The 144179-nt window shown below is 38.2% G+C and overlaps 1 protein-coding gene across 1 annotated transcript; it reads left to right on the forward strand.

Annotated features, from left to right (window-relative positions):
- The first annotated feature begins 20769 nt into the window (after positions 1-20769).
- LMNTD1 (lamin tail domain containing 1) lies at positions 20770-74464 on the forward strand. The gene is made up of 10 exons (XM_057702087.1): positions 20770-20786; positions 27857-27975; positions 32448-32674; positions 35561-35759; positions 53482-53668; positions 54206-54325; positions 58433-58647; positions 59253-59420; positions 69058-69125; positions 73863-74464. Exons 2-10 carry the CDS (start codon positions 27887-27889, stop codon positions 73868-73870), a joined length of 1281 nt encoding a protein of 426 aa, XP_057558070.1. The 5' UTR covers positions 20770-20786; positions 27857-27886; the 3' UTR covers positions 73871-74464.
- The last annotated feature ends 69715 nt before the right edge of the window (positions 74465-144179 follow it).

Raw genomic sequence — 144179 nt, forward strand, 5'->3', positions numbered from 1 at the left:
GAGGCAAGGATACACAATGAATGGAAGTCTCTTCAATAAATGGTGCTGAGAAAACTAGACAGCTACATGTAAAAGGATGAAATTAGAACATTTTCTCACACTATAGACAAAAATAAACTCAAAGTGGATTCAAGACCTAAATGTAAGACATGACACTGTAAAACTTCTAGAAGAAAACATAGGCAGAATGCTCTTTGACATAAATCATAACAATATATTTTTTTTGGATCTGTCTCCTAAGGCAAAGGAAACAAAAGCAAAAATAAATACATGGGAGCTAATTATACGTAAAAGCTTTTGCACAGAAAAGGAAACCATCAAGAAAACAAAAAGACAACCTACAGAATGGGAGAAAATATTTGCAAATGATATGATTTATAAGGAGTTAATAGCCAAAATATATAAATATCTCATACCACTCAGCATCAAAAAAACAAACCCAATTAAAAATGGACAGAATACCTGAATAGACATTTTTCCAAAGAAAATATACAGATGACCAATAGGCGCATGAAAAGATGCTCAACATCATTAATCAAAAGAGAAATGCAAATCAAAACCTTAATGATATATCACCTCACACCTGTCAGAATGGCTATCATCAAAAAGACCACAAATAACACATGTTGGAAAGGAGGTGGAGAGAAAGGAAGCCTAGTACACTATTGGTGGGAATTTACATTGGTGCAGCCACTGTGAAAAATAGTATGGAGATTCCTTTAAACACTAAAGGTAGAGCTACCATATAGTCCAGCAATTCTACTCCTGGGTATAGATCCAAAGAAAATGAAAACATTAACTTGAAAAAGTATATGCATCCCAATGTTAATAGCTGCATTATTTACAATAGCCAAGATACAAAAGCAACCCAAATGTATATAAACAGATGAATGAATGAAGAACATGTGGTTTATATGTATACAATGGAATGTTACTTGGTCATAAAAAATAATGAAATTCTGCCATTTGTAGCAATGTGGATGTACCTGAAGGGTATTATGCTTAGTGAAATGTCAGAGAGAGAAAGACAAATACTTTATGTTATCACTTATGTGTAGAATCTAAAAGATAAAATAAACAAATGAATGTAGCAAAACAGAAAAAAAGACTCACAGATGTAGAGAACAAACTAGTGGTTAACAGTGGGGAGACAGAAGGGGGAGAGGAAATGTGGGGGAGGGGATTAAGAGATACAAACTACTATGTATAAAATAAATAAGCAACAGTTATACATTATATAGCACAGGGAACTATAGACATTATTTTGTAAGAACTTTAAATGGGTATAATCTATAAAAATATTGAATCACTATGTTGTACATCTGAAACTAATACAATGTTATAAAGCAGCTACACTTCAATAGAAAGAAAAAACAGAATGGGAAAAAAATAAATATTTCCAGGACCCCAGAAACCCCATGTGTGTCTCTGTAATTCAAACCCATCTTTTGCTCCAGAGGGAATGATTATCTTCATTTTTCTGACAATCATTTCCTTGCTTCTTTTGATAGTTTTACCATGTATATATGCATCCCTAAGCAATATAATGTGGTCTATTTTTAACTGTATACTATACATATTCTTTTAAGTTTTGCTTCCTTAGATCAACATTGTTTGTGAAACTTAGCCTGATCTCCTATCTCATTTTGAAAGGTCCAGGATTTGGGGTCCATCTTATTTTAGTCCTACAACTTTGCCTATAACTCAGGTAGATTAGATTATCAGTTGAAATGTAAATAAATCTAAAAAAATAATACTCATCTAAATTTACTTGTGTCTTCCATTTTACCCTGGTTTACAAATCTCTCTATGGTAATTCCAGATGAGTCAGGAGATACCACTAGGTTGCTAGTTATATATATTATATATATATATATATATATATATATATAATTTTCTCATCTGTAAAATAAGAAAGTTTCACTAGATAGTGTCTAAGTTCTCATCAGCTATAGAACAATTTGATTCACTAATCAGACCAATCGCCTGTGCAATTGGTCTGATTAGTCAATCAAACCAATCAGACCATCAGAATGAAGTACACAACCTTGCATCATTCCAGCCCATGCATTCCTTGCCAAAGGAGGAAAGTAATTGAGGCAATATCTTAAAGTTCAAGTAAACACAATTTCCTGTGTAATTGCTTCACATCTCTTTTCAGCTTGGCTGTTGGAAACCTAGTTTAGTGTGGTGTGGTGGTATTAAACTTTAGCAAATTTACAAAGTCTCTCATTAAAGTGGAGGTGGTTTTGCCAATTTCATTTCGAGATCACTTTAAAAGGTTTTACTTGGGGGAAAAAGATTACTTTTCCTATTATGTGCATAAGTCTACATGTGGTAGCTGAAAATATCTCCCTTGAGTTAAGAAATATTTTCCCTTTTGGTTTGTCAAGTACATATTGTTCCACCTACTACAAAGGATTAAAATGACTTTTTTCATCACAGAGCAAAGTAATGGCCGTAGCGTGTGATTTTTGGCAGAAAGAACACTTTGTAATTGCTAATTTCCTATATCCAAATTCAGCTGAAGATTGCAGCCTGAGTCCACAGTACTTTGCAAGTCTTAACAAGCAGGACCCAAGGACACTAGCAGCCTTTGTAAAATGCCAATGAATCTAGACTAGCAGGGAGTTTGCTGAGCCTTTTAAAGGAATGTTCAAATCTAAGACCCCAAATGCCTTGTGGAGACGTGAACGAGTCCACGGGACACAACTGATAGACTCAGGTGTTTGCTTTGGCTGGTGTCTCTCTTCTCATCTTCATTGTGTTCTGTGCCAAATGGCAGCTGTCCTCAAGGTCAGACTCTTTTTTAAAAAATCAGCAACTTAAATAAGAACCAGTAGTGCTTTCAGCAGGTATAATCCATTTTACTTGGAAAGTGTTTCAACTAGTATTTCTTTTGATACAAAAAAGTTTGGAAATCTGATATAAATATAATATTTTCAAACTCATATCTAGCACCAAATTTACATTCCTCAGCCAAAGAAAAATATTCTTTACTGAGTAAGTGCTAGATCCCAGTCTACAAAGAAAACATACATTTTCTAAGTGGCCAAAAGAAAACAAATGCTAATAAAACTACGATGATGTAATCAACTTTGAAGCCACAGTTTGTATCCATCTAGTTCCCAAATAGTCTTCAATGCTGTTTGCTGTATTTTTTAATTAATTATTCTTTGCATTTGAAAAACAATGCACATTAAAATGCAAATATGTTTACTCTTTATCAAAGCATTACACTGAAGCCCATTTGCAGGATGTGGGATCTGGAGTTCTGGATTACAGCTGATACCACTGCAACACTGAATGCCTGTTTAGGTCTATAAAATATCTTGAATTATGTAAAATCTGTGAATTCTCAGAATCCCAAACACTGTACAGGACTTTTGCTGACCAAAAACTTGAGGTGTGTGCAAGAGCCATTGTGCTATAGGACAGAAGGAACAGGCTTGTGTGACCACTGAGCAATATTCCAGGCCAAGCTTTTCCCTTCCTAGCAAAGTGACCTTGGATGAACCAGTTAGTCTCCCTCTCACAATTAATTTCTGATTGTTTCAATCAGGCTTAAGTAAGAAAAATCATGAATATGTTGCATATGTTAGATAGATATCCAATCTATATCTATCTATCATCTATCTATCTATCTGTATCTAGCTATCTATCTATCTATTTATCTATCTATCTATCACCTACCTACCTATCAGTAAACTAGCAGCTTAAATCCTGTAGTTGCTCAAGCCTAAATCCCTGGAGTCATCTTGTCTCCTAGCCTTCTCTCACACCTCACTTCTAATCTACCACCAAATTCTGCCATCATTTCCTTCAGAGTATACCCAGAGTCTGACCCTGTCTCATCGCCTCCATGGCACATGGTGGAGCCCAGCACCATCCGCTCTCCTTGGATGATGGCAACAATCTCCTTCTCTGATTTCTCTGCTTCTTGCTCTCCTTCAAGCTCTTTTTAATACAGACGCCAAAGTGGCTTTTTAAAAACAGAAGTCAGATCCTTTCAGTCCTTGGCTCAATGACAGATCAGGCCCTGAGGATCCAGCCTCTCCATCAGCTCTCACTCCACTCCCATCACTCGAACCCCTCTCCCGCCTCTTCTCCCTCTGCTGCAGCCTCACCAGCCTCTTGCTAGACATGCCCTTGCCTCAGATCTCTGCCTTGCTGCTTCCTCTGTTGAATGAATGAGGACAAAATATTTGCATTGAATCATTGGGAATGAAAAAGACACAGTAAATCTAGACTACATTTAAGAATGAGATATTGTAAGACAGTGACAAATTGGAGCAAGGGGATTAAAAAGGGTAAAAATAAGTCTATGCTCCTATATTAACTAAAGATATTTTAAAATAGTTTGTTATATTATTAAATAACTATATATTATGTAACAAAGTTTTTCAGGTATGAAATTGGTATGTATTTCAAAGTCAGCTTTTCAAAGTATCTTTTAACTCTAAAATTCTGTAATCAATAAGTATTATAAAAATAATTATGTAAATCAAATACAAATATGCTTTCTCATATAACTGTGCTTATAGAATATTGATGCAGTCTTATTTAAATACCAGATTTAGGTTACTGTATTTAAGAAAAAGTTTTTTCATCTATGTGGTCTTATGAGAAGTAATTTTCTACTTCCAGAAATAATTTACTGAGAACCAATGAAGTTTTAATTTTCCTGCCTAGTGAGATCTCATTTTGAGCATTCCACATTTCCCTTAATAGACTGGATGCAAGTGTGTGTGTGTGTGTGTGTGTGTGTGTGTGTGTGTGTTATGTGTGTTTGATGAATTCATTAGTTCATCCACAAGCCAAAAAATTAAAATGCAGTCACCAATTTGGGACAACTCAGCTACCTATTATTTTTTGTATGCATAAGTAAGACTGGTATGTTTTTAAAAGGAAACTTGTATTTCAACCTACGTGGATCAGATATAGAAAGGCTCTCCCTACCTGTCCCCTGACCCAAATGCCAAGGAAAAAAAGTTTAAATAGTTCTAACTTCTCAAATAGCCTATTCAGACAGCAAGGCTTCCGTAAAACAGTATGTGCACAGTGCTTTGGAGGAGTGCTTTTTATAAATGCAAATGCTTGAGCCTCTTCCCAGACTTTCTGAAAGGGATCTCTCGTGCTGGGGCAGGAATCTGCTCCCCTAGTTGACAACATATGTTAAGATTTGAAGATTACTGCAAAGAAAGTTATGTTCCACATTCGGGATGAAAAGCAGCACCTAATGAGCATTGCTCAAGGATTCTAAGCCAATATATAGAAAGTATTCCCTTAACATATCAGGCATATATTTTGTGCTAGGCACTGGGCACTAAGAGCACTGGGTATACAGTTGTTATATAACAGCTTTATCCAGAGATAATTTATATACAGTACAATTCACCCATTTAAAGTATGCTATTTAACTGTTTTTAGTATTTTCAGAGTTGTGCCACCATCCCAACAATTAATTTTTGAACATTTTAATCATTCTCAAAAGAATCTCCATACCCTTTATCTATAACCCCTCACCTCCCCAGCCCAAGACAAACACTACTCTAGCTTCTGTCTCTATAGATATGCATCTGTGTACAAGCTTTTGTGTTGACATGTGTTTTCATTTCTCTTAAGTTTCTACGTAGAGCAGAATTGCTGAGTCAAATTGCAACTCTATGTTTAAATTGTTGAGCAACTGCCAAACTGTTTTCCAAAGTAGTTACACTATTTTGCATTCCTACCAGCAATGTCTGAAGATTCTGATTTCTCCACATTCTCACCAATTCTTACTGTCTTTTTGATAATAGCCATTCTAGTGTGTATGAAGTGGTATTGATTTGCATTTCCCTAATGACTATGCCAAGCACCATTTCATGTGCTTATTGGCCACTTGTATATATTCTTTGGGGAAATGACTATTCAAATCCTTTGCTAGTTTTTTAATTGAGTTATTTGTCTTTTTATTATTGAGTTGTAAGGGTGCTTTCACATAGTCTAGATAGTCCCTTATCAGATAGATGACTTGCAACTATTTCCTACCATTCTATGGAGTTTTTTCATTTTCTTGATAATGTCTTTTATTGCACAAAAGTTTTTAATTTTGATGAATTCCAATTCATATTTTCTTTTGTTGTTCATGCTTTTGGTGTCATATCTAATAATCTGTTTCCAAACTTGAAGTCACGTAGATTTACTCCTATATTTTCTTCTGAGTGTTATAGTTTTAGCTCTTAAACATTTAGATTTTTGATCAGTTTGAACCAATTTTTGTATATGATGTGAAGTAGGGGTCCAACTGCAGGTGAATGTCCAGTTGTCGCAGCACCATTTGTTGAAAAGATTATTTTTTCCCTCCCTGAATGGTTTCAGCACCCTATAAAAAGTCAGTTGACCATAAATGTGAGAGTGTATTTCTGGTCTCTCAATTCTAATCCATTGATCTATATATCCATCCTTATGCCAGTGCCATACAGCCTTGACTGCTGTAGCTTTATAGTAAGTTTTAAAATCAGGAAGTGTGAGTCCTTCAAATTTGTTCAGCTTATGAACAATTTTTTGGCTATTCTGGGTCCCTTGGGTTTCCATATGAATTTTAGGATCAACATGTCAAGTTCCACAAAGAAGTCAAGCAGGATTCTGATAGGGATTTCACTAAATTTGTAGATCAGTTAGGGGAGTACAGCCATCTTAATAATGTTAAGTCTTCCAATCGATAAACATAAGATGGCTTTCTACTTATTAAGGTATTTAATTTCTTTCAACAATGTTTTATAGTTTTCACAGTGTATGTTTTGCACTTCTTTTGTTACATGTATTCTTAAGTATTTTATTCTTTAATGTTATTGTAAATGGAATTTTTCTTAATTTTATTTTTAATTGCTCATACAAGTATATAGAAATAAAATTGACTTTTGTCTGTTGATTTGTATTCTGCAGCCCTGCTGAACTTGTTTATTCTAACAATTTTTTAGTGGATTCTTTAGGATTTTCCATGTATAAGATCATGTCATTTGCTAATAGAGTTTTACTTCTACATTTCCAATTTGGATACTTTCCATGTTTCTTTTGCTTGCCTGATGGCCCCGTACTTCCAGTACAATGTTGAATAGAGGTGGCACGAGTGGACATCCTTCTTTTATGGAGATCTGACCTCAAGGGGAAAGCGTTCCGTTTTCTCCATTAAGTATGATTTAAAAACAAAAACACAAACAAATATAGAAAGAGTCTTACCCTTATGGAACTTACAGTCTGATAGAAGAAACAGACAAGAATCAAGTACTGTATTTGCAAACTCTCTCCCTTTGGGCTTTTATGGAGGCTTCATTACACAGGCATGACTGATTAAATCACTGGCCAATGGTGACTGAACTCAATCTCCAGCCCCTACCACTTGCCCAGAGGTCTGGGGGATGGGAATCAAAGTTCCCAACCTTATAATCACATGGTTGGCTCCCCTGGCAACCAGCCTCCATCCTTAGGTGGGGTCCAAAAGCCATCTCATTAACATAACAAAGACAGTGATCCCGAGCATCACTTAGGTAGGTGATTCCAAGGGTTTTAGGAGCCAGTTCTGGTCTTGCTGCTCAGAAGTGATCACATGGCTGGTGTTATGTACTACGGGTAAATTAAAGGCCCAAGACAGCTTTTTCTTTGTCAAAACAGGAGCTACTTTTCTTTTTTTAATCCCTAAAGCATCTGGCTTTAAAACATTTGAATTCGTTTCCAATAGAGGCATCTTTTCTGCTGATGAACTATGAGGAGCAACTAGGTAGAGCAGTTGGTTAGTCAACTGTCAAGATGGTGATGTTATCATAGTTATTTTATTTCTCTGACCCTCTGAACCTATTATAACTAGGAAGGGTGATTCTGAGACAAAGAAATGTTGAATACCTCTAAGTCACAAAATTTAGTAGAAAACAAAAATTGTCCCAAATATTTTACTCTTTTGATTAAATTCTATTATCCTAGGCATCTACTTCTAACATAGAAAATTGACAGATAGGAATAATTGATATTAAAAAGGGTTAAATCTAGGTTAGAAAATGTATTGACCTTTATTTTCACCTGGCCTCTTTCCCTCTCTTGAAGGAGTGGTCTTCTATAATTTAATCCTGATTCAGGACCCTTCCATAGTTCCTAAGACTCACTTTTAAATCTTCAGATAATGCTAAATTAAATACAGCACCTATTTCAGCTCTGAATTTGGAGAAATTCCAAAGTCTATGTATATCTGTAGATTCCCAAGAGGTAAATCACAAAGTCAAAGGAGCTTAGTTCAAAGAATAAGAAGGGCAAGTAACCCGAGGCCTCTGTGCCAACCATGTGCACTACTTTGGTCAAAGCTCCTCAATTATAGGATGGAGGTTGGAGCAGGAAGCAGGAGCAAGGATCCCAAGAAATTTTTCAGAATTATGCAGGCTTGTCTTTAGTTCATACCTGTTTCCTGCGGCAGCTGACAGTGAGATTATTCTTAATTATAGAATCTTTTAAGTAATGCTTGTTGTGATTTTTTTATAGGTTCATTTGGAGACAGTCCTCCCTAAAGTGAGCTATATCTTTGTAAGCAATCTACTGATGAACAGGTATGAAAATAACAGCTGATTTAATTTAATTGTTAAATTATAGAATGAGAAGTTTGGAAGTGCACTCTGCACATCAACTTGACCATTTTCTGTTGACACAGAAAACGTGAAATGTGAAATATTCACATAGAAATGTGAAATGTATAGACTGGGCTACTTAGATCTGATAAAATGTGAAGCAGATGGTACTTAAAGGTGAAGGGAGGAAACCACAAAGTTTTTGGCCACTCTAGCTATCATCCTTGTTAGGTTTTGGGTTTTTCTGGTTTTTTTGTTTGTTTTTTTTAAATAAATTTATTTAGTTAGTTATTTAGCTTATTTATTTATTGGCTGTGTTGGGTCTTCATTGCTGTGTGCTGGCTTTCTCTATTTGTGGCGCATGGGCTTCTCATTGCGGTGGCTTCTCTTTGTTGTGGAGCACAGGCTCTCGCTGCGTGGGCTTCAGTAGTTGTGACTCGTGGGCTCTAGAGCACAGGCTCGGTAGTTATGGAGCATGAGCTTAGTTGCTCCGCGGCATGTGGGATCTTCCTGGACCAGGGATCAAACCCTTGTCCCCTGCATTGGCAGGTGGATTCTTAACCACTGCTCCACCAAGGAAGTCCCTTGTTAGGTTTTCAAAAAACATGGAGCTACCATATAATCTTTTTGTTCCTCGGTAAAGAAACACTTCACACTTGTTGGCTATGGGGCCCATGATGCCAGGGTTTTTATATCTTCATGTGGATGAGGAGAGATAGAAGTAGGATAGAAAGAGAGATCAGGAGGAAATACAAGTAAACACATTTTCTAACCTAGATTTAATGCTTTTTAATATCAATTATTCCTATCTGTCAATTTTCCATGTTAGAAGCAGATGGCTAGGATAATAGAATTTAATCAAAAGAGTAAAATATTTGGGACAATTTTTGTTTTCTACTAAATTTTGTGACTTAGAGGTATTCAACATTTCTTTGTCTCAGAATCACCCTTCCTAGTTATAATAGGTTCAGAGGGTCAGAAAAATAAAATAACTATGATAACATCACCAGTCTTGACAGTTGACTAACCAACTGCTCTACCTAGTTGCTCCTCATAGTTCATCAGCAGAAAAGATGCCTCTATTGGAAACGAATTCAAATGTTTTAAAACCAGATGCTTTAGGGATTAAAAAAAAAAAAAGCAGCTCCTGTTTTGACAAAGAAAAAGCTGTCTTGGGCCTTTAATTTACCCGTAGTACATAACACCAGCCCTGTGATCACTTCTCAGCAGCTGAATCAGAGCTGGCTCAGTAAGGTTGTCCATTGTGATAGCTTATGTACGGCTTCTCTGGGATGCTACTAGGGAAACTGTATCTCATATGCCTTTTCTCACTCTTTTTCTGATTGGGGAGGTTGGTATTCAAAATGGAAAATTTGTCTACTAACTTAAATTAGTTCCAAGGAGACCCAAGTTTACTGTTCATGCAGGATTGTGTGCCATGTCCTTAAATACATGATCTCACTTAGTTCTCACAACAACTTTGTAAAGGAGGTATCTATTTTCTGTTTTTGAAGAAGAGGAAATAGATCTCAAGTTAAGTAGCTAACAAAAGTCACATAGCTTTTAAGAGATTGCTTTCAATTCAATTTGAGGTTTGTCTGATTCCAAAGGCCAGGCTTTTCCAACCTAGTTTCAAGAAGGAAAAAGGGACTCCTGAGAGTCCCCAAACCCCCTGTTATATCTGGCCCCTGCACACATCAAATCCATAGTGTAGCTTCAATCATAAAAGAGGTTGATGATCATTTGGGTATAAATCAGGCAAACCACAATTATTAAGATAAAAGTAATTATTTAGATAAAAGTAATGCTAGTTTTCAAAATATTAATCTAAAGACTGATTGTCTACATTTTGTTCATTTCACCAAGCATATAGGGCACGTTTGTGGCATTCTGCCAGTCCCTGCAGATATGAGGATAAACAGGATAGCGCCTGCCCTTTATCTCACAGCATCATGACAGAGATAGATCCAAAGTAATATCTATAATCAGGAGTGCCATTCAAAATGTTTACTAACTAAACTGAGAAAGCACCAAGCAATCAGAACAGACACTGGCTATCTGTAGCTGGTATGGCCGAAGTGCATACTTATTGCCTATCAGCTTTGCCTTTAATAATGTAACCGATACTCAGAGATATGTGGGAGCTGAGATGGAGAGGGATGGAGGGCAGGGATGAAGGCAGTCATGTACAACTCTATATGATCTGAACCTTGAAGGATAAGTGGGCGTTTCCGTTGGACGAAAGAGGACAGGACATTTTAGGGAGGGAAAGCAACCATATTAAACAAAGGCTGCATATGAGGTGTCTAAAATAGTGAAATTTCTAGAATCAGAGTGGAGTAGTGGGGCTGGGGCTGGGGGATGGGGAGTTCCTAATCAGCAAGCGTAAAGGTTCAGTTAACCAAGATGAGTGTTTTCGAGATCTGCTGTGCAGCGTTGCACCTATAGTCAACTATACTCTAGTGTACACTTGACAGCTTCAGAGGGTAGCTCTCATGTTAAGTGTTCTTATCACAATAAAATAAAATTAAATATAAATAAATAAACGAGCAAACAACCCAAGGATGGGCAGCGCTGAGAAAGATCTAGCAACCTGCTGTGATTAGATTACTGGGCTCGCGGGGAGTAATGGCTAGAGAGGATGGTGGAGAGTCATTTTAGGCCAAATCATGAACTAAGCTAAGGCCTTTTTACTTTTTTCCCCAGATATCAGAGAACTCAAACAATTATATCTATGTCTCAGATAATTTTGGTGATATTGTAGGGAATATACTAGAGGGTATTTAGAGGCTATTTCAATAGTTCAGGAGAAATATGATGTGAGTCTATAATGGTATTGTTGCAAAGAGAAGGGGATGGAGGCAAGAGACATTTGACTATGTGTAATGGCTGATTGCGTACATTGAGGCGGGGAAGAAAGAATCAAGAAGGAGTCCAAAGCACTTGGCTTGAGCAACTTTATTGATTTTACCTGAGATAGTACAGGCAGATGGAGATGGTAACTCCTGTATGTTTGGAAAGTGAGCAGATAATGATCTTGGTTCTGTACATAGCACGTCATGCAGAACACCCAGATGGAAAAATGAAACAGGCAGTTGGAAACATAGATGACCGACAGTACCTATTCTATACCGTATGTATTGATATCCGTGTACATATATGCATATGCATATTTTTTTAACTTAATAGACAACTCACAGCCTAAGGAGGAAACACTTTGAAACTAAGATACGTAATTACTTCTTCAAGAGAACAGTTTATTTTAGTTTTATGGTTTGAGTCAATTTGTACATTGCATATCATAATTTATAAATATCAAACATATTCAAAAACTAAGCTTGGCTTATTTGGATATTTCATGGAGCTGATAAGTCCAAGGTTAGCCCTTGATTGCTTTATAGGTGAGTTTGATTAGCGAATGTTCCTGAGGTCAGTCTTTGAAGAGTGTCTTTATTATTTTGCTCTTGTGAATTCCAAGATTATATGCTGTCATATAGCAACAGATGGCACATGAAACTCTGGTACTGACGCAGCAAATGACAGTCCGGGGACTTGCTCAATATTGATGCATGGTCTAAACGGCTCTAGTCTACACCAACTGTAGTGAGTCTTCGTTAGAGTATTAAACGCGTATCTCATTTACATGGTTTTACATTAAACCAATTCACCTATACATGTAATAAATTGTGTGATCAGTATCTGAAGTCACACTGAAAGCATATTCTATTTGTACTTGGTTACCTGTCCTCATGAGGCTCCGCAAAGAAAAGAACTACAGAGTTGAGTAGTTGGTTTTTGGAACATTCTCACCTACCAGTGTCACTGCTTTCCCAACCCTGAGGCATCTAAGGTCTCAAACTAACTCTGCTTGCCCAGAGGTACCACTGCACTATTCCACTCCAACCTGCCCTTCCTGTGTGCCTGGACCACCTTTCCTCATTCTCTCTGGTGTTATTTAAGCTCCCATGTAAAGAAACATCATGTTTTAGGGATTTAGCTTTATTCACAGTAGTATAAAAATGACCAGCTAATCTTCCCTGTGTGTGGGTGTGTGTGGGTGTGTGTGTGTACGGGCACACGTGTACACAGGTGTGCCCCATGATGTAAAATGTCTGCTTGCGTGAATGTCCTGCTTCCTGTTGTGCTCTGTGAGATGGGGGAAGGAAGACATCCGAGCAGGTGGACAATCAGGCACGTGAACAAAGCAAGAAGCCTCTGAGCAGAGTGAAGTTGAGGCCTGGTGATTAGACGGAGTCAGTGCATTGGGACTAGGGAAAAGGGTTCTCACCGTCTCCTCCCAACCCCAGACAGTCTCCCACCACGGGCTTCATAAGACAGGACATTGAGACCAGCACAAACCCCGAAATGCCCTATCCTCTCAGAATTTATTTTCTGACTGCAGGGGTACTTCCTAACGGGTCTCTGGAAGAGAAGCAATTGATCCCAGTCAAAGTGTCAAAGAAAGAGAGGTTTGTTTTTACTTTCTACCTCTCTCATTGAGTTATTTGCAGACCTTCTCAATCCTTAATGCAAACAATGTATTACTTCAATTCTAAGATGATATTTTTTCACAATGTAACACCCCTGAAATTGAGAGGCATCCTATAATCAATGGCAATTTATGGCATTGGTGTTGCCTGGATTGAATTTCTTATGTAAGCATTTATTTCCAACAGTTACCCAGGGCCACTACTGACCTGAGATCATTTTAAATTAAATTATCTTCCTGAGTTTTTTACAATACACTGATGGTGTGAATGCAGACCTCATACCTATGTGAGTAATGGCTGTAGTTCAAAATTTCAGGGGAGATCCTTCTTTTTTCTCTCTCCTGCCAGGGCTAAGTTGAAAAATGCAAGTGGTCCCTTGGGGGTCCTGGCTTTATGCCTGGGTCTTTTATTAGATTCCCTATATTGGACTTTTTTTTCTTGGTAGTTGATCAAATAATGGTATATCTGAGAGCCAAAAGAATTTAAGAAATTTGATATTGGAATTGAAAAGTTTCCCCAGGAACAAACTTTCTTCCCAGCTTCTTCCTTCTGAGCAGCAACACTGCCTTCTTCAGGTCTTCGCTTGTCTTTCAGAGCCTGCCAGCACCTTTCAAAAAGAGCCAGGTAATCACCCTCCAGATGCATGAGTCACGTGCAATTTGTGGGTATAATGGGATTTGTTAATTTGTAATTTCATCAAGATGCAATTTGTGAGTAAAGATTGTGATAAAGCTATAATTACCACTGTGATGAATCTGTTCATTGCTTTTCCAAATACTTATAAGGTATATTCTATGCTTTGGAGAAGGAGCAAAGATGCCTTAGAAATGGTCCCTGACCTCAGGGAGCTTAGAGTCTATTATGATTGGATAAGGCATGTGCTAAATAACTGTGCTGTACTGTAATGTCATATAATGTAGAAAGTGATACGGGGAAAGGAATGGAAAACCTACCCTGTAGATATTCAGGAGAGAAAGAAATCATTTCTAGTCTGGGAGAATTAAAAAATACTTCATGGAAGAAACAGGTAATAATATTAAAGATAAAAATAATAATGATTACCATTTTAAATGCTTTACTTACATTATTTTATGTAGTCCTTTACGAAATAGGTTTAATTCCATTTTACAGCTGAGAAAACTGGTTTTGAAGACTGAATAGATTTTTAGAGGCAGAAGCAGTGTTGAGAACAGAGGCATGGATGTGGGAAAGCCAGGGACTCATACAAAGATACTACATAGATCAATTTGATTGGAGCATTGGATGGGTAAAGGCAAGTGAGAAGAGAGAGAAAACTGAGTATTTTGCTTTAGCTAGGTAATGGAGGAATCGATGAGAGTTGTCATGGAGATTAAATAAAATAACCTGGTAGATGGTTTATTGAAGTCGAACAAAGGAGGAATATTTGTCAAAGATGAGGAAGTGATCCGGGGATTGAGTGTCTGAGAGAAAGTAATACTAGAAGAAGAAATAGTGAACACAAGAGAATACGGGACATCCAGGCCCTGTCCTAATGAGCTTAATTATAAATGTCCTAATAGTGTCTGTGCCAGGAGAATAAGAGCTTGGGGGAAGGGCCAAGCAAGGTGTGAGATGTCATCAATGGTGGTAGGGTTTACGGAAGGATAATCTCAGACCAGAGTGCTTCACACTCAGATCTGGTTCAGGGAGGTGCTGTGACGTACCCGAGGTGATCCTCACAGCATGGACCTTGGTGACTCGTGAAGTAGGTGAAGACCAACTGTCATCAGGGAAGACATTTCAGGCCCCAACAAGAGAAGTTGAGAGCAAAATTGAGCCACAAGGAAAAGGACTGATTTATGCTAAAAGGGTTGATTTAAGCCACTTCTGCCCCACTTCTGGTACCAATTTCCTAGTGTACGAGGTTGACCTTTAGCAAGACACTCGCCATTCTACCATCTGGTAAACTAGCATAAAAATTGGACATCAGAGACCTAGGTGAAGGACCCGCTAAAGAATCTTCTGGCTGGGGCTTGTGGTCTTTCAGTGAAAGACTGAAATGTTATCCCACCTACTTAGGGGTCTGTTAAGTTCAAAGCACCCTGACCTCAGGCACAAGTAAGTCAAAGGATTACATTATTTCTAGACGTTGTTTGTTCACAGGGAAGGTAGCAGATATCTCCTGCCAGCCTGAGTTCTCATTAATTCTAGGACTAGGCTGAGCTCTATTTCCATCAGGTAGGTCCTTAACAATTAGGGGCAACTGAGTAGTGTTGGAAATATCTGAAACTTGCAATAGGCAGTTGGAATTGCTGGATCTGTTTAAGAGGAGAGCATAAACTAGAGATTTTAGAGTTATAAAGACACAATTGTTGCAGGTATATTAAAAAAAAGTGACATTCTTGAAGGAAATAGGAAAGGGAAGAAGCAAACAGAGCGAAGATCCAAGGAGTGACATGAGGGGATCCTCTGAACTTGGAGAAAAAGAGAAGGAAGGGGAGTTGGATAAGAATTTGGAGGGAAAGAGAGAATGACATCATACTGAAGCAGAGAAGGATTAAAGCCATTAGCTGCGTCTACTAGGAAGTCATTTTGATCCCTAAGAGCAGGCATGATTTATCCATGAGGGAACAAATCATATCACAGTGGATTTAACGTGAGTGAGCAGTGAGGAAATGAAAGCAGTGTAGCTTTTTCTCCCTGCAAAGATATTTGGCTGTGGAAGGAAGGAGGGAGGGAGGGAGGGCAGGAGGGAAGGGAGGAGACAGGGAGGAATATGCTAGCACAGTAGCTCAAAGTTGAGATAAGTTTTTCTTTTCGATTGTCAAATCTTTGAAGTTTTGTCTTTGGAAATAATTTTCTCTAATGTTCATCATCTTACCACTTCTATTTCAAGCCATGGGATTGGGTTCATAGGGTCCTGGACTCAGTCCCTACTGCCAGGTATTAGCTTTACATTTTCCATTAAGCACCAGCTGTATAATTTTGACAAGTTACTTAATCATATGTGTTTCATGTGCAGATGAACCATTTCACTTTGTTTACTTTGTGATCCTTCTTTCCAGATCTGATTAAGTCAGATGTCATCATTCAATGCATAACAACATTTCTGCAGAGAATGGTCCTCCAAAACCTTCTCAGAGGTGCTAACCTATGTGTACAAGGTTTTTACAAGATAAACAATTATGAGTCTAGAATAGTAATACTACCTTATACATGGCAGTTGGAATTGCTGGAATTGTCCTTTAAACATTTATGAAGACCTTTCATAGGCATTTTCTAATTAAATTTGCATAACACACTGTGAAAGCGGGAGGAGAACAGTGAAGTAGCTATAAAGAAGAAGCTAGATAATGAGGCCAAATATCAATAAAAATTGCCAAGTAGCAAAATAAATTTGAATCTCACCTTCAATTTGCCATGGAGCATACAGGCTATAGGACCAGCTCTTTTTGTCTAAACACAATACTAAAGGGAATATTTCTATCAACTGAAGACACCAATATGGTAAAGAGTAGAGCCAAAAGGCATACCAATATTTATTTAAACAGTCTGAGGATAAGGATGTAGTAAGGGCTGCCCAGGTAATTTGGATTAATTCTCCTACTGAAAACAGATAGAAAAGCTAGGGAAATGTAACAGAACTAGAGACACTGAAAAGCTATCATCAGTCAAGCATTGTGATTCCAAGACCCAGAAGAATGAGAAGACCCAGAAAGATATCCCATGTTTATAGCCAGATTTGCCCTAAATTTGATTTTAGGAAGAACTGATTGAGAGAATGAACAGAGATTTTACAGATTTATGGACTTGGAGGACAAAAGTTGGAGTTCAAGGCCCAACAAAGAGAAGAAGCACTGGTAATGTCTCCCTCCAGACTTCTGGTTGGAACCTGAAAAGTCAAACCCTAGGAGTAAGAATAAACCAGACACAGAGGCTGGAACCCAGCTTCAAACTGTCTTAACCCCTGATTGAATTAATTAAGTTACCATGGACTTTCTAGTGTCCCTAGCTACCTAGTAGATATTCTCTGAAGGAATATAATATCACTTTAGGCCTAAATTACATCTATAACTTTTTTTAATAAACTATGCTTGGTACTTTATCAAGAATGCTCAAAAATATGAGGAAACAAGACAGGTGCCTGAACACAGAAACAACAAATAGAAGTAACTTATACAACTAAATAGCAATCATCCTCATCATCCTCATCATCCTCATCCTCATCATCATCATCTGGTAAAAGAAGTGGGCAAAGGATCTGAATAAACATTTTCCCAAAGAAAACATTTAGGTGGCCAACAGATATATGAAAATGTGCTCAACATCACTAATCATTAGAAAAGTGCAAAAACCCTAGTGAGATATCACCTCATACCTGTTAGGATGACTTTGTCAAAATATAAGTGATAACAAGTGAACATGTAGGGAACTGGGAATCCTTGTGCACTGTTGTTGGGAATGTAAAATACAGACAAAACCTGCAATAAAATGGTGAATTTTCACATATTTCTTTCTGTAATTTTTGTAGTAAGTAGGAAAAATCAGTAAGGATAAAAATGATTTGAATAACACAATTATTGAAATTAATGTAATTGAGACATATAAAGCACTATAGTACAGCAGAAACTAACACAACATTGTAAATCAACTATACTCCAATAAAAAATTAAGAAAAAAAGTTTAAAAATAAATTCCAATTATTCAAAATCCATGATATTCATCTTCTCTAATCTAATAAAATTAGTTAGATTTACAGAAAAAGAACTCCACTATACTCAGCAAATTCAAACTATGCACTCTTTCCAAAAATACATAAAAATCTTACAAAAATGGACCATGTGCTTGCCATGAGGTAAACTCACTAAATTTCAAAGAATTTAAATTATTCAGAGGATGTTCTCTGACCACAGAAGAATTTAGTTATCCTAGTTAGTCTATTAACAGAAAATATAAAATCTTAAAAAAAAAGAAAAGAAAAAAAAATCTTGAAAATCTTCATATGTTTGGAAATTAAGCATTAGCTATCTAAAAAAACCTATGTAAAATTTTACAATATATTGAAATAAATGATAATGAAAATAATACATATTAAAATTTATGGAATAAAGCTAATCCATGCTTATTGGGAAATGTACAGCCTTAACAGCCTATATTAGAATATAAAAATAGGCTATAAAGCAATTATCTAAATATCCATCTCAAGTATTCACAAAAAGAAGAGCAAACTTAACACAAAGAATGTTTAAAATGTATACTAAAGAGGATCAAAAGCGAATGGTTGGTTCTTTAAAAAGACTGATCAAATTAATGAAGGGAGGACTTCCCTGGTGGCACAGTGGTTAAGACTTCACCTGCCAATGCAGGGGAAATGGGTTCTAGCCTTGGTCCAGGAAGATCCCACATGCTGAGGAGCAACTAAGCCCATACGCCACAGCTACTGAGCCTGTGCTCTAGAGCCTGCGAGCCACAACTACTGAGCCCACATGCTGCAACTACTGAAGAAGCCACTGCAATGAGAAGCCTGCATAGAGCAATGAAGAGTAGCCCCTGCTCACCACAACTAGAGAAAGCGCACTTGCAGAAATGAAGACGCAATACAGCCAAAAACAAACAAACAAACAAACAAACAAATAAATAAATAAATACAATTCTTTTTTTTTTAAATTTATTTATTATTTTTTGGGGGGATACACCAAGTTCAATCATCTGTTTTTATACACATATCCCCGTATTCCCTCCCTCCCTCGACTCCCCCACCACCCTCCCTCGAGTCCCCCCCATCCTCCCCCTCCCAGTCCTCTAAGGCATCTTCCATCCTCGAGTTGAACACCCTTTGTTATATAAAAACTTCCCACTGGCTATCTATTTTACAGTTGGTAGTATATATATGTCTGTGCTACTCTCTCGCTTCGTCTCAATTCTTAAAAAAAAGTAATGAAGGAAAAAATATATAGAAGAGGCAAATAACCGGTATCAATAATGAAAAGGGAGAGAACATCATAGATACCATGAACATTAAAGAGATTTTAGGAGGATATTTTGAAAAATTTTTGATAAAAATACAGCTTACCAGAAATCAACAAAGAAGAAATTAAAAATATAATCAATTCTATAACTACTAGAGAAATTGAATTTTAAAACTGCCTAGAGGGACTTTCCTGGTGGCATGGTAGTTAAGAATCCACCTGCCAGTGCAGGGGACACAGGTTCAGTCCCTAGTCTGGGAAGATCCTACATGCTGCAGAGCAACTAAGCCCATGGGCCATAGCTACTGAGCCTGCGCTCTAGAGCCCATGAGCCACAAATACTGAGCCCATGCACCACAACTACTGAAGCCTGTGCTAGAGCCTGTGCTCCCCAACAAGGGAAGCCATCGCAATCTCGCACCACAATGAAGAGTAGTCCCCGCTCACCACAACTAGAGAAAGCCCACTCGCAGCAAAGAAGACCCAATGAAGACAAAAAAACCCACCAAAAAAAAAAAAAAAACTGCCCAGAAAGTAAAGTCCAGAACCAGAATGTTCCACCAGTAAATTCTACCCAGGATATAATGCCAATCTCGCAGTTTCTTCCAGATAATGGAAAAAGAGAACACTTACCAATTTGTTATATGAGACCAGCATTATCTTTCTTTTTTCTACAAGATAATGGCAATAATTCCTCGTGCTCTGCAATATATTCTTGTTGCTTGTATATTTTATACATAGTAGTTTGTATCTCTTAACCCCCTACCCTTTACCTGCTCCTCCACCACCCCTCACCCTACTGGTAACCGCTAGTTTGTTTTCTGTATTTGTGAGTCTGTTTCTGTTTTGCACATACATTCTTTTGTATTATTTTTTAAATTCTACCTATAAGTACTATCACACAGTATTTGTCTTTCTCTGTCTGACTTATTTCAATAAGCACAGTACTCTCCATATTCATCCATGTTGCTGCAAATGGCAGGATTTCATTTTTTATGGCTGAGTAATATTCCTGTGTGTGTGTGTGTGTGTGTGTGTGTGTGTGTCACATCTTCTTTATCCCTTCATCTGTTGACAGACACTTGAGTTGCTTCCATATCTTGGCTATCGTAATTGTAAATAGTGCTGCTATGAACATTGGGGTGCATGTATCCTTACAAATCAGTGTTTTCACTTTTTCCAGATATATGCCCAGGAGTGGGACTGCTGGATCATATGGTAGTTCTATTTTTGGTCTTGTGAGGAACCTCCATACCATTTTCCACAGTGGCTGCACCAATTTACATTCCCACCAACAGTGTATGTTTTCGCTTTTCTCCACATCCTTGCCAACATTTGATATTTATAAACTTTTTGATGACAGCCATTCTGACAGGTGTGAGGCGACATCTCATTGTTTTGATTTGTATTTCTCTAATAATTAGAGATGTTGAACATTTTTTCATGTGCCTGTTGGTCATCTCTGTGTTTTTTTCGGAGAAATGTCTATTCAGGACTTCTGCCCATTTTTTGATTGGGTTGTTGTGTTTTTTTTGATATTGAGTTGTATGAGCTGTTTATATGTTTTGGATATTAACCCCTTTTTGGTTGTCATTTGCGAATATTTTCTCCCATTCTGTGGGTTGTATTTTCATTTTGTCAGTGGTTTCCTTTGCTGTGCAAAAGCTTTGAAGTTCAATTAGCCTCCAGTTGTTTATTTTTCCTTTTATTTCAGAGACCTGCATAATCATCATAGCCAGACCTGACAAGAATATTGCCAGAAAGGAAGATTACAGGTAATTCGTTCTTTCCAAATTGATCTGTAGATTCAGTGCAATAACAAACAAAATGTAAGCTGGTAATTTTTTATTTTTTATTTTTTTATTTCTTATTTTGTTGTTGGTATTTTTTTAAATTGACAATATGATTCTAAAAATTCATCCAGAAATCAAAGAACCTAGAACAGTCGTGGTAATAATGAAGAAAAAAAAAACAAATTTGAAAGACCTGTACTATACTATAAAATTACCCTAATTAAGAAAATGTGGTAATGGCACCAGGATAGACAAACTAATAGAACAGAATAGAGACCCAATCACATATGGCCACATGATTTACAACTAAGGTACTATTGTCTTTCAATGGGAGAAATGCTGTCTTTTCAGTGAATAGTGCAGGGTCTACAGGATAACCACCTGAAAAAAGGAATTAACCTTGAATCTTTCTGCATACTGTACACAAAAATTAATTTAGGGTGGTTCATAAATGTGAAAGGTAAAAAAGTAAAACTTCTAGGAGAAAAAATAGTCTAATATTTCCATGACCTCAAGATAAATAAATATTTCTTAAATAGGACACAAAGTCATTAAGAAAAAAAAGACTGACCATAAATTGGACTCCATTAAAATCAAGGACCTCTACTCATAAAATACAGAGAGGGAAAAGACAAATTACAATCTGAGAGGATATATTTGAGATACATAAATCCAGCAAAGAACTTTGATCTGGAACAAATAAAGAACTCCTATAAGTCCTAAAAAGAAAAAGATGCACACACACACTTACATACAACTAGAAACAAGAAACTCCTAAGTGTTCCATAATTAATCTAATTATGGAGCCATTAGGAACAAGTAAACGGCTACATGATGCCTACTGAGGATGTATTCTACTCCCTGGCCTGGTTCACAGCCCTCCCTGCTCTGGGTTCCCCTGTCTATCTGACTCTACCTAGCACTGCACGCCAAGTCCGTCTCTCTGCCTCAGCCATTAATATGCTTGCACCACGTCTACCCCTGGATTTTGATGCTTGCCAGAAAAGCACATTCAATGCTGCCTAGTACAACAGACAATTAATATGCATTTGTTGAGTGAACGCACACAAGAAAAAATAAGATAATAAATGCCTTCCTTCCTGTTCTCTGCTTTTCCAAATCCTATCTCTCCTTTGAGGTCCATGCGCATCTCATTTCATCTCTTCTATGGAGTCTTTTCTAACCACAACAGCAAAAGTGCGGATTCTTCCCTGAGTTCTTCTAGCTCTTAACAGAATGACCCTTTGATTTTTATCACATTCTGTCATGCATTATTTTTTCATATTCACAGATACTACTGTCCCATCAAAAGAATAAATTCCAGAAGAGCAAGGAACATGGCTGTCACCTACTTATATTATTATAGAGTATCTGTCCAATTGTCTTGTAATCAGTGGTGCTCAATATTTTTCAGGGAATGATGGCGTGTAAGGATGAAGAATGCAATCTCTGAAGTCAGACAGAGCTGAACTCTGGCCCTGGTGCTCCATAGCTGGTGACTCCGGGCAATTACCTGACTGCTATCAGCGTCAGCTTCCTCATCTGTGAAAGACAGTTAATAACACATCCTTAAAAGGGTGAAATGAAATAATACACACAGAGTTCTTAACACAGATAGAAAGTCTATGTTAAATGACAGCTAGTAGTCGTGGCTGTCGTTGCTATTGTTTATGGCTCTGCATTGTAAAAGCATTTACGCAGAAAATTAAGGGAGGAAGAAAGATGAACACAGAACAATAACAACAAAACTAAGGATAATAGAACAGTCAAAGAAAATTTCCAGTTTATAAAAATGCCCAGCTTGTCCTTCTTCTATTGCAAACTAATCTACATGTGGTCAAAGGTCTTTGAGAGAGTTCCGTTTCCTAACACTGCATGAATTTTCTCATTCCATCTCAGATGTCTGGTTTCTCACCTCTTTCTAACATATAGGGTCTCAAACAAATGACACAGGATAATTTCAGATACCGTGTTATGCACCCTGGTAGCTTCTCTTCTGTTCCTAGTGAAGGTTAGAGGTGTCCTTCTCTTGCAAAAGACATAACGCGAAGCTCAGGGTCCTTAATTAATATCCTTAGGAGCCTCTCAATTCCTTCCCTTCTCTCACTTGCATCCAAGGAGAAAAGCTGCTAAACAACTTAAATTTAATTTACCAATTTAAATTTGCTTATACTTAAAATTGTCAGGAGAATGATGAGAGCAGCTTCGTTTATGTAGATAGTACTCTTGGGATTGCTCAAGAGTAACTAATCCACCCTCAGTGAGCTGTACCCCTCATTGCCACCTACTGCCATCATCAGTGATGAATAATGGTGAAGTAGCTACCACTGGTCAAATCTGTTACGTATGCCCTAACCAGGGGGGAAGGGCTGAGGCAGGGCTGAGGCTCCTCCTTGCCTGGGTGCTTCCACACGGCTGGGCCAGGCTCCAGTCCGTCTTATATTTGTGCCTGACGCCATGGTTAGGGCTCATATTCAGGCCTCTAATAACTCTCTTTCAGGCTCCTTTAACCCTCTGCTTCTCACAGTTGTTCCCATGGGGCACTAGTGTTCCATAAGCTGTAGAGAGGAGGCATTTGACTGTAATATTAAGTAATGATCGCCGTTACCCCGTATGCAAAGGAAAAAATAGTTAATAGATCACATTTTCTCAATTCAAATTGTTCTCCAATCATATTTTTACATGTCTTTGGCTCCAGACACCACTTTTCTGCTTAAAGTTGCCAGTAGATGAGAGAAGAAAATGAAATTGCAAATTCATATCAAGAGGAAAACCCAAAACCAATCATTTGCTCTTGACTCAACAGTTTGTTAGGTGTTTTATTTTGTTTTAAAACGTGTGAGCTGGTGGTTGAGAGTTTATATGGCATCCACATAATATAAGGCGCATTTTTTTGTTAGTAAAAATATATTAAAAAGTGTGTAGACAAAGTAAAAAAATATATCGATTTATATTTTTTAAAATATTTTACTAAGAAAATGGTGTTCTGCAAATAAGAGCCTATGTTCTGGATCTCTGCCTTTCTGAACAAGTCTGAGATGCCCTGTCTTAGAATAAGTGTGTTATTCCTCTAAAGCACATGGGTAGAAATGATTCATGGATAGGCTGAGCCTCAGTACTTGTACCCTATGTGTGAAGTAACAATGCAGTTATATCTGAACCATTGCTGAAACTGGTATGAATGTCTGAGAATTCAAACCATAGTTTGATGTTTCGTATCACATATGTGGATATGAGATCTTAGTGTTGTTTGGCAATAGAATTTTGTGATTGGAAAGGGACATGAAGGTATTTGAGCAAACTGCCTGAAACTTGAACCTCCCAATAAGTGTTCCTTCACCCTCTCTGTGAACACCTCCAGTAGGACCTTCACATAACCCTGATGTCAAGGTAAAATAATAGCATCTCTGTTCAAGGCTGTGTTATTTACACGTGGATCTGTGTGAAGAAAATGAACAAATAGTACATTTTTAGACTAACAAGATGCTTTACAATAGGAATTTATACTATATTATGGGTGCAAATGTGAAACTACATTCCTATATATACAAATTCTTTGAATCTTAGTGGAATATGTCATGTTTTAAATTGTAATCTTGAATTGCATGTTACTTAATTTAGAAATTTCCACCCATGGCCTGAGAGGGGACGAAAAGTCTCTTTATATATACAACCTTCATTCACACAAGACATTTTATTTATATTACTGATTTAATAAAAATCCCCTACTGTGCAAATGCTCTCCATATGTGGAGACAGAGGACCAGAATGCGTAAAGCCAGTTGCTTGTGTTTTTCAACTTTTAAAAAATCATGGACATATAGTGCTTTGTCTGGATTTTTTTTAGAATACTGAATATAGTAGTGTGCCACTTTTAATTTTTTCTTAATCAAGGTAAAAGCTCACAATATAAAACTCAGTTTTCATCATTTTATTTTGCCCTATATCTACTCTATGGAGCTTCAATTTCTCATTCAAAATTCTGGTGTTTTTCTAAGTGAGGATAAGGCCAAAGAGAACTGACACAGAGTCCAGAAGTTGGGAGAGAGTGATCTGAGATCAGAGCAAAGAGAAAGATCAGGACAAAGCTGGTTCAGGAGTAAATAAGTAGTTAGGCAGTTCCCACGGAAGGAGTTAGATATTGGACAGGAATTACAGAAGAGAAACAGGGAGTATAGTGAAGGGGATTTTGTAACGAATGGATGTGAGACCAAATCCCTGGCTCTGCCATTTATTGGCCATATAACCTTGGGAGAGGTATTCAGCTCTCTGAACTTTCACTTCCTCATTGGGGAAAATGGGGAGACGCCCATCTTCCAGAGCTGTGATGCAAAAACCTGTGTGAAGGCTATAGAACCTCGTATACAGTAAGTGTTTGTGCTTTTCCCTTTCAGCTCTAGCTTGACTCTGTCCTTCCTGAATTAGAGACAGCCGTGATGATGATGCAATTGGTGTGTGGAGTCTACACATCCCCAAATGATCCTCCCTTTTTACAACGGAGAATTTCAAACATTTATAGAAAAAAATGAACATGATGTATAACAAACCTCCATGTACCCTTTACCTGACTTCAACAATTACAAGTCATTGCCCACCTTTTTGTCCACAACTCCATCCACTCCCTACCCCCTGTATTATTTTGAAGCAAATCTAGATATCATTTCATCTATAAGTGTTTCAGTCTGTATCTCTAAACAACAAGGAATCTTTTTTAAAAAATATAATCATAATGCTGTAATACACCTTAAATATTCAAGTTATTCCTTAATATCATTAAATATCCAGTGTACTCAAATTTTCAATGTCTTATGCATTTCTTACAGTTTGCTTGAATTAGGTTATAAATTATATCCACAAATTACGAAGGGTGTCTTTTAAATCTCTTAATCTATTAGCTAATGTGTTCTTCTATTCTCTGTATTTTATATAAGTTAGAGGAGTCATCAGATCCAGGCTATTATTATTGTTACTATTATTGTTGCTACTATTATTTCCTATGTCAGATAAGTTATAACGACCACATGAATACACCAAGTGGTATTGCCATTGATGATGTAATTTTTCCAAGCCAATGAACAACTCTTGGAAAAGGTCTGAACCAACCAAGCTATAATCTTTCCTCAGTGTAAATGATATATAGTTACTTCTTGGGAAATTTGGTAAATCTTAAAAGTGTACAAAAATATTTTGCATTTATATGTAATATGGAGCTAGGCTTTAGGCTCAGATAATTATAAACTATTTTTCATCTACATGAATGTCTGGCACGTCACGTGGTACATGGGAAAATTTTTTGCCAGGTAGGATTACCTGCTACATTTCAGAAAGTCTAGCATTTCTGGATCCTGTGCGCTCAGTGCCAGCAGCAGCACACCAAATCTTTGTGACCACTGTTAATGTCCCCTCACATTTACAAAATTCCCCCGATGACTCACTTCATCTCCTTCTGAAAACCACTGGCTTAGTTTGAGAAGCAGTGGAAGAGGAAACTGATTTTCATTGTGCATATGCTCTAATTTGAGGAAGAGAAATAAGGAAAATACCCTGTGTCAGGAATAACTATTGAAACATTCACAGTTTCAAAGCTTTTCAGAGTTTTTCTCAGTTGACTGAATTTTGCTTCTCCAAACTGTGTTGGAAAATATGAGTAGGTGCTCTGATAAAACAGATGAGGTCATAATGACATCATACTAACATATGTGGTTCAAGTACAGAAATTTTTAACAGCTAGGAAACCATCCAGACAGGTAGATTTTGGCAAACTGGGACAGTGGCATGAAATAATAAATCTGTTTTTAATTCTTTTCTAAACATAAGTATAAATTAACAAATCTCCTGGTGCTGTATTTACATAATTGGTCTATAATGCTGATAAGGCATTTCTCTTCATCTCTGAGATGAAGAAAATATAGCCAAATGTTTCCTCTTGTTTACTTGCCTCATTAGGTGATGCACTTCTTGCATTTTTCTTTTATTAAAACAGTTGCTTTCTTCATTGTCCTTTGTATTTAAATACCGATCATCGTTCCAAGATGGAAGCCATTTTCTTATCTAAATTGGAAAATATTTTATCATTAGTCCTTGAAGCAGGAATTGTTTGTTCTTAGTACCTTGCTGGTTCCTGGTACCTAGCAGATGCTTATTTAAACATTTATTGACAGTACCTACTCATCCAGTAATCAGCATCATTAATATATCTTATTAATGTGTACAATTATTTTACTTTCATATGTGTTAATTTTATTCCCATGTCATTATTATCATGACACATTAAGTGTGGATCTTTTACTCAAGGTAGAATCTGAATTAAGCGATTTCTTCTAAATCATGCTGCTCGTGTAACTAGAAGAATTTAGAACTCCTGGCCTTGATTTCACTATTTCTACCACTAGGTTTCTTCTTGCCTTTAAAGTATACAAGCTTTCTGCTCCTGCTGCCTAGCTGTTGCTATGTGTTCAAAGAGCATTTGTAAAAACAAAACAAAAAACCCCCCAAACCAGTGATTAACTCCCCCAATATTCGCATACTAGCCTTAACCCTCAGAAATCCAAAGTAGGATATCAAACATTTTAATGGCGAAGTTTGTCTGGTAGGAGAAATGGCTCTCTTAAAAGCAAGTTACATTATTTGATGTCTTCAAACTGCAAAGCAGGTGCAGCACTAACATAGTAATTGTTCAGAGACTGGAACTTCGTAACTATGGAGACATTACCTCACAGTATTCTAAGAGGCAGTGTTGACCAGATGGGAAAATTGTAATCATAAAGATAGCTTTGCTGGGTTACTGCCCTGCCTCTTGAGTTGCTTCCAGTGAGCGCTGCACACCTTCATCTTGATTTGTTTCATATTCTTAGCCAGTATCAGTATTGGCTATGTCAGTACTTACATATTCACATTAGAATCCTGGTTCTGGCACCAGCTTGGTAAAGAAATCATGAAGTGTGGCAAGTGTTTTAAGGTAGTTTGATTAGCAAGTAAAGTCACTCAAAAAAAAAAATCTGCCTTGAAGCTCAGCTCTATTTATTGCCTAATGTCATAATTTGTTTTCCCAGAAAAGAAAAGATACTTCTCTTCCGGCCAAGATGAAAGACACACAAGCCATTCAGGAAATCTCGGCGGTCCTGCAGAGTGAAGGCCATGAGCAGGAAGATAAAATGGAGAGTCAAGCGCAGTAAGAAAGGCACAAATGGGTTTTAGAGGATGAGGATGGGGTATTTGACCTCTTTGTTTCAAAACCGCTTAAACCATAGTTAGAACTAGAATCGAGCCTACAAATTTCCTTAAATTAATTAATGGTAACCTACAACAATTTCCCTAACCACTGTTTTATAAGGTTTAGTCCTCGGGTAATATAAATATTCACTTAGACAGATCTCCATCATATCATACCTGGCTGAGACTCTAAAGCTCCTATCTAACATGTTAAGGTAATTGGCAGTTTCTTTACTTTACTAACCTGGGGACAGAGAACTGCTAGAGAATTTTGGTTTTGGAAATGTCTGTGAGGATGTTAAATAAAAACTACAAGTCTCTATTTTTACTACTAATGTAAATCATTCTATCAACTGAAGCATTAGCATTGGTTTTCCAATGTTTTCTAAAAAATGATCTCTAATATTGAATATACACAATTTAAAGCTAATATTACTTTGGACCTAGATGTCCTGTGTTTACGGATCAGTTCAAGTCCATTTTTTAAATATTTGTTCTTAGAAGTCATCTGAGAAGTAGTTGTTGTCAGTACTACCAATGCAGCGTTGAAGTAACAATGAAATGCTGGAATTGAACTTTTATAACTGCCTCTGGTTTAGTGCCAATCAATTACAGGGGGAGCAAAATACCAAATAATGGCTTGGAAAATTCCACATGGGAAAGGAAAACCTAACTAAGCACTAGGAGGAAAATCTCCCATCTTCCAAAAGGAGTCTAATAGGTCGGTGAGTGCAGGGTTCAGACGGTGGGCTGCATCAGCTCATCGCTTCCTGAAATGTTTCAGCTCTTCCAACACTGTGTGCTGCCATTAGTAACTTCTTATTCAACTACCAAAATAAGAACCCCCTGTGGCCCTAGACCAGAGCTCTTTGATCAGAGCATTTGCAAAGGCTTTTGGGGAACTTTTGTGGAATTAAATTTATTTGGAAATGCTATTGTTTTACTCCAGTAAGGAAAAAAATTCAGAGCGTATAAAATGAACATGCTGAAAAGATGTAGCTAGTTGTCTGTAATGAAACCCAGATGTAAGGAACTTTGAAAGAGAAAGGTCCTTTTCCTGCTTATACTAGACAGTGTCAGGGAAAAATTATGCCATCTAATCTGTCTCAGTTTAGACATAGATGAAATATTTGTAATTTGACAACAGACCTCTGTAGTCTCCTTTTCATTACCACTGCAGTCATACTCAAGAATGTATCTTCATGTGTTAGAGCTTTTTTGACAACGACGAGTGGTTAGGGAATCAGTAGAATGGTACATACTCAAGCTTAATAAGTACTGGGCTGGTAACAATGCAGTTCCAAGCCAATGCCATTTCATTATTTTTAAAAATTGCCTGAGATATCTGTGCCTTGTGTCAGGTACACTTAGAAAATTCTTTTTTTTTTTTTTTAAGTTTCCTTTGCATTTTTTAAAGAACTTTTATTGAGATACAGTTAACAGACAATTAACTGCATATATTTAGAGTGTACAATTTGGTATCCCAGTCTCCCAATTCATCCCCCACCAACCCTCCCTACTTTCCCCACTTGGTGTCCATATGTTTGTTCTCTACATCTGTGTCTCTATTTCTGCCTTGCAAACTGGTTGATTTGTACCATTTTTCTATAGTCTGCATGTATGTGTTAATGTATGATATTTGTTTTTCTCTTTCTGACTCACTTTACTCTGTATGACAGTCTCTAAATCCATCCATGTCTCTACAAATGTCCCAGTTTCATTTCTTTTTACAGCTGAGTAGTATTCCATTGTATATATGTACCACATCTTTTTTATCTGTTCATCTGTTGATGGACATTTAGGTTGCTTCCATGTCCTGGCTATTGTAAAGAGTGCTGCAATGAACATTGGGGTGCATGTGTCTTTTTGAATTATGGTGTTCTCTGGGTATATGCCCAGTAGTGGGATTGCTGGATCATATGGTAACTCTATTTTTAGTCTTGCAAGGAACCTCCATACTGTTCTCCATAGTGGCTGTATCAATTGACATTCCCACCAACAGGGCAAGAGCGTTCCCTTTTCTCCACACCCTCTCCAGCATTCACTGTTTGTAGATTTTCTGATGATGCCCATTCTAACTGCTGTGAGGTGATCCCTCATTGTCCTTTTGATTTGCATTTCTCTAATAATTAGTGATGTTGAGTAGCTTTTCATGTGCCTCTTGGCCATCTGTATGTCTTCTTTGAAGAAATGCCTGTTTAGGTCTTCTGCCCATTTTTTGATTGGGTTGTTTGTTTTTTTGATATTGAGCTGGATGAACTGTTTATATATTTTGGAGATTAATCCTTTGTCTGTTGATTCGTTTGCAAATATTTCTCCCATTCTGAGGGTTGTCTTTTCATCTTGCTCGTAGTTTTCTTTGCTGTGCAGAAGCTTTGAAGTTTCATTAGGTCCCACTTATTTATTTTTGTTTTTATTTCCATTACTCTAGGGGGTGGATCAAAAAAGATCTTGCTGTTATTGACGTCGAAGAGTGTTCTTCCCATGTTTTCCTCTAGGAGTTTTATAGTGTCCGGACTTACAATTAGGTCTTTAAACCATTTTGAGTTTATTTTTGTGTATGGTGTTAAGGAGTGTTCTAATTTCATTCTTTTCCATGTAGCTGTCCAGTTTTCCCAGCACCACTTATTGAAGAGGCTGCCTTTTCTCCATTGTATATCCTTGCCTCCTTTGTCATAGATTAGTTGACCATAGTTTATCTCTGGGCTTTCTATCCTGTTCCATGGATCTATATTTCTGTTTTTGTGCCAGTACCACACTGTCTTGATCACTGTAGCCTTGTAGTATAGCCTGAAGTCAGGAAGCCTGATTCCACCACCAACTCTGTCCTTCCTTAACAACATTGCTTTGGCTATTCAGGGTCTTTTGCATTTCCACACAAATCATAAAATTTCTTGTTCTAGTTCTGTGAAATATGCCATTGGTAATTTGATAGGGATTGCACTGAATCTGTAAATTGCTTTGGGTAGTATAGTCATTTTCACAATGTTGATTCTTCCAATCCAAGAACATGGTATGTCCCTCCATCTGTTTACACTTAGAGAATTCTGATTTTGAGTACAAAGCTCTCCAGATATAATATTTCTGATGAAGGAACTTACAAATTATAGAACAAAACGATTGTGAATACCTCTTGGTAAACAGAGAAATTGAGAGTAACATCAACAAGACGGCAGATTAGGAAGCTTCAGGCCCTTGTTCCCCACAGAAATATTTGGAAAAACAAAAACAAAAAACAGAAGATTGGCTAAAATAACATTACAGGAACTCTGAAAAACAGAGAGATCAAAATAGAGACAGTGCATGGAGGCAAAGCACTTAGCTCCTGACTTACAATAGATAGACATGTGGCCCCCAGGAAGGTGGGGCTCGGGCTGGCCATGTGTCTGGTTTTTCAGAGACCTAAAGGGTTGGACCCCAGGACTTTGTTCACAATTCAAGCATTAAACACACACACATTCACATACACATGGACCGCTTTGAGGTTACTGAAAGAGCCTCAATGGAACTTACAAAATGCAGTTGTCGTAAGCATTTTTACAAGCTACTCCGCGAGAATATAGTTTCACTTGTAGAAGAACTGTACTGTAGTTTAGGGACTTTGCTTAAATGACTGCACACTATACTTTTATGTGTGTGGAAAAGAAAGAAAGGAAAATCTTTATTCATAGTAAGATTTACTTACAAAAACGATACCTGGAAAGTAAGTCTTTCTTCCCCCTCTTTTGTGCTATTCCCTTCAGCTTCCACACATACACATACACAAATACACACACACATACACGTGAGCTGTATTTATAGTTATTAATTTGTAGAGTGCATTTGAAAGCACACATTAACTCCAACATTAAACAGCAGGAGAAATTAAAGGGAAAGGGTATAGTAAACAATTATATATTAAACAGAAATGATAATCACATTTTTCATGCTAATCGAAAGGGGAAATATAATATAATAAGTGATAAAAGTGGGATATAAATGATTTATAGAGTCTCAGTTTTGAGTGAAAAAAATGCATTAAAAGGCCTGGGAGGAAAAAATATTGAATCACTGTGTTGTACACCTAAAACTAATATAATATTGTAAATCGAGTAGATTTCAACAAAAAAGTTTTTAATAAAAAATAATCCTAGAAGGAAATGATAAAAATTTTCGTTGGTGGAATGATGGTAATTTTTATTTTCTTCTTTCGGCTTTTACACTTTTTCAAAACTATCTGAAGTAGGAGTTTATTGATTTTTAACTAGAAAAAAGAAGAGAAAAGCATGACTTGACACTAAAACTAGAAATATAAGAGGTTCTTGTGCTTGTGTTAGATGGATAATACCTTTGAAAAGCAAAACCCTGGGTAATAATGATAATTAATGCTTCTTGTGTTCATAGTCTATCATTTTGACTTTCTCACTTTATTATACTAATTTTTGTACACAGAATAGAAGACGCACATGACGATCTTCCAAAGATACAGCGATCTTTAGTACATTTTTTTCCAACGTCGACAGATTCAGATACCACAACGCTGCCATGTTCACGGTCACTATCCAATGAAATACCTCTCAGTTACTATCTGTCTAGCCCTCACGTTAGTGGAGTAACTATATCTACAATTGGACCAAAGCCTGCTCTAGTGAGCCATTCCCAATCAGAAAACAACTTGGGTAAGCAAATCATGTACCAAGTTTTTTAGACTTTTATTTTTAATTTTTAAAAAAATATTTATTTGGCTGTGCCAGGTTTAGTTGCAGCATACAGGATCTTTAGTTGTGGCATGCATGTGGGATCTACTTCCCTGACCAGGGATTGAACATGGGCCCCTGCATTGGGAGCGTGGAGTCTTAACCATTGGACCACCAGGGAAGTCCCTTCTGTTTTTAAAGGGTATAGCTCAATAGAATCTTTATGTGCCTAGAAGCCAGAATGATGTTTTATTATTTGTCTCTAATAATACTGATTTCTTAATGTCAGATGCAGAATAACTTGACTGTGCTCACCATTGAGTCTAGCACTGGAGTCATAGTCAGGTCTCATAAATATATGTGGCCAAATACGTCATCTTTATAATTAAAACATCTTGAGTTATCATAATGGTTCATGGGTTGACCACTTAGATGCTATAGAATTGCTGAGTAATTAAAAATTCTAATGTATAGCATTAACTGCCCTTCCTCTGAATGGTACCAGAAAGATTAACAATGTCTCATGTATATAGTGCTTTAGGAGACGATGGCTTAAGTAAGGAAAAACAGATAAGAGAAGGAAGAAATATAAAATAGGTAATAAAACGGTGGAGAGGAAAGGGAGAAACAAGAAAGAATTTGGAGGAGAGGAAAATGAACACAGCAGTAAAGTTCTGACAGTTGCCAACACTGCACTCAGCAATGTTCACACTATGTGGTGTGTGTTCCTTACCGTCTTTAGGGAGCTTTGAGGGTATGTTTTCAAGGTTTACTGGAAAGACCACTGTCCTTGGAAACAGAGGACCTAGGTTCAAACCACCTTTCTAGTTCCTACAGCGTGAGACATTAGGTTAGGTATTTAGCATCTCTGAGTCCCATTTTCCACAACTGCAAAGCGGGGATTAAAATATCGACTTCACAGGGCTATCCTAAGGATTAAATGAGATATTTATGAAAGTCACCTAGCACATAGTAAGTGTGTTCAGTAAAATTAGTTGTGAATCTGAACGTATCTGTAGGGACCTTCTCACAGAATAGGCTAGATCTGGGGTCTCTATTACCAGTCAGCTACCAAGTTTCAAAACTGTTACCACAATACACCCATGACGACCTGATGTCTTCATTTTCCTCTACCATTCTGTGGACATTTACAGCTTTGCTGCTTCTTGTCTATATTTCATTTTGCTCCTGGTATTTTCCTAAGCCTTTGACACAGTGTTATATAGGATTTTGACCTACTGCCATTATTGTCATATTCCCTGTGCTGCACTGTTTGTATGGCTAAGATACATTTTTCAAAGAAGCCCCCTAAGTTCACACTGACCTTTAACAATGACCAAAATCCATATGCTTAAAAGGGAAAATACACATTTTATATCTAAGGAGGTAATATTCTCATCGTTTGGCACTGTATCATCATGGCATATGTTCCCTATTTGGGTTGAACTGTGAAAGCTCCTAGAATTGGGGGTGAGGGGGGAATATATTGGCTTCCCCTTGCAAGATGAGAGTTGTGCTGGCATGGAGTCTCCTCCTTTGGTTACTGTAGATTCTGACTCTGTAGGTAAATGTCTGGGACTACCAAGACATTGCATTTGGTTTGTTTCATTTCTAGATGAGATAGTAACTAGAACCAAAATCAATGTGTCTTTTAGAATCCAAAGGTTTTCATCCCTCAGGATGAGCTATTAAAAAGGATGCTATATATTCTCTTTCCCCCAAAGAATTTAAAGATTAGGCAAATACTCACTTGAATGGGAATCAACTAGTTTAATTCCAAGTATTTCTTCTAAACAAAATACACCAAGGAATCCACTTTTGGAACTATGTGTTTATTTTTTTCCATCTTTCACCTTGCTTTGGTTTTGTTAAAGACACAAGAAGATAACCACACTCTAGATTGTCTTGAACCTTTGATGATTTGGGACCCAGAGTCACACTAACCAAAGCCTCTGTGCTACAATAATAGTTATCATGTATTGAGTACCTGCTAAATGCCAGATACTGTGCTAGACACTTACCTATGTTATCTTCAATCCTCACATCGCCTCACACAAGGTAGTATTATCCTTATTTTATTTGCAGGAAAACTGAGAATTGGAAGGTTTAAATCAGTTGGCTTATTAAGTGACAGATCTGGGATACAGGTGTGTCTAAAACCAAGACATATTGCTGTATCTACTTCAACATGATACCACTCTGTAGTGTTACTCTCTCTTTGCAGATATATAATTAGATTTAGCCAGCATGATCCTTTCTATGCAAAATCATGAAACCTATTTTGTATTTGAATCTTAGTACTGAGAATTTTAGAAGAGTAAATTTCCAAGAGGATACTAGAATCTGATTAAGCATTACTTTATCTTTCTGATAAAGTATTTTAGTTGATTAGAGGAAATGTAAGTCTTTACCTGGCAAAATACAAACCATTGGTAGGAAAGGTGTCATTTGAGACTTTAATTTATGAGTAGAAATGTGGGGAGAAAAGCTAATATAAAATAGAATAAAGTTGTACTTATATATAACATACCAAATTTGAGAGACTCAAATGTTTTACTTACTCAAAAACTTATGATGCTTCTAGTACAACTTAATTAAATTTGTAATTATGCTGATGATATAATTGATAGTGTAAGATAATTGAAGTAATCTCTAATAATTGAGTGTTACTAGAAATAATCACTTACTGGTTATTTTATAGACTTTGGTTTAAAACTTTTAACTATCCTCATTGAGTTTGACTGTGACAGTAAAATGTATAAAGAGTATCATTTTACAGAAGCAAAGAATAAAGGTAGATGCTTTGGGTTCTTTTAATCTTTTATGTACTCCTCTCCCTATTGTTTCCTTCTTTGGTTTCTTTGAAAGGAGTCAACAACTTCAAAACTCCAAGGAGGCACCCTCCGCCAGTCCTTGCTTCTGAGCCAGCTATGATGGGGGAAGGGGAGGATTACTTCCTGTCTTTGTTTGGTGATTCGAAGAAACTTGTCATGCATTCATTCCACACAGAGAAAACTTGGAAGCACTTTTCTGTGATCCTTGAAGAAGTGGGCCAATCTAGATCCAGGTAAATACTCTATTTGAACTATTTAATATCTTCTACTGGCATAGGAGTAACAAGTTAGTAGGAAATAAAGTTCTAATCTGTTGTTAGATCCATGATCTCATCTAAAACCCTAAACAATCCATGAAAATATAATTGTTTCATATTCTGGGCAATTAAAAGGAACCAGTAAACTTTCTAGGGAACCAAACAAGGAATGTTAATTCTTCAAAGATGCCAGAGAAAACAGCACTACATAAGCCTTACCAATAAAGTTAACTTAATTATTCAAGAACCGTTTTTATTATTGGCAAATCATTCAGATGGATTTAGAATCTCTTTTTATCTGTCTTGAGTTCAAGACAGAAGGAGAAAGGTGGACTTATAACTCACTGATCCATTTTTATGGTTGTTAGTATCTACAGAGAAAAGAATTGATCAGGAAGAAAGCTGACATTAGAACTAAAATGAAAGCTGACTCATCTATGCTTTTATGTAACCCTGCTTTTCTTATTGCGTGAACGACAGATTAAATTGTGAATTTTTAGTAATAAACTCACTTTTTAAAAAAATTTTATTGAAGTATAGTTGATTTACAATGTCGTGTTGGTTTCAGGTGTAAAGCAGTGACTCAGCTATACACATATATATTCCTTTACATATTCTTTTCCATTATGGTTTATCACAGGATACTGAGTATAGTTCCTTGTGCTATACAGTAGGACCTTGTTGTTTATCCATCCTATATATACTAGTTTGCATCTACTAATCCCAAACTCCCAATCCTTCCCTTCCCCAACCCTCCTCCCCCTAAGCAACCAAAAGTCTGTTCCCTATGTCTGTGAGTTTGTTTCTGTTTCATAGATATGTACACTCATGTCATAATTTAGTTTCCACATATAAATATCTTATGGTATTTGTCTTTCTCTTTCTGACTTACTTCACTTAGTATGATAATCTCTAGGTCCATCCATGTTGCTGCATATGGCCTTATTTCATTCTTTTTTATGGCTGAGTAATATTCAGATAGGTAGGTAGATAGATAGATGATAGATAGATAGATAGATAGATAGATAGACCCCACATCTTCTTTATTCATTCATCTGTTGATGGACATTTAGGTTGTTTCCATGTCTTGGCTATTGTAAATAGTGCTGCTATGAACATTGGAGTGCCTGTGTCTTTTCAAATTATAGTTTTGTCTGGGTATGTGCCTGGAAATGGGATTACTGGATCATATGGCAACTCTGTTTTTAGTTTTTTGAGGAACTTCCATACTGTTTTCCATAGTGGCTGCACCAATTTACATTCCCACCAACAGTGTATGAGGGTTCCCTTTTCTCCACACCCTCTCCAACATTTACTATTTGTAGACTTTTTAGTGATGGACATTCTGATCAGTGTGAGGTGGTACCTCACTGCAGTTTTGATTTGCATTTCTCTAATAATTAGCGATGATGAGCATCTTTTCATGTGCCTATTGGCATCTCTGTGTCTTTGGAGAAATGTCTGCTTACGTCTTCTTCCCATTAGTAATAAGCACATGTTGATAGAGGATGTTTGAGGACCAAAAGAAGTTGTTAGCTGGAGTTGAGGGTCAAACATAAGGAAAACCTTCCCCCCTTAAGTCAGATTTCCTAAAATCAACCACTTTTGCCATTTAACTTTTGTCTCTCAACCATCTAAAAACACTTCATCAAATTATTGACAGTATCTACAACGTTAAAAATGATGACATTTTCAGCAAAACTTCAAAAATACTGGTGAATATGGTTTTAAGAACTTTTACTCAAACAGATCAGGAAGACCTACAGGTAAGAATCAAGAGAGAGGCAAGTAACGTAACAAGGCATTCAAAGGAGAGCTTCCGTCCCAGCAGAGATGGTCTGGGAAGACTTGTGAAGGATTTATCATAGAGAACATCTTGGAAAGATAAGTACGTTTTTTAGATATGCAAATTTGGAGTTTGTGAGAATATTCTAGACCATTGGGTTTCAACTCTACCCATAAAATTGAATCACCTGGAAAGATTTTGATGTCCTAACCCTACACCAGACTATTGGAGTCAAAATTTCTAGTAGAATTGGGCATCATTTTGTTTTGAGTTTTGTTTTAAATGCAATGGTAAGTCTAATGCACAGCCAGGGCTAAACAAAGGAGCAAAAACAGTGAAGGAGGCAAAAAAACTAAGATCAGATATGAGTATGAGCATGACTATACTGAGAAGTGCATGAAAAGGTATAACAGGGTTGTAGGGGCCAGGGTTGGATACAGATCACGGTGAGTGTTGAGTACCAGACTGAGGAATTTAGACTTCACTATGGGCAATGGGAAGCAATGGGAAAGTTTCAAACAAAGGAATGACAAGCTTCTGATTTGGAATATTTGATCTGTGGCAACTAATATATGAATGAATGAGGGATTTCATCAAATGCCTTTTATACATCTATAAGAGGATGGTATGATTTTTATTTCTTAAGTGTTAAAGCAATCCTGCACTCTTAGAATAAACCTCCCTTGGTCATAATGTTTATTCCTTTCATATATTGTTGAATTCAATTGGCTAAAATTTTGTTTCAAATTTTTGCGTCTATGTTTGTGAACACTATTGGCCTGTAGTTTTCTTTTCCTGTAATGTCTTTGTCTGCTTTGGTATCAGGGTAATGCTCATTTCATTGAATGAGTTGAGATATAGCCCCTCCTCTTTCACTTTCTAGGAGAGTTTGTATAGAAGTAAATATTATTTTTTCCTTAAATATTTTATTGAATTCATCAGTGAAGCCACCTGGGCCTGGAGTTATTTTGTGAGAAGGTTTTTACCTACAAATTTTATTTCTTTAAAGTAGATATTAGGATAGTCAGTTACCTATTTCTTCCTGAGTGAACTTGGGTAGTTTGTGTCTTTCAAGGAATTTGTCCATTTCATCTAAGTTGTCAGACTTATTGTTGTAAAGTTATATTTTATAATAGTCCCTTATTATCCTTTTAGTACCTGTAGACTCTAGAATGATGTCACGTTTCTTATTGTTGATAATGGCCATATGTGTCTTCTCTCTTTTTCCTGATAAATCTTTCCTGAGGGTTATCAATTTTGTTGAACTTCAAAGAACCAGCGTTTCGTTTAATTGATTTTCTCTAATTTTTTTGCTTTGCTTTCTTTTCACAGATTTCCATTCTTATCTGTATTCCCTTTCTTCTGCCTACCTCAGGTTTCATTTGCTTTTCTTTTTCTAGTTTCTCAAGGTGGAAGTTGAGATCATTGATTTGAAAACCTTTCTCTTCTAATACAAGGATTTAGCCCTATAAAATTTCCCCTAACTACAACTTTTAGTGTTATCTCACAAATTTTGATACATTGTATTTTCATTTTCATTCAGTTCAAAATACTTTTTTGCATTGAAGTATGGTTGATTTACAATATTGTGTTAGTTTCAGGTGTACAGAATAGTAAGTCATTTTTAAATGAATTCAGCAAGGTAGCAGGATACAAGATTAATATACAGAAATTTCTTTCATTTTTGTACACTAATAATGAAATATCAGAAAGAGAAATTTAAAAAATCCTGTTTCAAATCTCATCAAAGAGAATAAATTTCTTAGGAATAAACTTAACCAAGGAGATGAAAGTTTATAGAAAACTATAACACATTGATAAAGGAAAGCAAAGATGATTCAAAGAAATGGGAAGATATCTTGTGCTCATGGATTGGAAGAATTAGTATTGTTAAAATGGCCATATTACCCAAAGCAATCTACAGATTTAATGCAATCTCTATCAGTAAGGCTTTTAGCTTTTTAGTTGATTTACAATATTGTGTTAGTTTCAGTTGTACAGAATAGTAAGTCATTTTTAAAAATTATATTCCATTATGGGTTATTACAAGATATTGAATACAATTCCTCGTGCTATACAGTAAATTTTTTTTGCTTACCTATTTTAGGTGTAGTAGTCTGTATCTGTTAATCTCATACTCCTAATTTGTCCCTCCCCCACCCTCCCTCTTCCCCTTGGTAACCATAAATTTGTTTTGTATATCTGTGAGTCTGTTTCTGTTTTGTATATAGGTTCACTTGTATTATTTTTTAGATTCCACATATAAGTCATATCATATATTGTCTTTCTCTGACTTACTTCACTAAGTATAATATTCTCTAGGTCTATCCATATTACTGCAAATGGCAAAATTTCATTCTTTTTTTTGGCTGAGTAATATTCCATTGTATATATATGAGAGTTCCAAGGGCTGATTTGGCCGGGGGAGGAGTGGAAGGACTGGAAAAACGTGACTTAACTTCACTTATTCTTTAAGACTGATTCTTATGACTCTAGGCTGGGGGTTACCTGGGACATCACAAGATCACTGAGTAATGAAATTCTTTGAATATCACGAACGTTTCTATAGAAACAATCAATCCTAACAATCAACCCTAACAATCAATCCTAAGGTGGGGACTGTAATTAACCCTGCTTTGAAGGTATATAACATGCCCATGTAAAACCCCTTCTTGGGTCTCTCTACCCCCTTCTGGTGTCTGTGCCAGAAGCTATTGTACTCTCTCACCTTAATAAACTGTTATTCTGTGACTTGAACCTGAGCAACGGCTTGTTATTGATCCCAAGGAGAAATTCTTTTCTTCTGGAGATCATGAATCTGCTCCCCTAGACGGATTTCACAGCATCATATACCACATCTTCTTTATCCATTCATCTGTTGATGGGCACTTTGGTTGTTTCCATGTCTTGGCTATTGTAAATAGTACTACTATGAACATTGGGGTGCATGTATCTCTTTCAATTAGAGTTTTCACATTCTCCAGATATATGGCCAGGAGTGGGATTGCTGGATCATATGGTGGCTCTACTTTTAGTATTTAAAGGAACCTCTGTACTGTTTTCCATAATGGCTGCACTAATTTACATTCCTGCCAACAATGTAGGAAGGTTCCCTTTTTTCCACATCCTCTCCATCATTTATTATTTGGAGACTTTTTAATGATAGCCATTCTGACAGGTATGAGGTGATTTCTCATTGTGGTTTTGATTTGCATTTCTCTAATAATTAGCAATGTTGAGCATCTTTTCACATGCCTGTGTGTCTTCTTTGGAAAAATGTCTATTTAGGTCTTCATCCATTTTTGGATGTAGTTTTTTGTTTTTTCACTATTGAGTTGTGTGAGCTGTTTGTACATTTTGGATATTAACCCCTTGTCAGTCACATTGTTTGCAAATGTTTTCTCCCATTCCATAAGTTGTCTTTTTGTTTTGTTGATGGCTTCCTTTGCTATGCAAAAACTTTTAAGTTTGATTAGGTTCTATTTGTTTACTTTTGCTTTTATTTCTTTTGCCTTTGGAGACTGATCTAAGAAAATACTACTACAATTTATGTTAAATTATGTTCTGCCTATGTTCTCTTCTATGATTTATATGGTGTCATGTCTTACATTTAGATATTTTGAGTTTACTTTTGTATATGATGTAAAGGGATGTTTAATTTTGTATATGACGTGAGGGAATGTTCTAATTTTACTGATTTACATCCAGCTGTCCAGCTTTCCCAATGCCACTTGTTGAAGAGATGGTCTTTTCTCCATTGTATATTCTTGCTTCCTTTGTCATACATTAATCAACAGTAGGTGTGTGGGTTTATTTCTGGGCTCTCTGTCTTGTTGCATTGATCCATATGTCTGTTTTTATGCCAGTATCACACTGTTTTGATTACTGTGGCTTTGCAGTATAGTCTGAAGTCTGGAGGAGTAACACTTCCAGCTTTGTTCTTTTTCCTCAGGATTGCTTTGGCAATTCTGTTTTTTTGTGGTGTCATATAAATTTTAGGATTATTTGGTCTAGTTCTGAAAAAAAAATGTCATGGGTATTTTGATAGAGATTGCATTAAATCTGTCAATTGCTTTGGATAATATGGCAATTTTAACAATACTAATTCTTCCAGCCCATGAACACATTCATCTGTCCATGGACAATTAGTTTGTTTCTGTGTCTTGGCTATTGTGAAGGATGCTGCAATGAACATGGTGGTGCACATAACTCAATAAATGGTAATTTTATTTCCTTCAAATAAGTGCCTAGAAGTGGGATTGCTGGATCATATGGTGGTTCTATTTTAAATTTTTTGAAGAGCCTCCCTACTGTTTTCTATAGCATTGCATCAATTTACATTCCCACCAACAGTGCACAGGGTTCCCTTTTCTCTACATCTTTGCCAGCATTTATTATTTGTTGTCTCTTTGATAAGAGTCATTCTTATGGGTGTGACGTGACATCTCACTGTGGTTTTGATTTGCATTTGTGATTAGTGATGTTGAGCACCTTTTTGTGTACATGTTGGCCATTCATGTATCTTCTTTGGAAAAATGTCTATTCAGGTCCTTTCCCATTTTTTAATCAAGTTATTTAATTTTTTGCTATTGAGTTGTGTGAGTTCCTTATATATTTTAGATATTAGCCCCTTATCAATTATATGATTTGCAAATATTTTTTCCCATTTTGTAGGTTGCCTTTTCATTTTGTTAATTGTTTCTTTAGTGGTGCAGAAGCTTTTTAGTTTGCGGTAATCCCACTTTTCTATATTTGCTTCTGTTGCCTGTGCTTTTGGTATCTTAGCTAAGAAATTATTGTCAAGACCAATGTCAAGAAGGCTTTCCCCTATGCTTTATTATACAAATTGTATGGTTCAAGTCTTACCTTTAAGTCTTCAACCCATTTTGAGTTGATTTTTGTGTATGGTGTGGAATACAGATCCAATTTCATTCTTTTACATGTGGATGGAGCAGATAAGTAGCATGGAGCTATCAAATAGAACACAACAACTAGAGAAATCAAAGCTTAAATACTGAAAAGTTGTTGTTTTTTAAAAAGTGATATAGCCATTTGTCTTTTCAATCTCCATAAAGCAAGACCATGCATAGGCTACTGACAGAATGATCGGTACATCACTCTACACTCTCAGCCAATCGCAACTTATAAGCAGAGGTTTCATTTTCCTACTAAAGAAAAATGGGAAGGCTTACAGGGAAGAAAAAAAGATAACTACAAAAAGCTGTGTGACAGCAGATAAACAGCCCTGGCTCTGTGAATTTCCATGTATTGTGTGAAGTATTTTCCTGTAACTTTTGGCCTTCTATGAAAAGGAAGGCAAATGAAGTGACTAGCCCTAATAAGGACAATGGTATTTTTTTCTTTCAGACAGGCTAATCTATTCTAGTTATGTGCATAAAATAAAAGTTTAATATCAGTGAATAAACATCTCACTTGAATAATGACATGTTTTTGAAAAGCAACTATACATATCCAATTACATATATGATAAAAAAAGGATAATGGAGCTATTCTAGGGTCTTATCTGTTTAAAAGAAAAACTCAAACCACTGTTTATCTTCCCAGGCAGAAAAAGTAGTCTAAAAAACAAAAAGGAATTCTGTTAAAAAATGAAAACATCCATCAGAAAATTCAATAACACTAGAATGAGGATGACATTGAGAAATTCTAGCGCTAACAAAGAATAGTAAAAATGTTATGTGTACAACTTAGTAAGAACCATAATGGTAATGTAAAAGAAAAGAACAGTTATATAAATTGCTCAAAAGTGAACCGCTACAAAATAGGCATCCTTGTACAGTGTAGTATGGGTATAAAGTGAGACCACTGAAGGCAGTATGGTAGTGTAGATCAAGATTTCATAGATTTTACATCTTATATTCTCACAAGTCCTCTACTAGGAGAGGAAACTCAGAGTGATAGCTTGACATCTGGAGCCACTTTTCTCCTCAAAACAGTTGTCAATTTGAAAGCAGCAGCTAAGAGGCTGAGAACTTAGAGATTCTGGCAGGCTCACAGGACTGGGTGAATAAAAATTGGCTTTCAGGGCCTGTCAACAGGAGGGTCACTGATAAACATACCAGGCTTTCAGTTGTAACTTCAAAGGTACACCCAATAGAAAAGCTATTTTCAAAATAAACCAGCCTAATTGGGGCCAAAGCATAGTGTCAAATTATTTCACAGCTTGATTGTGTTAAAGTGATTTTCCCCCAATGTAGATGCTTGCTAGAAGCTACAGTAAATCCTCTCTGGATTGAGAAAACATTATTTGTAGATTTAAATTACCTCTGCAATGTTTAACCTATCATAGTAGGCACTAAGTCCAAAATAACAAGGACAGGACTTCCTCGGTGGTGCTGTGGTTAAGAATCATCTGGCCAATACAGGGGACACAGGTTCAAGCCCTGGTCTGGGAAGATCCCACATGCCACAGAGCAACTAAGCCCATGTGCCACAACTAGTGAGCCTGTGCTCTAGAGCCTGTGAACCACAACTATTGAGCCTGTGTGCTTCAACTATTGAAGCCCTCACACGTAGAGCCTGTGCACCACAACAAGAGAAGGCACTACAGTGAGGAGCCCACGCATCACAACGAGGAGTAGCCCCACTCACTGCAACTAGAGAAAGCCCGCGTGCAGCAATAAAGACCCAACACAGGCAATAAATAAATAAATAAATAAATAAATAAATAAATAAATAAACTTATGAAAAAAAATAAGGCCTACAAACAATAAAAGTTGACCCAAAACTAAGATCAAAAATGGACACTAAAACAGCCCTAGGTGGAAGAGAGGATCAATATGGCAGAGTAGGAGGCCCTGCACTCACTCCCTCTTGCAAAAGCACCGGAATTACAGCTAACTGCTGAACAATCATTGACAGAAAGACACTGGAACTCACCAAAAAAGACACCCCACATCCAGAGACAAAGGAGAAGCTTCAGTGAGACGGTAGGAGGGGCTCAATCACATTAAAATCAAATCCCATAAATGCTGGGTGGGTGACTCACAAACTGGAGAATAGTTATACCGACAGAAGTCCACCCACTAAAGTGAGGATTCTGAGCACCACGTCTGGCTTCCCAACCAGGAAGTCCAGCAACAGGTGGAAGAATCCCCAGAGAATCAGACTTTGAAAGCCAGTGGGATTTGATTGCAGGACCTCCACAGGACTGGGGGAAACAGACTCCACTCTTGGAGGGCACACAAAAAAGTGTGCTCACCAGGACCCAGGGGGAAGGAGCAGTGACCCCATAGGAGACTGAACCAGACCTACCTGCTGGTGTTGGAGGGTTGCCTGCAGAGGTGGGGGTGGCTGTGGCTCACTGAGGAGACAGGGGCACTGGGGGCAGGGGTTCTGGGAAGTGCTCATTGATGTGAGCCCTCCCAGAGTCCACCATTAGCCCCACCAAAGAGCCTGTGGGTTCTAGTGCTAGGTGGCCTCAGGCCAAACAACCAACAGGGTGGGAACACAGCCCCACCCTTTGGCAGACAATCAGATTAAAGTCTTACTGAGCTCCGCCCACCCAGCCCAACCCACCATCAGTCCCTCCCATCAGGAAGCATGCAAGAGCCTCCTAGATAGCTTCCTCCACAAGAGAGCAGACAGCAGTATCAAGCAGTATCAGCAGTATTTCCTTTTGTGGAACTGAAAACCACAGCCACAGAAAGATAGAGAAAATGAAAAAGCAGAGGACTTTGTACCAGATGAAGGGACAGGATAAAACCCCAGAAAAACAACTAAATGAGGAGATAGGTACCCTTACAGAAAAAGAATTCAGAATAATGATGGTGAAGATGATCTAGGACTTTGAAAAAAGACTGCATGCAAAGATGGAAAAGTTTACCAAAGACCTAGAAGAATTAAAGAGCAAACAAACAGAGATATGCAACACAATAACTGAAATGAAAAATACACAAGAAGGAACCAATAGCAGATTAACTGAGACAGAAGGGTGAATAAGGGACCTGGAAGACAGAATGGTGATAATCACTGATGCAGAAAAGAATAAAGAAAAAAGAATGAAAAGTACTGAAGACAGCCTAAGAGACCTCTGGGACAATGTTAAACACACCAACATTCGCATTATAGGGGTCCCAGAAGGAGAAGAGAGAGAGAAAGGACCCGAGAAAATATTGGAAGAGATTATAGTTGAAAACTTCCCTAACATGGGAAAGGAAAGAGCTACCGAAGTCCAGGAAGCACAGAGAGTCCCAGGCAGGATAAACCCAAGGAGAAACATGCCAAGACTTATTGCAGTCAAATTGACAAAGATTAAAGACAGAGAAAAATTATTAAAAGCAACAAGGGAAAAACAACAAATAACATACAAGGGAACTCCCATAAGGGTAACAGCTGATTTCTCAGAAGAAACTCTGCAAGCCAGAAGGGAGTGGCATGATATATTTCAAGTGATGAAAGGGAAGAACCTACAACCAAGAATACTCTACCCAGCAAGGATCTCATTCAGATTCGACAGAGAAATCAAAAGCTTTACAGACAAGCAATAGTTAAGAGAATTCAGCACCACCAAACCTGCCCTACAACAAATGCTAAAGGAACTTCTCTAAGTGGGAAACATAAGAGAAGATAAGGATCTACAAAAACAAAAACAAAACAATTCAGAAAATGGTAATAGGAACATACATATGGATAATTACCTTGAGTGTAAATGGAATAAATGCACCAACCAGAAGACACAGACTGGCTGAATGGATACAAAAGCAAGACCCATATATATGCTGTCTCCAAGAGACCCACTTCAGACCTAGGGACACATATAGACTGAGAGTGAGGGGATGGAAAAAGATATTCCATGCAAATGGAAATCAAAAGAAAGCTGGAGTAGCGATACTCATATCAGATAAAATAGATTTTAAAATAAAAAATGTTACAAGAGACAAGAAAGGACACTACATAAAGATCAAGGGATCCATCCAAGAAGAAGAGATAACAATTATAAATATAAATGCATCCAATATAGGAGCACCTCAATACATAAGGCAAATGCTAACTACTATGAAAGAGGAAATCGACAGCAACACAATAATAGTGGGGGACTTTAACACCCCACTTACACCAATGGACAGATCATCCACACAGAAAATTAATAAGGAAACACAAGCTTTAAGGGACACAATAAATCAGCTTGATTTAATAGATACCTATAGGACATTACATCCAGAAACAGCAGATTACACGTTCTTCTCAAGTGCACATAGAACATTCTGCAGGATAGATCACATTTTGGGTCATAAATCAAGCCTTGGTAAATTCAAGAAAATTGAAATCATATCAAGTATCTTTTCTGACCACAATGCTATGAGATTAGAAATCAATTACAGGAAAAAAACTGCAAAAAACACAAACACATGGAGGCTAAACAATATGCTACTAAATAACCAGGAGATCACTGAAGAAATCAAAGAGAAAATCAAAAAATACCTAGAGACAAATGACAATGAAAACACAACGATCCAAAATCTATGGGATGCAGCAAAGTCAGTTCTAAGAGGGAAGTTTATAGCAATACAATCCTACCTCAAGAAACAAGAAAAATCCCAAGTAAACAATCTAAACTTGCACCTAAAGAAACTAGAGAAAAAAGAACAAACAAAACCCAAAGTTAGGAGAAGGAAAGAAGTCATAAAGATCAGAGCAGAAATAAATGAAATAGAAACAAAGAAAACAATAGCAAAAATCAATAAAACTAAAAGCTGGTTCTTTGAGAAGATAAATAAAATCGATAAACCTCTAGCAAGACTCATCAAGAAAAAGAGGGAGAGGACTCAAATCAATAAAATTAGAAAGGAAACAGGAGAAGTTACAACAGACACCACAGAAATAAAAAGCACAGTAAGAGACTACTACAAGCAACTATATGCCAATAAAATGGACAACCTGGATGAAATGGACAGATTCTTTGAAAGGTATAACTTTCCAAGACTGAATCAGGAAGACACCGAAAATATGAACAGACCAATCACAAGTAATGAAATTGAAACTGTGATTAAAAATGTCCCAACAAACAAAAAAGTCCAAGACCAGATGGATTCACAGATGAATTTTAAAACATTTAGAGAAGAGCTAACACCCATCCTTCTCAAGCTCTCCCAAAAAATTGCAGAGGAAGGAACACTCCCAAACTCATTTTATGAGGCCACCATCACCCTGATACCAAAACCAGACAAAGAAACTACAAAAAAAGAAAATTACAGACCAATATCACTGATGAATTTAGATGCAAAAATCCTCAACATAATACTAGCAAATGGAATCCAACAACACATTAAAAGGATCATACAGCATGATCAAGTGGAGTTTATCCCTGGAATGCAAGGATTCTTCAATATACGCACATCAATCAATGTGATAAACCATATAAATAAATTGAAGGATAAAAACCACATGATCATCAAAATAGATGTAGAGAAAGCTTTTGACAAAATTCAACACACATTATGATAAAAACTCTCCAGAAAGTGGGCATAGAGGGAACCTACCTCAACATAATAAAGGCGATGTATGACAAACCCACAGCAAATATCTTTCTCAATGGTGAAAAACTGAAAGCATTCCCTCTAAGATCAGGAACAAGACAAGGATGTCCACTCTCACCACCATTATTCAACATAGTTTTGGAAGTCCTTGCCACAGGAATCAGAGAGGAAAAAGAAATAAAAGGAATCCAAGTTGGAAAAGAAGTAAAACTGTCACTGTTGGCAGATGACATGATACTATACATAGAAAATCCTAAAGACTCTACCAGTAAACTACTTGAGCTAATCAATGAATTCGGTAAAGTTGCAGGATACAAAATTAACACACAGAAATCTCTTGCATTTCTATACACTAACAATGAAAAATCAGAAAGAGAAATTAAGGAAACAATCCCATTCACCATTGCAACAAAAGAATAAAATACCTAGGAATAAACCTAACCAAGGAGGTAAAAGACCTGTACTCAGAAAACTATAAGACACTCATGGAAGAAATCAAAGACGACACAAACAGATGGAGGGACATACCATGTTCTTGGATTGGAAGAATCAACATTGTGAAAATGACTATACTACCCAAGGCAATTTACAGATTCAATGCAATCCCTATCAAATTACCAATGGCATTTTTCACAGAACTAGAACAAGAAATTTTACGATTTGTGTGGAAACACAAAAGACCCCGAATAGCCAAAGCAATGTTGAGAAGGAAAGACAGAGTTGGTGGTGGAATCAGGCTTCCTGACTTCAGGCTATACTACAAGGCTACAGTGATCAAGACAGTATGGTACTGGCACAAAAACAGAAATATAGATCCATGGAACAGGATAGAAAGCCCAGAGATAAACTGCGGTCAACTAATCTATGACAAAGGAGGCAAGGATATACAATGGAGAAAAGGCAGCCTCTTCAATAAGTGGTGCTGAGAAAACTGGACAGCTACATGGAAAAGAATGAAATTAGAACACTCCTTAACACCATACACAAAAATAAACTCAAAATGGTTTAAAGACCTAAATGTAAGTCCAGACACTATAAAACTCCTAGAGGAAAACATAGGAAGAACACTCTTTGACGTAAATCACAGCAAGATCTTTTCTGATCCACCCCCTAGAGTAATGGAAATAAAAACAAAAATAAATAAGTGGGACCTAATGAAACTTCAAAGCTTCTACACAGCAAAGAAAACTGTAAACAAGATGAAAAGACAACCCTCAGAATGGGAGAAAATATTTGCAAACAAATCAACAGACAAAGGATTAATCTCCAAAATATATAAACAGTTCATCCAGCTCAATATCAAAAAACAAACAACCCAATCAAAAAATGGGCAGAAGATCTAAACAGGCATTTCTCCAAAGAAGACATACAGATGGCCAAGAGGCACGTGAAAAGCTGCTTAACGTCACTAATTATTAGAGAAATGCAAATCAAAAGGACAATGAGGGATCACCTCACAGCAGTTAGAATGGGTATCATCAGAAAATCTACAAACAGTAAATGCTGGAGAGGGTGTGGAGAAAAGGGAATGCTCTTGCACTGTTGGTGGGAATGTCAATTGATACAGCCACTATGGAAAACAGTATGGAGGTTCCTTGCAAGACTAAAAATAGAGTTACCATATGACCCAGCAATCCCACTACTGGGCATATACCCAGAGAACACCATAATTCAAAAAACACATGCACCCCAATGTTCATTGCACTCTTTACAATAGCCAGGACATGGAAGCAACCTAAATGTCCATCAACAGATGAACAGATAAAAAAGATGTGGTACATATATACAATGGAATACTCCTCAGCTGTAAAAAGAAATGAAACTGGGACATTTGTAGAGACATGGATGGACTTAGAGACTGTCATACAGAGTGAAGTGAGTCAGAAAGAGAAAAACAAATATCATATATTAACACATACATGCAGAGTATAGAAAAATGATACAAATCAACTAGTTTGCAAGGCAGAAATAGAGACCCAGATGTCGAGAACAAACATATGGACACCAAGTGGGGAAAGCGGGGAGGGTTGGTGGGGGATGAATTGGGAGACTAGGATACCAAATTGTACACTCTAAATATATGCAGTTAATTGTCTGTTAACTGTATCTCAATAAAAGTTCTTAAAAAGATAAAGATAAAAAAACAGGCCTAGGTGATCTAGATATTATGGTTATCTGACAGTGTTTTTAAATAGCATTGACTAAAATAGTCAACAAATTAAATGACAAGATAAAAATTTTTATCATAGAACTGGAAACTAAAAATAAAAGAATCAGTAGGAAACGCTAGAAATAAAAAAAAATCCAGTAGCAGAAATTACCATTTCAAAAGTAGTTTAACAACATATTTGGTGCAACATAAGAGAGAATTGAACTAGAACATTCTCAGAAGAAAGCATCCATGCTGAATTATAGAGAGCAAAGAGATTAGAAAAAACAAGCATAAGGACAAATTAGGGCAAGATTTTAAAAAATCTAAGTGCTTGTAATTGAAGTCACTAAGGAGAGGAGAGAAAGATTGAGGTAGAACAGTATTGATAGAAATACTGGCAGAGAATTTTCCCCAAAATGAACCATACCAAGTCACCGATTCAAGCAGCACTACCAACTCCCAGCAGGAGAAAAGATAGGCAAAAAAACCCCTAGATACAATGTAGAAAAACTTCTAAAACAAAAGAAGTAAGGAAAATCTTAGCCAGAGAAAAAGGACACTTACCTTCAAAAGAACAACAAGAAGATTGGTAGTTGGTTTAACAGAAACGTAAAAAAAGAGACTCTGGAATAAATCTCTAGTGAGGGCATTGGGACCAAAGCTGCAGGCAATATTTTTAGCACAGTGCTTCTAAAATTCATAAGAAGTATATGTTAGTTTTCTCTTGCTGTCATAACAAATTATTACCAACACAGCAAATTAACATGGATAATACCACACAGTTCTTCTTCTAAAAGTTTGTGTATATATTTGAATGCTGTACTATAAACCAATCTTAAAAATGTAAAATAACCCCATAGAAATGGACACAATCATATGAACAGATAATTTTCAGAAGAGGAAAACTGAGTGACCAATAAGTAGCTTATTCAACTGCACTATAATCAGGGGAAATCAAATTAAAATACCAATAAGATATTTTGTACCCAAGATACTGAAAGTGCTAAGAAGTCTGAAACTGTCAAGTGTTGGGGAATAAGAAGAGGGACTAGCACATGTACAGGCAGTGGGTGAAGCAAAGACAGGAGTTATCACAAGTCTTGTGAGAGTTTCCTGTGCTTGCAGTTTAAGCAAAGATAGGAAGTAGGAAAAAAAAAAAAGAAATTAAGGAGGCTGATAGATTACGTAGGGCCTTGTTTCCATGCTGTGACAATAGTGTTTTCTCTAGAAAGAAACGATCAGACTTTGAAGGATTTATGCTTGTAAAAAAGACTGCTCTGGAAGGAAAATGTCGAATGGTTAAGAGAGAACAAGACTGGAGAAGCCAGTTAGGACCCTGTTACAATGTGACACAGAGGTGAGGAGGGCCTCACGGAGACAGCAGCAGTAGGCATGGAGAGGAGGAAGTATATAGAGAAGATACTAAAGAGTAGTATTAATAGAAGTCATCACAGCTAAGGCAAGAAGGATAAAAGGGCAGGAAAGCAATAGAAGTTTCAGGCATGGCCAACAGGATAAATGATGATGAAATTCACTGGAATAGGTTTCCTACTATTTTAAAATGATGAGTTCAGTTTGGGGCATGTTGATTTCGAGGTACCTTTGGGGTCTTTTTTTTTCTGTGGGGTCAGTTGTTTCTATGGCTCTGAAACTCAGCAGGTAAAAGATTTAGACTTAGCACTCATCAGTGTACTAATGGTTACTGAAAGCCCTGTTGGTGGGTGAGATCACATATATAGAGCGTGATGGGAATAAAAGAGGGTTAAGGGCAGAATCCCAAGGATTAAGATCTGAGAGACAGATGAAGGAAGAGAAATATGAAAAACAGACTAAAAAGGAAAGGAAAACAGGCTGGTAGAAGGAAAACAGTGGACTTGGGGAAACAAGGGCAGGAGGGCCTACCTGGCAGAGGCAAATACCACAGACACATTAAGACAAAGACTGAGTTGGTGGGAGTGTAAATTGAACCACTATGGGAAACCATATGGAAATCCCTCAAAAAGTTAAAAACGGAACTCTCATATAATCCAGCAATTCCACTTCTGTGTATTTACCTGAAGAAAGCAAAACCTCTAATTCGAAAAGATATATGCACCGCCATGTTCATTACAGCATTATTTACAAAAGCCAAGATATGGAAATGACCTAAGTGTCCATCGATGGATGAATGGGTAAATAAAATGTGTAAATAATTACGCATTTACCCATGTAATAATAAATGGCTAAATACAATGTGGTATAAATATAAAATGCAGTATTATTCAGCCATAAAAAAAGAAATAATTCTTGCCATTTGCAACAACATGGATGGACCTTGAGGGCATTATGCTAAGTAAAATAAGTCAGAGAAAGACAAATACCATATGACCTCACTTATCAGTGAAATCTAAAAAAAAAAATGATCATAACTCATAGATACAGAGAACAGATTGGTTGCCAGAAGCCAGAGTTGGGGGTGGGCAAAATGGGAGAAGGGGGTCAAAAAATACAAACTTCCAGTTATAAAATAAATGTCATGGAAATTAATATACAGCATGGTGACCATAGTTAATAATACTGCATTGTATTGAAAGTTGCTAGGAGAGTAGATCTTAAAAGTTTTAATCACAAGAAAAAAAATTGTAACTGTATATGGTGATCAAAGCTAACTAGACTTATTGTGGAGATCATGTTGACATCTATAGAAATATTGAATCATGTCGTACACCCAAAACTAATATAATGTCATATGTCAATTATACCTCAATTTAAAAAAAGACAAAGACTAAAAAGTTACCACTCAATTTACCAACTGAGAGGGCGCTGATCATCTCGGTCTAAGGCAGAAATATGTGGTTGTGGGTTGAGGGAGTGAATGAGAGATGAACTCATGCTGTTAGTCTTTCCAAAAGCTCGGCTGTGATAGCAGTACGAACTTTCCTCTTGATCTTCTACTGTGGTTTTGTGAAGAACAGTAGGAAATTTAAATAATAATAATAATAAAATGCACCTCCTTATGGCATTTTTACCTTGATACCTGAAGTATTTTTTAAAGTCTTCTTTAATTATTTTATGTGAAAGATCATTTTATTGCACAGATAAACAACTAAGAAATCAAGCCATTTGCTTAGGGCACCAAATACGCTATTTCTACATGGAATTTATCCAACAGAATATACAGCTTAGGAACAACTTCCAAAGCATATTTATTATTCAGTTCTTAAAGTGAACTAAAGACATGCTCATCTGAAGACACCTTATAGTCTTTGTTTTATTTCCTAGTGCTCTTGGAGACATTAAAATAGCTGAAGTGAATGTCAAGGGTTTATTCGTGAAGCTCATTAACTCTTCTCCTGACAAAGAACTGGAAATTGGAAATCACATTCTCCAACAAAATGTGGATGGAAAAACAGTCTCTCTATACCGATTCCTTCCCAACACCATAATGCAGGCCAATTCCGCAGTAACAGTGAGTATAAGATATAAATACTAGGAACTAGAATTGCACAGGAAAAACTCATTTACCCAGTCAGATCATGGCTTAGCACCAGTGGTTTCTTCATCCCTTGATCTCTCTGCTGAATGTGATTTTTTTGGTTGTTGTTGGTTAATTGTGCCACTCTGTCCATCTCTGGATGTACATTAATACCCATAATTAAATTTCCATAGCTTTCTTCAATTTGGGGGACAATACTTTGTGTTTTTATGATTTAACTAGCAAAATGGAATACCTAAGTTCCTAAAACAAAGCGAACATAATCTTTAAAGGAAAAGCAAAGAGAGGGTTTGCTTAGGTGATGCTGGAGAGTTCCCCTCTTTCTTGTGCTTTACTTTAAAGCACATACAGTAGCTATTCAGTTACACAGCTTGATATTACATATTATACAGTCATTATATTTTTAAAACCTCATCTGTTCAGAAAGATGTGTTGCAATAACCCTCTGACATTTGTGAAACTATGTTGAACTCCAATGGCAATAGTTACTAACAAACTATTTTCTTACAGGTCTGGGCAGCAGCATCTGAAGCAAAGCATCTGCTGCCATCAGATTTTCTTTGGAAGGAACAAAACAGGTTTAGGACAAGCCCAAATTGCACAACAATCCTGTGCAAACCTAATGGTGAAGTCAGTGTCCAGTTCTTGATAATAGTTTCTGAAAGAATGGATAGCTCTGCTTATGTTCTCCTTTTCCTCTGAGCTCACTCAATTATTTTTCCATCCTTAAAAGCTTGGGAAGAACAATCACGAACTGTCATAACACTTCAGGCAAATCAACAGCACCCCTCTCCTCAGTCCAAAGAGCTGCTTACAGTTTGGCAAAAATAATTCTGATATCCCATACTTCGAAGAAGCTACTTCAAATTTCAGAGTCAGGAAATGGATTTTATTTATGGCATTAGCCTGAAGAGAAGGATAAGAAAGGAAGGAACTACATACAGGCCTTTTCTATTCATTTATTCATTTCTCAAATGTCTGTTGAGATTCTTCTCTATTCTAAAGGCTAAGTGTCATAAGTGTTGGGAATATGACACAGAGTAAGACATGAGTCTTACTCTCAAAGGACTAATATCCTGATGAAAGACCCTATGCTCTAACTTGCAGGGACTACATACTTTACTCATTGTAAAATTAAGTGTATTAGAAATAACACTGCATAACTTATTCCCAATATTTTACAACTTTGTACTTTCACTCTGCCTTTTCCTTGGTATAATATTAGCATAAATATATGCCCCAAAGCATGCCAGTAAAGTTTAAAGGTATCTCTTTTTTAAAACAACAAAGTTACTCCTTTTTCAAAGCCATTCTTTAGGTTTTTCTTAAATACGTGCCTTTTCTTACCCCCAGTCTAACTTACTATGTCCTATAACTACTGATCCACACAATATATTGATCAAAATCTATTTCTGAGTTTCTTACTTGCTACACTATACCTGATGCTTAGATTGTCCTTTAGAGTAGACTTGCTAATTTATTAAGAGCCATTTAATGTCTATCTGTGAAAACATGCAGTTATCATTAGATGGTTGAACACTCATTAGATGTAATTTTTCAGCCTTCACTCACTTACCTTTACATATTTTTGTGGGCTCAAACTGAATTCTATAATACTTCTGATAGTTTTCACTGATGGGGAAAATAAAGTTATGTAATCTAAGTTATTTACTTAGCCTCCTAAGAAATCATTAGCGAGACTCAGATTAGGGTTAAGGCATTCTTGTTTCAGACCTTTCACCACTTTTATCCACCCATTTAGCCATTCTGCAAACACTTTAGGGGTTTCTACTTTGTATGCAAACTGTTCCAGGCACTGAGTAGAACGAGATGGACGAGGTCCCTGAGCTCCTGGAATGCACATTTTAGTAAATTGTCATTCCCTGCAACTGAACTATTCCCTGCATTTTAACTATCCCTTTTACTGAGTGGTTTGAACGACTTTGTACATGTAGGATCAGACCGTTTATTCAGGGTGATGTAAACTCAAATAATTTTGTTTGCTAGTACAAGAGTGAACCTTGTTGACTCAAATGGGAAATGTTTACATATATTTAGTATCTGCCAAACCTTGTGCTAGGAGCTGGGAACAAAACATAATTGTTCCATGATTCCCATCCTCAGAAAACTCAAGAGTCTGATAGTAAAAATTGGTATGTAACAATAAATAATTGCATCATAGTGAAACAGTGCTTTAATAGAAGTCAGTGCACAGAATGTGGCAACTCAGGTTAGAGATGTTGACTCTGTAAAAGAGAGCATCAAGAAAAGCATTACAGACCAGATAACACTTGTTTTGAGGTCTGCAGGATGAGAGGGAGTTCACCCAGTTGACCTGAATCACAGTGGTCTCGCCCCTTTCCTGCTTCCTAACTCACCCCTCCCCCTGCTTTTCTCTTATTTTCCGGTACTTAATTGCTCCCTCAAGCCACAGGGCCTTTGCACATGCTCTTTCCTCTCCATAGACTCTCTTTCCTCCCCTAATTACCTATTAATTCCTACTCATCCTTTCAGGCTTCAGCTCAAGCCTTTTTTTTAAGGTCACATCCTCTTGGAATTCCCACCCCATGGTAAAGCAGTCAGCACTGTTAAATTCAAATAGAAAATATTTCCATTAAACACACTGAGACGTGACTTCGAGTCAATCTAAAAGCCCTAATGAAAGCACGAAATTCTCCCCTTTTCTTTTAACAACAGTTAATCCCTATTCTCACCTCAGTGATACTGGACCTCACTATCTGCAATTGCCAGGTAGATTTTCCTTGAAATGATAGGTTGCTGCATTCCCATAGACATGCTGAAAAACAGACAGAGCCAAAGTTTCGTCATGGCCCTGGAATTGCTTTCTGTTTGTATAACTTGTATGTAGAAAATAACCCATGTCTTGTGGGAAAAGTTACAGAGCCTGAAATCTGACTAAAACAATAGCCAATCACACAGACTAGAATAGGTCCTGTTTCTGGACTTGAATAATACTTTTTTTAAAATGTGGCAAATGTGGCAAAGAGGGGTTATATTATGGGTCATTAAAAAAAAAAGAAACCTACAGTAAAGTATGACAGACTACTTTTTAGTTCATCACTGACATGGCAAAGGTTAATATTCAATCAGCTACAAATCCTATGGTGTAATATAAAGGTATATTTAGTCCTGTTCTGCCATGAGTTTATGTAAGATTATACAATAAAATCAGCAAGATTCTATGAGTCTATTGATTTTTAAACAGGGCTGGATTTTTTTCACCAATCACATTGTTGTCCTATATGATTTGCAGCCTCTATATTCTATGCCAAAAATTTAATAGGCATCTTATATGATTCAATGCCTGGGACTTTCCAATACACTGTTTTCTATTAGAGATTCAGGTATGGAACAGACTGCTTCTGTGCTGTAGGAACTCATTGAAGGGCTATTTATATGTGCATTATCTCCTTTGATTCTCAGATTATTTAAGCATTTTACAAAGGAAGAAAACGGGCCTTGGAATTAAATAGTTTGCTCAAGGTCACATGATTGACAAAATGGCAAAAGTAAAATAAAACCAGACATTCTAACTCCAAAAAATTTTCTGCTGTACTAAAAATAACCTACATAATTTATATGGTCAACATTCCAGAGGTGAAATTAAAACTACATCATTTTATTTTATCACATTATCACTGTCATTATTATCAGGTGTTTTTAAGCCCCATATAATACAGGAAGAAATAAAGTATTGCTCTTGGCTAGGAGAGGCTTACAATCTAATTGAGAGAGTTTGCTCTCAAAAGATCATAAACATATTTTCCACACAAATATCTATGTTTGAGCTGCAAAAAAGGAGAATCCCTAACTGATGACCTAAACCAAAAGTGGGGTTTTCCTGCTGTGATCTGTGATATTAAACTTTTTAAAAGAGATTTCACCTTTTTTTTTGCTGCAGGCCTAGCCTAGCTGAACTCGCCTTGTGTTGCTTTTATGTCTATTTAACTTGTCGAGGCAAACAGAGTGTTTTTCAATGGTTACAACATCAACCCAAACCTCTAATTTTATAAACTAAAAACAGATCACAAGAACAAGTAGAATATTAGGGCCCACTTTGGTGCTTAACTTTTCTTATGTTGAACAAAAACGTAATTATTAGTCCCTCCCCATGATTTTTCTGAATAATTTTTGCACATATATGTTGTGCACATGCCACATATTCAGGAAACCAAACCAAAACAACAACAACAAAAACTTCCCACCTAGGATTCTAACCTGGAGAATGTGGTTTCCTCCCCATGTCCTTAGTTCTAATGCCCATTTCCCCATCTCAAATAAGATACAGGTAGATAGGTAGATAGATAGATGATAGATAGATAGATGATAGATAAACTCAACTATTAAAAATTTAACTTATTAATATTACAACTTTTTGCATAGTTCTTTATAGTTATGAAATTCAGTAGCTTTATGGAATCTCACAATGCCCTCATATAACAATTTACCACCACCAGCCACCCCATCTAACATATGAGGACACAGTCCAAGACAGTAAGTGACTAATCTGCCTGAGGTTACACAGCTTGTAATTTTCAGAATAGGAAACTAAGGCCAGGATGTCTTACTACAGCATCATCATGTGTTTCACTAATCCTTACACAGTACGTAAATGACATTACAGTTTGACTTTGAAATTTTATTGCAATAAGCCTATGTCATTTTTTAAAAAGCTAACTCCAGTAGTATTTAATATTAATGAATCATTTTTGTTAGGCTGTTGCTTGGTACACTCCTGTTCACTGGAAGCAAGCTTGGGAGAAATTAGAGACTGACATTGAATTTGACAGATGCTCAGTAATAAGTCCAACATCTCGAAGGCACATGTTTCATTGGCCAGCAGCTACAACTACAACTAAAGAAGAACATGATCAATCCAAGAAAGATACCTCAAAATATCAGGTGGAACAAATTCAAGCTTCTCTTACCAGGTAAAAGTTGCTTGGTTTTTTTTTTTTTAATTAACTCCTTCCCACAATTAATAAGGGGTGAGCAGGTGGGAGTGACTGGGTGACAAGTAGATATGTGATGATTGGGTAAACCAATAAAGACCAAAAAACACCTATTTTGAACAGGACCATAAAAACCATAATAGCTTTTATGTTTTAAAACATAAAAACACAGAGCAAGTAGGGATATACTTATGGGACAATAAAGGCTGGCAATTTCCACGAGGTGATATTAAGATCCCTCTGGTCATTTCCTTTGCATTAATAGCACTGCTGTTAGAGATAAGGTTGTGAAGCAGTGCAGAGGTGAAGTTATCACCACGCCGTTAGCAGTGCTTAGGTGGAGGAAGATTTGCATCATCTAGAATTTTCATCTTGGATCAAGAGCTGGCTGTGGCTGAAAGGGCAGAGTTTGTGTTATTTGTAGACAGATGCTTCTGATGTGGTAAAGGTGCTGCCCTCAAAGTCTAGAGAAGCTATATTTTCTGGTCTTGGAAGATGCTTTCACTCTAATTAAGCCTTCATTATTATTGCCACTGTATGAAGTGCCTTCGGGGTTAGATTTGGGCTTAATTTTTCTTTTACAGAGAAAAAGAAATCCCACCAACCCTTTTCCCCAATCGCAGCCCTTGGTGCCACAGTCCTAATGTCCCTGCACATCCCTACTGTCCGCTGACTGATGCTCACAACACCTACATGGCTGAACGCAGCTTAGACAGACAGCCCAGGTCTCAGTCAGCCAGGCCTGATCCAGCCCAGGTAAGTCAAAGGGATACTTGTTCCAGTGGAGAGTAAGTGGTGTGTGTGTGTGTGTGTGTGTGTGTGTATGCACACGCGTGTGTGAGTAGAACTGGTGAAAAGTTGGTTAAGTGATAAAAGTTTCTACATATTAAAAAAGTATTCATAGCCTCAAGAATAGATGGCCTCTGAAGCAAGTACTATGAGCTGCTCACTTACATTTGCTCTAGCACAACATCTGAGCACATCAATGAGTCAAAAGAACACCATGGCCAGCAAGAGAACATAAGGTTCTTGAAGTTTGGTCAAAAGAGTATTTTGTTTTTCATTAGGCAGGATAAACTGGTCCTATAAGTTAAGCTATGCGAAAAAAAAATCCATCTTTTCCAAACACACTCTAATATTAATCCCAAATTCTTATTCTTTTTCAACCAGAAGTTTCTTATTTAAGTCGTCTAAATAAAGCTTTTAGAGTTGGTGTTATTAGCCCAGGTTCTGTTAGTGGACTTCAGAAAGTCCATGAATCTGCTAAACTTAGAGAAAAAAATGTCTGCCTATGTGATGTTTTCTGGCAAGAAATTCCATGAGGTTCACCAGATGCCCCCAAATGAAGAACTGATTAGACACAGTGCCAGACCAAAGCTGTGGAGAAAGACTTTCATACAGGAGCTATATCCTGGCGAGGTTGTAATGATTTGCAAACATATTTAGCAGAAGGATACTTTTTAAAATGAAATCTTGGGCAAAATCCCAATATATGAAATGGATAAAAACAGAGCATCCAAGTTGAAGAGGAGTGATCCCACTACCCACTACACCCATCTTCTTCTTTCCTCCTTCCCCATGAGACCTTTGAAGCACCTCTCTGGAATCACAGGATTCTGTACACATAGTATGAAAACCACCATGTTGGTAGGTTAATGCATATTGGGAAATAGCATCTCCCAAAGTAATACCTTTTAGAAGTGGAATGATGGAAACTCAGTAAATTCCTGAGTATATTCCATTCCATAAAATTAAGCATCATATGTCTTTGTGCCTGAGCTTCTTCATCTGTAAAGTAAGAGACTTGGATCTGAAATTTAAAGAGCTCTTTCAGCAATAAGTTTTATATACATCTATATTTCATAGACACACATATTCAGTATTTTATGACTTAGATTTGAGATTTTCAAGAAGTATATTCGTTTTCCTCCAATTAATGATAACCTTCACTGTTTTACTTATTTTGATCAACTTGTTTTCCAAAGAAATTTGATTTCAAATTTTCTTGTTGTACCTTTCAATAGTGGGCAGCCCACCTTGATTATTCAGTAATTTTTTTCTATTCAACATAAATTTCACTGTATTTGTATATTATGTAATGATAATTTTAAAAGATAGTTGCAAACAGATAGCTAGTAGGAAGTTGCTGTATAACAAAGGGAGATCAACTCGATGATGGGTGATGCCTTAGAGGGCCAGGACAGGGAGGGTGGGAGGGTGTCACAGGAGGGAGGGGATATGGGAATATATGTATAAATACAGCTGATTCACTTTGGTGTACCTCAAAAGCTGATACAAAAGTGTAAAGCAATTCCAATAAAGAGCTTAAAAAAAAAAAAAAGATAGTTGCATTGATACTTTCAGGGCCTCTGTTCATCATTATATATTTATTCATCAAATTTTCAATATTAACAGATACACATGAGAATTTTAAGTTTTTCTTTGATTTCAATTGAGAAAGATGGCCACAAAGAGACAGATGTTATGAATGATTCATTGATCATTTATTGGATAACAGCAGTTTCTGAATCACAAGTTCATTTCCTTGAGAGAATATGTAACATGATTCTTCAAGGGGAAGTTACCTTGTTTGTTAATTAGTCAGTCTCTTTTTAACTTGCCTGCCATTGGGCTATTTGCCATCAGTAGCACACCCCTCAATAATTGACAAGAAAAAAAGATAAAACAAAAATTCATCAATTTTACTCATAGTTCTTCAGTTCTACTCCATTCCCTCTTCACTGATAAATAGGCTAGTTTGCTGAGTTACAAAAGAAAGAATCTTAATTGCATGTGACTCTTCTACCTGGGAATAACTGCCTTGTTTTTAACTGCACCTCTCAAATATGTAATAGAAGAGCTTAGAGACTAACCATTAAGATAATTTTAAAGAAATATCTACACATCATATGCCTACTTCATACCAAGCACATTTTGTTTTTTTTAAACATGTTAAAATACAGAAAGTATAGAGAATAACGTTAAAAGCACCCATGTTCTACTCCTTCAAGATTAATGCATGTTAACATTTTATCGTATTGCTTCACGTTACCAAAAATCCCATAAATTTGAAACCGCCTTTGATCTTCTTTTGAGTTCTGATATGAAATTGGGATAAGTCATTCTGATCCTCACTATCACACTTTTATTACACATATATTAACTCATAAAATATATATAGTATAATTGATGTATTTTTAATCTACGTAAATGGCACTAAGTGCAGCGCATGACACGTAATAGTTGTTTAATGCATGTTTGATGGACAGACAGAATAGGAGACACTGAAGGTTTTGAAACAGGCATCTTTTAGAGTTATATCTGCATTTTAAAGAGAATTTTGGAAGCAGTGTTGAAAATGGAGTGGAAAATATTCCAAAATCTAGGAGGAAAGACAGAAGGGAGGGAAGAATAGAAAAGGAAAAATAAGAATAAGAAGAACAAAGAAGGTTAGAAAAAGAGATTGGGGACAAGTTGATCTTGTAGAGTTGTAATTTGAGTCCCAAAAGGACAGGAGAGCAAGACTGGGGCAGAAGTAGTATTTAAAGAAATAATGACAAAAATCTCAAAAAATGATGAAAGACATCAAGCCACATAAAGAAAAAAAATAAATTCTAAGCAGCAGAAATCTAAAGGAAACTATACCAATATATTATAATAAAGCTTCAGAAAACCAAATAATGGAAGTCAGAAGACAATCAAATATCTTCAATGTGCTATTATACTAAAAGAACTACTATCCTAGAGTTCTATACCAAGCAAAACTCAACTTCAAAAAATGAGGTGAAATAAAGACATTCTCAGGCAAACAAAAACTGAGAGAATTCATCAACAGCAAACACACATTAAGGAAATACTTCAACTAGAAAGAAAATGATCCTAGAAGAATGCACAGAGATATTGGAAGAAGTGGAAAAATGCAGAGTCAAAACACAGATCAACATAAATGAGTATTCACTACACACAACACTACTAATATTGTCTTGTAGGGTTTAAAATATAGAGAGAATTTAAATACAGGACAACTGTATTAGTTTTCCAGGGCCACTGTAACAAAGTACCACTAACTCGGTGGCTTGAAACAACAGATCTATTCTCTCACAATCCAGAGACTAGAAGTCAAATCAAGTTGTCATCAGGGCCAAACACTCTCTCCCTCTGAAGGTTTTAGGGGACTGTGCTTCCTTGCCTCTTCCTAATGTCTGTTGGTGGCTGGCATTCCTTGGTGTTTCTTGTCTTGTAGATGCGTCACTCTAACCTCTGCCTCCCTCTTCACGTGATCTGTGTATCTGTGTCCCTATTCCTGCTTCTTATAAGGATACCAGTCACTTGATTAGGGCACACTCTAATCTAGTATGATCTTGTCTTAATTTGATTACATCTACAAAGACCCAATTTTCAAGTAAGATTACATTCACAACCTCAAGGGGTTAGGGCTTCAACATATATTTAGGAGGGACACAGTTTAACCTATAATAACAAAAACATTAGCACAGAAATTGGGAGGGGAGTAAATGGAGTTAAAGTGCTCTAATTCCATGATTTGTCCAATAAGTTGTAAAAGTGGCAATTTGTATTAGACTTTAGTAGATCAAGTATGCATCTTGGAATCTAGGATAAACACTTCAAGAATAGTATATGAGCTCTAAATCAATAAAGTTAGCTATTATTCAAAAAAAAGAATAGTATATGAATGTAGTGCTTCTGACATGATATATGTCATACTTTCATTATCATTCAATTCAAAACACATTCTAATTTTCAATGTGATCTTCTTTGAAACATGGGTTATTTGGGGATAATATATCACAAACAAAGTGGATCTATTTCAAGAATGCAAAGTTGGTTCAAGCTTTGAAAATTAATTAGTTAACAGAATAAAGAAGAAAATTATAACCATCTCAATAAATATAGAAAAATCATTTGATAAAATTCAATACTGATCCATGAGGAGCGAACCTTAGAAAATTAGGATTATAAAGAATTTCCTATATATTTACAAAAATCCTAATGCAAACTATCATACTAAATGGTGACGTAAAGTTTTCCCATTGAGATTCAGCTGAAGGCAGGAATTCTCTTTATGATGACTTCTGTTCAGCACTGTACTAGAAGTCTGAGTACAGTAAGGCAAGAAAAATGAATTTACAAATATCCCATAGTTCATCCGTTTTATTCCCAGGAATCATATATGCCTAACAAATACGTGCACGTGCACCTAATAACGAATACAATAATCATAGCAACTCTATTTGTAATAGCCAAAAACTAGAAGCAATCCAATTGTGCACCAACAATAACATGGATAAATTATGATATATTAATACAATCCCATAAGCAATGAAAACTAACTACTGCTCCATGCGATAACACCATTGAATTGTATAAGCGTGATATTGAACAAAAGATGCCACCCTGAAAGGAATATATTATATTATATTATATTATATTATATTATATTATATTATACGATTCCATTTATATAAAATTCAAAAACATACCAAACTAAGCCATGGTGTTAAAAGTCAGAATAGTGTTATCTCTGGAAGAAAGAAAGGAATGGTACTCGGAGGTTACACAGAATACTAAAAACGTTCCATTTCTTGATCTGAATGGTGTTTACGTGAATCACTGTTTTCATCATGCTGTGCAAGTTATGACTTGTGAAGTTTTCTGCGTGTATGTTATACTTAAATAAAAGTTTATTTTTAGAAGCTTGATGACAAAAAGGAAAATTAAAAAGGGAAGAAAGCATAGTTACAGTAATAAGCACTGACAACTTACACCCTGACAAGGAAGGAGACAGAAAACCTAGAATAATAGACTGATGAGCTCAAAGTGAATATGCATAATATGAGGCTTATTTAGTGCAGGAGAAAATAGCCTTACCTGAAATACATCTAAGTGTATCAATATATTGCAATGTATTAGTCTTATTATAATGTTTTATAATAAGTAATGTATTAGTCTTACAGTTCATCAGAGAGCAGTTATTTCCAGGAACATCTTACCACAGAGATGGCTAATTCTTGCCCCTAAACCTGTCTTGTTCCTTTAGTCACAAGACCCATAGGTCCAGGGAAACCTAAACTCGTGGCCACCAAGCATAAAGCCTGCCTTTCTCAGTCTCTGCATCTAGGCGGGACCATGTGTCCATATTGTGTATGACTGAATGTGAACGAAAGTTGTGCACACGGCATCTGGGTCATGACCTTGGACACGTGCTCCTCTGTGTCACCTCTGTGCCATGATTACTGGGTGGAGGCCCGTCTTTCAACTCAGGGATGAAGCCACATGTTGAGGATAGAAAAGCCGTCCTAAATGCCCTGTGTTGGCACACCTCCAGACAAAGTGAGAGAGAAACCATCTTGTGTAGGACGTTGTTATGTCTAAACCAGACAGCCCACGTGGGATCATTACCGTTTAGTTTCACTTAACAGACGACTGATCAAAAAGAAAACAAAAACCTCAGCTAGAAAGGACATTTTTAAGACAATTAGGTAAATTTGAATATAGAATGAATATTAGATACTGACAAATCATTGTTCTCTCCTTAGGTGTGTTAATTGTGTTGGGGTTTTAATGGTTGTTCTTAGATCCATGCAGACATCTTTATGTAATTGCTAATGGTTTGGTGTGATATGAGCATAGATAGATAAAGCGAATATGCAAAAATATTCATGATTGAATATGGGTGACAGGTATACCGATGTGGTGGTTTTATTCCTTCATATTTTCTGTATGTTTGGAATCTTTCACAATAAAAAATTTTTAAAATAAAAAACAAGAAAGACATTTTTGATAGAATGTAGCGTGCACCTGGAGCTATTAGAGCACAGAGGCAAGGCCCCGACCGCAGCATAAGAGAGTCACTCTCGGAAAGTCTGTGGACGCTTTAACCAAGCAGATGTGTTTGCCTTGCGCTGCCGCCATTGTTCCTGGACCAAGCATGTGCCCTCTTCTTGCTGAGAAGAGCTGGCAGACTGCGGACAACTTTGTCAGATTTCTTCTGTAACTCGCATCAAATGGCAGAAACTAATCGGAAGAGATTATCCTACAGACATTGCTTTAAGCTAACAGAGTGGGTGTGTGCACCGTTTAAGGCCCTTTCTTTGCACACTGTCTAATATGCTTGCCCATCATCTGTGCTCTCTATTGCACACTGCAGTGCCGCTTATTTTAATTGTGGACTCGACAGCTGCTACCATCTTCCATACAAATGTTATTAGAGTAATAATAACAATAATGCTCTTTTCTTTCTGAGGTTTGCAAAGCCACACTTTAAAAATCAATCTCTTAGTATAAAATAAATAACAAATTAAAAACATTTAAAAATTAAAAAATAAAGTCAATCGGTTAGAAATCTAAGGAAACTAGAACATAGATAACAGTGTGCAGGAATGAAACAATTAAAATCTCATCAGTGTAAGCTCTATGTTAAGATTACATTTATGGAATTTTTTTTTCATTTTATTTATTTATTTATTATTTTTTTGGGGGGTACACCAAGTTCAATCATCTGTTTTTATGCACATATCCCCATATTCCCTCCCTCCCTCGACTCCCCCCACCCTCCCTGTCCCAGTCCTCTAAGGCATCATCCATCCTCGAGTTGAACTCCCTTTGTTATACAGCAATTTTGCACTGGCTATCTATTTTACAGTTGATAGTATATATATGTCTATGCTACTCTCTCACTTGTCTCAGCCATTTATGGAATTTTACTTTAGTTAGACTGTGTCTAACTATCTGTCCTGGGATCAAAGTCATTTTTTCCCATAAGAATACATTTCCAACCCCTAATGGTAACAAAGCCAAAAATACAAGTTTGAAATAAATTTTATTTATTCATCCTTCATGTTAGTATCTGTGCTGTTTACTCGTGTTTAGACCTATGTTGCATTGTTTACATTTATCAGATTAAGAATTTGGAATGTCGAATGTCACTTCTCTATGACTGGCCAGATTTTCAGTTAATATATGTGTGTGTATGTATATATACATATATACATATGGCAGTATTAGTCAACAATGTAACTAGAAATTGTATGAATTGATATATAGAAATTTTAAAACAAAACACCTGACTATCCTGTGGAATATAGAAGGCCAGTTACTTGGACCTCTTACATTCAGACTGAATAGAAAATAATTACTGTAGAAACACTACAAAATGCCAAGGGTTTCTGTTCATTTTTTATTATCAAATAATAGCATGAAAAAAGTAGGAACTCTTTTATAAAGGAAAATCATACTAAATCATGTATTTGAAAGTAATGATTTTTCTCTTCTGTTGCTTGATTTCAGAAAATTCCGATTGCAATATCACAATACTTTTGTAGGAGTTTCTTTTTTTAAAAAATAGATGAGTGGGAACCATTTATATGTCTCTTCTTACAGCTGAAATAAAGGTTTCTTTAATGACCATATAAAGAAATCCAAGATATTAGTATTAATGACAGAATGATTGGGTAACTTTATAACTAGATCTTTTATTTCAAAACATTTCAACATTACAAAACAAAAGTATTTTAAAGTTATGAAAGATTATAATCTCATTTATGGAAATGTCATTAATGATCCATTTCTTCACACAGGTTAAAAAAAAATACTATTTTAGGAAGTCAAAGTATTCAGATTAGGGCTCCCCTGGTGGTGCAGTGGTTAAGAATCCGCCTGCCAATGCAGGGGACATGGGTTCGAGCCCTGATCCGGGAAGATCCCACACGCCGCGGAGCAACTAAGGTGGTGTGTGCATTACAACTACTGAGCCCACGTGCCACAACTACTGAAGCCTGCATGCCTAGAGTCTGTGCTGCACAACAAGAGAAGCCACCGCAATGCGAAGCCAGCGCACCACAATGAAGAGTAGCCCCTGCTAACCACAAGTAGAGAAATCCCGTGTGCAGCAATGCAGTCAATAAATAATTTTTTTAAAAAAAATATTCAGATTAAAGTTACTGGGTGCTAAATGTTTCAGGCTCAAATAACCCTGAGAAATTACCATCACACTCTGAAATGGAAACAAACACCGCTACTGGTGATAATCCCATCATTAGATTTCAAGAAATTATAGATGAGAATTTTCTGTAAGTGTTTTTAGCTCTAAAATACAGTACTTTGCTAAAGAACAAGCTTTCAGGGTGCAATTCAAACCCTTCATCCTCAGGCTAGTCAGTCTGGAAGGACACACATAAAATATTTACAAGATCTGTTTCATGCCAACAAATTGCTCCAGAAGATGAGAAATGATGACTAGATTGTTCTATCTAAACCACTGCCTGTGCAAGGAAACTCTTTTAGAAGCCTGTTTATATTCCAGGTCCATAACTCACTGTTCAGAAAGTTTACACTGTGATGTGCCAAACAGCCTTCTGATTCATTGGATTTAGAAACCCATTAGTGGCTAAAGGAATCACAGCGTTAACCAGAAACACCCTGCATTTTTGTTATTCTTCCTTGCAGATCACATATTCACATCAGCTTCTGGATATTGTTTCTTTATAACCAAATACGAGCAGTTTACTTGATAGTTCTTCTGAGCTCACAGAGAAAAAGAAAAATTAAGTAGAACTGAAGAGCTTTCCGGCAGTGGTTTCTTTCCAGAGGAGCTCATTGTTGTCTGTACCTAGAATATCAATTTTCTTTCCTCTCTTATTTTACAGGAATAAAATAACATCTCATCTCTAGGCTAGAAGTAATTTGTACTTGGGATTGTCTGTCCAGCACTATTTCAGTTTGAAACACTTGGGTTTCTGTGGGGTTTTTTTTTTATGTAGAAATTATATTTCAACAAAGTGACTTTCAATCCCTGCCTAAATATATGGAAGTGAGGGAGGCCACCACCCTACCCTGGTGATGAATGTCACCTCATTCATCACCAGAGTAGAGCCACATAAATTGGCAAGCTAGGCAGTGTCTGCTTCTGTCCACACATCTCCTCGCACATCCCTCCGATGCAGCCTTAGTCCTGCACCCCCCTTCACTAGCTACTTCATCATTGCGGCTGCTGGAATTGTAGAAAGCATTTAAGGAATTTTACAGGCTGGTGAAATTATACTGCAACCTCAGTTTTAAAAAATATATCTTCCAGACATTTCTTCTCTCAAAGTTTTAATTAATTATATCTTGAAATTTTATATTTCCTTTTAAAATGACTCATTGAAAACTTAGACTTAATAATCAAATCATACTTTTCAAGTGGTATTTAAACCCTTTGGATCAAGTTACCATGAAATACTGTGCTTAAACCTTAGATTTCTTCTTCAAAGGAAAGATAATCCTTTTGTTGTTCGTATATTCCAGGGTTTGTTTTAATGTGAAAAATCAGTGCTTGGCATATAGGACTGGATCCTGCCTATCCCCCTAAACCCCCCTTTTTTGGGTTTGCAGAGATCAAGAAAACACAGGATGTGTGAGTTACGAAAGCAATAGGCAGTCAGTGCAACTTCTTAAAGGTAAGTATATAAAGATATTGCAAATTTGCCTTCTTTGCAGAAAAATAATGACTATAATATGTAGATACATCTTTAAGAGCCATCAGAGCATGGATTTTTCTCATATATCCTGTAGTGATTAATTTTCTGTTAAATATTTATCACTTTCAGTTTTTGTCATCTCTGTTGTGTGATAAACTTTTTAAGAATGAGAAACAAAGAAATATCACATCTTTACTTTTTGCCCTATAGCCTCATCCAATCCTTGTTGATGGACAAGTAAGAGTGACTGAAATCCAGAGTCACTTCAAATACCAAAAAATCAATTTTCCACCTATACCAGTACATTTTAATTCCCGTGAGCAACAGATTATAAATAGTGTAACAGAAGTCATTCCAGTTAAGGAGACTGCAGAAGCTCTCTAGTTGTGTGTCTTTTAAATAGTGATGAAAGGGAAGATTAGGAACTCTGGCCTCTGCTACTCAGTTGATAAATGACTTTGCATCATTTAACCAGTCACTTCCTACATTGCCTCATCTTTTTCATGCTGATATCAACATGTAAGTAATTGAGGACGAGTTCAATGGCTTTCTGTTTTGTAAGTGGTTGTGTTTAAACTCTTCCCCCAAAGAGCTGATGACAAGGGGATTTTTGGTCAAGGAATCCCAAATTTTTGGTCAGTATCCTCTAGGATCCTTTGTTGCCCTCATCCATGACTAATCTACTTATATGTCTTCTTGCTCTTTTTTTATGACTAAGCTTTAGGTTTGCTCCTTGATTTAAGAATAAAGTTACAGCCACCCAAACCCTAACTTGCTAGTATTCTATACTCTGCTGGCAGAAATGACTCCTCCTCTACACAGCATGCTGGCCTTTCACGGTCCCACTAGCTATCCACATCTGTGTACCAACTTTTCAAGTTTTCTCTGATTGCTCAGCTATTCAATTGTTTTCAGCTTGTCTCTCCCTAGGTTTTTCCTCATCATCCTCTATTTTTCTGAAGGTCACCTACTCTTTTACAAGTCCTCTCTCACCATTTCTATAGCTTCATTATCCTTGAGCTTCCAACCTCTTAAAACTCAGCCATAAAAAGAAATGAAATTGGATCATTCGTAGAGTTGTGGAAGGACCTAGAGTCTGTCATACAGAGTGCAGTAAGTCAGAAAGAGAAAAACAAATATCGTATATTAATGCATATATGTGGAATCTAGAAAAATGGCACAAATGAACCTATTCAGGGCAGGAATAGAATCGCAGATGTAAAGAATGGAGGTGTGGACACAGTGGGGGGAAGGGGAGGGTGGGATGAATTGGAAGATTAGGTTTGACATAAATACACTACCATGTATAAAATAGATAGCTAGTGGGAACCTGCTGTATAGCACAGGGAGCTCAGCTCAGCGCTCTGTAATGACCTAGATGGGTGGAATCGGGGGCTGGGAGGTCCAAGAGGGAGGGAATATATGTGTACATATAGCTGATTCACTTCACTGTACAGCAGAAACTAACACAACTCTGTAAAGCAATTATAGTCCATAAAAAAAAATGTGATGGCTACCTCTTCCTATTCCTCTGAGAACATTTCTTCTCAGACACTTCTCATAGAACATTGGGATTGTAAAGGAATTTATTCCAACCACTTCATTTTAGAGTGAAAGAAACAGAAGTCTGTAGAGACAAATTACCAAAATTCACCTAGAAATCAACCACAGGCTAAAATGAAACTAAAGGTTTTTTAATTGTAAAGAGCTGGAGAAGCCAGCCCTGGATTCACTGATATAATCTCTGCTCCTGGAAGTCTTAGAGTTTTATCTACACCAGGATTTATTTCTTCCCCGTTGACACAGCCCTGAGAAGGGTGTCACTAAAATGCAAAGGATGGGATCTGAAATCTGCAACAGACATTAGCAACCAGCACTTCTACAGCTCAATTACCCTTCACTTCCTGTAGCCAGAAGGGAATTATATTCAATACTGAATGTGCAGATGAGTTGGAAAGGGGGACATTTTATTACATACAAAAACAAGGATTTTTTGTTGGTGGTGGTTTTGGTTGGAAAATAATGTTCTGAATCCCCTCATGGGATATTGAATAACATAATTTTGGCAAAAGCTTTTAGTCTTTGTTGGTCTTCCTCAGTCATTATTCTGCTTAACTATATAGTCACAGATTTGTTCACTGAGCCTCTCTGTGGGAAATTCTTTGTTAGTTTTTTTTTTTTTTTAACCCACTCTGTTTTGAAAAGTTCTATGTTTCTTGCGCTGCCTTACTTCTGTCTTCTCAGAGCCTCCATCCCCATCTGGGGACACCTTTAGGATGGACCATCAATGTGCTCTCAGAATATTTCTGAAGCCTGTACTGGGAGCAAAATTTCACTTCATCTGGCAGTGAATGACTTCTGTAGCTCAGTTATCTCCTGAGTCTGGTGTGTCTATTCATGGAAAATGGTTTAAAGTCATCGTTCAGGTCTCATTGGTATTCACGACCATTCCTTGGTGACTTGTATTATACATCTGTATAGGATCTCACGGTTTTCACATCATCTTGCTTGCACCTATGAGGTAGGTAGGGCTGATATTATCTCCACTGTATAGCTGAAGAAACTTCATCTCCGTGAGATTCAGTCACTTTCCTAACGTCACTTAGATAAAGTGACAGAGTGAAGACTAGAATCTTAGCCTACTGCCCACGCTCTTCCACATCACTCTGCAACACAAGCTTTAAGATTGCATTGGTCTTATTGCTCCCCCCCACCCCCAGCTTGTCTGAAAGGCAAATACACCACACATTTAGAAGTAGGGCTAGAAAAAGCCATTTTCATTCACACACAAAAAGGAGTCGGCTACTGTGAGACTCTTAAGATTTCTCCACACACCAAAAAAGATTAAAGTCTTATTTCCAAAATTGCTAACTTGAGTGTCAATTATTGGTACAAGCCCAGAAAATCAAAGTTCAGTCTCTAGATTCTTTACCTTTTTTATGCGAGTCACATGTCTATGCTACGACTGAATAAATCCACGCCGTTGCACTTGGAGTCACAGCTCTCAGATGAGACACTCTCTTTGTTTATTTCTTTGCGAGGAACGTGTGAGAGTTCTGCTGTCTGACTAATGGGCAGTGCAGGTGGGTAACACCACAGGATGCTGCAGAAACAGAACTTTCCACGGGTGAGAGTAGAGAACTCTGGCAAGGCCAAGTCATGTCCCACCTGCCACATGAACTCTCAGACTTGCTAGGAGACATGAGGAATCTAGGATAGAGAATAAAGAGGGAAGAAAGATCGCGGGCAGAAGTGGGACTTGTTACATATCACCAGCAATGTCCTCCAGAGCATGCAATTGATTAGGACCTGGGAAGACAAAATTGCAAGCATGGGATATTGAGTTCATAACTGGCAAAAGTTCTTCCACTTATGAGATACTCTCGTGTATTATATTAGGACTCCTAATAAAGGACTTGTGATAGAGTCCTTCCATGAGCTGATGTGTTCACACAATACTTATGTTCTGAATAGTCCAGATTGGATAACTTGAACATGGGCTGTCTTTCCAGCCCTCCGCTGAACCTTCCTTGGGACCCTGATGAGAACTTTCCACAACAATTTCTCCTTCTGGGGCCAGTTTTTTAAAAGTGAAGAGTCAGTATTTAACAGCATAGAAAGGAGGACTAACATTTAATACTCTTTAACATGAAACCTTGCTAAAGGAGTTTTGAAAGTCTAATGATTAAATTTTCTGATGTCAGTGTTTTCTATCTGTATTATATATATATATATATATATATACATATATATATATATATATATATATTCCTTCCATATATGTACTAATATCTTTCTCCTCTCAACCCTCAAAGTGGCCAAAATTCTTCAGTCAGTTGAAGTTTCCTGAATCTTTGTTTCCTATAACTTCCTTCCTCCAAAGGCTGTCAGCCACCCTGTTCTCTGTCTTCCCAGCCTCACCCTGCTGTGCCACGGCTAGTTTGTGTGGGAGGAATAAAAAGACCTGCGATCTAGACTTCACCATGCCGGGTCAGAGGTATTCCACAGTTTAAAGGAGACTACGTGCCTGTGCAGTTGTCTCCAGCTCCAGCTCCGCAGAGGAGGGTAGAACGTGAACATCTCAGGCTGAGAAGTCTCCTGCTGAGGCTCCTAGAGAAGACTCAAGCAGTAGCAAACAGAGAAACAAAAGTTTCTCTTCTTTATTACATTTGTGTGCATGTTACCTGGTATATTTTAAATCTGGGGCACATCCTAGATATTTAATGGAAAAGATAATTAGGTACTACTTGAGTACCATCAAGAAGGAAATGAAGGGTGTGAGCATTTAGAAACAAGTCATTAAGCTGGTTGTCTCAGACTCATTTTGATCTCCATATTTAAGACCAGAAGTAAATAGTATCCATGACTGGCTAGTGAAATAGCTATGCTGCTTAGGTGTCAAAGAACCCTGCGCATCACAAATCGGCATTAAGAACCGTAACTTAAACAAGCACACAAGTTACAGATTTGAGTTAGAAGGAGAGAAAAACGAGTAATTCTTTCACCCTGGCAAAAGATGAGGCAACAGCAAATAATTTCCTCCCTCCTGTTATTGTCCATGAGTATGATCTAGATCTGCTATATCCTGGTCTTAATTTAAGATTAATGTGAAAGAAAGACTCTGATCATCTCTACTTTATATTGCTATAATGATGTTAGCATACGCACAGTCTGTATTCTATTTCACCATGCATTGCCATTTTATCTTTTGTTCAGGACAATAATATCCACATCTAGAGAACACAGGATGCCTGACGTGACGCAGCCTGCCTTCCACCCAGGAGAAGACGCCAGTAGCAAGCGAGAACATGGTTTCCCTTACAAAAGATAATTCCTCAGGACTTTCCTGTAACCATTTCCTAAAGAAGGAGATAGAGTTTGTGGACAAGTTAAAACATTTGCCTTCTAGGCTGTTATGAAGAAAAACATTGGTCAAAAGTAAAACCATCACAGTTTTCATTTTATGCACATGAAGTTTCCCAATCACTCATTTCAGTCTTTTATAGCCTGCCCAGCTGTTAGGTCTACAATTTCTGCCATTTCTGCAGATGCATTTTCCAAAAGCACATATTTCAGGAATTTTGAATCTTGTGGTCTGTCTGATTCTCTACACTTGGAATCTGTCTCCTGAAATCATGTGTTAATCTGGAATGACTGGAAGTAAGAGATGAAGTTTCTATGGAGTAACTAGTTGGGAGTTTTTAAACTTGCCTACACGTAACTCAAATTCAGCCAAAATAATCTCTTCCACCTTGTGATACTAGGTACAAAATCCCATGGATAGGAAATGCCAAGACTGTTTTAATTAAATAATCTGATAGAGCTACTTTTTTTTTTTTTTTTTTTACAATTCTCACTTCTTATGCTTTGGCGATCTTATTCTGTACCCATCGAGAATACAGAAGTTGAAAAACTAGTGAACTTGCTCATTTTTAAGTTGACCCTCTTTGTAGGCAGAAGGTATGATTGCTTCAGTTTCTGAGAACAAATCCTGTCTATACCTGGTAGCCCAGCTTAATTTAATTTAATTTCTGTTTATTTATATAACATATGCAGGAAGATGGGGCATTTACAGTTTTAGGATTGAGAAGGAGCAAGAAAAGTGAGGATCTTCCCCCAAAATACTCTGTTTAAAAAAATAAAGAAATGCAAAATAACCCAAAGATCCATTAGTGGTGAGCACTGAGCTTTGTTTTATTATATCCAAATATCACGGGCTAAAAATACTTTATTTTTAAAAAGTCATGTGCCGAGGGACGCAAACTTATACGTATACCAATATTAGCAGCATTATTTGTAAGAGACAAAAGGTAAAAACAGCCCAAGTGTCCATCAACAGATAAATAGATTTTTTAAAATCTGGTATATATACCCATACCAGATTTTAAAAATCTGTGATTCATCCATTAGAAAAATAAAATGCTAATATGTGCTATAACATGGGTACACCTTGAAAATATTCTGCTGAGTGAAATAAGCACAAATATCCTGATTCCATTTGTCTGAGGTACTTAGAATAGGCAAATTCTTAGAAATGGAACATACAGTAGCGTTTACCAGGGGCCAGGGCAAGGGGAGAATGGGGAGTTGTTGTTTAAGGAGTACAGAATCTCTGTTTAGGATGATGAAAAAGTTCTGGAAACAGTGGACAATGTTGTGAATGCACTTAAAAATAGTTAAAATGGCAAATACACAAAACTCGAGTAAAATCAGATTAGTATTTCCAAGAGGGGGGAAAAGCCATATGCCAGTGTAAAGCATCTGAGAAGACTTAATTGCTTGACAAAATTGTCATATACTTTTTGGCTCGAGATAAAAAGGATTCACATTAACCCCTGTATAATGATGTCGCACAGATATTTTTTAGTCACCAGGCCACAATGATCACGTTATTCCCTCAGCCTTTGAACAGTTAGGAGTAGATGTGTACCTTTTCAGACAACTCTTGATAACACCTTATGTCACTTTGAACCATTACGTATGATCTTTGAATCATATGTTGGCTAAATTGTGTAGGCGATTCTTTCTCATAGTTACCATAGAAACTGTGTAGTCATGGTGTCTGAGGAGACAACAAGAGCATCTGAGAGTGTACAATTAAAGTTAACTTATTTCATGGTTCATAATCTCTCCCAGCTGCCTCCTTTTGTGATTATCATGTTCACATCGGGAGTATAAACATACAACCCAAAGGGCTCTAGGAACTAAAGCCAATAAGCGATCTCACCCGTGCAGGCGTCCCTCCCAACCTCCTTCCCCCAAAGATCTGTGATAGAAACACATAAAAGAAACGGCATGTGAGCCTCAGGTGTTTCCAATTACTCCCCTCGTATGAGCAGAGGTTTCCTAATCCAAAACATATTTCAGCTCAAAGAGTCTCTCTTATATTTGAAGATCATGTAGCTTCAGGAGAATTTCATCTACATATCTGATTCACTGACACTTCATCAGTAATAACTCCTCTGAGCTCTTCTGTAAGAGCGTGTCCTCTCTGGGTGGTCGAAAATACGGTGCATTTAAGTATTGCTTATTTTTGTGAAGCGAACTCTCAGAACGTGTATAACCTTTTGCTCTTGCAAGAAAAAGAGAAATAAATGTTCCAGTGTGGTAGATTCCTTGTCAGTGACATCACCACGGAGTGTTCTAGCACAAGCCTCAACCACCTTCCTGCTCAAGGACTGTCAGTCTGTCTAGAGCAGTACAGGAGGGGGAAGATAGCCCCATCTCTGCTGGTATAAATCATAACAACTGTCTAAATGTTAATACTCAGGCAGGACTATTCAGGGATTACAAAGAAAGAATGTGGGTTTGGAGTGTTTTGTTTTCCTGTTTTCTGAGTGAAAGGTAAAAGTGATCCTTTAGACTTCAGCAGCCTTTGGTAGCAGTGAACTTTATCTCATGGTCCCAGAAACTTGTCTCTGCAGGTTGGCTCCAGCACTCTGCTTACAATCATCTTACAGAAGTTGTGAGGGTATTTTATAAAGCATCTCAATAGCGAGCATTCTTAAATAATATTCACTGTTTAGGGAAACAAATTCATCTACAGATGGATGAACTACATGAATTACAATGAAAATAAACCCAAAATTTTACCTACTGCTGAATATGCCCCCAAATAGGTGAACACGTTAAGCTCTACCCCAGCACTTTTCCACCCCCACCCCCCCACCGCCACACACACACACACACACACACACACACACACACACTTACTTTATTATTTTGGCAAGAAATAGTGAAAGAAATTGTGAAAGGATAAACTGTTCTGATGATGAAGTGTTTTTGGTTAATTGCCAATGAGCTTTGTAGAGGAATCCAAATTTTCAGATCAGTATCAGGGCTAGAGTTCTTTCTGGGGATAAACTCCTATTCTTGGCACTTAATCCCACATTCAAGTAGAGGAGGCGTTAGAATCTAGCCATCTGAGTAAATTTCAAAATGCGTGGTAACAATATAACTTTGTGCTCCGTTAATGTAAATGGTTACCACTCAATTATCTGTTTACAAAAATCCTGACTTGAGTATATCTATATAAACATATAGATATATACATAAAATATAGTAGAGCCATATTCTTTGGAATACATTACATGACAAAACACATACAAATAGAAATTTTATTTTTAGAGGAGTTTTATTTTCCTAATATTTTATTTTTCTTAGGCTAAAGACAGTTTCAGCAAGTTGGATGCCATGAAAGTTGGATGCCATGAAATTTCACATAAGCCTGTTGTTTATATTGATATTTTACCACAGTATGAGACGTAAAACTTTTGGAATTGTTTGAAAACCACATTGTCTGTTCTAAATAGGTAGTGTTTGTGTCTGTATTGTAGTCCTGAGAGAGAGGGGAAGAGGTTTCTCTAAGTATGAGGCCAACAGGATTGCCAGGCAACCAAATTTTGCCTTAATATCAACAGATTGCAAAGGTGAATAATAATGCTACCTTCTGTCTGCATTACACATTATGTTTTGTATTAGGCAACTAATAATAATTTTAGGTCTAGAAGGAGGAACATTGTAACCATGAGCAGAAGTATCATAAGAGCTGCTTCTCAAGCTCATGGGTCATACTTCCTGCTCTGCTGAAAACAGGGGGACCCCAGGGGCCTCCGGGACGCATCGGGTGGGGAGACACCCACTCCCCAGATGGTGCATTCACGTGGCAGGAAAATTGGTGCTGACTGCTCTCCACAAGGCAGCTTGGGCTTCCTCATACAAGTTACTTAGGTTCCAAGATCGAATGTCCTAAGAAACAGAAAGTGGAAGCTACCAATGTCTCAAGATCTGGATTCAGAAAATGACATAGCATCCGTCTGCCATGTTCTGCTAGTCAAGCAGTTACAGAACCCGCACTCAAGGGGAGGGGACATAGACACAACTTCTCCATAGGAGGCCTTATTTTAAAACCACCGCTGTGGGACTTCCCTGGTTAAGAATCCTCCTACCAATGTAGGGAACTTGGGTTCAATCCCTGGGCCGGGAAGATTCCACATACCGAGGAGCAACTAAGCCCATGCGCCACAACTACTGAGCCCACACCCCGCAACTACTGAAGCCCGTGTGCCTAGAGCCCATGCTCTGCAACAAGAGAAGCCACTGCAATGAGAACCCCAGGCACCGCAACAAAAGAGCAGCCCCAGCTCATCACAACTAGACAAAGCCCTCACACAGCAACAAAGACCCAACACAGCCAATAAATAAATAAATAAACTTATTTTTTAAAAAAATAATAAAATAAAACCAATGCTATGTATAAATCACCAAGAAAAAAACATACTTCCTTTTAACTTCATCTTGCCCTTTTAATCGTAACTGGGCATGTCTGCCCTGATCTTGGAAAATTAAGTACATCCCCAAGTTCAGTTCGTGAATCCTGATGTTTCAAAGAATCTCAAAGAAACAGGCAAGAAACTGTGTGACCTTACCTTTAATTGGGGTGTATTGTCAGTTTAACTGAAACAAGGGAAATCTGTTTGAAATATTGCCCTGAAGCAATAATTAGCTCTAGAGACTATAAATTACCTCAATTTCTTGCACCATCTTTTTTTCCCCAGATCTTTATTGGAGTATAATTGATTCACAATGTTGTGTTAGTTTCTGCTGTACAACAAACTGAATCAGCTGTATGTATACATATATCCCCGTATCCCCTCCCTCTTGAGCCTCCCTCCCACCCTCCCTATCCCAGCCCTCTAGGTCTTAATAAAGCAACGAGCTGATCTCCCTGTGCTCTGTAGCAGCTTCCCACTAGCCATCTATTTTACATTTGGTAGTGTGTACATGTCAATGCTACTCTCTCACTATGTCCCAGCTTCCCCTTCCCCCACCCCACCCCCCATGTGCTCAAGTCCATTCTCTACATCTGCATCTTTATTCCTGCCCTACCACTAGGTTCATCAGTACCATTTTTTTAGATTCTATATATATGTGTTAGCATATGGTATTTGTTTTTCTCTTTCTGACTTCACTCTGTATGACAGACTCCAGGTCCATCCACCTCACTACAAATAACTCAGTTTCGCTCCTTTTTATCACTGAGTAATATTCCATTGTATATATGTGCCACATCTTCTTTATCCATTCATTTGTTGATGGGCATTTAGGTTGCTTCCATGTCCTGGCCTTTGTAAATAGTGCTGCAATTAACATTGCGGCACATGTATCTTTTTGAATTTTGGTTTTCTCAGGGTATGTGCCCAGTAATGGGATTGCTGGGTCATAGGGTAGTTCTATTTTTCATTTTTTAAGGAACCTCCATAATGTTCTCCATAGTGGCTGTATTAATTTACATTCCCACTTGCACCACCTTTCAAAAACCCCTTAACATTTTGTCCTCTTCCTTAAATCACTGAAATCTATGTAAATTGGCTGGAGATATGTCTTGAAGGGCTTGTAGTTGTCTGTTGAGCCTGTATTTTGCAAGCTTATTTTTCCCTGTCATGAATTCTTAATCACTAATTTTTTTGAGCATCTATTATACACTAAGCATTGGAATTTTTCAAAATACAATGTGTGCTTTTATGGGAGTCATATACCAGTGGGAAAGATGCTTGTAAATAAAATAATCAAAGAAGTACTACAGGGACTTCCCTGGTGGTCCAGCGGTAAAGAATCCATCCTGCAATGCAGAGCATGCGAGTTCAATCCCTGGTTGGAGAACTAAGATCCCACAGGCCGCAGGCTAACTAAACCATGTGCCGCAACTGCTGAGGCCCCACACCTCAACTAGAGAGCCCACATGCCACAATTAGACAAGAGAAGACCCGCACACCACAATTAGAGAGAAGCCAAGGCACCACAGAGAAGAGCCCAGCCACCACAGTGAAGATCCCATGTGCAGCAAATAAATAAGAATAAATTTCAAAAAAAGAAATCTAAAAAAAGAGGAAGAAGAAGTACCACAATAAAGCTAAATATAAAATCTTATGTATTCTTTGGAGAATGAAGAATTCCAGATAGGTGCTATGGAGCTGATTTTAAGAAACAAGTGAAAATGCTTCAAGCAAACAGAGAAAAGGAAGCTGATCACACACAGCAAATAAATGGCAGCCCCTGGGTGGCTGTGAGAAATGGTCCCTCCTGTTGGTGTGCATTTAGAAGATGGAATAAAAGAAGGAACAAGGAGATGAGGCTAGAAAAGTAGATTGAATCAAATCATCAGCTTTGTGTGCTGTGGCCAAGTGTTTGAACTTGCTCCTATATGTTATAGAAGGGAAATGGTAATTTCAGGTTCTCCTTTGGAATCTGGCAGTACATTGGATAGTGACATATAGAGAGAGAATTTATCCCACTATAATATGGTGGGGTTTTTTCCTGAGAAACTTGAACTTTTCCAAATTTGCTTTTTGTAAGACTGGCTTAAAACATTTTTTTTCAATGGGGGAGAAAAACAAATATGGAGTAGAGCATTTCTTGCTATACATATATGTTATCAAATCTAAAAATCACTACATAAATATGGTGGTTGATTACACGGAGCTTTGGCTTTAGAAGAAAGGTCTGTCTTTGCAGTCAGCATGGGCCTCTTAAAATGCTTCTCACTTTCATCACCTGATAGAGCAAAGCGTGCAAGTACTCAGAGAAGGCAGCCATGGTCTGTGTAAGAGTTCCCCCCGACCCTGTCCAAAAATTCAACGTTAAGGCGCTATCCATCTACACAGTGTAACGCTCGTTCCTTAGCTAGTACAGGGCACGCTGTCCAATCTTCACTATGAAAACATGCTATTGGGAAATTGTTGTGTTCAAGGAGCTGTCCCAGGAAGTGAGGAAGCTACCCTAGTAAGGGGAAGAATCGGAGGTGTGAACCTAAATTGAAAAGTTGACTTGAGCTATTCTAAACCTATGTTTCATAAACTTTTCAGATAAAAACTTCATGGGAGATATTCTAATTTTTGAAAGACTTTTGAAAAATGTCCTAAGATTGATCGAAATGCTTTTCTAAACCTATCCTATTAGTTTTGCCAAACAAAATCTACAAAGTGAAAATTGAACACGTTGCAGCTCAAGATCCCACAATGGCTCTTACTCCCCTATAGTTTGAAATCTCAAGTGAAATCTAAGGTGTGTTAAGTCTTCTAGTTGATTTCTGGTCACATGATGTCTCTCCCTTCTATATTTATGTATGGAGAAGAGGTTAGGAGGACACCACTCTCCTCGAACTTCCATGTGTTCACCAACCAGAAGGTCTCCAAACCCCATCCTCCTGGTATTGTATGGAGGCTTCACCACAGAGGCATGATTGATTAAATCATTGGCTAATGGTAATTGATTCAGCCTCTCTTCCCTCCCTGGAGGTCAGGGTGGAGGAACCCGAAAGGTCCAACCCTCTAATCACATGGTTGGCTCCCCTGGCAACCAGTCCCATCCTCAGCCGGCTTCCAAAAGTCACTTATTAACATAACAAAAGACACCTTTGCTCTCATCACAGGAAATTCCAAGGGTTTGGGGAACTCTATGCCAAGAACGGAAGACCAGATATATATTTCTTACTGTAAATTACAATATCACGCCATCTCTGGGAACTTCTCAAGGATACTCCCCACATAAATGTATATTGCTCTATCAAGCTTCCTTCTTAGCCCCATTTCCTTAGCTTCCCAGCCATTTCTTACTCCACCCAACCACCACCTCCACAGTTGACTTCCCTGTTACTTCTTTTATGGAAAGTTACGTCTTTTTTGTTAAATAAAGCCAATCGGACTTCCCTGGTGGCGCAGTGGTCGAGAATCTGCCTGCCAGTGCAGGGGACACGGGTTCAATCCCTGGTCCGGGAAGATCCTACATGCCACGGAGCAGCTAAGCCTATGCACCACAACTACTGAGCCCACACCCCGTAAGTAGTGAAGCCTACACACCTAGAGCTCTGCAACAAGAGAAGCCGCCACAATAAGAAGCCCATGCACCACAACAAAGAGTAGCCCCCACTTTCCACAACTAGAGAAAGACCACATGCAGCAACAAGGACCCAACATAGCCAAAAATAAATAAATAAATATTTTAAAAAATTATAAAAAATTTTGTGATTTCTCCCTTTAAGTAAGTAAATAAATAAAGCCAATCATCTTCCAAAAGCAACACTGATTTCAAATTTATTAATGGTAATTATTTTTATAGAAAGAAGAGGAAAATACAGTTATTGAGCACCTACCTGGTACCACCCACTGAACTAGATACTTTAAGCTCTCATTTCATCCTCAGGCAACATCAGCCCCCGACATCAGCAGTCGGCTGGAGTTTAGTTGCAGCTGCTTTGCTTACATCTGGCCAACTGTACAAGGGTTTACTTCTGCCAATTGTCTACTCTATTTCACTTTCACAAAGGCATGCAACTTTGCCTTTTGATGCTCTGTAGTGCTTGTCAAAGGTTAGTCTCTAGAGCAGTTGCATTGAATCACCTGGGAGCTTATTAGAAATTCATCACCTTAAAATCCCACCCTAGACCTACTGGATTAAAATCCACATTTTAATTCTATCCCTAGGTGGTTAGTATGCACACTGAAGTTAGAGAAGCACTAATTAGAGTACTCAGTATATTTCTAGGATCATAGAAACTTCACAAATACTTGTTCATTAATTTCTGTATTCAACTAGGACAGCTGGCTCAGGGTAAGAGGATGTTGATGGCCCTATATCTGCCTCCGCCCAAAAAAATCAAAACAGTTTAACAATGAGAAAAAGAGAAAAGAAAGGCTTAGTTCTAAACTGAAGCTATTCACAAAAACTTAAAAAGTGATTTTCATATTTCTAGATCCCTTCCATAGCCCCATAATATATTTCCTTTTTCCCACACTTTTGTAAATGCTTCATTTTTAAATTTTGTGAATTTACCCATTCCATCTAGATAGTAAATTTGTTACTTCTGTTTGTTGGCAACTAAAGAATATACATCTAAGATCTGTGATTGCCACATGTTTTAGAAATGATGTCCTTGAAGGAAGTATTACAGTTTAAACTTCACTTATGTTAGGAACATTTTATGAACATAAGTAAATACTCTTTGAATTGTCAAATGGAGTTTTTGCTAGTTCTTTTGCAACTAACAAAAAACTCTATAGATGTCCATCATTATCCAGTGTTTCTCTGCTAACTGTGGGTTTGTTTATTTTTTGCAATCTTTTTAAAAAGAAGAGATTAGAAAAAGTATGGGATAGCGTTACATAAGAATAAATTGCACACTACAGGCTTATTCAAAACCTTTTTAAATGTTGAACAAAAGGGGGGATGTGGAGCAGGAAGCTCAAGAGGAGATCTGCTGAGCTGGTTTTTATTTAAACTCATATACTTTTTTAAAAAACTAAACTTTCTGGTTTCCTTTAGATTTTATCAGCAAGGTTTTCGCAGGCTCTCTCTGGTATAAAAATAAGCTTAATATACTACTTTGAATTCAAAGAATAAATTTATAGCCATATCATAAAGATTTTGAAAGCTAGAGAGAGAGGTACTCTGGGAATCAGTACAATCTTTAAATCCTGGTTTTTTTCTTCTTTTTGTTTCTCAATAATATTGGGATTTCTTGTGTAATTTTATCTTAAGCATAGTATATGTTGCTTCATAGTCTCCGTAAACTATTTAAAATGGCCATTGGGTCGAAGCTCATAATTTATCTGTTCACCTGTGGGACGTTTAAATCATTTCCCAAATGTTTCCTGTTATAAACAATGATTCAAGAAGCATATTCATGCATATTGCTTTTCTACATGTTGGATTTTTGGGGGTGTCCAAAACATGCTAAATTAAATTAAATTAAATTAAATTAAATTAAATTAAAATAGAGAGAAGAACTTAACTTTAATTGAAAATTCTAATTGGATAAAATATGAATATTTTCTAAATGACCCCCCCCATTCTCAACCTCAAAAATTTAAAAAAAAAAAAAATTCTGGAAGAAAAACTCAACAGTAACTACCCAGGTAACTTAAATACACTTGCTTTTTTCTCAGTAATGACCTGGCAAGTTTGAAGTTAATCCCCTTCTTGACTGAACTTTGCTTTGTGTGAACAGACACAGTCTCTAGGGTTCATACAGTTAAAGCTCTGGGTCTTCCAAGTCTTATTTAGCTCTTCAGATTATTTATGTCAGCAGAGAAATATTTTTACCAAATGGTTAAATGTTTAGAATTCTAATTCATAAATTTCAAAGGGTTGGGCTTCCTAGGTGGCGCAGTTAAGAATCCACCTGCCAATGCAGGAGACACGGGTTCGATCCCTGCTCCAGGAAGATCCCACATGCCGCAGAGCAACTAAGCCCGTGTGCCACAACTATTGAGCCTGCGCTTTAGAGCCCATGAGCCACAACTATTGAGCCCATGTGCTGCAACTACTGAAGTCCACGTGCCTAGAGCACGTGCTCTGCAACAAGAGAAGCCACGGCAATGAGGAGCCCGTGCACCACAACGAAGAGTAGCCCCCACTCACCACAGCTGAAGAAAGCCCATGCACAGCAAAAAGGACCCAAAGTAAATAAATAAATAAATAAATAAATAAATAATAAATAAATAAATTTTTGAAAAAAATTTCAAAGGGTTACTACCAAGGAACTTCAGCTTCACCCGTTAACTGTTCATTCTTAGAGGACCACACTGGTATTTGTTATACCCACTTTATTCTCTGCTGTTGGTCTTTCATTTGTAAAATGGTGTCAAAATCCAAGGGAAAAAAATCTCAGACAAGTGACAAGCAAATGCTCTAAAGTTAAGAGAAAAAGATTAGCAAATTGTATGACAATAGTTTTGCAAAGATACTGTCACTACTTTGAAAACCTTAAAGCTACGTTCCCAGACTGGATGTCTGAGATGTAAGCACAGGCACATTCGGAAGAACAACGTGGCCTGGCAGTGTTCTCTTCTGTGAACACAGAACTTCTGAGCTCAGGATGCTGTTGACAAATGATAATTAATTTAATTGTGAACAGCTGTTTCCTAAGCCTGTGCCTTTTCAAGTGAGGGAGCTGAACATAAACACAGTCACCAGCCAGGCGCTGGGCGGATAGGGCTTCAGAGAACATGCTGCACTTGCTCTGGAGACATGAGAGGCACATCTTCTGAAAAAAATGTAAATGTGATAGATTCCACTTTGCTTCCTATTTCTTCATTTTAGGAGGAACCACTTGTCTGTACCTCCTAAATCTCATTGCTGATTCTCACTTGGGAACATGAGCAAAGGATCTATCCAAGATGTAACTGATTTTGTCGGTAAGGAAAAAGAGACAACCCCAGATCACTCTCAAAAAGTGTAACAAGTCAACAGAGAAGTATTCATAATTCTTCATCATGGCAGTTAGACTTAAGTCCTGGGCTTTAATTTTTTTTCTCATGAAAGTAGATTGTCTTAGAACTTCAAGATTAATGATCTCTGATGACTGCAAAAAAAATGTAATTAGTGGGAAATATACAATTAAAGATGATGGAGACACTGAGGCTGTTGTGGTTCTGGGCTCAGTGTACAGTGTTACATTATTGGGTCCCCACATTATCTCCTATTGAGACTCAGCCAATTCATCACTCTACCTCATAACTCAAGTGTGTACTGATAGCAGCTGTTTTACCACCTGCACTTTAGAGAACGTGGAATTCTTCGTTGCTATTGTTGTTTGTCTTTGTCCCCATTTTAACTCTCAAACTTATTCTAAAACTTTTCCAAATTACTGCATTTCCATCTACTCATCTACAATCAGCTCTCTTCCATTACTACAAAGGAAAATACTGCTGAAGAAATTTGAGTTGCAAAAAAAAAGTATTGCTTGACTTAACGGCCTTTAAATGGAAACCCACAGGAATTTACTTTCAATCGTATACATACAATATAACATAAGTATCAGAATATATATATCTATCAGAAGAAGAAACGATGTGTTAATATATGTTAGTGACTTAAGTACATATCTACTGACCTAACTTATTAAGTAAACTAGGTGGTTACTTAGTTTTGAATTAAAAGAAGTCTTGGGAAATCTGGCTGCTGAAGAATCCCTCTACTGTCATAACAGTTACACCAGATACCCTTTTAGAGTTTAAAGGATTTCTGTTGGGATTTACCTATTGTCTATCCAGGTACAGTTTAGCCATAAGGCCAGCTTGATTTCAAATAACTATTCTATTGTCTCTGAATCATCAACATTTCTCCAAAAAAAAATGCAACATTTGTGCCCAAACTCTATATCCCAGATTGCACAAAAGTCTGGAAGTGATTTACAAATGTCAGACCAATTTTTTATTTAGAAAATACTTTGGTGATTGTACGTATGATCTAGAAAAGTGATGTGTGAAACTATTTTCAAGCAGTGTATTCAGCGTGGAATGACTAGGTGCCAGCTCTGTTCTCACGGGCTGTTCACCATGCTGGGGGTATCCTGCACCGGGCCGGGGGCAGGAAACAGACAGAATCTCTGCCTTCGTGGAGCTTATATTTTAGTGGTGGAAGACTATCGATGAACAAAATAAGTAAGTACATCAATGCAGCATGTTAGAAGGTGCTGTTATGCTGGAAAACAAAACAGAGAAGGGTGATAAGGGAAGGCTAGAGTGGGTTTGTTGCTATTTTAAATAGGTTGGACAGGGAAGGTGTCCCTAAGAAGATGACATGTGTGCTGATACTGAAGAACATGGGGAACAAGCCAAGTGGAGACCTGGAGGACTTTCAGCAGTAGGGATGGCAAGCACAGGGACTTGGGGGTGGGAGTGTGCCTGGTGTGTGTGAGGAGGCGCAAGGGGGCATGATGGAAATGGGGAGCGTGGAGGAGAGTAGAAGAAGGTCAGATCAGAGAGGCACAGGGGGAGCGGGTCTCATAGAGCCTTATGGAATAATCCTTGCTGCCTAAGGAGTCCCGATTTTAAAGAGTGTCACACGCCTCGTATCTTCAGGCAGCAAGGAAGATGGGTTGCCTGAAGATGAAGGGACTCTCTAGCCAATGGTTGACCGACATGGACCAATACTGCCTTAGTGGCTCAGCTACAACTCTCATTATTTGTGGATTTTAAATCATTTAGGGATTATGAAGGCAAATACATCTGATAATATACTAATATAAAAAATATGGTAATAAAACATAGTGCCTTGTGAGTAGCCAAAAAGGTGCTAGGAAATAGACGTCAGCAGCAAAGAAAATCAGGCATTGAACTCGAGAGGATTTGAGGAGGAAGGGACAAAGAAGCTAGGTTTTCAGCAATCTGTGGCATTTGGAAAAGAGCAGCACAGGGTGGGACAATTCTGCATTAGCTGAGGCAGGAAAGCACAGTTCTCCTCCGCAGATAGAGGCCGGAGTTTTTTAACTTGCATCTTAGCACCCACCGTATTATTTCTCCCGTCCCTCTACACTCGGAGCTGCTGCTAGACCAGACAGCACCTCTCTGCCCAACTTGAGAAAGGCTCCCCCTCTTCAAGACACTTTACTTCATCTGTTACGAAGGTGTAGCATACTGATTTTGTGAGAAAAGATGTTTTACTGCCATCTGCCAGAACGCCAGGATAAAACACACGCACTATGTCTGTTGTGGGAGCACATCCTCCCCAGTTGCCCAGTGCACAGGCTATACAACCACACGTGGCAGCTGTGCAGGTAGGAGGGGTTGTGGATAAGGCTGGACAGCAGCTCCTTTCTCTCATCTGGGGCTGCGCAGAATGACTGGGAAAGTCTCATGACTATATGCATTGGTTCCAAAATAAACCCATGTTTTTCCATCCCAGCTGGGCCTCATGCTGGCTGCATCCCCCACGGCAGCTTTTGCAAACTCATCTACTTTTCTCCCATCCCTAGTCTTATCCCTGACCTCGGACTTTTACCCTGTAACTTTTCCTTCAACTTTCTTCCTTCCAACTCATTCTTCTCTGTCTTCCCCACCCGCCCCTCCACTTCATGGAGAAAAAGGTGCCGCTGCTGCTTTCCTCCACAATCTTGACTTCACGTCCACTCGTCCACATTAGAACAATGCTTCATAGGTCATTCTTCTCTGCATCCTCAGTCTTTACCCCTCTGTTGCCTCCCTTCCCTGAGATCAAAGACACACCAGGCTCCTTCATGTATTAAAATAAACTTTTTGCCTCCTCTTTTGCTTCAAGGTATCTTTACCATCTAACTTTCTCTTTGATGCCAAACTTCTCAGGAAAAAAAAAAAAAAAAGAAAACTAAGGTAATGTTTCTCCATAGGAAAGCTATGGATTTTCCCTCAGAAAAAATGTTCGTATCGCCTACATGCACAATTTTCATCCGATTTCAGGAGGTTAGTGAATCCCCTGAAGCCCAGCCATGGACTCCAAGGGTCTGGGAGGGGGCAGAGGGCATATAGGTTACCCTGACTCAGGACACTCCCCTTGGCATGGTGATGATGGCACTAGATGAGGAGTCTGGCCACCGGGAGTAGCTGCACCTCAGCTACCTGTTAGCTTCGCCCTGGAAATCCCAAGAGAGTCCCACAGTATCATTTCTGCGAATCAGTCCAGTAAATGACACGGAGGACCATAGTCGATTACTCAGCCACCCAGGGGTGGGTTTCCTGCTTTCAGTCAGAAATGCTGCCCCCCCGCTCACAGATGACATTCCAACGTGGTTTTAATATCCATGTACGTAAAATATAGAATCCAAGGAGTTCGGAACAAGGAGAAAGCCAGAAATATCCAGTCTGGATCCCTCAATTCTACCAGGTCAACCCCACAGCATCCATGTGATTGGGCCAGTGTTTAACCTCTCTATTCCTTGGTTCCCTTACCTGTAAAATGGAGAGAGTAAACACACCTACCTCGCAGAGCTGTAGAGCTAATGGGTTAAATTACTTGAGAAGGAATGTGAAGAATCTAGTGCAGCATCTGACACGTGTAGCTCAGTAAGAGGTCGCTCCCCTTTTTGTATGATTCTTACTAATCTGGTCCACCCCCGACCCGTTACTAGCAAAGCAAGGAAACTCAGGTCCACAAGGCCTATTCCAGTAACCTCCCCACTATACCACGGGAAGGTAGAAATATCACATATTTATTTGTAAGAGGAATCCAAACCTTTGTAGTACTGTACAAAATTGGTGTGTGATAGATACTTGATGAAATAGAGCGTTCTGCCACATATACCTTCCAAATTCCTGAGAAAAACAAGCTTAGGGCCCTCCCTGGTGGCGTAGTGGATGGGACTCCATGCTCCCAATGCAGAGGGCCTGGGTTCGAAACCTGGTCAGGGAACTAGATCCCACATGCATGCTGCAACTAAGAGTTCACATGCCACAACTAAACAGACTGCCTGCTGCAACTAAGGAGCCTGCCCACTACAACTGAGGAGCCAATGCAACCAAAACAAAAAATTATAAATAAATGTATAATTTTTTAAAAAAGAAAAACAAGCTGATAGCATTGTGAAATGAATAAGATTATTTGCCTCAGATATCTCTTTTTAGTCAACTTATTTTGGGTACAAACCTCACAAATGAAGAGCATGTGCAATTGTTTAGCCATTTTACATCAAACTAAGTATCTTCCCACAACACTGTGCTGCATTTCATTAAATATTCAATGGAGGCTTCGATTCCACGATGGGATCCCTGCCTAACCACAAAGCTAGGTGAATAATACTCTTTCCTGATTTCCAAGATTATCCTTAGCTTACCTGCCCTTTTTATTTAAATGATAACCTTAAACTAGCCTGGTTTCCTCATATTTATTATTGCTGTTGTTGCTGTTATCATTATTATTATTATCACAAACACACCAGAGAGGTTCAAAGAATGAGTAATACAGAATCCAAGTCACTTTACAAAGAAGACTCAGAAACAGGACTGCATTTCAAAAAATGTGAATATTTTAAAGTTTTAAAAATGTGAGAACGCTATATGCTGTGATAGTTACAAACTGTGTAGTAGTTAAAGAATAGTCATTTCGTAAATATGAAGTAAATCCAATAAGAGCTATTTAAACTTTTGTTTATTTTCCATTACTAGTTTTAAAAATCTGTTAAAATGTAGGGACTTCCCTGGTGGCACAGGGGTTAAGAATCCACCTGCCAGTGCAGGGGACATGGGTTCGATTGCTGGCCCGGGGAGATCCCATGTGCCACGGAGCAACTAAGCCTGTGCGCCACAACTGCTGAGCCTGTGCTCTAGAGCCCGTGTGCCACAACTACTGAGACTGCGTGCCTAGAGCCCATGTTCCACAACAAGAGATGCCACGACAATAAAAATCTCATGCACCACACTAAAGAGTAGCCCCTGAGGAGCCCCCACTCGCCACAACTAGAGAAAGCCCATGTGCAGCAAAAAAGACTCAACACAGTCAAAAAATAAACTTATTTAACACAGCCAATAAATAAATAAACTTATATTTTTTAATCTATTAAAATATAATCAGTTCATCCTCCTACTTTCAGGCAGGAGCACACTTAGAAGAATTTGGCCAGACTTTCTTTCCTTTATCCATGAAGATCACCAGAGGAGGTTCTGTCATTTTCCTTTCTTTGCCTCAGCAGCAAAAATAAAAGCAGCCAACAAACCAAACACACTCTCTTCATGCTCTTAATGAAAGTTAAGGACTTATTTTTCCTTTCTATCTTTCACATTTTGTAAAAACATACTGCTAAATAAAGTGCTCCCGTAACAGTAAGCTGGAGTTCCCTGTGCTGAGTCAGGCAGGTCTGATGCCAGCATTTCTCGGCTACAGTTTCATCTTTAGGGCCCTCTTCTGTGCCCTTCTCTGCTGTCTACCATATTGCTATACCACCACCTCTAAGCAAACCCAGCATTTGCCTAAGATCTTGAAAGGTGTCGCAAACACTTTAAATGCCTCATTCTACTCAGCATTCATTTTTCTCCTCTCCCTTAACAAAACCCCAGTTTATACTCGGCAGCAATATGACTACTTAAAGGGCCGTATTTCCCAATGACATTCTGGCTTTGAGAATGTAATGGAAGTGCTTGTGACTTTCAGGAACTATTTCTAGACAGAGGGCATGCCTTTCTTCTCCTTCTCCCTCCCCCTTTCCTACCTCTTTTTCTCTTCCTTCTCTCCTGCTTCCAGCCTATAACACAGACATGCTATCAGCTGAATCACTAGCAATCATACTGAACCATGGGGTGAGCATAAGAATGGAAGTCATGTGCTTAGGATGACAGATAAGGGAAACAAAACTTGAATCACTGATGCTATCTTAAAGGTATCATCTTATATCCCCAGACTGCTTAAGAGAGAAAGAAACCATCTCGAGTTTAAGTCCCTGTTACTTTGTCTTGTTTTGTATTGTTGTTTTGTCATGTGGAGCTGAACTTGATCCTAACAGCTACGTAGAGACCACATGGACGTTATAGAATATGCAGAGAGAACAGCAGTGAGATAGAGCCCATCCACCCCATCCACCATCCTCTTTCCAGGACAACACCAGAATTAGAACATACTCATGGGAAAACAACAGTTTTAAATGAACATTTTACTGAGGGTTATAAGATATCATGAATTGATTTAAGGATTTCCTATCATAAAAAGTTCGCCCAGATGATGGACTAAAATGAAACACAGAAAACTACATTATAAATTTCTCTTCTCAACTTAAGTGTCCATTGACAGATGAATGGATAAAGAAGATGTGGTACACATATACAATGGAATATCACTCAACCATAAAAAAGAATGAAATAATGCCGTTTGCCGCAACATGGATGGACCTAGAGATTATCATTCTAAGTGAAGTAAATCAAAGACAAATATCATATGATTTCACTTATATGTGGAATCTAAAAAAAAAAAGATACAAATGATCTTATTTACAACACAGAAATAGACTTACAGACATAGAAAACAAACTTATGGTTACCAAAGGGGCAAGGGGAGGTAGGGGAGGGATAAATTAGGAGTTTGGGATTAAAATATACACACTACTAAATATAAAATAGGTAACCAATGAGAGCCTACTGTATAGCACAGGGAACTATACTCAGAATCTTGTAATAACCTATAACGGAAGAGAATGTAAAAAAAGAATATGTATATATTATACATATATAACTGAATCACTGAAACTAACACAGCATTGTAAATCAACTATACTGCAATACATTTTTTTTTAAAGTTCTCTTCTCAAAGGAGCCCTGCCCATAAATGTAATTTTCTTGATATTTAATACTTTCTCAATCCTCTAATCAAGTGTTTACAGTTTTCTCCCAGTATTCTAAAAGTAAAAGAGAAAATTGCAATGAATACCATTGATAACATGCATTCTAATATTTTGTCAGATAAAAAGAAAATGATAGTGCTGAAGTGTGACTCTTAGTTCCCAGAAAATATTTTGCCATAAATTCAATACATTCTTCTAAAATAAAAATAGTTGGACTTTTCTAAAGATTTATTTATTAATTATTTATTTATCTATTTATTTATTTCTGGCTGTGTTGGGTCTTCATTGCTGCTCACAGGTCTTCTCTGGTTTTGGCGAGTGGGGGCTACTCTTTATTGTGGTGCGCAGGCTTCTCAGTGCGGTGGCTTCCCTTGTTGTGGAGCACGGGCTCTAGGCGCACGGGCTTCTGTAGTTGCGGCATGTGGGCTCAGTAGTTAGGTCACACGGGCTTAGCTGCTCCGCAGAATGTGGGATCCTCTTGGATCAGAGACCAAACCCGTGTCCCCCCGCATTGGCAGGCAGACTCCCAACCACAGGCACCACCAGGTAAGTTCCAAAATAGCTGAAGTTTTAAAAGATAAAGATTATTTTTAAAAGCACACAAACAGGTTCATAGCAGCATTGTTTGTAAAAGCAAAGAATTGAAAATAACCTAAATGGTCTGACTGCAGAACAGAGAATCTGTGATACGTCCACAGGATGAAACATGACATAGTCATAAAAATGAGCAGCTCCACACACTCGTAGATGAACTCACAGACAGAGTGCAGCACATAAGAAGCCAGATACAAAAGAGTACAGACTGTGGGAGTCCGTGTATGTAAAGTTCAAAAGTAGGCAAGATGAATCCCACGTGTTAGTAACTACCATAGGGGTTTCCTTCGTGGGAGCCAGTGATTAGGAGGAAGCAGGAGGGGGCTTCCAGGGAACTGTTATTTAATGTTCTCTCTCTTCATCCTGCACTCACTTTATATAAGGGATAAGTTCACTTTGTAACAATTCACCTAACTCTAAGTTTATTTTTTGTTACTTTTTTTGTATGTAAGATATACTTCAATAAGCAGTTTACTTTGATAAAAGCAAGCTGAAATAAATGCATTCTGATTTGATTTTCCCATCCTGGCTTCCTGAATCTAGCTGAGAAGTTAGGACATTCAACATCTTACCCTGCAGCCAGCATCAGGATTTTGAATGACACAGTGATCACCTCTTCTCCATTCTTTGTTTTTCCTGGTTAGTTCCATTTTTGAATGGAAATCACCCAAGTCCCTACAAATTCCTTTTGTATCCTCTCTAACTTCTCCAGTATCACATTTGAAGGATTATTTTGAGGGCACTCAAATTCTACGTTTCTCTCTATCCTGGTTCGTCTTTTTCCTTTTTTTTTTTTTCCATTTGCTCCCATTGACAGATGGGGATCTCAACTGTACTTTGACCCCACACAGCGGCAGCCCTAAACAAAAAGATCTGCCCGGTCACTGGCACTGGCTTCAGCAGTACATATTCTAGATGTGACTGATCAATGGCTCATACATTATCCTAGTGGCTTATTACACTTGGAGCACTCACTTTAAATTGGCTCATCTGAAGAAGCTAACAGACTAATTTGCCTGTTATAGCCTTGGCTTTTAAAGTTCTTTTTTATTACTATTGTAAGTGTTCTCTGTACTCTTGCTATGCTTTTAATAATTGAGAACAGAGCTCTAAACACCTCCAGGCCAACCCCAGAGGACTCTAGTAAGAAGGGCACGCGCTAATCCCTGGCAGCGTCTCTCGGGAGCCTCGGGAGGCCTGCAGACGCAGGCACGATGCTAGAAAGCAGAGAGCCACGGTGTCACAGCTGCACCGTCTCTTCCTCAGGGAATGAGGACAGGACTTTGGCCTGCAAAGCTCTTCCCAGCTGGTGCCCTTATCCTCACGTAAATTCCTCTGCTGATAAAATAATGACAGAGCAAAAGATGTGGCTGATAATGGTGGATACTATGGAATTGAGAGTGGTTTGCAAACTTTTCTTGACCTTGGACTCCTTTATGCAAATTCGTTTCTGTCGGAGGGGGTCTGTCTGCTTGGATGAAGGATGGAGCAGCACCTTACCACCTGAGCTGCTCCCCTCCCATCAGTAGCTTCTAAATGGGCTCCACTGGGTCACTTGGACACCATTGCACTGAACCATTGTCCTTGTAAAGTGGTAGAGTTCATGGGCCACTGGAAGAGCACTTGTCCAATCTAGTCCTCCAATGGATGCCAGACTGATTGCATAATAATCCCTGGGAGAGTTGGGTCAATATTCAGATTGCCAGGCCTGATCAAATTCAGTGGGTCCTGGGAATCTGCATATTTAACAGGGTGCCTAGGTAGTTCTGATGCACAGACAAGCTTGGGAAGCATGGTTGTGGCCTGGACAAAAACCTACAGCCATGTTTTTGGAAGTGAGGACCGAGGACCATCTGCACCAGAATCAGCTGCGTGTCTGAGATGTGCACATTAGGACTTGGGAGGCTACGCTGACACATGGAGCGTGGGCGCTACTTTAGTTGAGGTGAACAAGGTTCAGGCCTTCACTGTACTGAAAGCAGGATACTCTTGGATCTGGGAACCTTTCCATGTGGATCCAAGTTCTTGCCCACAGTTTCAGAGATTTTAAACTTAGGGTTGGACCAAGGCCCCTTCTAGGAGACCCACTGATGTCTTCTCTTGATTTGCTTACTTTCATCTCTCCTCCTCCCCCACCCACGAATTCTTTATTTAGGCTTAGGGTTAAAAAAAATGGCTCAAGTTGATTCATGTTCTTCTAAATCTCTCATCTTCTTGGATCTCTGTCAAAAAGTCAAGTTCCTTTTCTCTGTGATCTGCTGACACCTCCTTTTCCCAAGACATGAAGTTGGAAAACTCTAGCTACTTGAGGTAGAAAAAAGGTACAGGTACATCAGGGTGCAGGTAAACGCAGAGGGAATGCAAACTGGTTCATGGAAATGTCCATTTCTTCCGCTACTTCTTAGGCACCCAGGTACGTTCAGCTTATAAAAACACACCAATTTGTGCAAAAGTACACTTACGATTTGTGCATTTTTCTATGTGTATATTTATACTTTGGTAAAATTTACAGTAAAAATTGGTTAATATCTCAAAATATTATGATGGCCGTAGATAGACTGGCAGGTCAGGAGAGACAAAGATTGAGATACAGATATATTCTGAGCAAAGATCGTTAGTGGAAGTTGTCTCAGTATTGTAATTACAAGTGATTCTTATTTTCTTCAGTTCATTTATCCATATCCTTCAAACTGACTATCATGAACACTTTAAATTTTTTTTTTAATTCTTAAAAACTTTCTGTTCTAAATGTGGACAATAAGAAACAGCAGAAGCAACTTCCCCGTCATGTTACCTGGAGGTGACCTTTGGGGGCTGCTCCAACAGGAAACTGCGAGCATGTTTTCTTCTACATCACTTCATGGTCGTGGAGTTCATTTGCACAAGAACACTTTCCATCTCTGGATATATCTGTACACACTTGCTGGAGCCGAAAGAAAACTTCAAAGAACTTACAAGAAATAGAATGCTTTTCAGAGACCCTTGCAAAGTCAGAACTCTGTGAGTATTTATATAAGAAGCCACTTAACGTCTCCTTGACTGATGGGAACTTAAATTGCAATAAGGCAACTGCTGAATAGAAAGGAAGGTGTTCTTAAAGATGAAAGAGACAGCACTCCTGTCTGCTCTCTCCCAAGGGTCAGCGTGTTACAACATCCCTGCCAAAGACACATATGAGGTCCTCCTGAATGGCCCGCTTAACAGAAACTGGAAGCAGGCAGAACTGGCTCTGGTGCCCAAACAATTTCCCCCTGAGAACCCCTCTTCTCCCCACTCTCATCTCTTCTCCCACCCCAGCCACACACCATTAGGTCCTTATTCTTTTTCCCTTTTTCGCTCTCAGCTGAAGGATTTTAAATTCAATCTTTTCGACAAACACACATGGACTCCAGGGGATGAATTGATCAGTGTTACCTGAAGACAACACATTCCCTGTGTCCTTCCCTTTGTAAACAGAGAATTCTAGAAACCGAGGGGCTTTCAGACAGGTGGTAGAATGGATATTTCTGGGCATGAAGGAGCCGTCTCCCCATCACCTCAGTGCTGTACTAAGAGGCATGTCTCCCCATGAAGCCAGCTCCATCCCTCTCGCTTTTAATCAGTTCACAGGAATGCCAGCCACCCATCTCCGCTAATGGGCTCAGCAAAGAGGTGGCCTCTTGTGGCAGTGGCTTCCAGGTGAAGGGAACAGAATGTGCCCCACTAGCTCTCCCTGCCACCACACATCTTCCCAGCTCTGTGAACAGGTAGGTGAATCTACAGAGATTTAGGGTGCCTCCCGCCCCTCCCGGAACAGACAGCTGCCTCTTGACCCACAGCCCAGGCTTCAGCACGTGAACATGATGATTGAGCGAGCTCTGTACCCCAGACCACATTTATATAGCTCTTCAACATCAATCCTGCCTACTGCTCAGAGCAATGGGTATTTGACGTCTCTGGGCCTCTGTTTTCTCATCTGTAAAATGGGAAGAATGACAGTGCCTATCTTACAGCATTATTAGGGATTAAATAAGTTAAAACAGGTAAAGTACTCAGCACAGTGTCTTGCAAATAGTACTCAACATGTTAGCTGTTTAAGCATCCAAAAATCATTACTTTCAGAGAGTGCTGCCTGCGACGGGGGTGAGAACTCCGTTAATACCTTCTTAGCATTTTGCGTTAGGATCTATGTCAAGCAGTCCCCTACTCAAATGCTGTTCACCAACATGTCATAACGCCATTCACTAGTGCTCACTACATGCCCAGCACGCTTCACGTGCACCGTCTCCCTTAATCCCCATGACAATCCTCTGAGGCCAGTGCTGCTGTTCTCCCCATTTTACAGATGATAAACTGAGGTGCAGGGAGGTTATTAACTAAATGCCCACGATTGCACAGCTCCTAAGTGCCAGGACTGGGATTTGAATCCAGGCAATCTGGCTCCACGTGTCTTGGCCACTGGGCTGTTACATGCACTGCACTGCCTACTGTGTGCATTTGGGCCAGAAAGATGCAAACACACGTGGTGGGCTGAGAGCCTGTCTAGCTTTAACATGCCTGCCCCCTGCACTAAAATCAGGGCTTGCACTCAAATGATGGCCCAGTGATGGAATGTTTAATGTTCCAAGTGCTTTGAAAGGTTCAAATATGTTTAACATCCATGGGCTGTAAACACCTCCCTTGCACAGTCAGGTATAAAAATAGCATAGCTTTTTGACAACAAATACTTTTAGCAGTTATAGGAGAGGGAATATAATTTTGCCTCTACCCTCCTAGGTTCTTTGGTTGAGACCCCCCCCCCCATAATAAAAGATAGACTAACAGGAAAAAAGTATTTTAAGTACATAGGGACAGGAGCCCCATAAAGATATTAGATACAAAAAGTGGCCAGAAACTGAGGCTTCTATCCATCCTGAGCTAGGAAAAGCATAAGGAACTAGGACTTCAAAGAGAAGAAGGGCAAATGTTTGGTAAACAAATGTTACCCTGTTTTGCTCAGGCGAAAAAGTTATCTCTGGTGGTAGCTCTCTTCCTGGTACAGGCCCCCTTTCTAATGCACTCTGTTTGCAGAGTTTCTTCTGCGTCTGCAGTTTTTCAAAACAGTCCTTATGCCAAAGAGGCATATTTTGGGGTGGCATATTCTGTCCCCTTCACAGTTAATGTATTCTAGGAATTGGGCTGAGTGCTTGACATTGACCCTATCACTTAATTTTCACAAAAACTCTATGAAATAGGTACTGTGGCTCCACTCATTTTACAGATGGGACTCAGAAAGGGTGAGTAACTTGCCAAAAGTCACACAGCCAGTGATAGCACCCACCTTGTAGGGCTGTTTGGGGGATTAAAGGAGATAACCCATGTAAACAAGTGCTTAGAATTGCGTCTGGCAGGTCATTTGTGTTGTTCCCAGACTGTTTGAAAAGTGTTAGTAGGATTCTTTGTCTCACTCTCTTAGGCGAGACCACTCTGACTCAATCAACATAGAAAGAGATCTTTACCAAGTAAAACAACCGCACTAGTCACCAGCTAGCAGAAAGATGTTTAAATCGGCTGCCTATGAAGAATATCCACATTCAACAAATTCTCCTTTTAACTCAAATTAACTTTTGGACCCCCAACTTATTCAATTTAATAAATCTGACAGTAGAAATTTTCAGGGAGAATAAAGTATAGTCATATATCACATATTTCCCCTTTTTCATTATAATCTCGTTACTTAAAAATTTGGTGGAAATTATATTTCACATCCTGAAATATGTCAGTTCCAACAGAACAGACACTTTATTGGTACTTCTTCCTTTCCTATCCCTTTTCCCACGCAACGGCTCTGGCTCCATCCTTCCCACCTACTGCCTCTCCAGAGCCAACTCAACCATTGCTCCTGGTTCCATATTGGGATGTAGCTGGCTTCCAACCTCTCCAATGGGATCCTTGACCAAAGAGGTTATTAGACAGGCAAACCTTCTTCCCCCTAATATTGACCCACTCTCACAGCATAGCTTGGATATGTAATCAGATTAAAAACCTTCTTCCCATCAGGCGTGAGGATGAAGGGAAGAAGAGTGCAGAGAAAGAACACCCTGTCCTGCCACATTCTGTGTTATCCTCTCCCAGTGTGCCGGAGGACCAGCCCTCAGAGCCAGAGCAGGAGAAGCCGCGGTTGTCTCCTTAGTCACCCTCCTGACCTCTTCTGGGAACCTGTGTCTTTAAGCTCCCAGAGTTTTCCAGAAGCAGACTCACAGACATACAGAACAGACTTGTGGTTGCCAAGGGTTGGGGGGGGGGGCGGGGTGGAGAGAGATGGACTGGGAGTTTGCGATTAGCAGATGCAAACTATTATATATAGAATGGATAAACAACAAGGTCCTAGTATATAGCACAGGGAACTACATCTGATCTCCTGGGATAAACCATAATGAAAAAGAATATAAAAAAGGAATGTATATATGTGTATAATTGAGTCACTTTGCTATATAGCAGAAATTAGCACAACACTGTAAATCAACTATACTGCAATAAAAAAGTTTTTAAAAAAGAACTTAAACTCCCAGTTTTCAGAAGGATTAGCAAGCACACTTTCAAGTGCCTTTTGCTCCCTGCCATTTCTTCCCCCCTCAGATCTTTTCACCTCATCGCTTTGTTCAATGGCGTGCCTCTGGAGGTACGACCCGCACATTTCCCCACCGACACTGAAAGGTGAGAAGGGGCAGTGTACGTTGTGACGTGGATGGTGTTTTAGTCACCTCCCACTCACCCCACTGTCCAGGGAAAGACTCCTGCCCTGGGCTTCTGAGAGGATGACCAAACACACGACACCCAACCCTGGACAGCAGGGACGAACGGCACTCGTCACATATGCTCACAGCGCAGGGGAAGAAGACACAGCGCCCACACGGGGCCACACAGAGGTTGCAGTCAGGGGCAGGGTGAACAACCAGGGCCTGTGCGAGGCAGGCTTTGTAGTATCAAGGGGGCGGGGTGCCCGCTGGTTCCCCCTGGAGGATGTGATTGGCTTGTTTGAATAATCCCACAGGCTGGCAGGAAACTAAAACCCATCCCTCGGGGACAAGCAGAAACCACGCCTTGTCCCCTTGATAAGGAGGGTTGTTGGGCTAGAGGACGTTATCCGTGACAGCAGAGTGGGGAGGAGGGTCATGAGTCAGGCCCCTCAAGGCCCTCCCAAATCTATCAGCCGTCAAGGTAGCACATAATATTAATTTGGGGCCTTACATCACAGAAGCTGAGTACAAAGGACAGTCTGTGAAGACGGCTTTTGGCATACACAGCTAGGTGAAGAGCAGGTTAAAAACCTGAGAGACAAAGTCTATCGTGCAAGCCTGGATGTTCTTCTTCAAAGCCAGAAATAGAGTGTCATGTTCAAAAGCCCTCCACGAAAGCAAAGCTCTCCTCTCCAGTCTCCAAATGCTTGTTTTATTTTTTTCTTCTTTCGTAAGATTCTTGGGACTTTTGTTTGCTTTACATTAAACCGAGGTAAGTATTTGGGAGAAAACATATTATTAGGATGATATACGACACATGTATGAAAAGCACATGAATTATAAAGACATATCAAAGTAGGGTCACTATTTAAGCAGGCCAGGAACAGCAGCAAACTTTTCCATTTCACTCAGAACATACTGTGTGCATCTCGTGCACCACCTCACAGTTACTTCTCACCACTGTCCTGCAAGGTACATGCTATCCTCAGAAGGGCAAAGGTCACAGGGTCACATGGTTGCTAAGTGACAGTAGGGATTTTACCCCAAGCCTTCATAGATCTAAATACAATTTTTTAAACTTTTACTATTGTGTCTAATCTAAGGAGCAAAGGAAAATACAGTATCTTTCACTATATAGTGCAGTCAGGGAGACCACTTATTCATTCATTTCGTCATTCAACGGATAATATTTGACCAACTATTGTGCGCCAAGCAAGGTCTCAGTGATGAGAAGTCAAGACCCTTGACTTCATGATTCAGAGAAGCCTGTAGACGTCTAGACATCCACTTCTGACCACGGCAGAGTAATAGGCTGGATTCACCCTCGCACCTTAAAAACTAAAAAATAATGAACAAAATATAGAAAACAATGGATTTTAGACCCTGGACAACAGGCAGTGGAGGGCAGTGATCCCTCAGAGAAGGGGAACAAACAAGGGGAGCCCTATGACAGCCTGGTTTCCAGGGCTCAGCACCGGCAGAGAAGCCCAAACAACGCCAAGAAGTCTCCCTGAGTTGAAGAGATGGAGCTGAGACTTTGGGGAGGTCAAGGCAACTACAAGTCACAGGAAAGAACTAGCTGAATGGAAAGGAGGAAGATGCACAGAGAGACAGTTCTGGAGATCTCTTGAGGGCTCCTCAAGTCTCAAGCTGAGTACTGATCAGCACATGCATGTGAAGAAGCTACCAAGACGGGAAAGGACCACCTCAAGAAACCAGCAGGACCATCCCTGGACTCACTCAGGACTAGGACTACTTTGTGTTCCCACCAGCCAGAGTGGAAAAACTCCCTAATATGCAGGGCATCAGACAGGGAACACAGCAGAAGAATAGCACCTCAGCAGTGAGCCTAAAGCCTGCTCTGGTCCCACCTAACAAGGTTCTAAAGCAAGCCCCGAAAAGATCAAACTATTTTCATACAACTTAACTGCAGAAAAAAAGGCTCAAGAATATTTAAAGGAGTATCACAATATCCAATAAGCAAAAGGTAAAATTCAGCATAATGGGCATCCAATCAAAATCTACTGAGTATGCCAAAAGGAGGGGAAACAACAATCATTCGAGGGAAAGAGTCCCAGAAATGACACAGATGACAGAATTAGCAGTCATGAACATTAAAAGAATTATAATAAATATATTCCATATGTTCAAGAAGGTAGAGAAAAGATTCAGCTTGTTAAAAGGAGACATGGATGATATGAAAAAGACTCAAATTAAAGACACAAAAAATGCAATGGATGGTATTTCGGGTGTCCCCAGGACCACCCACGTGGTGGGTGACTCACTAGAAGGGCTCACAGGCTCATTACCACAGAGGCAGTGTAATCACAGCTATCGTTCATTACAGCACAGCAATACGCAGCAGGCCCGACAAGGGGAAAAGACACATAAGGTGGAGTCTGGAGGAATTCAGACACAGGCTTCCCAGGGTCTCCGCTGGGGCTGGCATGGGGAGAGCTGGGAGGATGGTCACATAGATTATGCTCCTTCTTAAACAAAAATCAGTGTTTCTTCCCGGGGAAACCTGTTTAAGTCTCAAAGTCCAGGGTATTCACTGGAGGCTGGTCATGTTGGCACTCTCTGCCTGTGTGACAAGCTAGAACCACCAAAATTCCAGACTCCCAGTAGGAAAGCAGGCATTCACCACGAACGCACCACCTGTATAATTCATCTAAGCAAGCTGGAAGAGCAGAGTCAGGGTCCAGGTGGGCAAAACAGCCCTATCAATGTACCAGTTCCAAAGCCAAGTTCCAAGATGGCAGCCAAGGGCCAGCTCCCTGAGCAGTCCTTCTAAAAGGTGTGCAAACTTTCCTGCACGGATGAGATTAACATCAGATCAGTGAGCAACAGAAGCCATCCGAAACGAAAGCAAATGAAAGTGATGACCCCTAAGTTTCTGCCTTGAGCAATCTGGAAAATGGTGGCACTAGCAGCATGAGAGAAAGCAGGCTTTCTATAGTTCTTCTTAAAATATAATTCTAGAACAAGCAAGCACTGAGATAACCCAGTGTACAGTTTTGTGTAGTCACTAAGGACTAGCCAGGTCTTTATTTGAGTGTTAATTTCTGAAACATCCTCAACTGAAGCTTGATAAGGATATTTCCACATAACCAAAAAGCAAGAACAATAAAAAAAAAAATTAGACTAGTAAACATTTTAGTAAATGGCCTCTGTCAGAAAGAATCAAAAAAAAGAAAAAAGTAGAAGGATGCAATGTATTGATGAAAATGAGAGATTGATGGAGGGAACAACATTCATCGTCTGCCTACAAGGCACTTCCTATACAATTATCTGACTTAATCTTCATAACAATTTAAGTAAGAATTATTTTACAGATGAGAAAATGGAGGCTAAAAGGAAGTTTGGTAAATACTACACAAGAAAACAGTCAATTCGATGGAGGAAAAAATATAAGCCCATAACTCTGTCTTCAATTTCTTTGTGCTTTCCATTGCCTTTTGTTTTTACTCAAACTGAGGACAGACAGAATGAAAGCCTTTTGTTTTTACTCAAACTGAGGACAGACAGAATGAAAGAGGTAATTTTTTTTTTCAACGAATATAAAGATAGAGGTCTTCAGATGAGTCATTTGAACTGATAGAGGAAGCATGTCACTTGATAGGAAGGTGGTAGACCAAGAGTGTGAATACAAAAGCCTGAACTCACCCTAACCTCTGCTCTCTCAACTGCCTCCTGCGAAAACAAAAACAGTAGTGCAAGTACACTCTATTCCACCTACAGAATATTTTTATCTCTAGAGTTTTATCCCTTGGAAATGAAATAATTCTAACATAACTAAAACCATAAAGCAAAGGTGGCAAATATGCAATCACCCTTTCCTTTCACAGAAGGGAGACATTGTTCATAGATCATGGCCCTTTTCCCCTCTAAACCCAGACACAGCCCCAGAATCCTTCTCAACACATCGTTCCAGGCAGCCTTTTCCAATGATGGAAATTAGAACTCAGAATGAAACTTCTTTGGCATGTTTATTCTCAGGGTCATCTGTTATCACATAGCAGTTAGACTTCAGCTTCTAAACCTTGGCTGCCTGGGCCCAAATGCTAGCTCCACCACCTGCTAGCTCTAAGTGAATTTGGATAATTAACTTCTCTGTGATTCCATTTCACCTGTACCTTGAGGAATAGTAAGCGTCTCTACTTCAGAACGTTTTGCTAGTTAAACGAGTTAAAATAAACATAATGCTTAGCTAGAACCTGGTACACAGCAAGCACTTCATGCCTCAGCTGTTGCTGCTGTTGTTGTTATTAAAACCAGATCAATGAGGTTTTGATAATTAGTTGTGGCAATAAACAGAGAGAGAAGGGGCCTGAGGGTTTTGGGTAACTGAGCAAGAAGGAGGAAAAGAAAATAGATTGGAATAAATCCTTCATACAATTTTACTGTCTCAGTCCAGCTTATAGGGATGATTAAAGGGTAATATATAGAGGCATGAACAAGACCATCTCTCAAGAGTTTTTCTATCCATCTAAATTCTGTAACATTTTTGTAAAGAAAAAAGGAAACTTTTAGAAGCACCCTTATCTAAAACATTTCAAATGTCCAACAACGAAACACCTGGTTAAATATAAGCTGTGACCTGTTCATACAATGAAATACCTAATGTCTCCATTAAAATGCATGTTTTAGAATGTTTGATAACTTAGAAAATATCTCATAATATGTCATTAAACAGTAATACTCCAAATCATATATAAAATATGTTTGCATTTTATAAAATATATACAAATATTAATATATAAAAAATATTCTACAGGTTTACTTGGTATATATATCGCCATATTATGTATACCAATGTAAAATATATAAATAAAACTATATATGTAAAATACATACGTATTTTATCCACAGGAAACATGGGTAGATATATACCAGAATGTTAACATGGCTGTATTTGGACGGTAGGATTATAGCTGATTCTTAGTTTTCATACATTATTGTATTTATCAAATTTCCAGATAAGTATGTATTACTTTTATTTAAATTTATTTTATTTTAACTATATATGTAGCCTTGGTCAAGATGCTAATATTTGCTGGATAAACCTGGCATTTTTTACTTGGCCACAACAGGGTGTTAATTCAAAAGACACATCCTATTAGTAAAGACAGAAATCAATGACATCAATAAATCAATAAAATAAAAGAATCGAGGTATTTAAACAAATTCATTCACATAATTTGCTTCAAAAAAATCCCAAGTTAACTCCTTTCTATATAATTTAGAGAAAAGTTCTTTTTCCCGAATAATTATGTCTAACCTACATTTCCTTGTATTAGAGCAAAAACATTTTTTTAAATCCTTTCCAAAGCCCACAAGTCAAGCACTCAAACTTCAAACAGTGCTTCCCAATTTTCAGCACAAAGGACTGTTTACAACATGAGGTGTCAATGCTCCTAAGCCAGGCTATCCCACCACATCTTGGCTCTGGTTCCCTAGAAAACAGAGCCTGATGTACAGCTTACGTGCTCCCACTCTTGCTCCCAGGACAGCAAGAGTCTGAGGACAAAGGGGGAAGGGAGACGGTGAAGGAGAGAAAGCAAACACAAGGCAGTACAGCACAAGGCTTTCTTGCGCTGGCCACAGCCCCACAGGAAGACCTAGTCCATTGCTTTGCTGGACAGACATCTCTGAAAAGGCCATTGGAACCACTGAGACTCAGAAGAGTTGACCAAGGGGAGAACAAGAGAAGGATTTGTACTCTGGCCCTCTTCTGTTTCCCATCCAAGTGAGCTGCACAGAGCAGCCTGCCCCTGTACTCCCAGGTTGTGTTTCCATCCCACTGGGCAGCTGCTGGGGAAGCCAGATCTCCTGTCCCACAGCATGTCCTTCCTCAGAACCCAGAAGTGGCAGCAGAAGCCAGAGCCCTTGTGAGACACTCTGTCCGACAAGGATGGCTGAGGAGTCCCCATCCACAGCAGGCTGAGATGGCAGTGATGGCAAGGTCCCAGGGCTCCTCCCTGAGCCAGCTGCCCAGGCCTGAGGGGCAAGTGGGGAGATGCATAAAAGAGTATGGTACCCCCACTAGGCCTGGCCCACCAGCCTCAGGCCACAGTTTCCTCATTTTCCACGGTCCTTACGAATGAAACCACCACTTCTAAAAAGAGGGTTTCTTGGAAACTGCTTTGAACTAAGTCAACTTTACCGACCAGGTGTGACTTGGCAAGTCACTTTCTTGGGAATTTCTCACTAGAATTTTCCTGAATTCATCTTCCATAATGCTTTCCTCATTAAATTCTTCAAATATTGAAAGAGTAACATGTCGCCACTGAAATCATGAAATATTGCAAAAAAAAGGAAAATTAATAATCTCACTTCCCTACTTAGTCCCCTTCTGTGTCATAACCAATATTTACAGCCCGGGCTACACGTACATGTTTTGTAAGCATGAAGAAAGATGTGGAAGGAATAGGTCCAGCTTATATGAGCCTTCTATCACTTTCTTCTTACTCACAAGAAATTATGACACATAGTTACTCTAAAATTTGGTTTTCTTAATTATACATCAGAGATTTCCCTCCAGGCAAATATGTGCAGCTCTAATTCATTCAAGTATAGTCTTCAAATTAATCCTGAAACATTCTCTTTTGGTGACTGCAATTTTTATTTTCCTATGTAAAATTATTTATTCTGTTTCATTAAAATTATCTTTAGATTTTCCTCCTAACATAAAATAGAGGCAATATTGCATAGTGCCTAAGCATGCAGCCCCTGATGCTAGAATGCTTGAGTGTAATTCCTAACTCCACCACTTAGAAGCTGTATGACAGGACAAGTCTCTTAACCTCTCTGTGCTTCAGCATCCTTATCAGTTCTTACTTCCTGAATGGTATTGGAGAATTAAATGCGTTAATACAACTAAAGCACTTAAGACAGTGCCTAGAACATAAGAAACACCTGGAAGACCAAAATTGGAAGCACCATACTATCTGATTGAAAACGATATTACAAAACTATAAGAATCAAAATAGTATAGTATTGGCATAAAGACAGACACATAGATCAGTGGAACAGAATAGAGAGCCCAGAAATAAACCCATGTATATGTGGTCAATTAATTTACAACAAAGGAGCCAAGAATATACAATGGGAAAAGGACAGCATCTTCAATGAATACTGTTGGGAAAACTGAACAGCCACATGCAGACGAATGAAACTGGACCACTATCTTATACCATACACAAAAATTAACTCAAAATGGACTAAAGACCTGAACATAAGACCTGAGCCATGAAACTCCTAGAATAAAAAGCATTTGGTAAATGTTAACTATTACTGTTATAATTATTAGCATCTCATGGTGCCTACATAAACAGAAACAGACCCATTTAACAAAGAAACAGAAGTGAAGTGAGCCCTCCTATGTGTCATGTGCTAAGTACATAAGAACAACTAACACAAGGTCTCTGCCCCTGAAGAATGGTGAAGAAGATGAATACAGAGTCAGGCAAATCACAGTATCACATGATATATGGTCTAATAACAATAGAAACCAACAGCTCTGAGGCTCCATGATGAGAGAGAGTAACTGTGCCTCAAGAAACACTTCAGGCCTGAGAAGGGTCTTGAAAGATGAGCAGTAGGAATTTGCAAGTCAGAGTGGTAGCATTGGAGTGGGTATTCTAAGTCTAGGAAGCAGTATATACAAAAATGAAAATATTCCTCTAGGCAGCTGACAAACATGTTCCATGGGGAGACAGTAAGATATCACAATTTTCTTCTTATTTTCCAAAATGTCATATCTCACTAGTTCAAGCCAGAGCATTTGGTCATCTGCCTATAGGCACTTTGCAAAATGTTTTGGTTCCAGTGACTCATCACCACCACAGACTAATCAACTACTATGACTCACTTCAACCCTCTTGGAATTGTATCTCTGCAAAGCATATCTGTGCATGAAACATGCCTCCAAGTGAGTGACTAATTACTCTCGTTAAGGACTACACCAGACAGTCACTAAGCATAACTGTCACACTTACTAAAGTCTGTGCTCCAACATTGATTTTTGTACTGCCAGGGAATTTTCCAGGGAGCAAGAAATTGACATTGAGCCTAAGCAAAAGGTATAGGTGAGCAGCCTCCAAACTAGGCAAGGAGTTCCATGCAGCTACTTTCTGATGTGGGCGCAAGGTTCTATAAAGCAAATGCTGTAATGGCACAATTTAAAAGCCAAAGACTCACAAGTAATTATTAACACTGACGATTCCTTTCTGTCTCCACGACTTCGTAGAGTCAGAAGAGATGAAGAATTTCAGAAAATCCTGCTCATCTAAACTATCTGCTTTTTTGATCATTTCAAATCATGCTTTTCTGTTTTTACGGTATATGGACCACATCATTGTTAAGTAAATTCAAAGAGGTGAAAATACAAAGAGGTGAAAGATATTTTTTGAAATATATAGGTTGTCTTAGCTTCATTAAAATTCAAGACTCAGAAAGCATTCAGAACAAGGGGAGCTGATTATAGTATTGATAGCATAAAAGTAATGATACCATAACAATTGTAAGGAACCCAAAAGCCCATCAGTAGAGGAGCATTTTAATACAAAATGGAATAATCAACCATGAAACACTATGAAGCAGCTGAAGTAATTGAACCTGGATCAACTTCAAAAATGTGATGTTGGGACTTCCCTGGTGATGCAGTGGTTGAGAATTTGCCTGCCAATGCAGGGGACACAGGTTCGAGTCCTGGTCTGGGAAGATCCCACATGCCATAAAGCAACTAAGCCCATGATCCACAACTACTGAGCCTGCGCTCTAGAGCCCAAGAGCCACGCTGAGCCCACACACTGCAACTACTGCAGCCCGCACCCCCTACAACCGTGCTCCACAACAAAAGAAGCCACCATACTAAGAAGCCTGCGCACGGCAACAAAGAGTAGCCCCTGCTTGCTGCAACTAAAGAAAGCCCATGCACAGCCCAAAAAAAGGAAAAGTTTAAAAAAAAAAAATTAAAACAAAATCTTTAGAAAAGATTAAAAACGTGATGTAGAAGAAAAATGCAAGATGGAGACTGTGTACATATGATGCTCTTTTTAAAACACATAAAATATTACTGAATATTTATATGTAAAATATGGGTTGGAAGTATATAAACAAACAATAGAGTGGTTGCTCTGGGAAAGGGAGAAGGGAATGGAAAATGATGTTGGGGGGATGATGGAGATTAAAGTAGACTTAGCTTTATCCTTAAGGTTAAAAAACGACAAAGGAAAATGTTGCCAGTCATGACTTTTCTGTACTTTTTTGTCTTTAAATAAAAATATGTGATTCTTCTGTTTTACAGCTTACTTTGTATCTTCCTATTTTCTTTATTATCAGAGATATAAATTGATCCTACCATTTGAACTTCAGACATGGACACTAATTACAACTTTTTTATCAGAGTTCAATTAGAAAAACAGAAACTACTCTGTGTGTTTCAAATGGAAAAGGATTAGTAGGAGGGTGAGTCAAAAATTATCTGCACTCCAGTTATACTAAAACTTCTGTTGGCTACACTGTCATATCAGCACTTTCTGTTCAAGGCTACTTTCTCCCCAGTCACTGCTGTTCAGACATGAACATGTTACATCAGTTCATTTTAACTGTGCTGTGAGCAAGAATGGATGCCCCACTTGTGATTTTCACGAAAGAAGAGCAGCGTGCAGAGATTCTTTTTTTGTGGTCAGTGGGTGTATTTGGTGCCATTATTTATCGAAGACTGTGTGCACAGTATGGAGAAAGTGTTTTCTTGCAAAGAAGTGTGTGTGTATGGATAGAGATGCGTATTGAAGAGCTGAAGCCTAAACTTTGGATTAAACGCAGAGAACTGCTCTCCAAGGGCGTTGTGATCTTGCATGATGATGTATGTCCGCACGCTCTGCCCACACTGTTGACCCTCTGCAAAATCTTCATTTTGAGGTGTTAAAGCATACTCCCCATAGTCCTGATCTTGCTCCATCGGACTTTCACCTGTTTGGTCCCCTGAAAGCAGCCCTATGAGGATGAAGATTCACTTCTGATGAAGAAGTGAAGACAGCGGTGCATTCGTGGCTCACAGCTCAGCCTAAAACATTTTCTAATGAGGGACTATGAAAGCTTGTTGACAGATGGACAGAGTGTATTGAAAAGCAAGGAGATTATGTCAAAAAATGTTGTTTCATTTGTCTTTTCTAAAAGTTAATTCAAATAAATTCTACAGCCAGAGTGCAGATAATTTTTGACTCACCCTCATACATTGAAGTAGATGCTTTCAAAATCACTGGGAAAGCTGGGGGCAAAAGTTGAATGGGATGAAGGCCATAATTAGCCTTCAGCATTTAGGTGTAGTTTTGGTCCAAAGAATCAGGAGGTTCCTGCTACTGCCCAATGGTCTAAAAGCTGCAGGAAACCACTGCTCAAAGTCACAGCTAGCTGCAGCCCTGGGAGGGTAGCTGGCAGGGAAGTATAGTGGGCAACTGCAAAAACCCACATTTGCTGAAGTTCACACACCTGCCCCTGATGCCCGGGGAACTTTTCTTTACCTTCTAAATCTCACATGAATGCATCTTGTTATCATTATTTAAACTGAATCCAAACCTCAGCTGGAAAGGGCATCTGGAGATGTAAATCACCATCTTTTCGGTTCCTGAGGTACAGAGGCTAGCACAGAAAGGAATGGAAATACTGCAAAGTGCTGAGACAACATCTGGAACACCTTTATTTTGTAAAGGTCAGACATGCAGTTCTTTGACTTCAGTCATCATTTTTTTCTTAGTAGGGGTTAAGAATAAATAAATAAGTGCTTCAGTAACCATTCATTCTGGGAGATCAAATCAACAAGGAGCAATCCAAGGACCACCACCACCCCCCCACCCACCCCCAGCCAGAACAGTCTTTCTTCTTACCAGGGGGTATAGAGCACCTCTTCTCTCTATGAAGCAAGGCTGATTACTAATTAAGCAAGCTTTCCTTTGTCTTAAATAGGCAAATCCTGTATCTTTCCAGATTGCCGAATAAATGATGTTACTGTGTCTCTGACCCAATGCTGAGGGGTACACAAAGGCAGGATAGCATCAGGGTTTGGTGGAAAGGACCCTGGATCCATAGTCCAGAGACCTATATTCTGTTTCCAGCCTTACCATTCACTAGCTAAGAGACATCAGGAAAATCACTTAGCCTTCCTAGAAAGGTGAAGTATATCATTATTCCGTGCTTCCCAGCTCTCTAATTCAGTTTTCAAGTTATACTATTATAGCAACATAGTAAAACTAAATGTCACTCTTATAAGCCATCATTCTCACCTTATCACAATTAATCCAGACTCTAATACCATATGTTTTTTTGTAGAGAATGAGTGTTTAAATATTAGTTCCTCTTGGCACTTGTAAACTAAATACATCAGATGTGACTTCTAAATCCTGATGAAATAGTAGACCTAAGTAGCCATCATCAGTGGTTGCTAAAATGATTAGGTGAAAGGCTGATTCAGGTGAATTTTATAATGGGTAATCAAGTTGATAATATCTTAATGCATTGATCATTTCTTAACATCACAAAAAAGAGATGTGTAGACACTATGTGCTTCTAGATGGAATGTCCAAAGTACTCAACTCAACCTGTGAAATATTAGTGTCCTCTTCCTCCTCCCATCAAATCTGCTTAGGCTTCTAGATCTAAATACAAGATTGTATCTTTACAGACTATAGAAATACTAGATTATAGGAAATGCAGAGAAAGAAGCAAGATATATATCAGCAAAATCCAGCAAATGAAAATTTCTGTAGGACAAAAATCTTTTCTTCAAAAAAATCGATGGCAAGGTAAAAATGAGAGCAGAGAACCTATAGATTAGGAGAAACTTAATAGTTATATCAGCCAAATTCGATGAGTGAAACTTGTTTATATTTGAGACTCACCCAAGCCAACAGGAAAATAAAACATTTATAATGTAATAGGAAACACTGACTAAATATTTGATGATATTAAGGACTTAATATTAGGGAGGTGAAATGGCTTTATGGGCTGCTTTTACTTTGTTATTGTAGTTTTTATGCTATTTTGGATTTGATAAATCCTTAGACAGGTGGGGAAATAAGGTGCTGACCTAAATAACTTTGGAAATGAGTGAAGACTGTAAGACTGAAGATTAAAGAAACTGTACAAAAGAACTATATTTTAGCTGATAAAGTTGTTTCCATGGAGGTTGGGTTAACATGTTGGAAACCACTATACATGTATCAATATACTGGAATTAAATCAGAGGGAGTTGGGGGAGGGAGGAGAGATGGGGATATATGTATAAATACAGCTGCTTCACTTTGATGTACCTCAAAAACTGGCACAACAGTGTGAAGCAATTATATTCCAATAAAGAGCTTTAAAAAAAGTTAAAAAAATTTTAAAAAAAGAATAAAAAGAATTGATCTCTTGCAAAAACAAAAAATTGCTATATAGATGGATGGCAGGTGGTGAGAGCCAGGATTCTCACTGATGGAGGGGAGATTAAAAAGGGGGAAAAGCTTGAATGGGTTTATGTGGTATTAAATTAGAGTAGGAGGCATCACTATGAATTCATGTTTAGCTTAGTGTATATGCAGATATTTACGTACAGAAATACTTACCAGTATGTGCATGCACAGGTGTATTTCTTCCCTCTGTCAGCTCAGAGAGTCTGGAAGCAGCGACACCCCAGCAGTGATGAGCACGTCTACCACCCAGTTCTTAGTTTCTAGTACCATCCCCCAATAAAAGGAACCAGAAATGACTGGTTCTAGGACTGGGGCAGGAAATACACAATATGGGCCTGCAGCATGTAAGGAAATACCCAAAACTCAATCAATCAAATAAAACCCCCGCAATGATGATGATATGTCAAAGGCACGCAGGAACCAACTGAAAGAGCTCTCAGTGGCTAAAATTGGAACAACTGGAGCAACAAATAAATAAATTAGTATGGGATTATAACTCAAGATATAAGACAAATACCTATGAGTATATACTGCTGTAAATAAATGATTGAATAAATAAGTAAATAGGATACAATGGGCAAACCTCCCAGCCAAATTCCAAATAATCTACGTAGATATTTCCCTTCAAGAAGGTGGAACACAATTCCCCTCTCATTATGTGGCCTGCACAGAATGCCATCCTTCCAAAGAGTACAGTATGGAAATGGGGGTAGGGGAAGAGTAGCTTTACAGTAAAGGAAATTGACAGCATGATGTCAGCCAGGCGATCAAGGTTAACATCTACAGTGATAATCATGCTGAAAGTATACACCAGTGATATGATGTGACGAGAAGGGCACTTCACCTCTGTAGTTTCCTTCCCCAGATCTCATGGTCCCAGTCTGCTTTTGAGAAAAACATCAGATAAGTCCCAATTAAGGAATATTCTACAAAAATATTTGACCAGTATTTAGAAATACAGGGAAAATTTGAGAAATTGTTGCAGCCAAGAGGAGTCTAAGCACCCCTGATAACTAAATGTGATGTGGTGTCCTGGATAAGGTCCCAGAACATAAAATGGACATTAGGTAAAAACTAAAGAAATCTGGAACTTCTCTGGCCGCACAGTCTTAACCATGGGAGCACAGGTTCGATCCCTGGTTGAGGAACTAAACCACGCGGTGCGCCCAAAAAAACCAAAAGAAAACTAAACAAATCTGAATTAACTGTGGACTCTAGTTAATACAAATGTATCGCTATTAGTTCAGTAATTGTGGCAAATGTAAAATATTTGCCACACTAATGTAAAATATTAATAATAGGGGAGACTGGTCATCGGGTATACAGAAACTCTCTGTACTGTGGAAACTCGCAGTACTAGCTTTGCTAATTTTCTGTAAATCTGAAGAAACACTTCCAAAATAACACGTTTAGTTTTTCTAAAAAAAAAAAAAGTAACATACAGGAAACAAAAAATCCTTGGAGAATCATCCTGAAGCATAATGTCCAGTATTTGCCTTAAAATAATCCACTTGGTGGTGGAGGGATTGGAGATAGTGAGAAGTGGGAGGAAGCACACTTAAAACGAGATTGGCCAAGAGGTTATAACTGATTAAGCTGAAATTGTGAGTATGTCAGGGTCACTATTTTTCTGAGGTAAAAGCTATGTTTCTATATTCCCTGTAACAGGAACCACCGATCAACAATTATTCATGTAACAGTGGGAAGATGAATGCAGTGTGGATTTTGGGGTCAAGAGTAACCACATGTTTCTCAGTAAACATTTGGTATTCAGGGTCAGGGAGCATATAATCATGTCCTGGGAGATAGCAACTGCCTGGCGCATCTGAGTCGAATACACTGAGCTTCCTCACCCAGCAGGTCACGGCCATGGTGCTTTCAAAAACCGCGTAAAGACTCTTTCTGTCTCAAAGAACAACACGGACATTCATTTACTCTGGAATTTGGTAGAAATTCCAGAAGATCCAATGGAAGTCAACTGGATTTTTAGTTCAGGAGAAATTTTATATCATGAGTCTTAGCCAAATTAATACACACTAACATATTTCCTGGAACATACATATTTTACAAGCTTTCTTTTAATCTTTGCAGTGAAATCCAGGTAAAAATATTAATGCAAGATAGCGATATCTAATAAATTTACCTAATGGAGAAAATACTTCTTTTTTTTTTTTTTATGATCTTTTTTTATTTTTTTTAATTTTTTTTTTTGGCACACAGGCTTAGTTGCTCCGCAGCATGTGGGATCTTCCTGGAGCTGGGATCGAACCTGTGACCTCTGCATTGGCAGGCAGATTCTTAACCACTGCGCCACCTAGGAAGCCCAATACTTCTGTTTTTATGACCTCTGTTTGGACAGCTTTAAGTTTCTCAATTGTTGAAGTTCCTTGTCCTTTTGACATAAAATATTTCTAAAGTAGCATTTTTATGTGTTGCAGAGTGATTCATTATTGATAAGGGTAGAGTAACTTGCTTCATGATTTAGGTAAGAGAATATATTTTAAATAAAACTATAATTTATTATGCTAACTCTATTCTCTCCTATTCACCATTGTCTTTTTTTAAGGCATGGCTTAAAATAGATTTATTCTAAACATTCAGTTAAATGTGTATTTCTTCTATAGGAAATAATTAAATTAATAAAATTCAGCACTGTGGGCCTTGTCAAATGCTTTGGTGAATTATTATAAAATAATGCATCAATAACCTTTTAGGAAGACATAACCAGCAGAATGAGGAGACAGAGAACATAGTGCCATTCTGTGCAAGACGTACTCCCCACAACTCTAGTTCTGTGGAGTCTTACTAGCTATTTTTTGCTGAGGTGGGGGAAAGTCCTGAAGTCAAATAAGTTTACAAAACATTGTATTAAACAAGTTATTTACTGCAGATCTTTAACATGCTGATGGATATCATGAATCTTAAAGACTGGAAGATAGCCTACAGCATTTCTTAGATTAATTTGACCACAGCACATTTCTTTTTTCTAAGCCACCTTACAGAAGAGCATTTATAATGGAAGGAGAAAAGGGCAGGCTGGGGGAGGGAGGCGGCACAGGTTCTGGAGGCATGGAAAGTTCAGTCTGCGGTGAAATTCTCTCTATTGCTTACAAATAGGATGATGTCAGGCAAGTGGTCCACTCTAAGCTTCACCTTAATCTCAAAGGTGACAGTAACCTTAAAGGTGATATTCACCTTCAAAGAAAAGTGATAATATCTAATTTGCATGATTTTCATAGGGATTAGAAATAATTTAGATGAGTTCTGTTTTAGGTTATGATGTAAAAGTCTATAGCAACTGTAGGTCTCATTGTATGGGGAAAATTGATAAACTAAAAAAAAGAAAAAATGGATGAAAAAAAGTCTAAAGGAATTGACTTCAGAACCTTTTCCTTCCTGCTAAGCTTGGGATAGATAGATAATTGAGCTTGCCATGAGAAAAGGGATTCTTCTTCCAAGGGAAAGGAAAATCTAACAGCATCTATAATAGCCACAATAGCATAAGTGATATATTTGAATCTAGAGGAATCCTCAAAACAGCAAGCAGCTCTCCCCACCAGTCGGTCTTTGCCCTTGAGAATTTTAATGAATCCTGGGCAGCTTGTGAAGCTGGGGCACTAGGTTGGAAAGGTAGCAAGAGTTCCCCATAGTGTGAGTGATTAAATCTCATAGTCAGATGGAGGGAGCAGCTGCACTAAACACAGGACAGATTTCATTCTCAATACATTTGAAGCCAGATGGGAACTAAAGCAACCTAAAACTGTAACCCATGCCCAGCCCAACTCAGTTCCTGATGGAACTGAAATGACTAGCCCCTCAACCTTGCTGTCTGGTAAAAAAAAAACCATGTGCCCTACCTGAAAAGAAATATAGTTATGTCAATGTCTACAGATTGTTAATACAATGTACAGCATAAAATTTTAAAAATTAGCAGTAAAAACAAACATGCAAAGATGTAGGAAAATGTAACTTGTAGTCAAGAAAACAATAGAAGTAAAACTAGAGATGACCCAGACATTGGAATTAAGAGACATATTAAAATAACTATTATAAATGTATTAAATAAAACAGAGGAAAAGATGGACAAAGGGGATGAAAATATGAAGAATTTAAGCAGAGAAGTGGAATCTCTAAAAAAGAACCAAAGAACTTTCCAGGACTATACAGTATAAGAAATTAGGATTTCATAGAATGAGCCAGCGAATTCAAAGACAACTCAAAATAAATTATTCAAACTGAGGCACAGGTAGGAAAAGGAATTTAAAAAAAGAAAAAGACAGTGTGAAGGGGTCTAACATGTAGTGGAGTTCTAGAAGAGCAGAAAAGGAGTGGAGAGAAGGAATATTTAGAGAGATAATTTCCCTGGATTTTCCAAAACTGATGAAAGACATCACCACAGAAATAAAAAGCTCAGTGAAACCCAAGATGGGTAAATACAAAGAAAAATCTCCCAAGAACATTGTGATTAACTGCTCAAGACTTAAGATAAAGGGAAATTTTAAAAACATCCAGAGAAAACAAACATCTTCAAGGAAACAATTATATGAATGGTGGAAGCCAAAAGACAATTAAATGACATATTCAAAGTGCTAGGGGGAAAAAAAAGGAAAAGAGAAAAGAGAAAAGAAAGAAAGAAAGAAAGAAAGAAAGAAAGAAAGAAAGAAAGAAGAAGGAAGGAAGGAAGGAAGGAAGGAAGGAAGGAAGGAAGGAAGGAAGGAAGGAAGGAAGAAAAGAAAGAAAGAAAGAAAGAAAGAAAGAAAGAAAGAAAGAAAGAAAGAAAGAAAGAAAGAAAAGAACGAATGAAAGAAAAGGAAAAAAAAAACCTGCCAACACAGAGTTCTTTACCCAGAGAAAATATCTTTCAGAAGTAAAGGTTAAGGGACTTCCCTGGTGGTCCAGTGGTTGACACTCTACACTTCCACTTGTGGGGGCTCAGATTCCATCCCTGGTCCAGGGAACTAAGATTCCAAAGGCTGCGTGGCATGGCCAGAAAAAAAAAAAGAGAGAAGTGAAGGTTAAATAAAGACATGTTAAAACAAACCACCGCTGAGGAAAATTTTCACCAGCAGATCTGCAATACAAAACATTCTAAAAGAAGTTCTTCAGGATGAAAGCAAATGATTCCAAATGGAAGCACGACATTTTTTAAAAAGAGTGAAGAGCTCCAGAGAGGATACACATATGGGTAAATGTAAAAGGTTAATTCTTTTAAAACTTTTTAGAAGACGGTGACTTTCTGAAGCAACATAAATAATAAAAACAATAACATGTGATAGAGTTTATAACAGAGGAGAAGTAAAATATATGACAATAAAAGCAAAAAGCGCAGTCATAAGCAAGGGCAGTTTTAGAGATAAAAGCTTTTTACATCATTCATGAAGCAATAAAATGCTACTTAATGACTGTAATAAGTATAGGATGCATTTTACAATCTCTAGAGCAGTGGTTTTCAGAGTACAGTCCCCAGTCCAGAAGCATCAGCATCACCTAGAAACTTGTTAGAAATGCAAAGTCTTGGTTCCCATTCCAGACCTGCTTAATCAGAAACTCTGGAGGTTGAGCCCAGCAATCTATGCTTTGAATAGTTGTCCAGATAATTCTAATGCAATCTATAACTTCAATACCTCTGTGATAGACCTGGAAAGACGACAGAGAAGAAAGTCTTCTCGATGGTAGACCTGTGTACAGTACAGCTGGTCATTGGGTTTGGGCAGAAGGAGAAGGGATCAAAGGTGAGGATATATGTAAGTCCCTGGGCAGCATCCAATGGCCTGACTGTCTGGCTAGGGAACTGAAAGAAAAGAACTGGAAGATGAGAGACAAGGAGTCTTGTGGATAGACATGGGGGTGGCAACATGAAGTGTGAAGTCTTGTATTTTACATGTGGATACTGGCCAGAAAGCATCTATCACCGAAAAAGCCCTAAACACCCAAGGAGACAAAATAAATAGTCACTTGACATTAGCCAGCCTTTGTCATTGGTCACCCAGAGCAAGCAGGATAGACACACAAAGAAAGTGGACATGGTGGCAGAAACAGAAGTTATGTACGAGCCCAAGAGCATGGACCCCACTCACCAAGGCCAATCTAGGTACTGCTGCCTCTGAATATCCAACTTGTCAACAACAGAGACCAATACTGAACCCCCAATATGGCATTATTCCTCAAGGAAGTCAACCAGCCACTCAGCAGCAAGTTGGCTACATGGAGCCCCTACATCCTGAAAAGGCCAGCCATTCATCCTCACAGGGACAGACACAGATTCCAGAGTCTCAGCCAGCACCACATTCAGGGCCCTATGGAGCATCTCAACCACAGGCCTGGAAACCCACACAAGGCATCCAACCAGGGGACCTACCTCACCATGAAGAAGATGTGGGACTGAGCCTATGACCACAGAATCCACTCATCACTTCAACACTGCACATCCAGAGGGAGCCAGCTTCACAGAATGCTAGAACCATCTCTTCTTGAATAACAAAAGAACTTCTGTCATTTTTTCTCACTTTATTAACTTATTTTGCCTTGGAGATACAAGAGGTGGAGAATACTGGTAGTCAGAGAGAACAGAATGAAGTAATGACATAGACAGCAGCAGACACAAGAGACTGAGAATGTCCTGATAGATGTCTCATTTCCAGTTCTCGTATTGGCCACAGCCCATGAGACATCTTTGTCTCCTGACAATAAATTCTCGCTACCCCCCATTTTTTTGCATAAGCATGCCTGATTTGGTTTCTATTACTTGCAACTAAATGATCATTTCTAATACAATGAATTCTAGAGGCAAATTTGCACACAAAGAACTTGCAATAAATAATACAATTGTCCCCAAATGGGAAGAACTTCTCTTATCATTTTTAGATTTTGACAGCCCCTCATCAGTGTGTAAAAGAGACTTCGCCTGTTATAAATAGGCCCCTGATCCTCTGGCAAATATCAGGAAAAGTATGATATGGAAAATGGAATTGTTTCACTGTTTGGCAAATAAAAAATAATAATGAGTCTCTAGCTGTGCAATAATATTCCAAAAGAAGATCTGTAAGAATATATAACATTGGAGTAGAAAAAAATAACAGATCTAGATTTAGAATTTGTTAGAAACCTGAAAAGAAATTTTATGATTTCTTTCATTAAATTAATGCACGCACACAAACACACACAAGGCTAGAAGTTAAGTATTTGGTGTGCAAAACAGAAGAAAAAGATAGCTAATAAAGTATGCTTTGAATGTAGACTGTTACTCATTGGCTGAAATGAAATTGAGAAAAAAAATCTCAATAAAGATAGACAAAATTCTTTGTTTTACTTTCTCTTGATATCACTGCCAACAATGCCCTCTAGTGGTAAAGTAAGTAGGCACTGAAGAATGGAAAAAATGAAACATAATTAAGCAGGCCTGTTAAACTCATTGCTAAGATTTTCCTGAAAATATGAACTTTTACACTTCCAGCTGGTAACTGAATGTTATATTTGGCAACAAAATGAACCTTTACAAAGTATCACTGCCTATACCTTAAAGCACAAGCATTTCAAAGCCAATTTTCCCCTGTGGTTTTCCTGAACAGAAGCCAAACAGCACATGAAAATAGCCATCTGTAATGTCTTAGGGGGGCATTTCTGGGTCACAACTTCCACTGTGTACCTTAAAAGAAATTAAAATCTACTTTTATTGAGGATGAACTCAATCTTTGAAATACTTCTGCTTTTAAACCCAATTACCTTCAAGAATTATAGCTTCAGGCAACAATAATGACTCTTACCACTTTCAAGATCTTATCTGAATTCGGAGTTCATCAACTAGACAAAATCCCTTTGCCTGAGAATTCTTCAAACTACAGCTCTCAGTTGCTGGGGTGAGCCAGTCAAAACAATAGTTACAGTTACGAGAATGAAATTTCTCCAACCCTAGCTCAGCAAAGAGCTTCCCAAAGGAACTTCAGCCTAAGCAAGAGAAAGAAGACACCGTATATAGCTCACTCCCCTCTAACTCAAACCAGCTAATTGCTGGCTCTAGTCTCTGGTTCAAGAGTTCTTTGTCTCTGCAAATTGTTCTCCTTTCTCTCTGCTCCAAGCCCCCTTTCCTCACATTTTCCAACCGTCCTATGTTCCCTTCAGTAACTAACTACGTGCATGATTTTGAGAGACAGATCCTTTTGTGATAACTATATGTTTGCATGAGAATATTTGCTCTGATGCTCTGAATGACTTTCACTAAGGCATTAGCCTACTACTCTGTTCTGAGATTTTGTTTATTTAAATAGAAAGAAACACATCCTCAGATAGCTATGCTGTGCGTTGACAAGGGCCATTAATATTAATATTAATTCCCTTAGACTGAGATGACCACATTCTGTGAATGCTAAACATTTCCTGGGTTTGCAGTGCTAAAATAGAATCCAAGTACTAGAAACAAATCTTTGAAAAACTCTTGCCTTTATCATGAGACTTTAGGCAAAGTCTCATGAGGCAACCTGAACTTCAGTACCATTTTCTCCATTACCATTTCTGATGTGCTAGAAATACCTCAGCTTTTGGAGTCTGATGACTGGCCCAGGTGTAAATCCCATCACTGTCATTGACTTGGCTGTACTGTTCAGTAACTAATTTATAAAAACCAGTTAAGAAGTTTTGGGAGGGACTTCCCTGGTGGCACAGTGGTTAAGAATCTGCCCGCTAATGCAGGGGACATGGGTTCGAGCCCTGCTCCAGGAAGATCCCACATGCCACAGAACAACAAAGCCCATGCGCCACAACTACTGAGCCTGCACTCTGGAGTTCACGAGCCACAACTATTGAGCCCGTGTGCCGCATCTACTGAAGCCCATGCACCTAGAGCCTGTGCTCCACCATAAGAGAAGCCACGGCAATGAGGAGCCCATGCCCCACAATGAAGAGTAGCCCCCATTTGCCACAACTAGAGAAAGTCCGTGTGCAGCAACAAAGACCCAACACAGCCAATAAATAAATAAATTTAAAAAAAAAACCAATAATGGTCCAAATAGACATCATGTACCCCCTGTAACATACATTAACAAGAACACAGCATCTCATGTGGTACTTCTGCCAACAATACATAACCTGATTCTAATCATTAGGAAATGGCAAACACAAATTTAAAGATATCCTATAAAATAATTGGTCTGTATTCTTTAATATATCAGGGCCATAAAAGACAAAGAAAGACTAAAGAACAGAGCCAAATTAAAGGAAAATAAGGAAATATGACAACTAAATATGATGCACGCTCTTTGAATAGCTCTTTAACCAGGGAAAAGAATAACTCTAAAGGAAAGTATTAGAGCAACTGATAAAATTTGAAAATGGACTATGGGTTAAATAATACTATTATAAAAATGTTAGGTTTGTTGATTTTGATTATTATAAGGTAGTCAAATAAGAGAAAGTCCTTCATCTTAAGAACTATTATATTGAAGTACTTAAGAGCAAAGAAGAGCTGAGTTCCAAATGAAATGGAGATAACATACCCCATCTCTCCCACTGAATACACCTCAACCTTTTGGAGGGGACTTTGGAAAGGAAATTGTAGCGGGTAGATTGGTAAAGGAAAACAGATATCTGAGAACCACTAAACTGTGGGTGAGTTTCTTTTTGCCTGAAATCTAGTTTCTCCCAGCCTGGACTCAAAGGCAACCTACAATCCAGAATTATTTACCAGAGCAGACGGAAAGTGCTCCCAAAATAGTCTGCTCTTTCTTGTCCAAGGAGCAGAAAAATGGCCTATTGTGGGTCAGAAAGATCGAGGGAAACCCTCTGGGTTTTTCTTTCCCTCTCTTGTCCCAGCCCCTGGGCAATCCTACAGCGACCAGAGGCAATAGCAGAACAAATGCCTAAAAGTTAGAGAAAGGAAACTGTTCTCTCTGACCAGAGGAACGATTGATCCAAGAGTGTGAGAGGAATCTCTGTTGTTCTTTTCTCTCCATCTCTCACTACTTGGTCCCGGTAGCAGACACAGTTATGGGCAGTGCATAACAGACCAGGGAAACTAAAGCCATGGCTTTCTAGTTAGAAGACCAGGAAGAGGGTGCCTGAGAGCAGGAAAGATTTCCCTGGAGGAAATCATAGAGAGAAGGGAGTTCCAGAAAGTAACTTAAAACTATGTACCAGCTTCGGGCTCATCTCTGAGTTGGGCACACATGGACCTGACCCTAAGCAAACAGCATTGAGAACTGATCTACAAGAGGGACCACAGCCTAAGACCCAGACTGGTCACTGGGTGTTACACACATGAGCAGACCTGAGTAGCACAGCAAAGGCTTTGAAAACTGAACTGATGGAGTCACAGCCGAAAGGAGGCAGGGTAAGAACTTGCAAGCTAAACCTAAACTGTTCAATTGCTTATTACACAGATTTTAAAAAGACCTAAAATCCCATAACGTAGTATTCCAAATGTCCAGGATCAAATCCAGAATTATTCAATATATAAAGAATCAGGAAAATCCTGACATTTCTCGAGGGAAAAGACAATCAACAGCCAAGAACACAGATGTTGACACTACACCAAGATTTTATAAGTTATTAAAATCATTCTCTAATAAGTGCAAAAACTTGAAACAAATGAAAAAATAGAAAGTCTCAGGAGAGAAATAGAAGGTATAAAAAAGAGCCAAAAGAAAAGTTTAGAACTAGGAAAATACAATGACTGAAATAAAAAAGCTTACTGGATGGGCTCACTAACAAACTTCAAGATATCAGTAAATATTACCCAATCTAAACAATCAGAATATTAAAACTTTTTGTATAAGCAGAGCCTAAAAGACAATACCGAAAGGTCTAACCTTTGTGTCAGTGGAGTACCTAAAGGAGAACAGAAAGAATCGTGCAGAAAAGTATTTGAAGAAACAAATGGTTTTTAAATCCCCAAATTTGGCAAAAGACAAACTTGCAGATTCAAGAAGCTCAGTGAACCTCAAACAGAATAAATTCAAAAAATTCCATACCCAGATAATACCATAGCCAAACTGCTAAAACCAAAAGACAAAGAAAATACCCTGAAAGCAGCCAGAGAAAAATGATACCTGATATATAGGGGAATGATGATCCAAATGACTTCATACTTCTCATTAAAAACCATGAGAGCCGGAAGGCAGTGAAATGTTTTTAAAATACCAAAAGAAAACAGCTTTCAACCCAGAATTCTGTATCCAGTTAAAATATCTTTCAGGAATGTAGGCAAAAATAAAGGTATTCTCAGATGAAAAACAGACTGAGAAAATACAGCATCAGCAGACCTGCTCTAAAAAAGTGCCAAATAAAGTTTTCCAGATAGAAGAGAAATAATAAGAATGCTTATCAATAAATCAAAGAAGACCTAATTAAATGGAGACACATGCTATGTTCATGGATTGAAAGAATCAGTTTAACTAACATGTCAATTCTGCTCAAATTTATCTATAGAATTAATGTTATTTCAATTAAATTCCAGCTAGATTTTTTTGTAGAGATAGACAAGCTGATTCTAAAATTTACATGCAAAATCAAAGGAACTTGAATATCCAGAACAATTTTTTTAAATGAATAAAGTTGGAGGATTCACACTATCCAAATTTAAGACTTATTAAAAAGCTACAGTATTATACAGTATACAGTGTAAGGTATAGAGAATATAAAGGCTGTAGGGTACTGCAAAGCAAAATACATAGATCAATTGAAGAGAATAAAAACCTCAAAAGTGGACCACACAAATATGGGCAAAAGTGTAAAGGTAGTTCAATGGAGAAAAAACACTCTTTTCAACAAATGGTTTTGAAACAATCAGACATCCAGATTGAAAATATATATGCATATCAATGTAAATCTTGCACTTTATTTCCAAAGTTAAAACCTAAAACTATAAAACTTTTAGAATAAAACATAAGAGAAAACCTTCATAAACCTGAATTAGACAAAGTTTTTAAATATGACACCAAAAGCACAATCCATAAGAGAAAAAAAATCAGTAAATTGGACTTCATCAAAATTAATCACTTAAGCTAGTACAAAATAGTTACAAATCATATATCCAGCAAGGGACTTGACTATTGAAAAAAAAAAAAACCTCTCAAAATCAGCAATACTAAAATAAACAACCCAATTTAGAAATGAGTAAAAGACTTGAACACTTTATCAAAGACGATATACACGTGGCAAATAAACACATGAAAAGATACTTGTCATCACTAGCCTGTAGTGCAAATTAAAACCACAGTGTAGTACCACTAGACACCTTCTAAATGATTAAAATGTAAAAAAACAGACAAGATCAAGTGCTAACAAGGATGCAGAACAATTGGACTTCCCATGCATTGCTAGTGGTGATGCAAAAGATTCAACTATTCCCATTGGAAAATAGTTTGGTAGTTTCTTATAAATTTAAATATACACTAGGGACTTCCCTGGTGGCCCAGTGGTTAAGAATCCACCTGCCAATGCAGGGGACACTGGTTCAATCCCTGGTCCAGGAAGATCCCACATGCCATGGAGCAACTAAGCCCGTGCGCCACAACTACTGAGCCTGTGCTCTAGAGCCCTCGAGCCACAACTACTGAGCCCACGTGCCACAACTGCTGAAACCTGAGAACCTAGAGCCTGTGCTCCACAAGAGAAGCCACCGCAATGAGAAGCTTGTGCACCGAAATGAAGAGCAGCCCCCACTCACCACTCACCACAACTAGAGAAAACACATGTGCAGCAATGAAGACCCAACGCAGTCTATAATAAATAAATAAATAAATAAATGTATAAAAATAAATAAATAAAAAATAAATATGCACTAACCATATAACCCAGTAACTCCACTCACTCCTAGATGTTTACACTAGAGAAATGCAAACTTATGCTCACATAAAAACCTTGTGCATGAGTGTTTATCACAATTCTATTCATAATTGCCAAAAACGGAATCAACCCAATGTCCATCAATGTGCGAATGGAGAAACTGTGGTACTTCCATATAATGCCATACACAGCAGCAATATAAAATGACAAATGATTGTTACATACCACAGAATAAATCGCAAAGTCATTATGCTGAGTGAAACAAGCCAGTCTCAAAGGTTACGTTTGCATGATTGCATTTACATGACATTCTGGAAAAGACAAAACCATAGGGAAGGATAACAGACCCATGGTTGCCAGGGTTTAGACGTAGGGATGGGGCAACATAAGGAAGGTCCTGTGGTAATGGGACCATGTAGTATCCAGACCATGGTGTGGTTTACTAAAACATATAGAATTGTGCACCAAAAGAAAAGTCAATATCACCAGCGGTATTTTTAAAATTCATAACAATAATACTTTAAGTAAAAGAGTAAAGGAGCATGATGGCTACAATTTTCTCTCAGCTGGTTCAGAAAAATATGTATGTACATAGATTGACAGAGAGAATGGTTAGGTAGAATGATAGAGCAAATGGGGGAAAATGTGTACAATTGATGAATCTGCATAAAAGGTGTAAAGCAATTCTTTGTATCATTTTTGCAACTTTTCTAAGTTTGAAATTACACCCTCCAAAAAAGCTGCCACAGAACAGTATAAAAATACATTTCCAATAAATACATTTAAAAATATTTCCAAAAATATCATCTGACATATATGCCAATCTTTTTATCCCTCACATTCAGCGATCTCTCTTCCATATCTGAGCTTGAGAAGAACCATGCAATAAACCTGGAACGGCAAATAGTCTTCAACTTGTGAGCCTGTTCTAATCTATTGTTTGTGGGAAGTAGGAGCACTGAGGGGAGGATTCTCTAGCCAAGTTCAAGCTCATGGAGGAAGACTTCTGCTATTGATTAGTGATTCCTGCCATAGAAGCTGAGAGGATTCTGTCAGGATGCCTTCCAAGAATATCCTTAGGAAGCTTATATCACCCTCTTACTGATTACCATATTTCTTCTTAAAATCACTGCTTAAAGCTCTATTGAAAAAATGCAATAAAATTTTTATTAATTGCTATACAGGCATACCTTGGAGATATTTCAGGTTTAGTTCCAGACCACCATAATAAAGCAAATATCACAATAAAGTCACACCAATTTTTTGGTTTCCCAGTGCATATAAAAATTATTTTTACTTTTACTGTAGTCTATTAATTCTGTAATAGCATTATGTCTAAAAAATGTGCATAACAATTAAAAAAATACTTTCTTGTTAAAAATACTAAGCATCACTTGAGCCTTCAGTGAGTTGTAATCTCTGTGCTGGTGGAGGCTCTTGCCTCAGTGTCGATGGCTGCTGGCTGATCAGGGTGGTGGTTGCTGAAGGTTGGGGTGGCTGTGGCAACTTCTTTTTTTTTTTTTTTTTTTTTTGGGGGGGGGGTACACCAGATTCAATCATCTGTTTTTATACACATATCCCCGTATTCCCTCCCTTCCTTGACTCCCCCCCCCTCGAGTCCCCCCCACCCTCCCCGCCCCAGTGTGGCAACTTCTTAAAATAAAATAACAATGATCAGGACTTTCTAGGTGGTGTAGTGCTTAAGAATCCACCTGCCAATGCAAGGGACACAGATTCGATCCCTGCTCCAGGAAGATCCCACATGCGTCAGAGCAATGAAACCCGTGAGCCACAACCATCAAGCCCATGTGCCTCAACTACTGGAGCCCACGTGCCTAGAGCTCGTGCTCTGCAACAAGAGAAGCCATCGCAATGAGGAAACCACACACCACAATGATGAATAGCCCCCACTCGCTGCAACTAGAGAAAGCCCGTGTGTAGCAAAGAAGACCTAACACAGCCAATAAATAAATAAATAAATAAATAAATAAATTTTTAAAAAATTAAAAAATTAAAAAAACAATGATCAAAAGTGTAAAGCAATTAAAATCCAATAAAGAGCTTAAGAAAAAAATGATGTTTGTCGCATTGACTGACTCTTCCTTTCACAAATGATTTCTCTGTACCATGCACTGCTGTTTAATAGCGTTTTTTCCACAGTAGAGCTTCTGCCAAAATTGGAGTCAATCCTCTCAAACCCTGCCCCTACTTTAGCAACTAAGTTTATGTACTAGTCTAAATCTTTGTTGTCATTTCAGCAATCTTCTCAGCGTCTTCACCAGGATGTCCATCTCAGGAAGCCACTTCCTTTGTTCATCTGTAAGAAGCAACTCTTCGTCTGTTCACGTTTGGTCATGAGATTGCAGCAATTCAGACACATCTTCAGGCTCCATTTCTAATTTTAGTTCTTTCACTATTTCCACCACATCTGCAGTTATTTCCTCCACTGAAGTCTTGAACCTCTCAAAGTCATCCATGAAGGTAGGCATCAACTTCTTCCAAACTCCTACAAATGTTGATATTTTGACCTCTTCCCATGAATCACAAATGTTAACAGCATTTGGAATGGTGAATCCTTTCCAAACAGTTTTCAATTTACTTTGCCCAGATCCATCAGAGCAATCACTATCTATGGCAACAATAACCTTACAGAATGTATTTCTTAAATCATAAGACTTGAAAGGCAAAATTATTCCTTGTTCCATAGGTCCTAAAATGGACGTTGTGTTAGCAGGCATGAAAACATGAATCTTGTTGAACATCTCCATCAGAGTTCTTGGATGACCAGTTGCTTGTCAATGAGCAGTAATATATTGAAAGGAATCTTTTTTTTTCCAGACAGTAGGTCTCAACAGTGGGCTAAAAATATTTAGTAAACCATGTTGTCAACAGACGTGCTGTCATCCAGGCTTCGTTGTCCCATTGATAGAGCACAGGCAGAGTAGATTTAGCATAATTGTGAAGGGTCTTTTCAGAATGATAAATGAGCACTGGCATCAGTTGAAAGTCACCAGCTGCCTTAGCCTCTAACCAGAGGATCAGCCTGTCCTTTGAAGCCTTGAAGCCAGGCATTGACTTCTCCTCTCTAGCTGCGAAAGTTCTAGATGGCATCTTCTTCCAATAGAAAGCTATTTCACCTACATTGAAAATCTGTTATTTAGTGTAGCTGCTTCATTAATTCTCTTAGGCAGATCTCCTGGATAACTTGCTGCAGTTTCTATGTCTAGACTTTCTGCTTCACCTTGCACTTGTACTTTATGGAGATGATTTCTTTCCTTAAGCATCATGAATCAAACTCTGCTAGTTGTAAACTTTTCCTTTGCAGTTTCCTCACCTCTCTCAGTGTTCATAGAATTGAAGAGAGTTAGGGCCTTGCTCTGGATCAGGCTTTGGCTTAAGGGAATGTTGTGGCTGGTTTCATCCTCTATCTAGACCACTACAACTTTCTCCCTATCAGCAATAAGGCTGTTTTGCTTTTCTTATCATCTGTGTGCGCTACTGAAGTAGCACTTTTAATTTCCTTTAAGAACTTTTCCTTTGCATTCACAACTTGGCTAACTGTTTAGTACAGGAGGCCTCGCTTTCAGCCTATCTCAACTTTCAACAAGCCTTCCTCACTAAGCATAATTATTTCCAGCTTCAAAGTGAAAGATGTGTGATTCAAAGTCAAAGATGTGTGACTCTTCCTTTCACTTGAACACTTAGAGGCCATTGTAGAATTGCTAATTGGCCTGAATTCGATACTGTTTTATTTCTGGGAATGGGGGGGCCTGAGGAGTGGGGGAGAGATGGGGGAATGCCCTGTCCGTGGAGCAATCAGAACACACACATTTATCAAGTTCACCATCTTATATGGGCACCGTTTGCGGCGCCCAAAAACAATTACAACAGTAAAATCAAAGATCACTGATCACAGATCACCATAGCAAATGTAACAACAATGAAAAGCTTAAAATATTGTGAGAATTACCAAAGTGCATCACAGAGACACGAAATGAGCAAATGCTGTTGGAAAAAATGGCGCCGATAAACTTAAGGCAGGGTTGCCACAAACCTTCAATTTGTAAAACATGCGTATCTGCAAAGTGCAATAAGGTGAAGCACAATAACAAGGTAAGACTGTACATGTTCTTTAACCCATTAACAGAGTCTTAAACAGCTCTTTTAGAGATAGCTTATAATGCTGCCTTTACTTAAAACCTTACATCACTTCCTATTTATCTTTTCATATCTCTTTACATTTCTTTTTCTACTTGCTTCATCCAAATATAAATCCTTACTGGATTGTGCCTAAACAATGAACTTTCATTCATCGTACAAACAGTGGCTTCCAGAAGCATAGATTAGATCGTATTTGTTGATTGCCTGTGAACCAGAGTCTATGCTGAGCATGGGAGATGAATATTATGAGGGTTCAATCCTTACCCTCATAAATTCAGGACAAGAGGAAAAGGCCAATATGTAAACAGATGACTGTAATACACTGAAAATTTTCTACTATAGTTTTCTTACCTATAAAATAGAAACAATCATTATACTTACCTCGCAAAGTGCAGAGAGGACTAAATGAGTGAATAGCTAGTTAAATGCTCAGCATATGGTCTGGCACGTAGTAATCATAGACAAATACCAGCCATTAATATAAGTAACTCCCAAGTGCCAAGTACAGTGTTATGAATTATAATTGTTCTAATTTTCAGATAGTGAATTTAAATTATTTTTTCAAACCACCCAATGTGTCAAGGAATCTTTGAACAAAGCTGAAACTTGGAAGTCCATTTATCCAGATCTCCCGTAAAGGATTATGATTTTACGAATAAAATAAACTGTGTCCTTTTAATTTAATTATTTTTCCAATATGCTTTTGAAGTATTTCCATGATGAATTTCAGCAGAAGATGATTCCCATTTTCCTCTCAATCATGTGGTTTATACCGAGGAGTACAGGGACGTAAGCCCCACGTTCTATTCTACTATACTATGCCCTCTAATTCTTGTCAGCACTCACAGCTCAGGCATTTTTTTTCCTCTTCCAATAGTCATACATATTTATTGGCATAAAATGAAATCTCTTCTTCAACAAGATGAATTATGAATATTAGATATAAAAAATAATAGCTACAATGAAAGGGCAGTCTGGAAAAATAAGACTCAAGACTCATAAAGCCCTGAGGATTTGAAAAATGAAATGACATTATGCTTTCCTGAATCCCAAAGATAAACTCTGAAAGTGTCCCAAAGAAAGCCTGGGGGATATGGATACAAATCAAAAACTATCATCCATTTCCAAACATGCCCATAAAAATATGTTTTCTCCAAGCTGCCAAGATAAATGCAAACCAGAAGGGTTTTTTTTTCTTTTTTAATCCCACATTATGGCTTTTTAGATGTGTTCCAGAATAATTTAAAAAATAGCCAGGCTGCTCTTATAAACAGGAACGCCTCAGATTCTTCAGCGCAGTGGGGTAGAAACAACGGAATGCAAAGACCTGTGTTCCGAAGTGAGCAGCGCACATCACTGGCTGTGTGATTCTGCACGGGATGCTTAATCGCTGTGTCAAAGCTACAAGTTGGAGATCATGACATCTGTTCTTGCCTATCTTGCCTATTGTTGTTATTGAGAATAATCGCACTTGTGCAGCAATCTAAAAACTACCCTTTTCCTCACAAATACTATTTTATTTAGTTACTACAACAACCCTGTGAACCAGGTATTATTATTATTATTAATTATTATTATTATTATTATTATTATTATATTCTTTTGACAAATGAGGAAGCTGACATTCAAAGAATTTTTAATCAACCTGCCTAAGGTCAGAGTAAGTGATAAAGCAGGACTCAACCCAAATCTCCTAACTCTACCCCTTTGCTTGACCCACTGGATTATAATTCTTTGAATACAGGACTTCTTGTCTTCATATTCTCAGGCTAAGCATCAACCCTGGCACATAAGAGCTACTCAGTAAATATCTGATGAACTGAGAGGAACCATACCATTGAGGGAAGTCTGTTTCACCAAACGTCATCAGAAAGACACTAAATTCTATAGGATATGAGGGAAGGATCTGGATTTTTTTTTTAATTTCTATTATTTAAATTTAATCTAAAATATCATACCAAAGGAATATTTATCTCCTTCATGGCTTTTAGGCCTTCTATTTTAGGACACGTTTGGTTGGTTGTGAGGAACAAAGACCCACTTAATGGGGAAAAAGTGACAAATCTTCCTTATGGAAGAATTTCAAAAATCTGGGGACTTCCCTGGTGGTGCAGTGGTTAAGAAACTGCCTGCCAGGACATGAAAGCAACCTAAATGCCCATCAACAGATGAATGGATAAAGAAGATGTGGCACATATACACAATGGAATATTACTCAGCCATAAAAAGGAATGAAATTATTTGTAGTGAGGTGGATGGACCTAGAGTCTGTCATACAGAGTGAAGTAAGCCAGAAAGAGAAAAACAAATACCGTATGCTAACTCATATATATGGAATCTAGAAAAATGGTAATGATGAACCCAGTGGCAGGGCAAGAATAAAGATTTAGATGCAGAGAATGGACTTGAGGACACAGGGGTGGGAGTGGTGGTGAAGGGGAAACTGGGACAAAGTGAGAGAGTAGCATTGACATATATACACTACCAAATGTAAACTAGATAGATAGTGGGAAGCTGCTGCATAACACGGGGTAATGACCCAGAGGGGTGGGATAGCGAGGGTGGGAAGGAGTTGTGGGAGGGAGGGGATATGGGGATATATGTATAAATATAGCTGACTCACTTTGTTGTACAGCAGAAACTGTCACAACAATGTAAAACAATTATACTCCGATAAAAAGCTTAAAAAAAAAAAAAAAGAATCTGCCTGCCAATGCAGGGGGCACGGATTTGAGCCCTGGTCCAGGAAGATCCCACATGCCACGTAGCAACAAAGCCCATGAGCCACAACTACTGAAGCACACATGCCTAGAGCCCCGCAACAAGAGAAGCCACTGCAGTGAGAAGCCCGCGCACCACAACGAAGAGTAGCCCTACTTGCCGCAACTAGAGGAAGCCCATGCACAGTAATGAAGACCCAAGGCAGCAAAAAAAAAAAAAAAAAATCAGTAGATACTCCCCTAGCCATGGCATGGAGCTTAAACCACCACCCCCAATCTTGAAGATTGTTATGATGGCTAATTTTATATGTCACCTTGACTGAGTCAAACAGTGCCCAGATATTTGGCCAAACATTACTCTGGGTGTTTGCATGAGGGTGTTTTTGGATGAGATTAACATTTAAATCAGTAGACTGAGTAAAGAAAATTGTCCTCCCCAATGTTGGTGGGTCTCACCCAATCAATTGAAGGCCTGAATTGAACAAAAAGGCTGACCACCCCTTGGGTAAGAGAAAAGATAGTCAATATTATACATCATCAGGGAAATGAAAATCAAAACCACAGTGTGATATCACTTCATACACACTCGGATGGCTATAATAAAAAATGTAAATAACAAATGTTAGAGATAATGCAGATAAATTGAACTGGTGGAAATGCAAACTGGTGCAGGCGCTGTGGAAAGCAGTTTGGTGGTTCCTCAAAAAGTTAAACATAGAGCTATCATAAGACCCAGCAATTCCACTCCTGGGTATATACCCAGGAGAATTGAAAACATATGTGCAAACAAAAAATTGTACATGAATGCTCACAGAAGCATTGTTCACAAAAGTCAAAAAGCGGGTACAATCAAAACATACAAGTGATGAATAGTAAACACTACTCTCCAATTTTTCAGTGGTTGCCAGTGGCTGGAGGAAAGGTGAGCTGGAAAGTGACTGCTAATAGGTATAGGGATTCTTCTTGGAGGGATGAAATATTCTGGAATTAGACTGTAGTGATGGTTGTACAACCTTGTCAATATACTAAAAACTACTGATTTATTGTACATGCATCAAAAGAGTAAGTTCTATGGTGTATGAATTATATTTCAATTTTTTAAAATCATGTGATGCCAACAATGGAGCACTTGGAGGGAAATACATAGCTTTAAGTTTATAGAACAGAAGAAAGGTCCAAGATGATGTTCTAAGCTCCCTCTTATGAAGCAACAGAAAGAATAGCAATTAAAACCATAGTGAAAGGAAAGAAACAAGAGGAAAAAATCAAATCAATAAAATAGAAAATAAACAACAGGGAAAGTCAATGAAATAGAGACTACAAATTGGAGAAATATGGTTATTTGAAAAAAAATAAATTTTATGAACCTCTTGCTCAGTTGATCAGGAAAGTAACAAAGAACACAGAAGTTAACTATATCAGAAACAAAACAGGGGACTCACTACAGATGATACAGACATTAAAAGGGTAATAGGAAAATTACACAAAACTTTTGATGATAAACAACTTACATGAAACAGACAAATTCCTTGCAAGACTCATATTCCCGAAACTGACTTTAAAAGAAACAGAGAATCTGAGTAGGTATAACTCTAATAAAGGAATTACATTTATAATTGAAAGCCTTCCCAGACAGAAGATGCCGGATTCGGATGACTTTGCTGGCGAAGTAATAATATCAATCCTGCCTAAGGTCTTTCAGAAAACAGAGGAGAAGGGAGCATTTCCCAGCTCATTTTATAAGGTCAGCATTACCCTGAAACCCAAACCAAAATATCAAAAGAAATTGCTAATGGATATGCCATATGAACATTAATGCAAAATTCTTTAATAAAGTAATAGCAATCTGAATTCAGCAAATGCACCTGGAAAAAGGCAATGACATCTGCTCTCACCACTCCTATTTAACCTTGCATGAGTGTCCCAGCCATGCAATCAAGGAAAGCAAAAGAAACAAAAAGTCTACAGATAGGAAAGGGTAAAGAGAACTGTTTTTATGACAATATGATTGTCTGTGTAGAAAATCTTAAGAAATCTAAAAAAAAAAACTACTATAATTGATAAAGGAGCTTACTAATGTCACAGAATACATGTAAAATATCAACTGCTATATATTAGCAATGAACGATTTGGAACTTAATATTTTTAAATAATATTTAAAACAGCATTAAGAAATACAAACTACTTAGGAATCAACTTAACAAAGACTGTGAAAGACTGATATGAAAACTACATAATATTGTTTAGAAAATTAAAGAAAGAACTAAATAAATGAAGAGACATACCATGTTCATGTGTTGGAACACACAATATTACTGAGGTGTCAAGCCTCTCCAAGTTGACTGACAGATTTAATGCAATCTCAATCAAAAGCCTAGCTAATTTATACAGAAATGCAAAAGAACTAGATAGGCCAAGACAATTTTGAAAACAATAACAAGCTTGCTTATGCTACATGATTTTAAGACACGCTATAAAGCTAGAGTAATCAAGACAGCATGGTGTTAGCATAAGAATAAACATTACAGGTCAATGAAACAGAATAGAAACTCTAGAAATTGACGTGTACATATATGGCCAGTTTTTGACAAAGTTTCCAAAGCAATGATGTATGGAAAGGATAATCTCTTTAATAAATGGCATTGAAACAATTAGATATCCACATGAAAAAAATGCAAACCTCCACCCTTGCTTCATAGCATATATCAAAATAAACTCAAAATCAATCACAGACCTATAGAGAAAAGCAAAGACTATATGAGTACAAGAAAAAAATAGGGGAATATCATTTGACCCTGAGTTAAGCAAAGATTTCTTAGATATGACAGAAAAAAAAAATCATGAAATAAGAATTTTAAAATTGATAAGTTGGACTCTATCAAAATTAAAAACTTTTGCTCTTTAAAAGATGTTAAGACAGGGGGCTTCCTAGGTGGCGCAGTGGTTAAGAATCCGCCTGCCAACGCAGAGGACACGGGTTTGATCTCTGCTCCAGGAAGATCCCACCAAAAAAAAAAAAAAAGATGTTAAGACAGTAAATAGGCAAACCACAAACTGGGAGCAGTGTTTGAAAAAACATATATCTCATAAAAGACATACATTCAGAAGGTATAAAGAACACTTTTAAGTCAATAATAAGAAGACAACCCAATTAAAAACATGGGCAATATCACGATACACCTATTAAACCAGCTTAAACAAAAAGAAAGAAAGAGAAAGAAAGGAAGAGGGAGAGAGGGAGGGAGGGAGGGAGGGAGGAAGGAAAGAGGAAATACCAAATACCGGCAAAGATCCAGAAAAACTGGATTTCCCGTACATTGCTGACAGGAATGCAAAATGGTACTGCCATTCTGGAAAATAGTTTGGCATCTTTTTATGAAAGGAAACACACACTTACCATACAACCCAGAAATTGCACTGTTGAGCATTTATGCAAAAATAAAAATAAAAACCTATGTTTACAGAAAAATCTGTACACAAATGTTCACAGCAGAATACTACAGAGCAATAAAAAGGAACAAACTACTGACACACACAACAATGTGCGTAAATCTCAAGGGAATTACGCTGAGTGAAAAAGCCAATCTCAAAAGGCGGCACACTGTATGATTCTATTTATACTCAAAGCAATAAAATCATAGAGACAGAAAACAAACATTGGTGCTAAAGGATAGGGACAAAGGGTTGTGTGATGGGGCGTGCATGACAGAATCCTTTTGTGGTGACAGAACAGTTCTGTATCTTGATTGTTGTAATAATTGCACAAATCTTTGCATAAGATAAAACTGTATAACACACACACACACACACACACATCCACATAGGAAAAAAAGCAGGTTTATTAAAGATGAAAGCTGAATAAAGTCTGTTAACAGTAATACCACTGTAAATTTCCTGTTGTTGATACTGCACTACAAGCTACATAACATGTCACCATTGGAAAGCTGGGAGAAGTGTACATCAGACTCATTGTACTATTTTTGCAACTTCCTATGAACCTATAATTATTTCAAAATAAAACAGTGTTTTTTAAAAATAATTTGAATAGACGCTTCTCCAAAGTATACCTACAAATAGCAAATAAGCACCTCACTTAATAATGGCAAATAAAAAAAATAGCAAAATGCTCAACATCATTAATCATCAGGAGAATGCAAATTAAACCACAATGAAATACCACTATGTATGTGCTAGGATTACTAAAATTAGGAAGAATAACAATATCAAGTATGGACAAGAATGTGGAAGTACTGGATCTCTCATACATTGATGGAGGTGTAGCCATTTGGAAAACACTGGCAATTTCTTATAAGTTAGACAGACATATTACCATATGACCCAGCAATCCAACTCTTAGGTATTTACTCAAGAAGAATAAACACTGTGTCCACAGAAAGACCTATGCATGGCAAGTATACAGCACCTTTACTTCTAAAAGTTCAAAACTAGAAACAATTCAAATATTCATTAACAGGAGGGTGAATTAACAAATCATGATATATCCATACAGTGGAATAATTCAACAATAAAATTGGTGAATCTCAAACACATTATGCTAAAAAACAAACAAGAAAGAACAACATTATATTACATAAGAGGTCATCCAGACATAAAAGAGTACATACTCCATAGTTCCACCAGTATGAAAGCCTTTAGGAAAGGCAAATTTAACCTACAGTAATAAAAAGAAGACTGGTGTTTGCCTGGGACCAAGGGTTGGAAGGAGCACAAAGGAAATTTGGGGGTGATGGAAACGTTCTGTATCTTGATTGTGTCAGTGGTTATGTAGATTAGAGCATTTATCACAACTCATTGTACTGTACGTAGATAATATATGCAATTTCTTCAGTAAAGTATGCTTCAATAAAATTGATTTTTTTAAATATAGACCTTAAGGTCTTCCTGGATTTTCAGAAATGATAGTGAAAGGTAACTCAAAGAAAGTAATAGTTTTAAGTCTCAGAGATTAGCAGAATGATAGTGCCATTAACCGACATGTGTCTTTCAGGAAAACTAAGCTCAGCATGAGCAAGACTGAACTAAAGACCTCCTTTCACCACTAGCCCAAAATTATTCTTACTTGGGTGTTTCCTATCTTAGTGAATGGTGTCCTCAGATATGCAAGGGGGAAATCTAGACAATATTTTTGATGCTCCCCTTTTCCCATCACCCCCATATCTAATCACTTGCTCAATCCTTCCAATTCTATCTCCTAAACAGATTCCAAGTGTGTTGGCTTCTCTCCATCTCTATTATGACCACACTAGTCCAAACATCATCCTCACCTGTATCACTACTACCTACTGAATCCATCTCCCTGCCTCTGCTCTTACCTCCAGTACTGGTCTGGACTCTGATCGCAAATGACAGAAATTCTATTCAAGCTAGATTACTTTTTTTTTTTAAGGAAGTATATTCCTTATAACCAAGAGGATGCATCATATAACCAAGAGGGAGTGAACTATTCATGACTAGATCTATAGATTTGCCTAATTTATTCAGGAATACATCTTTCTCTCTATCTCTTAGTTATACTTGCCTCTAGGTTGGTTTTAGTCTCAGATGGCTCTCCAAATAATAGAAAATTTACTGATCTTTTCCCTGTTGATCCGACCTGGTCCTTACAGCTGACAATCCCAGAGAGACAGAGATTATCTCTTTCCTGAGAGTTTGAGCAGACGTCCTGGAGAGGATGTTGATTCGTCTGACTTGGGTCCTTGCCCACTGCCAAACCAAACCCTGAGGTCAAGAGAACAGGAAACTCTGCTTAGTCATATTTAGATGGATTATGTGCCCATCCCTGTGGTGGGGCATGAGCGAGAGTCAAACTCGAACTAAATCTCACAGAAAGGGTTCTCCACAGGTAGAAGGGGTTTGGGGACTTCCCTGGTGGTCCAGTGGTTAAGACTCCTTGTTTCTAAGGAAGTGGGCCTGGGTTCCATTCCTGGTGAGGAACTAAAATCTTACAAGCTGCATGGTGCAACCAAACCAAACCAAACCAAACCAAACAGGGCTTCCCTGGTGGCCCAGTGGTTAAGAATCCACCTACAAATGTAGGGGACACAGGTGCGAGCACTGGGCAAGGAAGATCCCACATGCTGCAGAGCAACTAAGCCCGTGCCCCACAACTACTAAGGCTGTGCTCTAGAGCCCGTGAGCCACAACTATTGAGCTCACATGCCACAGCTACTGAAGCCCACTTACCTAGAGCCTGTGCTCTGCAACAAGGGAAGCCATGGCAATGAGAAGCCTGTGCACTGCAATGAAGAGTAGCCCCCACTTTCCGCAGCTACAGAAAGCCCTCGGGCAGCAAGGAAGACCCAATGCAGCCAACAAACAAACAAACAAAACAAAAACAAACAACAAAAAAAACAAGCAGAGGGCAGAAGAGCTAAATAGACATTTCTCCAAAGAAGACATACAGATGGCCAACAAACACATGAAAAGATGCTCAACATCACTGATCATGAGAGAAATGCAAGTCAAAACCACCATGAGGTATCACCACACACTGGTCAGAATGGCCATCATCAAAAAATCTAGAAACAAATGTTGGAGAGGGTGTGGAGAAAAGGGAACTCTCCTGCACTGTTGGTGGGAATGTAAGTTGTTACAGCCTCTATGGAAAACAGTTTGGAGGCTCCTTAAAATACTAAAAATAGAACTACCATATCATCCAGTCATCCCACTACTGGGCATATACCCAGAGAAAACCATAATCCAAAAAGAAACATGTACCATAATATTCACTACAGCACTATTTACAATAGCCAGGACATGGAAGCAACCTAAATGCCCATCCACAGATGAATGGATAAAGAAGATGTGGCACATATATACAATGGAATATTACTCAGCCATAAAAAGGAATGAAATGGAGCTATATGTAATGAGGTGGATAGACCTAGAGTCTGTCATACAGAGTGAAGTAAGCCAGAAAGAGAAAAACAAATACTGTATGCTAACTCATATATATGGAATCTAAAAAAAAAAAAAAAAAAAAAAATGGTACTGATGAACCCAGTGACAGGGCAAGAATAAGGATGCAGATGCAGAGAATGGACTGGAGGACACTGGGTTGTGGGGGCAGGGGGCAAAGGGGAAGCTGGGACTAAGTAAGAGAGTAGCATAGACATATATACACTACCAACTGTAAAATAGAGAGCTAGTGGGAAGTTGCTGTATAACAAAGGGAGATCAACTCAATGATGGGTGATGCCTTAGAGGGCCAGGACAGGGAGGGTGGGAGGGAGTCGCGAGAGCAAGGGGATATGGGGATATGTGTATAAATACAGCTGAGTCACTTTGGTGTACCTCAAAAGCTGGTACAAGAGTGAAAAGCAATATATTCCAATAAAGAACTTAAAAAACAAACAAACAAACAAAAACAAGCAGAGGGGTTCTGTTTCAGAAGTGTGCTAGATGAACAAAAATCTTAACTACCAGAGTTCACTTCTATTCTCCTGACAGAAGCCAGTTATTCTATTTTATTCTTTTTTAAGTTATTCTCTTGCTTCAAATCTTTCTATGGCTTTTTATTATGCTTAGAACAAAATTCAAAATCTCCCAGATAGCTCCAAGGCTTTCATGCTCCAAGCCTACCTCACCAGACTAAATTTTATATCCCTCCCCCTTCTTTCTCTATTCCAGGAACCCTAGCTTTTGCTTGATTTCTTTAATGCATGCTTCCTCACACTCACTTTCCACAGCTATTGCTTCCTCTTGGACACACTCACAGTACCCCCATCAGTGGATATCTAATCATCTTTAGAGCTCAGCTTGGATACTTCTTCCTTAATGAAGTTTTCCTGACTCCCCAGATTAGGACAGATTCCTCCAGTTAAACTCTGTGCATCTCCTTCATAGCATTTGTCTCCACTGAAGTCATATAGTCATTGAGATAATTACTGTTTACTACCTGATCTCTCCTGTTCAAATGGAAGCTCCATAAGGGCTGAGACTTACTGTTTCTTCACCACTGTAGTCCTAGCACCTAGCCCAGTACATAGAAGAAAACCCTCAACTTTTTGTTTTCAGATCTCTGTTGGAGTATAATTGCTTTTCACTGTTGTGCCAGTTTATGCAGTTCAACAAAGTGAATCAGCTGTATTTATACATATATCCCCATATGCCCTCCCTCTTAAGCCTCCCTCCCACACTCCATATCCCACCCCCCTAAGTCATCACCCATAATGGAGTCGATCTCCCTGTTTTATGCAGCAGCTTCCCAAGAGCTATCTATTTTACATTTGGTAGTGTGTATATGTCAATGCTACTCTCCCACTTCATCCCAGCTTCCCCTTTCCTGCCCCATGTCCTCAAGTCCATTCTCTACATCTGTGTCTTTGTAAAACCCTCAATTTTTTCTTCAATAAATGAACAAATTCAGTGAGGGACCAGAGAGGACTGATAAATTCAGTTTTAGACAGATTCAGTCAGAAATAATGACAAGGCAAGAAGTTAGAAAATTTGTAATAATTGAAAATATGGGAATTCCATTGAGAATAGAGTCCAATGTTCTGTGGGACTAATGTCATTCCCCCAAAAAAGCAAATATCAAAATAACAAAAATGTATTTTGCTTCCCCAAATGAAGACTTATTTCCACTGAGGTGTTGTGAGTTGATGAATCTGAGAGTATAAAAAGCCCCAGTCCACTCTGAAACTATTCATTGTCTACACACCGGGTGCTTTACTTACAAGCATGACCCAAACTGGAAGGCCAACCATGGGCAAAAAAGGAGGGAAGAATATTGCATGGAGAAAACTGAGGCAGTTTTCATTTTATTCACACAGGTCATTTACCTTAGAAACTGAAGTCAGATTTAGAGATTCAAACGACCCCTGTAACGGGCCCATTTTCTACCATCCCTTCCCTTAGTAAACAGCTTTTAGAGACACTAAAAGCACAGAGACTAAAAGCACAGAATTTCTTTGTGCGAAGAGCCCAATGTTCTGTCTCTTTTTCAACATCCTCTTCTCCTCCAGATCCACTCTATGCTAAACACAGAGGTTTTACTTGTTTGGGGTTATTCTGGGCTTAAGGAGTACTTCTCAAGAGAGCAGTCGAAAGGGTGTTTCTGTATTTTCCTTCCTGAGGTGTGCGCAGGGAAAAGAAAAAAAAAAATTCCACAACTACACTCCCATTCAAAACAGTCCAACAATCATTTTTCTTAATAATATTTAGCAGTGAGTGGCTGGAGTCCTAGAACTTTCAGGCATGTCAGTTCTTTAATAAAGAAAAATGAGACTGACTTTTTTCAAAAACCAGTTTTGGTTGTAAAATACAGATATTTGGCTAATTTTTAAAAATAGTAAATGTCCAGATTTAAAGGAAAAGTGATGGGGAGTAGGAAAAGTCACAAAAGAAAGGAAACAGCTGTGCTTTAGCTTTATGCCAAAGTTAAACCAAATCTGTACAAAATTCTTAGTTTATATGGTCAGCAGCAAATGAAAAAACCTCAGAACCAGGAGAGAAAAGTAAATGAGAAACCCTCAGAAGAGAGGGGCAGGGCCGGGAGGAAAAGAAAGAAAAGATGTGAGCCCTTCTCTGAAGCTGTGTTTGGACTTCGGCATCTTTTTATAGCTTGTCCTCTGAGACTTTTCTCCACACACAAGCCACATGTGTTGCCTACTGTATTTCCAAAGGACAACAAGAAGAATGAATATTTAATTTGAGCTGAGAAACTGGTGAGGTGCTTGGCCACTTGTCTTCTCCCGTTCTCCATACTGAAATGTCTTCTTCTTTCCCCTTTTCTGACTCTTTAGTTGAACAGAGAGGGAATAGATCACAGGTGCCTGAAGACCAACCAGACCATCATCATAAGCACATCATATATATATACAGCCTAAAGGTGCAGAAATGGAAGGAAGGTAGGAAATACCATGCAAACTAGGCCCATACAGGACTAGAGGTCGACTGAATCTGATTTTTTTTTTTTTAGAAAAAAATTTTTGTTTTTGGCTGTGCCAGGTCTTTGTTGCGGCATATGGGATCTTTGTTGTGGCATGCGAACTCTTAGTTGCAGCATGCATGTGGAATCTAGGCCCCCTGCGTTGGAAGGATGGAATCCAGGCCCCCTGCATTGGGAGGGTGGAGTCTTATCCACTGGACCACCAGGGAAGTGCCTGCATCTGATTTTTAAGTGCACTTCAACTGGTCCTTCATTTTTCCAAATCCTCCCTTTGTTCATTAATGCCTAGAATTTCAGGCTTGAAAGGCAAATTTTGTGGATGAAAAGGCAATTTGGTTAAATCTTTAAAATTGTGTAAGTTATTGTTACTAAAGTCTTTTTCAGAAAAGAAGTTTTGACAGGTGTATGAGGAGAGAGAAGAAAGGAATGAGGGGGGACTTATGAAGGGCTGAAAGGAAGGGTGTAGAAAGGCCAGGCTAGAAGTACAGAAGACCAACTCTGTATTTTGTCTCTGCTATGTAAACCTCGGGATTCATAGCAGCAAGGTGTGGCTATTCTCTAAGAAGTTAATGTTAACAAATAAGTAATAACACCCATTTACATATAATTGTGATTAAAATGTCTAGGTGGTATAATAATCACTCTATAAGGAAGTGCGTTACTATAGAACAAAAACTCATTCCCAGTCCCCAAAAGAGACAATATTTCTCCTGGTTACACACGTTAAAATAATGCCAACCAGGGTAATTTGGAGGTGTAACATCTATCATATACGTACGGCTATGGACTGAATTTTGTACCACCAAAATTCCTATGTTGAAGCCCAAATCCCCAATGTGATGGTATTTGGTGATTACCTTAAGAGGTAATTGTGGTGAGATGAGGTCATGAGGGTGGGGCCCTAGTCTGATAGGATTAGTGTTCTTTAAGAAGTTTGCTACGCCTCTTTCCACCATGTGTGGACACAGCAAGAAGGTAGCCATCTGCAAGCCAGGAAGGGGGCTTCTCACCAGGGACAGAATTGACTGGCACCTTGACTTTGGATTTCTTAGCTCCCAGCACTGTGAGAATTAGATTTCTGTGGTTTTAGCCTCCAAGTCTATGGTATTTTGTTATGACAGCCCAGCTGACAAATACAAATTTTGGCACCAAGAAGTGGGAGGCTGCTATAACAAATACCTAAAAATGTAGAAACAGCTCTGGAACTGGGGGATGGGTAGGGGCTGGAAGAGTTTTGAGGTGCATGCTAGAAGTATGGACATTCAATGTGATTCCAATGAGAGCTCAGAAAGAAAAGAGGAGATGGAGAGAAAGCTTCCACCTTCTTAGAGAATACGTAAATGATCAGGAACAGAATGTTGGTAGAAATCTGGATATGAAAGGCCATTCTAGTGAGGTCTCAGAAGGAATGAGGAACAGGTTATTGGAAACTGGAGAAACAGTGGCACATTTTTTTTTAAATTTTATTTATTTATTATTTTTGGGGGGGTACACCAAGTTCAATCATCTGTTTTTATACACATATCCCCGTATTCCCTCCCTTCCTTGACTCCCCACCCCGAGTCCCCCCCACCCTCCCCGCCCCAGTCCTCTAAGGCATCTTCCATCCTCGAGTTGGACTCCCTTTGTTATACAACAACTTCCCACTGACTATCTATTTTACAGTTGGTAGTATATATATGTCTGTGCTACTCTCTCGCTTCGTCTCAGCTTCCCCTTTACCCCCCGCCCCCTCCCAAACCTCGAGTTCTCCAGTCCATTCTCTGTATCTGCATCCTTGTTCTTGTCAACAGTGGCACATTTTAATGTGGCAAAGAACTTGGCTGAATTGCGTTTTATGTTTTGTGGCAGGAAGAATTTATAAGCAATGAAATTGGATACTCAGCCAAGGAGATTTCTAAGCAAAGTGTTGAAGAAGCAGCATGGTTCCCTTGACTGCTTATAGTATAATGCAAAAGGGAGGCAATGAATTGAAGAAGGAATTGTTAAACAGAAAAGAACTTAGAGATTTAGAAAATTCTCAGTCAATCCACATTGCAAAAAAAGAGAGAGAGAAAGAAAGAAGGCTTGCTCTGAACAGAAAACTAAGGGTGTGGCTGAACAACAGTGAGATAAAAAGATCAGAGGTATGACTCCTGGATTTAATCAGCCATCTCTGCAGAAGTCAGGAATAGAGGTGGAATTATTGACAGGTGGGACTAAAGGAAACAGAAAATGGGACAGAATGAAGGAAGGCTATTGGACTTCCTAGATCCTAGTGGACCAGATCATGAGCTATTTGGCGGAGAATATATACTATTCTTAAAGCAAAGGAAAGAATAACCCCAAAAGTAACTCAGATCATCAGGGTTGCCTCCTCAGTTTCAAAGGATGGGGCCACCACCTTGCTTTCAATCAGCCTGATGGTCTCTACCTAAAGCCTCAGAGGTGGGGCGACCCTTTAGAACCATGGGGTTGGGGGCCCTGGAGGCCTGGGAGCAGACCTTGCCCAGGAGAGCCTGAGGGGTGGGACCACCATGCCAGTGGGTCCAGAAGGCAGGACTGTGCCCCTATGTGTTTGGAAGGAGGGCATTCAGTCAAAGAGGAACCTTAAGATTTAATGGAATTTGTCCTTCTAGCTTTTGAATTTGCTTGGGAG

This window comes from Hippopotamus amphibius, chromosome 12 (genome assembly GCF_030028045.1).
Source record: "Hippopotamus amphibius kiboko isolate mHipAmp2 chromosome 12, mHipAmp2.hap2, whole genome shotgun sequence".
Classification (NCBI taxonomy): domain Eukaryota; kingdom Metazoa; phylum Chordata; class Mammalia; order Artiodactyla; family Hippopotamidae; genus Hippopotamus; species Hippopotamus amphibius.

What these genes read in the sequence shown, in the direction of transcription:
- LMNTD1 (XM_057702087.1), top strand. Translation starts at nt 27,887, where the DNA reads ATGAAAGACACACAAGCCATTCAGGAAATCTCGGCGGTCCTGCAGAGT. An exon ending in ATTCAAGCTTCTCTTACCAG is followed by an intron (nt 58,648 to 59,252) that starts GTAAAAGTTGCT and finishes TTTCTTTTACAG; the next exon opens with AGAAAAAGAAATCCCACCAA. An exon ending in TCAGCCAGGCCTGATCCAGC is followed by an intron (nt 59,421 to 69,057) that starts CCAGGTAAGTCA and finishes TTTTTGGGTTTG; the next exon opens with CAGAGATCAAGAAAACACAG.